This window comes from Carettochelys insculpta, chromosome 3 (assembly GCF_033958435.1).
Source record: "Carettochelys insculpta isolate YL-2023 chromosome 3, ASM3395843v1, whole genome shotgun sequence".
NCBI lineage: Eukaryota > Metazoa > Chordata > Testudines > Carettochelyidae > Carettochelys > Carettochelys insculpta.
Window position 1 is genome coordinate 53,335,925 of NC_134139.1, and position 144,179 is coordinate 53,480,103.

Genomic DNA, 144,179 nt, shown 5'->3' on the forward strand with positions numbered 1-144,179 from the left:
ATGCATTAATGTGTCCCAGAACAGGCCAATTAACCTTCACAATTGCACTTGAAAGGTAGGCCCAGGAAGTTACGAATACTAATTGCTGATGAAGCCCAGATGGACAAGGAATATGAGGAGAGGAGATTTGTAGTAACTGGAGGAGCTGCATGGGGAGAGTCCCCAGTCTCTCTCTGAAAGCAGAGAAATGGGGAATGATGTGCCTTAAGATGATTGCACAGAGGAAGGCACAGCTGCGCTGTCACTCTCAGTGGTGAAGGTGCCTTTGAAGAGCAGGCCTGAGAGCTAAGCAGTATCTCACACAGGAACACTAACAGAGGAAGCTTGTTCAGGCCTCGTAGGCCCCTTCCTCTGGTTCTGGGGGAGTTCTCATTTAGTGATCCACGAGAAAAAAAATTAAGCTTGGCCTCTCTTGCATTCTGAGTCCTCAGCGAGAAAGAGAGACAGATTGCGCATCTACTAGCGATAGGCTCTTCTCCCAGAGAATGAGGCCCTTCCTTTAACAAAATGGGTACCGTCCTTTCTCTCTTGGAGTACATTGCTGTATTTTTAGTTACTATATAAGTCAAAATAAATACTGGGCACTCAGACTAGACCATTACATTTTAAAGCATTAATCTGTTGTATGTTAAAAATTCCGAAGTCGGTCTGAATATAATCCAGTGCTGAAAATGAGATACCAGCAGTTTCAGGTACTACATTTGTCCTCGAGTCACTCAGCCAAGTTGTGTGGGATTTGTGTACCTGTTTTCCCCCATGTTTTTATCTTCGCCAATGCTCTGTGAAAGACCTACAAAACAAAACCAGAAGCAATTCTTTCAGATATCCAGGTTGAAATGGACTGCCAACAAAGTGCGGACAATTGCACAAGCTAAACAAAATGAATTAAAGAAAAGAAAATATCTGATCTTAGATTTACTTCTAACCTAGAGGGACTAGACCTTGTTTTATTTCCCCCTTAAACTAGTGATTATTTATTTATTTATTTATTTATCTATTTATTTATTTATTTATTGTGTGTGACTAAGAATGCAACTCTTCCACTGCATAGCGGGCGCACTCTCATTTTCATTTCCTTTGGTTGCCTTCATTCTTCTCTATCCCTTGGTTAGGAACATCACCTAGGTTTTCCTAGTACAAGTCAAGTTCTTGCTTGCTTTGGCAACAGAAAGTTTCATATTGATAGTTACTTGGCACATGCCTCATTCAAAGTGTGAAGGGAAATATGTAAAATCAGCAATAGCGTTAAGTTACAAAGTAAGCAACATAAAAGATCATGTAATAGAGGCTCATGGGGGCCATTATATTGTATCAACTGTGTCGTATAGATTTCCCCCTTTCTCCCTCAAGTGTAGCCAAAGAAACAGGTACTTGATTGGCAATTACAGAATTTAGTCTCTATCTCTATCTAGTCAGACTTCATAATTTTTCTCTTTTCCCAAATCAGGTGCTCTGTGTCAAACCACAAGGAGCTCTCCCACTACCCCACAGCCTTCTTACTGCCCATACTTTTGACAGTGTTTAGTTGACCCAATCCCGCCCCGTATCATTTCCATTGTTGCTTTATCCAGTTAAGACTGCAAATATTCCAATGCTATGAAAATGTGTGCTGTCCTCCAGACTTTCCTGGCTATCTAGTTCTACGTCCCACTTGAAATCTCGCCAGAAAGCTTCAGATTTCCAGCCCAATGTAAGTTCAGGAAACAGCCTGTGCAGGATTGGTTTTCAACATGTGTCAGACGGGTGGAATGGACAAGCTTCTCAATGAGAGAGTGGAGTCAAGATTTAGTAATGCATTAAAGAACAAAATAGCGTATGCATGACGAATTTACTAAACTAAACATTTTGTCCACTGTCACTTTCACTCCAGCTATGTTGTTTCCCCAGTTAGTACAAAAACAGTTAAGAATTGGTGGTAAACTTATATTAGGAAGTTTTTGAGATCATGTGAAATCAAGATAATAAAAACGTCATTGAGCCATTCTGGACAGAAGAGACCTACTACCTGCTTTGGATTCAACACAACAATACCCTTCCACAGACAATCCGAGCATGCAAACTTTTCAATGTTTGCTGTTTCTCAGATTCTCTCCTCCTCCCCAGGAGCCATCTCTTTGACTCATTACTTTCCTGGCTCTCTGAATGTAATTACAGGTTTAACCTCTCTAGTTCAGCACTCTCAGAACCTAACCAGTGTCGAATAAGAGAATTTGCCGGACCACAGGAGGTCAATATTGTTTCGCAGCATTACCAACACTTCCATTGCTTATTGGGCTCTTAGAAGACATTTAGGATAAATTAAACCTAAATAATAGTACAGAACACTGAGAGCCTGCTGGCTGTAAATAAAGTTTATGGGACCCTGGAAAACTTGGTCACACCCATGATAAGTGGACATCTGGCTAACTAAAATCAGGCCATCCTACGGATGTTGCCAATGAGAGTGACAGATTAGAGCCGTTCAACCTGCAATGCCTATTTTGTTCTTGAACGCATATTCCAAGAACACCCAACCTCATCTCCATTCTAACTCCTTCTTTTAAACTGGAGTGTAACTCATCAGTGCCATCTCTGATGGCTACCCTTCCCCGACTTCTGCACTCAATCAGCACTGTCCACAGGTTTATTCACATTGTCCACAGGTTTAGTCTTTCGTTCATATCTCAAAAAACCCTCAAAGAGCCCCTACAGATGCCTTTAAAAACACTTCTGTATTCCAAAATCATTTTAAAGTGATTCTTTCAGGGCCCTTTCAACAGCGATTATTTACAAATGGCATCTTGTAAGTCATTCAACAGATTTACCCCGGGGTGTAATCAATCCCATCTACTGACTTAGTGAACACATTTTTGCTTTTTGCTCCTAATAGCCCTGCACTGCCAGCACAAATGAGACAGACTGAGCTGGGTTCACTTTATTTTTCTGACTATCAGCAGAATTGCCTGCTGAGTACCACTGATTATGTCTGTGCAAACCCAGAGGTGCTAATGAAATTTCACAGGTGTCACTGACGGCTTAATATAGTCTACAGACTTTTTGCTGCCAGTGACGGCACGTGAGAAAGAAGGCCCAGGTTCACAAACAGATGTAGGCATTGCAACATTGTGTATCACAGCCCCTAACTTTTAAATGCCTAGAAAAATCACAGGAACAATAGTACACTCCAGAAAGGCAGGGCAGGTGCCTGGTCTCCCTCTGCAATAACTGGAGAGAGATGCCTGGGTAGAGTGTGGGCCACAAAAAGTCAGCACGCCAGGGGAAGAGCCCTCTACAATAACCATTGAAGCATACCAAATAGATGAGTGTGTCCTAAGTTTCTACCCGCTCTCGCACAGAGGCGCCTAAATCAAGGCTGGAGGGAGATGTTATCCCTGTTTAGTACTCCATGAATGGGATTTCTGGCACATTGTCTGTTCCCTTATGGATAATTACATAATCACTGGTGTGAACTAGAGAGAGACTGGCAGGCAGACTTTAAAACCACTTTTCATAAAATCATTGCAGCAACACAGTAAAAACAAGAACATCAATCACAAATCCCCCGCCCGCCAAAGAACAGCAAAGGCCTGTTTCTTCCAACAAACAGACTCATCCACAAATGCCAGGTGCTCCTGTAATGGAAAAGAAACAACTCTGATCAAAAGATCAATAAGACCATCATCTTCTTCCATGCCGGACAAATACAAGACACTCTAACTCTGCTAAGGATGCCACCTTGGAAGAAAAATCACAAGAACCTGATAACCTTTTTCTAACAGGAGTGGAGAGGGACCTAAAACAGTACATTGACTTCACAACACAGAGGCAATCTGATTCTAAATGACTAACACCTGCCTGTGGAAGGAGCCTAGGCAAACACTATTCCCAGCTTTGCACCTCCACCCCTCAGTGTTTCCATAATTCCCACCCAATTCTGACCTAAATATATAAACCCACTCCAGTATAATTCCCAGTCCTCTAATGTTCCCCACCTTCTGCAACAAAGTCTCGCTTGCTCTCATTAAAATGGCACTGGGATTACTCAGCTGAACAGGCTGGACTGGGGTCACCTAGCACAAGTGGAATGCTATTTGCCATCAGCATGATTTTGGGGCTTGCAAAGGGAAAACATCTGCCAGCTTCTCCAGGAGCACCAAATACTAAAGTCCTTGCACACAAATTGGTGCCTACAACTTCAGACACAGTCCTAGTCACCCTTTATAATCACAGCTTGGCCTCACTAGAATAGCACGGGTGCCTCTCCTACAATATCTCCAAGAAGCAGTACTCACCAGCCGCTAATCGCAAACATTAAGGTAGTGTGGTCTGCACCATCATAAAACATGGGCTTGGGTTCTATTCCCAGCTTTGCCTCTGGTTGTTTGTGTGGGCTTAAGAAATCATCATTGTCTGCACCTAAAATGATGATGATGGTGATACCTCTCCTCTTCACAGGTGTAGGGAGTAGTTTAATTAATTCATGCTCATGAAGCACTTGGAGAAAAGCTTCTCAGAGAGAAGGCAAAATACCTTAGGAGTGTTAATTTAGAGTACAATACGTCACGTAGTGCAGCACCGGATGCTCATGGAGAACAGTCCCAGGAACAAGAAGCTGTGGGAGAGCAAATGGTTTAATTTTAGCACAACCCTTACACGAGTGCTTGTGCTTGTGCCTTTCTCCTGTATTTTTAATTCAAACATCAAGTAAAAATAGAATTTCCTGTTGCGCCGATAAGAAAATCCTGTTTTTGCCAGGCTGGTTGGGGAGCCGGCAGTTGCAGGGTTATTGATGGACTCTCCAAAGGGAGACAGTATTAACGACGGGATGGAATAATATTCGTTTCTTGCATTGTTCATGGTCTCTTTAAATATAACAAGCAATACCACCCCCAAAGTAACTAAAATGGGAACACAAATTTCCAGAGCAATCTGTGCTTTGGAAAATCTCTCCCGTTAGCCAGAATAATTTTAGTAGCAGGGTGTGGTTTTGCGTTTTTCCCAGGTAAGTGGTTGTGTGGGAAAAGAGAGCACCATGGGCTCCGAGGGAGCCCATCCTGCTTTTCAATGGCAGTAATTAGTATTGGGTCTGGCAGCGGGACTATCAGTACAGAGGAATATTGTCTTTCTTTCCCACCCTTTCCACCCTCCACTGCTCCCAGAGCTCTGAGTGGATGTGTGAGTCCATGACAGCCCCATAAGCTGAGTGCTGCCCCTCAACGTAATTCCCACTGGAGAATAACCTGTGGCTCCTCTTTGACTCCCATCATCAGGGCTGAGTGTATCCTTTTGGTCAGTACTGCCTGGTTTGTCATTACGAGCAGAAGACTGAACGTGGAGGCCAAATAGATCCAGAATTCAGCTCTTAAATCTGGATTTCAAACTTAGATACCTAAATTTGGGCCCCAGCCTGTGGACATTGTGGCCCAGACCCACAGAGGTATTTGGGTTTTTAAGTTTAATTGAAAGGAGTCACAGAATTGTAGAAGACTAGAACTGAAAGGGACCTCAAGAGATCACCAAGTCCTGCCCCCTGCCCCCCCAAGTCAGTAAGGCAGTAAGGAGCTCAGAAACCCTTTTGGAGCTGGGCCTGTGTAACCTCCCGTACTTGAGTGCTCCCAGTGAATTCAATGGGAGTGTTCGAGGGCAAAAAGTGACTCCAGTGCATTAGCAGAACCAAGGTCCTGCTCAGCTTACCTTCAAACCTTGGCTCTCAGATTGAGCCCCAGAACTTGGATACCAAACTTGGACCCAAAATGTGGCTATGAAAACAGAATCCAAAATTTGGGTGAAGAACTTGGATCTTAAATCTGAATGCAGAAATCTGACACCAAATTAGGATCTTGAACCTGGACTCCCCTCCACGGGTATAAATTGCCCAAACTTTGGTCAGAGTTTCAAAACTGAGCTCCCATTAGGAAAAAAAAATATCTATTGCCTGTCACATTTCAGCATAGTGCCCAGATTATTCAGTCATCCTGTTTCATTTGGTGCCTGGCTATTTATACAGCTATTCTGACAGCTATTGCCTGCATTTATGATTTCATTATGAATCATAAGGGTCTCCTTCTGTCTCCTGCATTCTTTCCCTGCATACATTGCTCAGCCCCCAGACTCTCACAATTCATCAGTTCCTAGTGGCTGGAGACAGCATCCAACACAGTTCTTACATCTACTTATTCTAATCTGCTTTTAGCACTGCTGAAGTATAGCACCATATACAAACCTGAAGGGTGTATAAACTGGTGTGATTTATCATAAACGGGAAAGGAGCATGTGGTTTTCAGGCAGTTATGCAGCAGCCTTCACAGGACAGGGCTCAACAGGCTTGAGAAAACCATTTTCATTTTTAACACTGAGCCAGGCCATGATGAGGTGGCTGGATTAGACATTTTCACAAAGGATCAGAGACAGTGAACCTTTCTCCTCTAAATCAGCCACAGCTATTCAGTAAATAACAGGGAGAGAGAAGTTTCAGGTACGGGATACACCACTCGCCTCTCCATTCAAAAACCCCTGTAAAAATACCAGACTCTCCTCGGTATTCAGGTACCTGAGTCTGCCCTTTGACATGATCTCCAATGACTGCCATGTTCTAGAACATTCCTAGAAGTGTGATGTTCAGTTTCCTTGAAGGCACAGTCTCCGTTACCACATGGAATATGAAAGACATAGTCGCTATGGAGTTGTGATGTCTTTGTTTTTGAAGTACTCCACCTTTAAACTCTAAGCACTCTGCCTGTGCACGGAGAAGGCAGCCATTTTGTCTTCTGCCTTGTAGCAGCCATTTCCAGAGGAAACCCACACACTATGCTCTCTCACATTAAGATTGTTTTAGTGTTGTTGTTTCCCTGAATCCAAGAGACCCATTTGCAGGGAAAGCATATGGCTGCCTTTGCCTAAGGAGAAGTCTGGTGATGAGGATGGGACCTAAGAAAGTGGCTTTTGTCTTTGTGACCAGAATTTTTTTAAATGCAGCATGGGAAAAAATGATCTCACAATTTCAAAGAGCTAGGTACTACACAATCTAGCTGGTTAGCTATGGACAACTATTCTCTTCTTCAGCATCTTGGGTGAAATGAGTTAGCTGTTCTTTGTCCAGATCCTTGCTTAACATAGAAGAGCCACCACTGCTGCCAGCAGCATTAACTATGTGAGAGAGAACCATTTGCAAGTGAGTGTTACCAGCTGGATCTTTCAGTCGCCAGCCTCTGCTTCCAACTGGGCATTTCTTCTGCTTGAATTTCCCTGCAGTCCCTGTTACCAGACGCGTAAATGTCAGAGCCAATCTACGATCTAAGGAGAGGAAATAGAAGAGCACAGAAATAGGACATAGATTCCTTAGGCTTCTCACAAGGAAACTTCTCTCCAGCCCCAGTAACCTCCTCACCTGCTCCTTAAGATGAATGGGAAATAGAAAGTACACGGCTATTTTTAAGCGGAAAAAGTTCCTGAATCTTACGTGCTGCATGCTGAAGTGCATCATAGTCAGTGATGGCTCAAACCTGCTCCTGCTGAAGACGATGAGAGGGCCTTTTCCTGCTCTTATTGCTCACATTAGTGACCACCCGTACATATAAACACTGAATCGTCTCCCTCTGGCACTAGTTTAAATCAGGAGCATGTCCACTGGTGTCAATGGCACTACACTAACAAATGTGAGAAGAGGATCAGGTGCAGTACTCAGGTACAAACCTGTGTTGAAAGCAGTATGCTGTAACAGAGCCTTTTGTGGGTAGATATTCAGTAAAAATGTCTTCTTAGGACAACACCAGAAATAGCATGGATGCCTGCATGTGCACGTGCGAGGGATTTTCCTGATCCCTTTTAGATACAGTCATACCCCGAGATATACCCATTCGCGTTATGAGAATTCGACTTTACAAGGAGTTTCATTTAATACCCCTACTTCAGCTTATGAGGTGTTTCTTCGCATCTACAAGGACCGATTTGGAGGCTGGCGGCTCTGGGAGGCGAGCACCGAGGGGATGGAGTTGGCTGCGTTGGTCTTGATGAAGAGGTCGTGCAGGGGGACAGCAGCACCCTGCGAGAGGGCGGCAGTCTGGTGCGGGGGGGTAGACTCATCCGAGGCCCAGCAGTAGATCACGCCGCTCTGCAAGACGTGGATGCTGGGCGCGCAGCCCATCCCAGCCCCGCTGCCGCCACTCACCGCCCCCCCGGGGAAGCTAGTGGTCCACCGCCGCCTGCCCTGCTCAGCATGCCTCAGGCACCACTCGCCATCTGTGGCACTCTCTCCCATTTAGTGCCTGGCTCGCCCACCGCTGCTGCCTTGGCTGCCGCTGGCGGGGCCTCTCCACCGTGCAGCCCCGCACGAGAGAGGCATCGCCCCTTGCCAGCCGGGGGACCCTGTGCTGGCCTGGCTCCCCACACGGCCAGCCCCTGGCAGCACCCCCTCCCCGCTTAACCTAAGCTGAGCTCAGGCCGGGCTGCCTCCCCGTGCCCTGCCCACCCCCTTGCACCAGATTTAATGGGATTTGGTGTTGTTTTAGCATAAATGGGCGTACGTTTTGGGGCTCAGGAATGCGTAAAATTCTTTCCCATTGAAATTAATGGTAATTACATTTTCGACTTATGAGAATTCACCCTAAGAGGGGTTTTTCAGGAACGAATTAGCCTCGTAAGGTGGGGGAAGACTGTATATATCACTACCATCTGCTACCAAAATTGTAAGATTTGATTCTAGCAACCAGACCAAGTAAATAGAAGCACCGAAGCAGCCATAGTGACATGCTGCTGTCAGACCTGATATTAACGAAATAAGACTTTGATCCTCCAAACATGTCATCCCTGTCTTTTAACTCCTGTTATTATTATGGCAGTCAGAGAAACTAGTCTGGTTTCTATTATGAGTTTTCTAGGAAGATTCCCTGTGGTCCCATAATACAGTAACAGATCATGAACTTGTATTGATAGATCCAGCAAGGACTGGCTCATCTATGGAGCTCAATAAAGGTAGTCTGATAGGGACAAGGAAGAGTGGAGCACTTCCCAGTTTATTTGCATATCTAAATAATAGGATCGCTTCTAGGATTTGGGATAAAATTTTCAAAAGCACCTAAATAACAAAATAGTCTTTGGATTCCTAAGCGCCTAAGTCGCTTTTGAAAATGAAACTTAAGCTCCTAAATTATGTGTGTGCTTTTGAAAATGTTGCCCTTGGTTGGTACAGTGTGTTCACATCTAGAACTTGGATTCAGTCACATCTTCACTAGCAAGCTGGGATTTTCAAAGAACCTCAGGGGAGTAAGGCACCAATCTTCAACTAGAACTCATTGTGATCTGGGTACCTCAGTCCTTTAGATACCTGATGATCCCCATCACAAGTTCTGTTCATGCATATTGTATATGCGGGACTGCAGGAAGTAGCAATTGTGCCTCGAAATGCAACGTATAATTGTTTAGCATCATAAATACACACAGCACTTTCGAAGTACACCAAGAGACAAGCCCTCTGCCACGACCATTCATCTTGATTGAGGTACATACAATGCCAGGAGATTTCACTGACAGCACAGGAAAGTGTAGGGTCCTTATGAGTGAGAAGAGGGGCATAGACAAAGCCTTCACAGACCATGTGGGATTTGAGGGGGATAATAGGGGTAAGATTATAAATAGATTGGTGCGGAGCTAGTCTACAGAAACTAAGCCAGTCTGCACTGGACAGTGAAAGATGGAAGGGAACAGTGAGGGAGACATTGGATACCAGTGAGAGCTGAGTCCATGGCTGTTGATGATGATGATGATGATGACGATGAATAGTGGGAAGAGAAGGTGAACACAGGGCACAGGGAAGTGACAGGCTATTTTAAGTATAATGAGCAGCATGAAAAGAAGAGCAATATCATGAATGAGAGAGGACAAAGGGACCAGTTATATATTCCCCCTACAATTGTTCACTGTCTAAAGTGTTAGCAAAGCCCTTCTACACAGCAAGAACCTGGAGGCAGCTTTGTGATGCAAACAGCTGTGATAAGGTGATTGTCTGTCAACTAACAAAACTTCACAGAAAAATGATAACAAGAAGAAGTCCCAGGGCACCTGATGGACAAGCAGATATTTTGGAGCACGAGCTTTTGTAGGCAAAGACCTGCTTCATCAGATGCAACGATATGATAACAATCAGTTACGATCAGAGAAATTATAGTAACAGACATACATATAGTTCCTTACATCCAAAGTTCCCAAACCCGTCCTCACACTGACTACTCAGAGTTCACACACACACACAGAGCTCATGGCCATTCCTTCACTCACTTCTGCACTGAGCCATCTTTGAGACTGACTGCAGCAGCCACAGTTTTTAAAAAACATAGCCCAGCAGAGGCAAATAGGCTGGGTTGAGATTTTTCATTCACAACTTTTTTGGCAGAAAAGGCTATTTTGCATCAATTTCAACAGGAAACGTCTGATTTAAATGAAAGGAGGGAGCATTAACAAAATGAAGCCAGATGAGTTTTCAAGGAAAACTGTAGCAACCTCATGGCTAAGCTGGAGTGAGGCTTCTGGCCAAGAAGCATATGCAGGAATGCAGCAGAGAAACTCTCTTCCAACTCAGGGGTACCTGTGCCAAACATCCCGGAGAAAACACACAGAGAGAGAATGAATAGCAGAATGAACATATGGAAGGAAATATTTATTGACAGAGGCGTGAATGGAGAATACAGTGGGAGAGGATAAAATGAGGCCTAAAACAGGGTTACATCCAGAATGAGGACCTATGGGCCTAGCATAAAAGGATAATAGATACACCTGCTAATGTGCACCTATTAATGTGCAAAGAAAAAGATAATTAACTGAACAAAGGCACACAAAGAGTAAATAACAAGCTGACAGTTCAAACAGTGTTATTGGCAATTTACTGCAAATTGTGTTGACTAATCCCAAGCCAAATTCATTAATTAATTTAAGAAGTGGGTCTGCCCCACAAAAGCTCACCACTTGATAAATTATATTATTATGATAACAACTGTGAATTTTTGTTCAGTCTGGATTCCACTCTGAAGGTCACTGCTGGACCATGTCACTGTATAGGATCTGTCAAAGTTAGACTCGAGACTCACAATTTGTCAGACCACTCTGTTTGTTAGCAAAACTGCTCTGCTAATACATTCAGCAAAAGGTGAGCCCCCCACCTAGGGCTCAGGTCTCTCAATTTATACAGACAAAAGAACACAAGTTAATAAACAAAGAAAAACCAGACACCCACCCACCCCACATATCCCCTGAGACCAGGCACGTATTTTCATTTCCATATCACCTTCAGCAGTCTCCTGTTTATGACTTTCTGGTTACCTGAATTAATTACCGTCTAGCAGCTACTGCTCTGGTTCCTGCTTTCCCAGGCACACCTGGCTCCATCCAAACCCACCCTACAATCCTACACACAGCATCAACATAACTTCCCCTTCTTGAGCTCAGACGCAACATTGGCCGTGTCTATACTAGCCAAAAACTTCGAAATGGCCATGCAAATTTACTAATGTTTACTAATGAAGCGCTGAAATACATATTCAGCGCCTCATTAACATGCGCGCGGCTGCAGCACTTTGAAATTGACACAGCTCGCCGGCACGTGGCTCGTCCAGACCGGGCTCCTTTTCGAAAGGACCCCGCCTACTTCAAAGTCCCCTTATTCCCATCTGCTCATAGGAATAAGGAGACTTCGAAATGGCCATGCAAATGGCCATTTCGAAGTTTACTAACGAAGCACTGAAATACATATTCAGCGCCTCATTAGCAAGCGGGCGGCCGCGGCACTTTGAAATTGACGCGGCTCGCAGCCGCGTGGCCCGTCCCGACAGGGGTCCTTTTCGAAAGGACCCTGCCTACTTCGAAGTCCCCTTATTCCCATCTGCTCATAGGAAAAAGGAGACTTCGAAGTAGGTGGGGTCCTTTCGAAAAGGAGCCCCGTTGGGACGGGCCACGTGGCGGCGAGGCGCATCAATTTTGAAGTGCCGCGGCCTCCCGCATGCTAATGAGGCGCTGAATATGTATTTCAGCGCTTCATTAGCAAACTTCGAAATGGCCATTTGCATGGCCATTTCGAAGTTTTTGGCTAATGTAGACAGGGTCATTGTATCATAGTGTGATTTTTACAATGTAACTCTTATACTTCCACAGATCAGATGCAAACCCAAGATCAGAACACCTTGGAGCACTGGATTATCTGCAACTGAATTTTGCAGGGGGACGTCCGTGTCTCTTAATGATGTTTAGGTACTTCAGTGATTCAAGTGTTGTTGATCTTGCGCTCCTGAAAGAGCTGAGGACGTGGTATGGCATCTGCAGGGCATCTGAGGAATGCAATATCAACTTGAGTGAGTCACACTGCCCTGTCTTTCTGCCTGCCTGCTGCACTCTTGTTGCTGATGTGTCCTTGGAATAGCATGGGAAATGGGTATTGGTTTCTGGTTTACCGTGAGTGTGTTCTGAAACAATGTCTTCCCCTGGGAGGGAGGAAGGGGACTTCTTGGCTCCACTGAGATTGATGATGGCAGGTTGGGTTAGAATTGTTTTCCACCTAGACGTAGAGCCTCCAGGTTTCCTTGGATGCGCTCAGAGGACTTTCATCCCACAAAAACAGGCACTCAGATGCCGGGCAGGAGGGGAGGCGAGATGTGAAATTGAGAGATGTCAAAGTTCAGCTGGTCCCGTGCAGGCTTGTGGCAGAACGTTACCTGTCCTGCTTGTTTGCCCCAACAACCTAATTTTGCTAAAGCAGAAAAATGAGATTACACATCTCTCATTTCCTGTCATCTCAGGCTTGACACTTAATGCCGGGGGTCAGGCCTGAAATGTATAGGCAACAAATCCAGGGCTGCAGCATCCTCAGAAAAAAAAAATAGTGGGTACATAGCACACATCAGTAGCTAGCTCCCCCAGATTCCCAGTACCTCCCATCCACTGGCACCTCTGCCAATCAACCCCCTCACCAGTGCCTCAGCCTACCACAATCAGCTGTTTCTTAGTGTGCAGGAGGTACTGGGGAGGGGGACAGGGGAAGCGTGGGGAAAGAGGTGTGCTCTGAGGCGTGGACAGAGGGTTGAGCACCTTCAGGACCTAGAGGAAGCTTGCACTGGTGCTGAAATGAACATCCAATCAAATTCATTCCTGAAGTCATTTCACTGAAGAGCAACAGAGTTACATAGTGGCCATCTTTGGCCACCTCTGTTTTTCTTACACTTCTCGTCCAAACAGAGGGGAGATGTGTCATTTTCCTTTCACAGGACACCATACAGCCTTGTCCAAATATAAACAAGCTAGCCCTATCCACCAGGTTATTGTTTGGAAAAAAGAAAAACAAACAGCCATTAAATCCTCTTCCCCCTTCCACTTCTGGTCCAGTCAGTGCCAGGGATCAGAGTCTCTAGTTTTCCAGAAAACGTTATTTATCCAAATTACTCATAACCTGGCTGGAATTTAGGTGTAGAGCTGGTCACTGACTCAATCTAGTTTCTCTGTGATCTGTAAAATATGCAGCCATCAACCACCTCTGGGCATTTGGACAGTCACACAACAGGCTCACCAAAAAAGTGACCAATACTCACTAACAAAAAAAAAATAATTTAATTCACACCACTCCCTCAAGACTGCCTAGGACCTTGTGGTATGTCCTAAAGGGGTTGAAAGCGGCTTTCTGAGGCCAGGTCGACACTAGACCTTAAAGTCGATCAAAGATATACAATTCCAGCTATGGCAATTACGTAGCTGGAATCGACATATCTACAATCAACTTAACTACAATCAACTTATCTGTCCGTCCTCTCTGAGGGAGGTTAATGGGAGAAACTCTCCCATCAACCTCCCTTACTCCTCGCGACACTGAGGAGAACAGGGGTTGACTGTCAACCTCAGGTAGGTTGATTTCACTCATCCCCACTAGGTGCGCAAAATTGAACCTTGGAAGATTGACCCTGACTGGGTCAAACTACTGAGTAGTGCTGTGGTACCCTGAGAAACTCTTCCCTGTGTTAAGCACTGTACAGCCAGATAATAAGAGAGAGTCTCTGGCCTGGGGAGTTTACAGTCAAATCAGACAAGGCAAAGGCTCATTTTTCAAAGAGAAAAGTGAAGGAAGAGAGGTTCAGTGAATTACCCCAAGGTCACCCGGGAAGTCTAGGACATACCCGGCAATTAAAAGTAGGTATTCTATGCCCTAGTCCAGAACCTTCATCACAAGATCACTTCCTGCCTCAGGGTTTTCAGGGGCAACACAATGCCATTTTACAATGGCAGAGTAATTGGGCCATATTTATTGTTATCATATTGCACCTTTGTCTTCTTCTGAAACCTGTAGTAATAATTTAAACTGAAGCACTTAGGAAGACCTCAGGTCTTCTTCCCATTTACAGCTAGAGCTATCTGTGCAAAATAATTTGCACAGAAGAAATTATTGGAGCCAAATTTTTCAGCTGCAGCCTCTGTGCGTCCACAAAAATGTTCACTCACTGGGCAGCCAGGCACAAACATGTCTAATTTGCAACAAGGAAATCACAAAGGTGGGTACATGTGCTTAGTTTGCTTGTGCATGACAGCGGTCTTGAGAATAGCTGGCCACTGCAGCTGGCAGCGTGAAAATGAAAAAAAAAAAAAAAAACTGATCCCATGTAGAATGACTCATCCTCAGGAAAGCTGGAGGCAGGACGATTAGAGGCAGTTAATATCAACCCCATGCTTCTCTGATTTGTTTTTAATGCTGTCTGCCTTCAATCTCGTGGAGCTTAGCTGTGTCAGAGCCTGAGTCAAAGCTCACTGAAGGTAACGGACATCTTGCACTTGGTGATGGTCCATAGGAATTTCGGCAGTACTGTCCTAGCCTTTTGTCCTCTTGTGGTACATTTGGTTAGTAAGAGCCAGGGTGTTCTGATGACGTCAGTGTTTCTGAATCCCAGATTCCCCTTCCCCTGAGAAAAATGGAATAAATAAAACAAAACTGTGGCCAGGGTTCCCACTAACTTTTTCCATCCGTGGGCAGAATAAATTTTGTTATGTGCACCAAGGCATGTGCACATGTGTACCACCTATAGAAACACATGCTGCCAGCTGTGGACGCTGTGAGTGCTCTGCTAATCAGCTGGGCAGCACCTGAATCTCTCCTGGGCAGCTGCCCAAGTGCTCAGCTGACAGGGGACACCGACTGTCATACTCAAGCAAATCTTAGCTTTAGCTTGGTAAATCCGGAATAACCACATGAGACAACAGCTTTACTTGAGCTTTAACTCAGCATAACAGAGAGGGGTTGAGCCCTTTGCATACATGGAGCAGCGTTCCAGTGTGTGGGAAGGACGCTGACAATAAGGCCCACCTTTCATGCACTATAACAGTTCCATGCATCAGGCTTAGGGCTTCCAATAATTAATTCCCACTGTCAAGCTGAAGAGACACCAGGCCTGATTCAGCATTCATGCCAGTTTCATACCGGTGCAAGTGGGATCAGAACTGGACCCAGTACCTTGTGGAAAAGCAGCCTATCACTCCCTTGTTACTGGAAACAGTGGGACAAATTCTGCCCTCATCTCATCATGGTGTAAATGTAAAATACCTCCATAAAGTCAGGGAAGTTCCATCAGATTTGGGCCATTGTAACTGAGAGAAGAACTTGATTCCGTAGGCTTAATTACCGCCTAAGTATTTTGAGCCAAAGGGGCAGGAATGCTGCTACACAGGAAAGGGCAGTTACTCAGGGAAAGGCAGATACTGTTAATTAGAAGACAGAAGAAGATAAACTTATTCAGACAAGAGAGTTATCACCACTTACCACAGGAGGGACGGTGTTCCTCGCCAGAGGGTAGGTGTCACAAAAGAGCACCATGCTGGATGGGTTGAAGACAATCTGGTCAGCCCCCGTACCTCCATCCTCATATGAGCAAATGGTAGAGTTGGTATGTGTTGCCATAACTGTGTCTCTCTGCTCTGTGTTCTGATTTACAACTAACTAACATCATATATGCTATCATGTGCCAACAATGCGTAGATGCTTTGTATATTGGACAGACTTCAAACTCTCTCAGACAAAGAGTTAATGGGCACAAAACAAACATCAAAACACTCCTGATCCATAAACCAGTTAGTCTACATTTTAATGGAGTGGGCCATTCTGTTAATGACTTAAGAGTTTGTGTCTTATTGAAGAAGAATTTTCACTCTGCTGTGGAAAGAGAAACTGCTGAACTCTCTTTCATATTCAAATTTGACACATTAACACGTGGTTTGAACCGGGATGCAAATTTTCTGGGACACTATAGGGGCTCTTTTGTATACTTGGCTTCATCTAATTCTTGATTTCCGCCCCCCCACTCCCCTCGCACTCTCTGATTTGTTCACCTTGATAACTTTTTTCTGATTTGTCAACCTTGCTTACTGTTTTTGGTTCTCTGTGCCTTAAATATTGAGTCTGTTCTGGTATGGCTATGGTCTGAAGAAGTGGGTCTGTCCCATGAAAGTTCACCTAATAAATTATTTTGTTAGTCTTTAAAGTGCTACTTTACAGCTTTTTTGTTCTGATTTACAGCTGTGTGCGTCTCAGTGGACAGGAAAGCCTTCGGATAACTGCTGCTCTGTGCCACTTGGCTGCCTCTCTTTCTCCTTTCCCACTTCAGAACCAGTTAGGTTGTATCTCCGCCTTCGCTTGACTACAGCCGAAGGTCAGGGAACAACAATAACAAAGGCAGAACTTGTTCTGTCTTGACCCAGCTCTGCGGTCACGAACCCAGGTAACAGCGGCAGTCACAAAGCGCTGACTCAGGTCATTCAGCACTCACTCTCAGGAGGCAGCCAAACCCTATCAGAACAAGCCCGACTTTCGTTCAAACAGCTGCTCACTGCCCTGACAGAAAGGTCAGAGCCTGAGGAAAAGCAAATTGTGGTGCCATGTAGGGAAAGCATCAACCATGTGCAACAACTCTGCTACTCTGGTTAACAATACAGTTGGTGCTTGTTCTGAAATTCACTAGGCAGCCCAATGCACGTCTACAAATACGAACTATGTGATGGAAAGGGGTGCGTTGACTTTTTTACTGACGCAGTTTTGGGATGACTGTTTCACACAAGTGGTGCAAAAGTCACTGCTGTTATTTAATTGTAATATAGGTGACAGTAGAAAATTAAAAGCCCCTTCCAAGTAATTAAGCAAAGTCTGGCAATGCCGCATCACTAATGATATGAATCCCCATTAAATTACCAAGAGTCTGCAGCCTTAGAAAACGGCATTCTGAGCTGGCAAGAAGCCAGCTGGCCTGTGGTATCTAGAGTGTTTGTGGCCCTTTTTAAAAAAGCTTCAGGCTCCTCCCCCATCCCCACTAACTCTGTTCCTGGGAGTATTAAAAGCCGTACCTTGACTCAGTCTGCCATATAAACATCCTGCTGCCCTCATACAACCTGATGCTGTCTTCCTCCCAGGATGAGCCGCTGAATAAGAAGTGACAATCACAGCTCCTGGCCGGAGGAAAACAGGAAGTGTCTGAGCTGTACAACCCTTTTAAACATTGTCCTACCTGTTGTACTCCTTGAATGAAATGTGAAATGGCTTTCCTCTCCCCTCTTATGTAACTAACTGTTTCTTACCAGGGAGGAGGTGATTCATCTTCACGTACTATTGGGGGAATTCCTGAGGCTGCATAAGGCACTATGCTTTGGTGGAAGACATGTTTATGACTTAGACCTACCATGGAGCATAGCTCTTAAAATCATAACTGTATTGGCCCAAAGTCCTTGCCCTCAGGTACCTTTCTGATGGTCCCTGAAAAGTGTCCCTGGGAGCTTGATGCTTTGGTGGCTGCTCTGGAGAATTCAAGGGCTGCCCAGCTGATTAGCAGGGTGCTTATGACTAGGTTTTGTTTCTACTGGCGGTGCACATTTGACATGCCTTAAGGCACATAACAAAATTTATTCTGCACATGGATGGAAAGAATCTGCGCACTGATGGCAAAAGATTAGAAGGCACATTGTCCCTGAGTGAAATGTGCTTTGTGCCAACAGGTCATATGCGAGCAGATATGTGGTCACATCGCCACCAGCTACTTTTGGTGCTGGAAATAAGCACAGAGAAAATCCCTCAAAGAAAAAGCTGATTTCTCAGCACTGCAGCTTGTCTAACTTACTCAGAAACAAAGTAGATTCCCAAAACTTCCTCAGTGTTGCCTGTAGTTCTGCATCTTCTTAAATGGCTCTGCCTCCGTGTGGTGGAGCCAGGCAGAAGAGAACCCAGGAATTCTGGTACCCACTGTAACTATATCCTTTCTTGATATGGGAAAAAATATTTTTCTCATTTAGATGGCCACTGTTGGAAGAGAGCTATTTATACAGTGCCACGTCTTTGGAGTGATCAGTGAAACAAAGAACTTGGAGGCATTCTCTGCTTTAGAGCATTCAACAATTAGATCTCAAATCCAGGTTTTCAAGTGCCGGCCTCCCCAAAAGAAATAGGAGAAAAGCCTGCTCCTCCTTCAGACAGCAAGGTAAAAATATCCCTTGATGAATTGGATGGTATTTGCCATCCCATAACAAAGTTCACATTCCCATAAACACACACCAACACATTCTGCCCTGCTCTACCCACAGACAGTCAACAAAAGCCATTTGAAGGCGGATTGTGGTGCAGCTTTGTCTGTTATGCACAGTGTGGAACAATAGCGCAGGATTTGTACAGTGTTTGATTAAGGTCACAGTCCCAAACAACAAAGCTTTGTAAAAATTTTCTACATGTAGGAGGAAGTCTTGGGACCAAACCTGCGGCTGGTCAGTGACACACAAAAAACTCTTTGAATGGGGTTGGATGCCTAAGAGCAAAAGCAAATATAGCCCAAAGAGTTACTATGTTGTCATCTGTAGGGCCAGTTCCTGTAGTCCTCCCTCAGGCAAAGCTGTGGCTGCTTTTTCTTTGAGATGGGGAAGTATTATAATCCCGTGTTTCACAGAGGGCTTTGCCTAAGCTAGGAGCACATAATGCCTCCCTTAACAAAGTGGGTTGTCAGCTAAATCCCGGATGTGCTATCCACTACCAGCCATTGTATGTTTGCAGTGAACCACACTGTGTGTGTACATGTGTTGTTCTTGGCTGAGTTAAATGCTGGCAATAGGTGCTGCTCAAACATATTTTACTCCTGGAGTCCTCTAGTCATGGACACAGACCTCACAGTGCATACTTCCTGTGTCCTCAAAGGGTGCTGATGCTGTCTCCATGGCGACTCAGTCTACAGTGATTGTGCTCAGTCAGCAGACCAAGAGGCTGTTGTGTGGGAATAAAGTTGTTCACATGGGCTCCTGTTGACTTGCAGAAAGACAGAGTGTCCGACTCATTTTACATGACACACAGGTAAATAAAGCATCTGGCACCCTTCCAGGAGCTAACCCTGGCAAACCATGTTTGGCCCACAGACCACTTATTGCCTGCCTCTGTCCCAGGCCATGCAGCCTAGCTCTGCTAAGGCAGGATAGTTCCATAGGTGTGGGAAGTAGGGTTGTGGGGCTGGGAGGTGCAGCAGCACCTCCAGGTTTTGAGTCCAGGGTCCCAGCCATCATCCCCATGATTTTGCAGACTGGGGTCCCAGCCACCAGCGAGCTGCTCTGTTGCACTGGGGGCTATGTTGCTGGTCCCAGGCACCTGACTGCCAGTCCCAGCTCTAGAGGGCAGAGATAGGGAGCAGAGACAGATAAGGAGGGATGCTGCTTAGCACCCAGACACCAAAAACTGTTCAGTGCACTGGATTGCTCCTTCCAGGGTACTGACAGGCTCTTGGAGGGAACAAGACTGAATGAAGCACATCAGTGATCCAGTGATTTTTTCAATGATCCCCTAGCTCCTGGGAACAGGGACATTGCTAACTAGCACATGTAGAGCAGCCCTTCGACTGCTCTAACTCTTGGCAGGGGCTAGGCCAGCAACTGGCAAGACCCAAGAACAAGGCAGAAGAAAAGGATTCAAAATTCTCTCTTTGGTGGTTACCAGTTCGGTTCTGGCATAGCTGGGCCCTGAGCTCTATGTCTCCATGTTACCGGTTTGTGAAAGAGGACAGGGCTGTGTAAAGGTAAAGTCATATTGCTAAAGTCCGTCTGAGAGGCAGGTTGGCAGAGAGCTATTGCCAGCATTTAACTGTTACACAATAGCTGTCCCCAGAGGGGAAAGTAAGTGGGTGTGCCCTGGCAAGAGCTGGCTGAGTTTTAGCGCAAGCCAGCAGGGAGCTATTTAAAGAGCCTGCAGGGACCTGGGTTGCAATAGAACAGTACCTGTAAGAAATTCTAAGGGTCTGTCTACACTACTGGGAGACTGACCCATTTAGGGTCGATCTCCCAGAGTTCATTTTCATGTGTCTGGTAAAGACACATGAAATCGATCTCTCTGGAGTCCACGGTCAATCCCTGTACTCCTGTTCTCATGAGGAGTAAGGGAGGTAGACAGGAGAAATGCTCCTGTCAACCACCTTCAGTAAGGACAGACCTTACAGTCAACTGCAGATACCTTGATTTTAGCTATGCAGTGGCATATCTGCTAGAACACCATGGCTAGAATTGCATATCTGAAGTTTACTGTAAGGTTTAATGTAGACCAAGAATAAGTTACTTTCACCTCTGGCTGTGCCTCACTGCCCCATTGCCTGCCACACAGAAAACACACACAAAACCCTCTCATCAGCATTTCAGTTCAACCTATTGGCAACCTAACTCCGCCATGAAGCCTCTCGTGGTTCCATGCCAGTCCGAAGCCTGGATGAAGGAGGAGGGTTGGTCAGATGAGTGTCAATGGACTGATCATGAAACAATAATATGAATGAAATCTGATGCCAGTACGACTAACTGATGAAAGATGCCAGCTCGGACACTACCTGCATAAACAAGGTCCATGACACCAATTTGGGATTTGGTCAGTAAGTTGGCTACTGAAAGAAAATTACAACTAACACATATACTATCAATTGGAATGTGGAACTTCCCAACACTGTGGGCAACTGGAAAGTTAGAGCTGCTTCGGAAGGAGATGGAGAGATATCGACACAATACACTTGGACTGTCAGAGATGCCTTGGATGACATCAGGAGAGATGTGTGGTTGCAAAGTCATTTGGTCAGGGAATGAATCGAAGCATGAGGCAGGAGTCGGATTCCTTCTTAGCAAACAAGCTAGAGGAATATTGTTAGGCTACAAACCAGTGAGTGTATAGGATAAAATTCTGAAGTAGGCCACGATATTTGCTAAGAATCACTGTTCCAAAATGGAGTCTGGTAAGCTTCCCCCGACCCCAACCATCTGGGGAGGGCATCCCAGTTGATGTAAATAAGTCCCTAGACAGCCACATTCCAAGAAGGGACCCTGTGGGGAGGGGAATTGGACTACAGTTAAAGGGTGACTGACACGATTCTTTCACTATCTTCTGCTTTGATCCTGCATTGCCCACTTGCTTTGACTCTGTAGAGATAACAGGAATGATTATGTCTGTGTGAAGATTACATCAAGATGCCAGACAGACATCACTGCCCAACACATCGGTGTATCACAGACGAGATATCACTTTATACATCGGCGTTGCGGACTGTACTCTTCAAAGCACTTGTTGTTTATAGACAAAAATGTTCTGTAAACTGCACAGGGAAACTCTTTATCTCCCCCAGATTGTTCACGAATTCATCTGGATTGCTCATTGATTGTGCTTGTTTCCTTATTGTCTGCTTCTATTCTTTCCTCTGACGATCAGCTCCCTATATAACCAATCATTACTTGGTGCCTGTCAGTGCATTCTGAAACTCAGACAAGTTCAGAATCACTCTGCCAGCTGGTTGTAAGAAACCTTTGTTGCTTTACATACAGTATCCAGACTTTATTCCAACAAGTGCAAGAATGATGTGTGACAAAGTCCTGAGCTACTCCTTGTGGCCCTGCACTTTGTGGAAGTGAAAGAAATGGCTCACAGCCTCGCCGTACCCCATTTGCTCTACCTCCCTGTTTTCCCAGGGGCAGAGCACAGCCCATTGAGCCCTTCTTGTCATTGGCACAGTCATAAGCAGGGGACAGTCCCCCAGGGATGTCAGGTCTCCTCTTGCTCCTTCCCAGCTGCCCTGGAGGGTGTGGGGTGGTCTGGGGGAAACCTGGTACCCTCCCACTCAATCCACGTTCTGGCCAAGGGATGCTAGGAAGCTGCTGCTGGAGGGGCTGTCTCCCTTAGCCCAGCGTGCACCAGCTTTCTCCCTGGGCCACTTCCCCAGATGCTTTCCCCCGTACCTTCTACTGACTGCTGCACTTTCCACTTGCAGGCTCTCCTCTGCAATTCTTTCCTCCTTCCTGGGCCGTTCCCTTCCTTCCTCCCTCTCCTTACCGGAGGGAAACCTTTGCAAGGGTTCCACCAGCCTTGATGGGTTGTAGGTGGTTGATGAACCCCAGGTGCCAGATTAGCCTGCTGATGGAGGCTGATCCTGGATGAGCCTCAGTCCCTGGGAAACATAAAGGCACTGACCCAGCTGCCCACATACTTGCCCCCCATAAGGTTATTATAGTATGCTGTGGGCTGTGGTCCCCCACAGATGGGAGCCAGATTCGAAGCAAAACCGTTCAACATCTCAGTTGTTCAGGTGTATGCACCCACATCAGACAGTAGGGAGGAAGAGAGTGTGCTATTCTATAAAGACTTGACAAAGAGGCTGGAGGAGATACCGAAGAGAGATGTGTTGATTATCGGAGGAGATTGGAATGCAAAGGTTGGAACAGATAACAAAGGTTGGGAGAGAGTCATGGGAAGGTTTGGATATGGACTGTAGGGTAGAAATTCCTACACAGGCCATGATATTCTGCTAAGAACCACTAGTCTAAATCTGGGTCTGGAAACAAGGCCTACACCAGTAGCATGAGTTCTGTCCCTGTCCCCCCTTCCACCCCCTGCCGCTGAGTCCACCTGGAATGTCATCCTGGCCCAAACAAAGACAGTGACAGTCACCATGGCAACCACATACCAGGAAGAGAGCCCTAGGTGGGAAATTAGGATGTCCCGGGGGTGAGGGGGGGGGGGTCAGAAACAAATGCTTCTTTGTCACATACCTTCATTACCTTCTGCTTTGATTCTTTAGATATAACACAAATGGTGATATCCATGTGAGGATAACATCATGATGACAACATATACATCACCACTTAACACATTATTGAACAAGACATGAGAAGTCATTCTTCCGCTCTACTCTGCGCTGGTTACGCCTCAGCTGGAGTATTGTGTCCAGTTCTGGGCAAAGCGGTTCAAAAAAGATGTAGAGAAACTAGAGAGGGTCCAGAAAAGAGTGATAAGAATGATTAAAGGTCTAGAGAATGTGACCTATGAAAAAACTTGAAAGAATTGGGCTTGTTTAGTTTGGAAAAGAGAAGATTGAGAGGAGACATGATTGCGGTTTTCAGGCATCTAAAAGGGAGTCATAAGGAGGAAGGAGAAAACTTGTTCTTCTTGGCCTCTGAGGATAGAACAAGAGGCAACAGACTTAAACTGCAGCAAGGGAGGTTTAGGTTGGACATTAGGAAAAAGTTTCTAACTGCCAGGGCGGCCAAACAGTGGAATAAATTGCCAGGGAAGGTTGTGGAATCTCCATCGCTGGAGATATTTAAGAACAGGTTAGATGGATGTCTATCAGGGATGGTTTAGATAGTGCTTGGTCCTGCCATTGGGGCAGGGGCTGGACTCGATGGCCTCTTGAGGTCCCTTCCAGTCCTAGTGTTCTATGATTCTATGATTATTGTCAGCTGATGTTTGCTTTGTTCCAAAGAACTTTCTGTAAGCTATGGGTGGAAAGCACTATTGTACCCTTCCTAGACTGCAAGCTTATTGTGCTAATTGTACTAATTTCCCTTGCTGTTAGCTTCTATCCAGGGTTCCAGGGTGTCTCCTCCACCTCTCCCACCCCGCCCCTTGCTTCATTCTCTGCCCATCAGTATCCTATATAACCAATTGTAACCAGTTGTTTGGCAGTGTTCAATGAGTCTAATAAGCAAAGTGGCGCTCTGCCAGCACTCTGTCTGTGTGTGTGTGTGTGTGTGTGTGTGTGTGTGTGTGTGTGTGTGTGTGTGTGTGTGTGTGTGTGTGTGTGTGTGTGTGTGTAATAAGCTCTCCTTCTTGCATCATATAATGTGTCCAGACGTGTTGCAACAGGAGAAAGAAATGAACGGGGCGAGAAACCACTAGAGTTCGCTATGGAGCTCGAGATGGCAATTTGCAACATGAGATTCCAACAAAAGGAGTGCAGAAAGTGGAAATAGTGATCAAATGATGGGAAAGCCAAGAATATGATAGATATGGTCTTGATAAGAAGAAGATGGATAACATCAGTACAGCAGTGCTGAACTTTCCACGGAGCGGATATGGACTCAGACCATAGTCTACTGATCACGAACATCAAGATGAAACTCAAGAGAAAGTATAAGACACAGTTTAAGAAAAGAAGAGATGTGGCAAGGCTAGGTGAGGAAGAAATAGGGAATGCATACAGAGCAGCACTAGAAGAGAAGGTTAGGAATGTGAGCACAGTGAAAGACCTAGATAAGAAAATCAAAGGGATAGCCATGGCAATAGAAGAGGCAATTGAGCAGACTGTTCCAGAAGAAGAGAAAAATCAGTAAGAAGCAGACTACACAGGAGACACTGAAATTGGTACAAGAGAAGAGAGCTGAGAAGATCAGAAGAAATGTTTTCAAGAGGGCAGAATAGCAATATAGAGTGAAACGTAACGAGGTAAGGCAAGCAAACAGAAAGAATAAGGCAAAATGGTTAAAGGAGCAGTGTGAAGATATAGAGAGGTATTACGGCAAGTGCAAGACCAGGGAGGTGTATTAGATGATCAGGAATATTAATAGGAAGTGGCAGCCAAAGCAGATGGTAATTAAAGATGAGAACAACAAGGTGCTCATGAACAAGGAGAAGGGTGTGCAGCGAGGGACAAGATATTGCACGGATTTGCACAAAGCACAGTTGGACAGGAGTACCTCAGAGGGACTGACTGAATAACTAAAAGAGATATCTCTACCAAGAATCTAGAGTGAGACCAATATTTTGAAGGAGGAAGTAGAAAGAGCAGTGAAATGCCTAAAGAACAACAAAATCCCTGGAAATGACAAGATCACTGGAGAGATGATCAAATATGGCAGAGAAAGTAGGATTCATGAAACACACTGACTATGTAATGTAACATGGAAAGAAGGGAAGGCATGTAAGGAATGGACAAGATCTGTGCTAGTGACAATACACAAGAAAGGAAGTACATTGTAGTGCAAGAACTACAGAACGATCACCCTAATACATCATCTAGGCAAGGTGATGATGATGATGACGACGATGATACTGACAGACAAACTGAGAACACAGATAGAAGAACATCTAGTGGATCAGTAAGTGGGATCAGGAAAGATAAAAGTACTATACAGCAGATACTGGCACTAAGACTGATAGTGGAGAAAGCTCAACAAAAGAACAAGAACATCTACAATTGCTTTGTCAATTTTCAGAAGGCATTTGACAGTATAGATCAGAAATTGACTTGGGCAGTGTTGGAGTCATACAGTGTGGATAACAGACTGATACAGCCATTGAAGGATATCAGTGACAATGAGGAGGTAGCAGTCAGAATGTGCAGAGAGTTGGGAAGTTGGTTTAGAAAGAGTAGAGATACGAGACGAGATACGATATCACTGAGAATCTTCATCACACAGTTAGAGCGATGGACAATATCAAGGAAGAGGTAGGAGGGATATCGAAGCACAAGATGAGAATCAACAATTTCAGGTTTGCAGATGATATAGTTATCCTCAAGGAAGATGAAGAGAAACTAGCAAAAACAGTACAGGTGCTAAATGAGGAAGGGAAGCGATATGGACTGATTATGAACATTGATAAAACAAAAACAATAGTATTTGGATATAAGGAAATCAGAAGGAAGATCAGTATAGACAGGATCAAACTAGAGAACGTAGAGAAGTTCACGTATCCGGGAAAGAAAATAACATATGATCTAGACTGAAAGAAGGAAATAGCAACTAGAATAGTGAAAGCAAGAGAGAGTTTGAAGGCGATGGATAAGATATAGAAAAGCGAAGTGATTAGCTTAGGAACGAAGCTGTCTTGACAACGTGTGTATTCAGCCACATGTTGTACCGATGTGAGACACGGGTAATAACAAAAGATTCAAAGAGGAGGATACCGGCATTTGAGAGGAGTTGTTATAGAAAGATCCTGAAAATAGGATGGATGCAGAAGGTCACCAAAGAGGAATTATATAGGAAGGTACAGCCGAAAGAGAACCTACTGCCCAAGATTATACAAGGGAAGATACAGTTATTTGGGCATATCTGCAGAATGATCAATGAATGAAAAATCAAGACCTGGGTATTCAGCATAATGGACAGTTCGACTAGGAGAGGCAGACCCCACAGAGGAAGGGCAGATTGGCACCGAGTTAGTTTACAGAAACTAAGCCACCCCACGCTGGACAGGGAAAGATGGAAGGAAATAGTGAGGGAGGCATCAGATGCCAATGGGGGCTAAGCCCATGGTTGTTGTTGATGATGATGATGATGATGATATTGGCAACCTCTAGTGGCCATAGTGCAAAAATGTAGGCATAGTTTAGCTGAATCAGATGGAGCTTTTGAAGTACTGTGTCATTACACCAGAGTAATAAGCATGAAACTGAATTTGTGTTGTATCCTGTTGCTGAGAGCCTGAAGACATTTAGTCAGCAGAAACAAAGCCCCTCAATAAAGGCAGTCAGCTCTTTTGATTCACAGCACAATGCTGTTTATTATCTCATGGGGTGGGGGGCTTTCACTGTATCTTTAGCCTTGAATACACAGCAGATAAGCTTGTTTCTCATGTTTAGCTTTAGGCTGCCAAAGTTTATTAGACATCGCTTTCTTGAAATGAATGCACAAAAATGGAAAACACTTCCTAGTCAGACAGAAACTGTCCTTCACTTTTACCTTATGACTTCAACCTGATCAGTCCTGATCAAAAAGATATTACTCCGTTTCATGGCAGCGGCTCAGTTGCAACCCAGTTTGGAGCGGGAGCCTTGGGATCAGTCCTGTAAACTATGATAACATTTTTAAATAAAGCAGGAGGTGCCACTGGGTTCCAGTGACAAGCGCGTAACAGAGAATTCTCATCATGCTCTTCTGGCCCATCTAATTATTAAATATTTGCTACGGTTTAACAAGAATGGTCATGTAGCCCACTGGACAGCATGCTGGGCTGGGACGTCAGACCTTAGCTCTATTGCTGGCTCTGCCACTGACCAGCGGGGTGACGGGGCACATTGTGCCTCAGTGTCCCCATCTGTAAAACACGGACACAGATACTGACCTTTGCAAAGTGACTTGAGCTCTAGTGGAAATGTGCTTGATATTATTTCTCCTTCATTCAATTCCAGGCTCATCTCTTTCTGCAAGGCGAAGCTTCTGTTCTCTGCAGGACTGGAGCATTCTCTTGTGCCACCCTAGAGGCTGGGATGTGCACTGCAGGTTTGCTTCCTTCTCATGATTTTGCAGCTGGATGGAAAATTCCATGGCTGTCCTCCACTAGAAAGTGAGCAACGGCACCCACACTGCTGCCCCCTGTGTTATCTAGTCTCTTTGAGGTCCAAACGCAGGCACCGTTCAAACTGTGTGCCTATGGACAGTGGATATGGAACTAGCCCACTAACTCCCTGCAGGCCCTGCTGATATTCCATCTGTGACGCTAATCCCCACTAAAGCTGTGCTCTGTTGAATTTGTCTGTGCAAGTGTCATGGGCAGCACCACATGGGTAGGGATGCTCAGCTCCTGCCTTGGAAAGGGGGCCCTGACACTGAGCCCGCTCACTGCTTGGTTTCCTCTACAGCCCTAACTTGCTGTCATAATAGAATATTACCGGAGACATTTCTCAGCAATTGCCTGAGGTTCTCATCTGAGCCTCATGAGCTCAGGGATACCCCGCTGGCTGCTAAACCCACAGTCACTGCTCCAACAGCATCTAAGTTAAACATTTCTGTATATTGCAGCAGGGAAAGGGCTGTATTACCAATAACCAAACTGATTTTTCTGTTCTCCAGCTGGCACACAGGAAGACTTGCAATAATTTCTCATGTCTGGAGCCCCCTCTGGTGGCCATACAGTCCTGTAGAAATCACATGAAACAGAGGGAAGAGGAGGACGACCGGGTTCTGTGCAGCTGGTGTGAATAATCACGGCTCCCTCACAGGAGCTATGGTAAGCAAAATACCCTCTGGGTTTTCAGTCTTATATTTCTACTAGGCTCTTGTGTAACAAAACCCTTGTACACACAAACATCCCAGAGATTTGCCAACATGCTGCTCAATTCCATGATAATCACACCACCCAAAATGCACACTAAGTAATATGATGAAGGACATTTTGCTATCAGTCTAAAGGTCCTTCCCACCATTCCCTAGCTGTTAGAAAGTAGCTCCTTTTTCCTGCCCTTAAATAGTTTGGACTCATGGGGTACAGAGGCTAACTAAGCTCAGCTGCAACCAGTTACTTCCTATGGGAGAATGCCTCCCTGAGCTGAAAACTTACCAACATGACTCCCAGGAGACAATACAGCTGCAAGGCCATGTACCATGAACGGAAGCCCCCTGTGAAATTGCTGCATAAGGAGAAGGTTGAAAAAACTGATTTTGAAACCTGTGTTAATTTAAAGATTCATCAGGCACTATCAAATTGGATAAGCGATAATCATAGACTTGTTGAATCGTAGGACTGGAAGGGACTTTGTGAGTCATACTCTTGGCAAGACTTCTAGACCATCCCTGACAGGTGTTTCTAAACTGCTCTTAAAAATCTGCCTTGGCAGATTTTCTACAACCTCCCTAGGCAATTTATTCTTGTGATTAACTACCCTGACAGTTAGGAAGGTGTTTTCCTAATGTTCAGCCTAAACCTCCCTTGCTGCAATTTAAGACCATTACTTCTTGTCCTTTCCTCAGAGGTTAAGGAGAACCCTGGTGACCCCTGACTGTGAACTGCTGCTCTGGATGCTACAGTAGGACAACTAATAATATCACTAACAAAAAACCAAAACAAAAGCCATTGAGGATAGTGCCTCAGAATGATCCCTTATGGGAGACCAGGCAGGGCCACCCTCGGCCAGTCAGATCCTCAGCTTCCGTTAGGAATTACAAGGTCGCATCCTTGGTTTCATGGCAATATATCTGCTTGTATAGCTATAATTCATTATTTGTATTCCTTGAGTGCTTGGGAGCTGTACTTATACACCAGAGCCCCATTGTGTTAGGCGCTGCACAAACTGAGCATAAAGACAATTTCTAGGGCAGAGAGTTAACAATCTACGTAGAAGACAAGACAAAACAGATGGCTACACACAGATAGAGACTCTACTGTGTAACCTTCCTATGGGACTTGTTTTCCTCCAGGAGGCTTTCTGACCCTGGGGACAGCTATCCATTAGCCGCGCTGTTGTACAAACAGTACTTTAACCCTGCCCCTGAGTAAACATGCAGAGAAATAGTCTCTTGCCTTTACATCGAGCCTGTGTCCACTCTCTGCTGTGCTGCTTAGCTCCTGGCAGGGCAGCTCAGGGATGCACAAAACATGCGGTTCCTCCTATGCATCCTCACCTTGGCTCTCCTGTGTTCCCTTTCCCTCTTGTGGTGGAGGCACCTTCTCAGAAGTCACCCTCTCCAGCAAAGAGGTAACATTTTCCAGGTCATGGTGATGCAGGATAGGTCAGAAAAGCTTTGAACGTTTGTTACTAAGAAGCAGATTGTTTATGGCTTCCATGAAAAGAACTGGTGGTTTCCTATCCAGTTCTCTGTGGGCAAATGGCCATATCATGCAGGCCCACTGACAGGGAGGGGCAAAGAGGGCAGTTGTCCCAGGGCCCAGTGATTCAGTGGGCCTGGGGCTCCCACCCACCACTGCTATTACTACGGCAGCCAGAACCCCAGGCCAATTAAATCACCACTGGAGCTCTGTGCAGCTCAGAGAGTGTGGGGGGCGGGGAGGAAAGCCACAGTCCAGGCACTGTTAAGGGCTGGCTGCCCCCGCCCCCCAACTTCTGCCCAAGGTCCAACCCCTTCATGGGACACAGAGCAAGGCCCTCCCCCCACCTTGCCCATGGAGCCACGGAGGATGTCAGCTCCCCTTATATGATGAATGATACCCCCAGAATTGCGTATTGGCCTCCTGTCATCAGGAGAGAGGCCAAGGACTGACTAGATCACAGAGACTGAACGTAAGGAGCGTGATTCTTTGTGGCAATCCTCTTTGTACACTTATTTACACCAGTATGTGATGAGAGCAGTGCGGGCGTCAAACACCAGTATTCTTGATTGGTCAGACCAAAAACCCACTTTGCACCCATGTAGATGAATACACCGTGTGGACAAAGGGGTAGCCCTGTTCGTCTGTATCCACAAAAACAACAAGAAGTCCTGGGGCACTTTATAGACTAACAGATTTATTGGAGCCTAAATTTTTGTGGGCAAAGATCCACTTCATCAGGTGCCCCAAGACTTCTCACTGCGTTTACACACTTTGGAGGTACAGGCTCCATAGCTTCTGGTCAAATAGAGGAACATGGTAGGACAGTTGACAAAGTGGGGGGAAGGTTGCACTTTTTGTACCTGCTTCACCCCTGATTGGGGAAGAAAAGATTAAATGCTTTTTTTTTTTTCCAGAGCTGTCAGTCCAGCACTAAATTCAGCAGACACCATCAGTTTGGACTGTAGTCAGTAGAAAGATGTTCCAGACACCAGTCATGTCCCTGAATCCCTTGCTCCCTGTCTTTCCAGTGTGTCTGTCATGTTTTCTCTTCCCTGTTGTTGCATGAAAGATCCACCCAAAGAACAGTGGAAATGGGCAACATATCTGCCCACCCAGGAGAAACTAAGAGCTGACAGATGCATGTAGGAACAACTGATTAAACTGACATTAAGTCTTTTCCTCTTATATCTTTTAGCTGGAATAGACATAGGAGTAAGGCTACAGGTTTTGGGGGTCTTTTGTTTGGTTGGTTTTGGGTTTGTTTGTTTGTTTTTTTTTGGAGGAAAGGGTGGAAGGGTAGGCAAGCAGAAATGCTAAAGTCAAAGTCCAGGCTTTATTTTTAGCAATTTTTAAGTTTTATGTAGCTGTCCAAAAATCAAGGTTTGGGGTTTGGCTTGGTTTTTGAGCCTGTCTGTTTTTATACACTATAATGAGTGTATATTGTAGGCGGTAGTCATTACAGCATGTACTGCACATAATCTATTTGCAATGTTCCCCAGTGCACTTTTACTGTTTCAAACAGCACTATGTCAAATCACACTAGGAAGACTTCATTGCACAACAGCAGAGTCTACGTGCCGCAGATAAAACACAACACATTCATGTGCTGTACTAATTGCACCCCTGACATTCATATTATTGCTCAGTGTGAATAAGCTATTAGATAAAAGCAACCATCTCTGGGTGTTTTCTTCCAGTGTTTATTAGCTAAAATACCATTTCTTCTTAAATCAGCTGGTGTTTTATTAATGCTTATTGATTAAAACCAAAAATCAGAAGTGCTCCTTGCCTGTAACCTGTAACGATAGCGAGGAAAATGTACTTAAGCAGTCCAACATGAAGGGGAGTTTTAAGCTGGCAGAATCTCCTTCATTTTAGAAATCAGATTAGACCTACTAAGGAGTGAAACTAAAATCTGCCAAATCAAAGGCTATCATCACCAAAAAGAATTAGGCAATAGCTTTTTTAAAAAAATGACTGAGGTAACATTTTCAAAAGTGCCGACGTGACTTGTGAGCAGAAGTCATTTTTTTGAAAAAAATTATTTGGGAGCCTAAGTTCTTTTATTTTTTAAAGACAAGCTCCTAAGTCATGTTTGGAAATTTTACCTCTAGTCTTTAATTAGTATCTCATTATTTAACATAGCTTTGATAGCCTCCTTTTGACTCGATGACCCATGACATCGGAACATGTCATAGATTCAGGCGCTATCGGGGGGTTAGTATGTTCTTATTCACAAATCACTTTATTATTCCTGTTATTTTTCTAATATTTCTCACTATTTTTGCTAGTTGTTAAATCCGTCTCACCTACAATCTGGAATCCTTACTCAGGCAAAGCTTTTAGAGGCCAATTCTGGATTGTTTTAACACGTAAGATAGGCCAAGAAAGATTTGAAAGTTTCCTTAGGAGTGTGATTCTCCTAATGCTTTGTGGTTAGGGTAAAGATGTTTAATGAAGGATGCAGTTTTCTTCGTCCAGATTATATAAGCCTAACTGGTAAGTGTCCACACTAAAATACCACAGCCATTGATGTAAGATGCCTCCTCCTGCATCCTCCACAGTGGCATTAGCTTGACACAGTGTTCACAGTAAGCCATACTGCTTCCAATGCCTGTTGCCATGTCCTTCTGCCCCACTTACACCTCCCAGTGAGGGGAGGCTTTTGGAGGAGGAGGAAATGAGAGCTCAGGACTGCCAGGCTTCAGATGTCTGTGCCCCACACCCTCAGAGCTGTGCAAGCGCACTGGCTGTGGACACACACCAGGACTACAGTGTGAATGTTAAAAATCAGATTGGCTGCCGTGGTGGCTTCATGTCAACTTAAGTTAACAATTTTGTAGTGTAGCCATGCCCAAGTCTCACATCACAGTGCAGAACCCAGCAGTGCTGGGATGGGTGCAGAATGTTACCCCTGGATTCCTCAGGTACCTGAGTTGTGGGAGTAACTCCCGGTGTACAAATACTGTTTTGCAGAAGATCTGAAAGCAGAGAGAAAGGAGGATTTATCTTTGGTGTTTGACACCTTCCTCCACGTTCAGCAGCTCAGGAAAGAGACACTGAGATCCTTCTGCAACAAAACGGCTAAGGTCACCAAACTGCCAGCCAGCCAACAAGAAGCAGCCCAGATGCTCTCACGGATGGCAGTGAGCACCAAGCTGGATCTCCTGTACTGCCAAGTGCCGGCCGTTGGGCTGGAAAGCTGGGAGTGGCTTTTGGAGGTCCTGGAGGAGAGAGCAGATGTGACACTAGAGATGCCAGTTCACCAGTCCCGGCAGCACGGTGCCCAGAAGAGACTTAGTGAGTACAGCCTGACAGCCATGGAGGCTATGCTGAGATCCTACACCAAAGTGCTGTTCATCAGGGACCCTTTTCAGAGGCTTATCTCTGCCTACATGAAGGGACTGGCCAGTGATCTAACATTCAGGGAGTTCATCGAGAGCATTTTAACCAGGGGAGCCCAGCATGCCAGTGTGGAGTGGAAACCACTGGTCAGCTTGTGCCGGCCGTGCCTCCTTCAGTATGACTACGTGCTGATGTTTGGCTTCCTCCCCAGGGAGGTGCATCACCTAATGCAACGGACAGGGCTGCCCATGGATGTCCCCCTGCCTGAGTTCACAGACTCCCAGATCCAGAGCACCTACAGCTGGCTATCAGAGCAGCTGCTCAGCAAGCTGTCACTTGAAGAAAGGAGGCAGCTGGCCCACTTCTACCGCTGGGACTTTGCTGCCTTCCAGTTTTCTAACAGCTTGCTTTGGGACACCCCAGTACTCGGGGGAGCAGGTAGTCACCCTGGCTAGGAGAACAGTTACAGAGTCGCCACCCAATAACAGTTTTCAAATGTGTTAAGAGTGGTTATAAAGAGGGCACTGGTCAATGGTTTTCCATGTCCCCTCAAGGTAGGACAAGAAGGTTTAGTCTGCAGGGAACAAGACTTGCGTGAGATACTAGGGAAAACTTTCTAACTGTAAGGGTAATTAAGCTCTGGAATAGACTTGCAAGGGAGGCTCTGGAATCCCCATCCCTGGAGGTTTTTAAAAACAGATTGGCCAAATACCTGTCAAGGAGGGTCGAGGTTTTCTTGGTCCTGCATCAGTGCAGAAAACTGGACTTTACGATCTATCAAGTTCTCTTCCAGGCCTCCTTTTCTATGAATCTCTTATTCTAAATGCAAATACTTCTGAATACAACCTGCTGGCATCAGGAAAACCCCTCCCTGCCTGGCAGAGTGCTGTACAACTCTAAAGATGAGTCTGGTACAGACCAGTGTCAGAGACAGGATGCTGATTAATCAGTGCCCTGTGTTTAAATACTGTAGAGATGTAGGATTTGGAAATACATAAGACAGGGGTATTTTGATGTGACACTTGGGCTATGTCTACACTAGCCCCAAACTTCGAAATGGCCATGTAAATTGCCATTTCAAAGTTTACTAATGAAGCACTGAAATACATATTCAGCGCCTCATTAGCATGCGGGAGGCTGCAGCACTTCGAAATTGATGCGGCTCGCCGCCGCACGTCTCATCCTGACGGGGCCCCTTTTCAAAAGGATCCCGGCTACTTCGAAGTCCCCTTATTCCCATGAGCAGATAGGAGTAAGGGGCCTTCAAAGTAGGCAGGGTCCTTTTGACAAGGAGCCCCCATCAGGATGAGCCACGCGGTGGCAAGCCGCGTCAATTTCGAAGTGCCGCAGCCGCCCGCATGCTAATGAGGTGCTGCATGTGTATTTCAGCACTTCATTAGTAAACTTCGCAATGGCCATTTGCATGGCCATTTCGAAGTTTTTGGCTAGTGTAGACACGGCCTTGCTATGATTCTTGAAGAACTTCTTCCCTGAAAAAGCTCAGTAAGGCCTAGACGACGTTGAGAAAACACTGTATTTCACAGAGCAGGATTGCTTGGAGACCACTGAAAATCCCAAGCAGTAGCATCTCCAGCCACATCCTTCCTTCCGCAATCTCCTGTGCTCTGATGGAGCCCTGAATACTCCCCTGTTCAATTTTCCAGACTACTTGCCTTTACGCTGGAAGTGTCCCCTTCACAGCCTGTTATCAGGTCCCCACCATACACACATGCCCCAGAAAAAGGGAGCCTGCAAAGTAAGCAAACCCACTTGTTCTGCAAGATAAAGAGAGAGGCGAGGCTGGAACTGTGAGGCCCTCTGTGGGGAGAACGCTGGCTGTGATTCAATTCCAGGCACACCCTGAAGAAGGCACACCACTACCTATCACTTTGCTCTCTCTGTTCTGTCATTACCAGTGTCATGGGCTCATACCCTGCTGCTGCAGAGTGGGCTTGCCTAGAGAAATATGCTCCTTCAGGGAAGCACAGTGCATCCTTTCATGGGTCTGGATTTAATGGGCAACATTTCATGGAGCGGTCTGCAAGCTCTGATCATTTCATTTTGCTGGGTAACAGAGAGTTTGAGAACAAGAAGTCTTGTGGCACCTTATAGACAACCAGATATTTTGGAGCATGAGCTTTCATGGGCAAAGACCCGCTTCATCAGCTGCATGAGTGGGGGGTGGTTTCAGAGGGGTATTTAAAGAGTGGGGTCCCTGTAAGAGGGAGGGCCAGAGTTGACAAGATCTATTCAGCAAGGTGGAAATGGCCCAGTATCAACAGTACTTATCCAAAGAGGGAAAAACAAGTCAGATCAGACAGGGGGATGTGACCCTTTGTCAGAGTCTAATGAGGAGAGATATTAGCACCCAGAGCAGAGAAACCGCCTTTGTAAGCTGTGAGCCACTCCCAGTCTCTGTTTAATCCATGGTTGATGGAGTCAAATTTGCAAATAAATTGCAGCTCAGAGATTTCTCTCTCCATTTGATTTTTGAATTTTTTTTGTTTCAGAATTGTCACCCTTAAATCTGCCACTGAGTGTCCAGGGAGATTATGTCCAGAGAGAGGTTATGCTCATGACTTTCAGTTCCTGGTGTATATTACTGTATATTCTGTCTTGTCTGAGCCAGTGTGACATGACCTGTTAAGATGAATAAGGCACCAGCACTTACCTTAATAAATTTTCACAGCACCACAGCTAAATGGCTAGTGGAAACCTGTCTCTGCCAAATTGCATTGTTTGACAGAACATGAAAAGCGAAGGGCTTCAAGAAAGCCCCTAAAAGAGTGTGTCCTCGCTCCCAGAGCTCTGGAGTGCAGGTAGCTGTAAGGATGCTAGAGATACATGGCTATTTATGCTCATTATTGACCTTAAGAGGAAAGCTGTGCAATGAATGCATGGCTGCACATATGAAAACATGGCTGCTTGCTAGACCACTGACTGCACTGCAGCCTGGGGAAAGGTTTTTGCCTGTGAGGTGCTGAGTGCCCTCCACTGCTTTGAGTTGTATGGGATGGGGTACAGACTAATTAATAAATGTGTGTCAACCACGGCGCTTTTGAAATGGGCGGCACTATAGAAGCACAAAAGCACTGAGGCAGTGTAGTCTACTGGATAGGCCACAGGCCTGGTACTGAGGAGAACTGATTGCTAGTCCTCACTCAGCCTCTGATCTGCTGGATGATCATGCTTCAGTTTCATCTGTGAAATGGAGATAATCATACTGACCTCCTGTATGGTGTGCTTTGAGATCTATTCCTGAAAATAACCCCTGCCTCATATATAGCGCTTACGATGTCATTACAAATCTGTTAAGATGACCGTTATTAAGGCACTTACTTTTGGGATAATATATGCGCATAAGCTATGTCTACATGGGTACCGTCTGCCGGCAGAGAACAGCCGCACATTAAAGAAGCCCCCACTCTGTCGACAGAAAGCTTCTACGCGGCAGCCAGATCTGTCAGAGGGAGCCCGTTGACCCCAGAAGTGTGGCTCGCGCGGACAGCAAGCCCGTCCAGGTTCGCTGGCTCCACGTGTCCTTAAAAGGCCCCCCACCCGGCCACAGTCCCTGCGCAAGGCAAGAGTGGCCGAGCACTGCTGGATGCAGCGAAACAGCTACAGGGACCGCAGCCAGATCTCGCAGAGCCCGACAGTGACTCCCAGCAGCATGGCAGGGCAGCTTCCAACCACTGCCTGGGACAAAAGGCAGCTGCTGCTCCCACTGCCCATGGTCCTCCAGGGGGTCTTTCACCAGATCTGGGAGGGCAACCCCAAGGAGGACACCAGAGACAGCAGCCCCATGGCCCCGGTTCCCCAGCAGCCCTCCCCCGGTCAGGGGCCCCGATGAGCCTGGTGGTATCCCACCAGCAGTGACTGACGGGACCGTCTAGTGATGGGGCAATGGGACGACACCCACTGGGTTTGGAATTTCTGAATGTGGAAGGCCACCTTCCTTGAGCTGTGCCAGAGGCTCACCCCTGTCCTGCAAAGACAGGACACAAACATGGTGCCTACCCTCACCCTTGAGAAGAGAGTAGCCTTAGAAGTGTGGAAGCTGGCGACACCCGACAACTACTGCTCTGTGGGACATCAGTCCGGGGTTGGGAAGTCCGCCGTCAGAGCTGCTCTGATGCAAGTACAGCAGCCTTGGGTTGCATGGGGGGAGGGGAAACAGGCTTGGGAAGGGGGCAGGGGGTGCAGGGCAGGCATGACAGTGGAGTGCAAGACAGGGAAAGAGAGCCATGGAGTTCCCAGGGTCCCAGGCGTGCCATACCCCCCAGTGATTCACAGATGCATCCCGTGTCCTCTGCCCACAGGTGGTGTGTGCCATCAACGTGACACTGCTAGAGGCTTGTCTGAATCCATGATGTGGACAGCCTTGTTGCCAGCTTCCATCACCTGGGCTTCCCCAGTTGTTTTGGGGCCCTGGATGACAGATATCCCCATCCAGGCCCCAGAACACAGTGCAGGCAGCTTCACCAACTGCAAGGGATACCACTCGGTGGTCATGCAGGCCCTAGTGGGCCACCAAGGCCGGTTCCTGAACATGTATGTTGGGGGGTCAGGCCAGACGCATAATGCATGAACGTGCTGGGGCCAGTGGGCTGTCAGCTCTCAGCGGGGGGCGGCACGGTCCGCAGCTACCGCTACCATCTCAACGCTGTTATTATGCCTGCTCGGGGAGAGGTGTATCACTGCCAGCTGACGGGCAAGGTTTTGTTCACAAAATCTCAACAGAGCGCTTTAACTGTGTGGCTGCTCTGTGACTTTGGTCGACGAAAGGAGATCCAGCCATAATGCCCAGTTAATGCAGAATGGCATGCTCATTGATGTGCCAAAGAGCAGACACTGGTGCTAATTAAAAGAACACATGCAATGTGGTTGTGACTGTGTGAGTCCCAGGATATCAGCGAGGTGAGGCAGGTGAGGTCACACCTTTTACTGAACACAGAAGTGGGGATTAAGAGAATGTTAGCCAACAATATAATGAAAGCTGCCCTAAGCAGTTACTGAAAACATCTCTTGCCTTCCCCCCTCACCCAGGGAGCTGTTAATTAACCCAGTTAGGAGCTCGCACCACAGAATCCAATATAATTCCTATACAAGGTATAACGCTATAGCAGCGGTTCACAACCTCTTCCAGACGGGGACCCATTTTTGACCATTTGGGAAGACTTGGTGACCCAAGGCAATTCAAAAACAAGTAAGTGTGTGCGTGTGCGTGCGTGTGTGCGCGCGCGCACATGCAGTGCTAATTTTGCACCAGAGGCAAGAATATAAAATTGCGCCCACCTGCTCATGTTTATATATTCATAGTAATTTCATAGAAAAAGGGAAAATGCATTAATGATAATAATATAATAACACTGTTTATTACAGTTTATTGTTATAGTTGTGGTGGGGAAAATACCTTCAACCCCAAACTGCTCTCCCTGCTCCACCAGCTTAAACCCCCACACTGGAGGGGCTGGGGGGAGTCACACTCAAGGGCTGGGGGGTACTGTGAGGGTCACACGCAGAGGCTGGAGGGTGAGTTACACAGGGACTGGGGGGAGATACAAACAAAAACTGACAAATCAGCTACATAGAACAGAAGGGGGGGCAGAAAGGCGGGGGGGGGACAAAAATTACTTACTGCAGGAGTCTATCAAGTGGCTTGCCCGGGATGAGGACACAGCTCAAAGGTGGAGAAGCTGTCTTTGTAATGCATAATGGCTTCTCTATTGCTAGAGAGAGCTGCTGGATGTGGCAGTGTTAAGGAGCTGAAATGTTTTCTTTGTGAGTCACATGCACCTCCAGCTGCTGGCGACACTTAACAAAGCGAATCCTGAGCCATGTTTGGGGCCCGCCCTATAGGGTGGGCATCCCTCTGCTATAGGGATTCTTTTTGTTGATGTGCCACTGGGGTGCACGGTGCTTTACAATGTAGTATAGCAGAGTACCTTCTCCCTCTTGGCAGGTTCCCCACTTCCTCTTAGTGAGCAGCTGGGGGATTCCTCTCTCCCTGGGACTTTCCCCACAGCCCTGCATTTAATGCCCCCTCTCTTAGCTAAGCAGGGGTTTTCTCCAGGCCCCACGACAGGGGGTGGAAGGGAGCTACAATCTGGTAGCCTCCCCCATTGTCAGGGCAGCAGCCCAGACACCCAATTTAGTCTCTCCCCTCTGGCAGAGTCTCTTCCCCCAAACCTCCTGGGCCCTGAAGGGCTGTTGGTTTCCCCTGCACTTCACCTCTGTGCCTGTGAGGTCTCCCTCCCAGCGTTTATCAACACCTGCACCATCCAGCTCTCCAGTGGCCCACTTGCTTCCCACAACTCCTACTACAAGCCTATCTGAAGGGAGGCTGGTAACAAGCTATGGCAGGCCCTCAATTGGCCCAGCTGTCCTAATTAACTTGTAGTTAGCCTGGTTCAATTACTGAAGGAAAGAGACCTACTTATCCTGCTGTCTATCACCCTCCTATAGCCATCTGGCTTGATCCTGTCACATACGGAGCCTGTTCCGAGGATGCAGTTTTGGATGGGAAGAGAATCAAGCGGTAGTACTTGTTCCCAGACCTTCTTTCATAACATTAAATCATGCTTCAACACTGAGTCTTATTGGGAACAATTGGGAAAGGTAACATTTTGGGGTTTTATACACAGACATTTCTTTTGCTGTCGCAGTTAATAGGTCCTACAGAATAATACTCATGAAAATGTCTGGTGATCCAGCAGAGGCCAGTAGCACACAGGCACCACTAGATGAGTGAGTCTCAAACATTTGTGTACCACCGACCAATTTTTAAAGTTCATCCATCAAGTGGTAGAACCGTCTTCCCTTCCTGATCCAACATTTCCTTAGGTCATTATGTAATCTGGTTTTTAATCATTCCTCCTGGGTGTTTGCCACCACACTGCATTGTGTAACATCCGCATTTTGCTCATGACTAAATAGATATCATTAAAATCCCAAGGAGAAGCGGTTCTGCAAAGGGAAAGATTGCTCTGCGTGGTTTTGATTACTCTAGACAACTCAAAGAGCCCTGAATTGGACTACAACTAACAGCAAGTGTCAGCGTTGAAGTGCTAGTGACAGAAGCAGCTCTATAGGCCTGGCAACTACAAGTTAGAACTGTTCTAACTACGAAGTAGTGAATGCTGCAGATACTCATCTTAGCCAATCACATCCCATTAATCCACATAAACAAAGCACATGTCGCAAGAAAGGCACTTTTTTACGGATCTCTGTCAGGGACAGCACCAAATACAAAGCATGAAAGAAAATGCTGCAGTAGCCACCGGAGTCAGCTGATACTGTTCCACTATTCTTGGCATAACATGAGCACCCAAAGGCCAATACCAGGATTAAGGCCACATTCTGTCCAGCACTGAGGATGCAACCTAGAAAGACACTCTCCCTGCTTCAAAGAGCATACAGTGTAAAGGATATCACATGGTTTCCGTGTAACACACAGACGTCTGAGTAATGGAGATTATATCCATATGAGAAACTATTAGTCAGTATCCAGTGGCTACTATTAGATAGCCACATTATTTTTCTGTTCTGTTTCATTCAAACAGACCTGTGCCTACCTCATGTAGCTCCAGAAACAAGCGCAACCAGGAATCGCATGAAAATGTAGCGGCTCTTCTGCATTAACTTACCTGAAGTTGTTACAGATGCTGTATTTTATATTCGTGCCTGACCAGAAAGAGATTCCATTGGTTGTCACCCCTGCTGTGAACTGGGCAAAACATTCTCTCTCAAGGAGAGGTTTTTAGATGGTGCCATTTTTAAGAAGAAGAAAAGTTTTCCCTAGATCCTCTGGAGTTTAAAACAGAAAAAAATTAAAACCTCGCATTTTAATTAAGAAAATAGCCAAAGTAGCAAGAACCACAGACAAAAGATCCGAACGTTTGAATGTTTAAAATCCATATGACGGCTTGTGACATACCAGACTACAGTTCAGACTACTGAGTGGCTGTGTCACTCCCATCCTGCAGTTTATGGTGCATTACAATGCCTTGCTAATATAGCTCCCATCTGGGCCACTCGTAAACAGCCTTCCAGCATGAAAGCCACCACCCTAGTGTCTCTGTGCAATTGCAACCTGGCAGCCTGTTTAGATTACACTCTGGCTCTCACCAGCCTTGGTTTTACTGCAGGGTGACCTCAAGACACATGGCATCTTAGACTTATGCCCTAGAAATGTATGCCTTATGCTGCCCAGCTCTCTTCTGCAAGTTATATTAAGCCTTTTATTTCTTTAAAAGAAATTGTATCAACTTTCTATTCCAAACAGTTATTTAGACACTCCATTTTGAACACACTGGAACAGATAAAAATCATAAAAAGTTTATTAACTATAAAGAGATATTTTAAGGCAATAAAAATTTTAACTGAGGCATAAAAAGACAGAAATGGTTGCATAAAAAATAAAAGATAAAATGCAACTGGTGCCTATCTTAACAAACTGCATTTAATTCAAAGCAAAGTTTTGCTACCACATGCCTTCAGTGGCCTTACTTGCCAAACTTCCTAGGTAAGGACACCTCTTCCCAGAATCCAGTGAATATTTCCTTTGTTGGTTCGGGTGCAGTGACTGCAATGGGCATGGAGAGAGATCAGTGTTTGGAATGTTAGTGCCTTCTTTTCACAGTCTGCCATCTTCTGGCAAATCTCTTTCCAGCTACATACCACACAGAAGTGTGTTTCTGCTGTTTTTTTCTCACCAGTGTCTTCTTTTGTTTCCCTTCCTGCTTACTGTTTATTGCTTAAATGAAAATTAAAGAGTACATATTCCTTTGTTCAAATTGGGCCTGCTTGCCAGGCTCAGTTTGAAACATATTCAAAACACCATATAGCAGAATCTTACAGCTTCACACACAACATTGCATATGTATTTTATCAAAATCATACTGATCAGCAAATTTTGAGTTTTTGAACAATACTTAGTAAACTGGATGGAAGCAAACAATATGCATGTTGATATAATTAAGTGTAAATCTATATATCTAGGAACAAAGAATAAAGAATATGGTTATGGAATGGTGTAGCCAACCAGGCTTGGGTTCCCCAGAGACGAGGCTGCACCCAGAAGGCGAGTGCTATATTTGGTTTATTGAAAGCACGTGACACCTGAGACGGGAGCCCCGGAGACGCCGCAGTCACCCGTGGGGGACGACCTGACACGCCAGAGCTTCACTCGGGGAGAGGCTCTGTAACAGGCCTCCTAACACTAACTGATAAAGCTGAACTCATTAACATAAGATTGCCTAAAATTGCCTGTGCATTCCTTATCACTATCTCTTGTGGCCTACTGCCAGCGTAACCTTGAAGTCTTGGCAAGTGCGGCTTGTTCTGCAGTAGTTCCCATGGCAGTTATTTTGCAGCTTTTCACCTTGCACAGACTGGTCTGTTTAGATTCTCCAGAGGATTCACAGAGGGGTCGGACTGCACTCCCGACCATTACAGTGTCTTCTCGCACCCTACAAATTGGTGATGCTTGACCTTGAAAACAATGGAGGTCATAGCAGATAATCAGCAAAAAATGAGCTCCCAATATGGCACTGTAGCCAAAAAAAGCTAATGACGCCTTGAAATTCATAAAGAGGGAAATCTCATGTAGGAGTTGAGATTATTTTACTGCTCTATTTGCAACTGGTGCAGCCACTACTAAATGGTTCCTCCATTTCTGATGCCCACAATTCAAGGATGTTGCTGATAAATTGGAAAGGATTCAGAGAAGAGCCTCAAGAATGATAAGCAATCATGCCTTATAGTGATAGACTCAATGAATGCCATCTATTTATCTTCACAAAAAGAAGTTAAGAGGCAAGTTGATTATAGTCCATAAGTAATTACATGGGGAACAAATATTTAATAATGGGCTCATCAATTTAGCAGAGAAAAGTAAAACACAAATTTAGCCTGGAAATAAGGCAGGCATTCTTGACAGAAAGGGTAATTAAGCTTTTCAACAATTTGCCAAAGGACTTGGTGGATTCTCCATCACTGGCAATTTTTAAATCAAGATGGGGTGATTTTCTAAAAGGTCCGCTCATCTTGGGAATGTTTTAGGACCTGGTGTTGTACAAGAGATCAGACCAGCTGAGTACCATGGTCATTTTTGGCCTGGGAATCCAGGAATCAATCAGTGCAGCCATTTAAATGTCATAAAAACAGAGGCCATATTCAAACTAAATGTAAGTGGGCACCATGCCATTTGAGGTCATTGAAATTACAGCTGCTTACCCCGGCCTGGACAGCAACTTTGGGCTGCGTCTACACGTGCACGCTACTTCGAAGTAGCGGCACCAACTTCGAAATAGCGCCCGTCACGTCTACACGCGTCGGGCGCTATTTTGAAGTTAACTTCGACGTTAGGCGGCGAGACGTCGAAGTCACTAACCTCATGAGGAAATAGGAATAGCTCCCTACTTCGACGTTCAACGTCGAAGTAGGGACCGTGTAGACCATCCGCGTCCCGCAACGTCGAAATTGCTAGGTCCTCCATGGCGGCCATCAGCTGGGGGGTTGAGAGATGCTCTCTCTCCAGCCCTTGCGGGGCTCTATGGTCACCGTGGGCAGCAGCCCTTAGCCCAGGGCTTCTGGCTGCTTCTGCGGCAGCTGGGGATCTATGCTGCAGGCACAGGGTCTGCAACCAGTTGTCAGCTCTGTGGATCTTGTGTTGTTTAGTGCAACTGTGTCTGGGAGGGGCCCTTTAAGGGAGCGGCTTGCTGTTGAGTCCGCCCTGTGACCCTGTCTGCAGCTGTGCCTGGCATCCCTATTTCGATGTGTGCTACTTTGACGTGTAGACGTTCCCTCGCTGCGCCTATTTCGATGTTGGGCTGAGCAACATCGAAGTTGAACATCGACGTTGCCAGCCCTGGAGGACGTGTAGACGTTATTCATCGAAATAGCCTATTTCGATGTCGTAACATCGAAATAAGCTATTTCGATGTTGGCCGCACGTGTAGACGTAGCCTTGGAGTGTAAAAAAGTGGGTAAAGGCCATTTGGACAGGGTTTAGCATATCCAAGTCCTCCCCAATTTCTCACATCTTGGAGTTTCATAATCATTATTCAACAAATGCTTTTGCAAACAAGCTTGTTGTAAACATTTCTCTGATCCTTGCAGCAAACCTTAATGAACCTCAGAAGATTTACAACTTACACAAGCAGTAAAACCATCAATTTACTCTTCAGTTACATTTTCAGCCTAGTAATCATCTGCCAGCAAGAGCTTTTCCTCATGAAAACCATGATTCAACAATTGGATTAGCGAGCTTTGTGAATCAATGAATGAGACACATGAATGCAGATTTGTTTCCTGTTACACAGTTTTTCTCTGGGTCATGCAGACTAATACCAGCATCATGAGCAAAACTTGCTCCTTAAACTTCCTTTCTATACCCTCACGGACCATGGCTTAAAAGCCCCTGGTTTGGCAGATGGACACTGTAAAAAATAAACACAAAAAGTTAAATGAACTGATGGCAGCAACCAAATGGAGGCAAACACTGAATTCTTAATGCAGGCAGACTGACCAGATCATTACATGTGTGGCAGGTGGGCTTCATACTCTGAAACATCTAAGTCTATAATCCCCCCAGATAGACTAAAGGATCTGTACCATACGTAACTAGCTATGGGAGAATGGCAACGGTTCTGGTTCAGAGGCTGGGAGACAAACAAGCTGTGCATAATCCCAGCATTTTTACACCAAACTAGATGCTGTCCATCTCATTCACAAGACAGGTGGTCAGACACGGGCACAGCAAGAAGACTTTGGCCCATAATCTTTGCCCTTAACTACAGTGGGGTTTATATTTGCATAATGCCCAATGCCCCAGTCTTGCAACTGACTGTACATGGACAGATGCCAACACAGAGCTCCTTTAAAGACAATGGGGCTCCCCTGGGATGCTGCTGGGATTCACCTGCACGCACTCCTGACTCTAATGGCCCATTGCAATGAAGCAGGGCCAATATGGGTGGAGAGAGATGCAGGCTCAGGGCCTTTATGAAGACTTCAGGAGTGGCTCATAGATAAACTGAAAACTGGAGAAATCATAATGTTCCGTGACGGTCATCACAGCAGAAAGCATAATGGCAGATTGTAGCAGCACTCCTCCATTATACTGTGGCAGCTAACAGTGTAGATGGTAGACTTACTAGATGCATTCATGTTTGCACCACCTTCAGAAGTAAGGTGAGAAGCACCATGGAGACACCAGTAAATCATTTCCTCTATGCCTTTGCATTACAGTAAGAGGGAGTCCCTGGACATTGCCGTGTTTGTATTGGTTAATAAAGCTTAGACCCTTCTTGTAATAGAAGCTCTTCACGGGCAGCTGATGTTTTGGATGCATATCTCTCTTTCAATACCATCAAACCATTAGACAAAACAGAAATCGGCTATCTATATTAAGTGTCCTGTACACCACTATCTATACGAGTCTGATCTCTTGATCTGCACCACGATGGCTCATCTGCACCGTGGGGAGAGATAGTATTGTTGAATTGGGGCACGGGACATTAAAAAGCTGAGACAGCTTAAATACTGTACCAATTTGGTGAAGTTGTCAACACAGGCATTGCGGATCCTCTCCGGGGTGGCAGGGCTGTCTAGTCTGAACGGCACCATCAGATGAGATTCTGCTCTTGCAGCAAAGATGGCGTCTTTGATGGCATAAAACACAGAGGCAGACAAGAACAGGGGAGGCTCACCCACAGCCTGAATAGACAGAATACGCAAAAGAATCAGACTGACCCCAAACAGACTCATCGTAGTCTGAATTGTGGGGCCACTGGAGGGAGAGGAGGAGCAGAATCTAAAAGACATCATTTGCTGTTCAGCTTATTCTTGATTTCCTTCTTTTGCAAGGGGTTGACTTCCTGTCCTGCTACCTGCATGAGTACATGATTATGATTAGCATTATAGACAAAAATAGCTTTATAGATTTGCAAGCATATTTCCCTGGGGCCAGAGGGAAGGAGATAAATGGGCAGGCAGACAAGGTATAAACAAGTACAGGTTGAACCCCTGTAATCCATTAGTCTCTCATCTGGCAACATCTGTGGTCTGGCGTGACTTTCATTAGCCAGAAAACCACTCATCATGGGTGTGGCCAAGTTTCCCATGGGCCCATAGAGTTTGTTTACAGCCACCAGTCCTGGCTCTCAGCGTTCTGTGCTGTTATTTAGCTGTGATTCACACCTAAATGCCTTCTAAGAGCCCAACAACAAGTAGAAGTGTTGGCACTGCCGCTAAGCAATATTGACCTGCCATGGTCCAAATTCTCTCATCCAGAACCAGTCAGGTCCCAAGGGTGCTGGAAAGAGAGGTTCAACCTGCATTTAGCTAATGTTCTGGGGATCCCTTTGTGTGCCCCCTTGAACTGACAGTAAACCGGACATGCTTTGAACCTGTACTAGGGTCATATATCAAGCTGCATACTGCTCCTTCCTAGCAATATGACCAGTTAAAGAGAAGAGGGACAATCTGCAATGGCAGCAGCTGAAGAACATTTACAATACGCTGTTAACTCCTTAGGGCAAGGGATCCTGGAACCATGAAGGGAAAACAGCACCCTGCAACCAATGAGAAAAAAAGACGACTTGGGGATTACAATAAATCTGTGGAAATAACACTTTTGCAATTCTGTAGCTTCACAGTGGTTTCTGTGCTGCACACCACAATTGCTCAGAGCATTCAGAACAACAGGAGGAAGAGAAGTCAGAACACCTGCTCTACTTGAGCTGAAGAAGAATCTTTGTTAGTGTTAGTGCTACAGGTGATCTGTTCAAAGCCAGATATATCATTAACCTTCTCATTACTGTACATGTGGTTTCTTTGCACAGCACTGATGTGCAACTTCCATGGAAATAAGGATTAGTAGAAGGGATGTGATACCTTGGATGCATAAATCGCCTTTTTGTTTGGACAGTCCCGGAGAAGAGAGACATGGAACTCTGTTGGAATGTCTCCAAAGGCAGGGATCTTGTATGCTCCAGGCCCCCGGCTATACAACTCTCCTTCTGGGGAATAGCGCAGCTCCTCCAGGGTAAAGAGCCCAAGGCCTTGGACAAATGCTCCCTCTATCTACAAAAGAGAGAAAGACTAGGTCACATTCTTTTTTTTGCTCCTTCCTGCACACAAGAAGCAATGATTATTCCATCCTGGCCAAAGTCCCACATGGAAAATTACATTCTGTGTCCTTATATTCCACTTTCATTTTTAATTGTATATGGTGGCCTCCATCTGTCCCTGTCATATGCTCGTAATGTACTATGGCAGTGTCCCAAATAAGAAGTGACTGTGTTTCAGTGTGGGGTAGCAATTCCTCTACATTACAAATTTTATTTGTAAAATGATTTGGAATCCTTTGGAATAAAACATATTATATGCAGTAAATGTAAGATGCAACTTTTCTTACGAAGTAAATAAAAAAGAACTCCCATAAATGGCAAGCTAATAATTTCTTTGCAGAAGCTGCTATTGTAAGCCTACATCCAAATTTAACCTTTTAGTGAATACAGTGGTAATTCAAAGATCTAGTGCAAGCCAAGATGCTCCAGAAGCTGAAGGTGACAAAAGAAATCCTTTGAAAACAAATAATTTTTACTTATTTTATGAATCTCAAAGTAAAACTTCCCACTACTGTACTCTGAGAGACACTCCATATTCCTGCATCCCCAGCACAGGTAGAGATACTTGTACCTATCTGCTCATTTCTCTGGATGTATCTGCGATGGTTTGCATAATTAAGAAGGGTTAAGCACTGCTTAGACACCATAATAATGGGAGCTACAATAAAAGACACAGGTAGATTGGCTCCACAGCAGGCACATTTTTCACAGATATCTAAGTCTCACTGAAAGTCAATGGGATTTAAGTTTGTAAACCACTCAGGTGTTTTGAAAAATTTGTCCAGAAAGACTAGAGAGACGATATAGAAGATTCGACAATAGGCTCTGAATGCAAAAGGATAATTATGAATTCACAACTCATTTCAAAATAAAGGTTGGAATGGATTAAAAAACTGCTTGAAGACCGATGAGGGGAGGCTGAAAGAACTGGGTTGGTTTAATTTGGAAAAGAGAAGACTGAGAAGGGACATGATCGCAACTTTCAAGTACCTAGAAGGGTGTTACAAGCAGGAGGGAGAAAAATAATTCTCCTTGACCTCTGAGGCTAGAACAAGAAGCGATGGGTTTAAACTGCAGCAAGGGAAGTTTAGGTCAGACAACAGGGCAGTTATGCACTGGAATAAACTGCCTAGCGAGCTTGTGGAATCTCCATCATTGGCGATATTTAAGAGCAAGTTAGATAAATATAAACAATAGAACTGGCTTTTAGGGTTGAATCTCACTCGGTGTGCTAACCATGAATAACAGTACATGGAGGAGATCTGATGTGGGGGTCCTGCCTGAGGGCTGTAATAATCCCTACATGTTGTATGCTCCCTTCTTCCCACAGGCTCCACATCTCTGTGTCTCAACCTGCCAGGTAGCACCTGTCTCCTGCCTGTATTACCCCCACAGCCTCCTGCTATGGCAATGCAGAAAGAGGCACCTTAGAGCAGGCGTCAGTTATCCTGCCTGCTCCTCACGCATTCAGGGCTCAGGGTGGCTGTGGAGACAACACACAGGATTTTTACCATTGGGATTATTGTTGAACAGACAGACATAACCCTAAGCAGAGGTTCATGCTAACGGGGACAGCAGCTTGCATCTTGTGATGCCCAGGGATCACTTGAGACTTTCAGATGACTTCGCTGTAAATGGAATTTCATTCTATCCATGCCCACTAGTAGTGGGAGAATGCCAATGTGTTCAGCAGTCAGCAAATTTCCAGTCATTTAGCCTCCCAAATAATGAAAAATCCTGAGCTTGTTACTCCTAGGCTGTGTCTACACTACAAAAATAACTTCAAAGTTGTTTACTTCAAGTACATCTTCAAAGCACAGCATCTACACACACCCTACTTCGAAGTTAAACTTTGAAGTAGGGCACGATCCATTCATTCCTGGGAATGGAGTAAGGACTTCAAAGTTGGGCTCCCTACTTAGAAGTTAACTTCAAAGTAAGGAAAAATGTGTGTAGACTCTCTGCGAGCTACTTCGACGTAGTGCCTAACTTCGAAGTTAGTTCCTAGTGTAGACATACCCCTAGTTACTGAAAAGTGACGCTGTGTGCTTGTTACTATACAAAAGATGGAGGAAAATACAGTTCCTACCCAGGGAGCTCACTAGATAAACTATTAGTCTACGTTTTAATACAGATCCTGGCACCACCCATGCATCTGAACACCTGAAGCACAGAGCCTGCAGATACTATTACCTCACACTAAATGCTCCCATTGGCTTTAACTGGACTACCTCCAGGGGGAAGGTATGGGTCTTAAATTAGCCATACTACATTGCAGATACAGAGCATTCCAAATGAGAAGCCAATCTTAAAGCAGAGCAAATCTTCTCTCTCCCAAAACCCAGTAGGTGAGCATTCTCTGAGTTCACTCCTTGGGCTGAAGTACAGAAAAAAAAAATCCCCACAAATGTGGTGATAACTGAAGGTCACATCAGAATCTTAATACCACACAAGAGAATATTCCCTCCTACCCGTGTTACCCAGCCCAATATGCTTCTCTGTTTAAACCTGTAATATTGCATTTGCAAAGACATACCTTGTAAACAGAACAGGAAAGGTTGTCTAGAAATGGCCCATAGAAGTATAATTTGCTGACCAAACAAAATCAGTTTGTATCACAGTTACTAACACTTACCTGTCCTATATCTATGGCTGGGTTCAGGCTGGTACCAACATCCATTACTATGTGTGTGCGAAGGTTCTGAAAGATTACCACAAGTAAAGAATAAATAAGCACAAATAATAACTGAAATAGGGCCAATGCACATTTATACTTCTTACTTAACATATTGAATACCATCCACATTTGGTCCACACATACATGTATATGGTATATGAGGACCTCTCACTCTCCATTGGTCAAATAGTAAATAAAGCTCATTGTTGTTTTTAAACAGAATGTTGAGTTTGAAACCAAACTCAGCCCTAGATGAAACTCAGCCTCAGATGAAGGCAATCAAGTTTTCTCAGAGATCTCTTTGACCCAGCATGTAGTAGTTCCAGGTTCCTAGTGATCAGAGACCATAAGAAATGAAATCAATGGCAGGGTCAGGCAAGCATTTTTTAATAAAATTATCCCATCCCTAGTTTTAATGAGCAAGTCAATTCTCTAATCTTTTACTGCCAAGCTGTGCTTATGTAGCGCTGGCACGTTTTAATTAAAAATCTCAAAAGGTTTTGCAAGCCTCACGATACCCTTGTGAGGTAGATAATTATCAATATATTACACCAGCTTTGCATATGGCTACACGGAGGAACAGTAAAGTTGAGAAATTTGCTCTGCCTCACAAAACAAGAGGAAGTCCTCTGGCACCTTATAGACTTACAGATATTTTGGAGCATGAGCTTTCGTGGGCAAAGACCCAATTCATCAGATGCATGAGTGGCCCACTCACACATCTGATGAAGCGGGTCTTTGCCCACGAAAGCTCATGCTCCAAAATATCTGTTAGTCTAGAAGGTGCCACAGGACTTCTTGTTGTTCTCGAAGGTACAGACGAACACAGCTACCTCTCTAAGGCTCTGCCTCACAGTGAGTCAATGGTATAGCTGGAAACAAACTAACTCCCAGTCTTCAATCTAACCGCTAGACCAGTGCTTCCCAATCTCGGGTCCGCAGACCCTTGGGAGTCCATGAACATATTGCAGGGTGTCCGTGAAAAAAATAAAAGATAAATAAAAATGATGAGAGAAAATATTTTTAAATAAATTACAAACTTACTATTACTATTTTTAAATTAAGTATCTCCCAATAACTTATTAATTACTGTCCAAAAATCCCTTTTGGTTTTCTTTTTTATTTAATGCAGTGTACATAGCGACTAGAATTGGCCTGGATGGGGGTCCGCAAACAGTTTGGAAGGGGTGATTGGGAGTCTGCCCCCTTGAAAATGTTGGGAACCACTGTGCTAGACAATGCTTTCTTCCAGGTCTGGGTCGGGGAGAAGGGCAAATGAGCAATTGCTCCAGGGCCTGGAAATTCAAAGAGGCCTGGGGCTCCCAGCTGCTGCTACTGAGGCAGCAACAGCAGCAGCTGGAGCTCTGGCCTAGCTCAATCACCACCAGAGTGCTACTTTGTGTGCCCTGTGTGGCTCTGAGGGGCTGGGTGGGGGTCCCTCAGGCCCTGCCTCTTCCCGGAGGGCTGAGCCGGCCTTTCTCCTCACACACCCTGCCCAGGGGCCCACAGAGGCTATCAGCACCTTTGCCTTCTTCACCTCAACCACAGATGATTTTTAATCATGTACCCCACTCACCTTGTGGTCCCCTGTCAGGCAGTCAATCTCAACCTCAGAACAAGCAACGCCATAGGAGAAGTAGTCAAAAGGGTTTCCTTCATTTTTCCCATAGTCATACCCCAGGCCAGAAATTCTTAGCAGAAAGAAAAGAAAACATTTTCACTGAACGATTTGGGTTTTCATAAGATTTTGTTTTCTTATATTTCACCCTCTGTGTAAGTCAAGATGCACAGAAAATAAAGAAACACAAGGCTATTTCGTAGTCTGTAACTTAGTAAGATGAGCAGGGTTTTTATCAGTCTTAGCTAATTGACCTGTTGTTTCTCTGGCACATCAACAACTATAATCCCACCAATACTGCCCCAAGGCCCAGAGAGGTAGCCATGTTAGTCTATACTTTCACCAGAAGTCTCATATGTTATGCAAAGAATAGAATTGTGCATGTCCCAAAACTCATACAATGTTGTGCTGATGTGAAATGGAGCCAGAAAATAAGACTGAGTTGTGTTATGCAGCTCTGAATGCTGATGTTTTGTTAAACACCAACAAACCCACTTGGCTAGGAGACAAATGCTTTTCAAAGATGCAGAGGAAACTGGCTCCCATCAAACATTTCAGTCCCATGGTGTCTATTCTCAATATTAAATGTAATGTTTTGTGATGAGCCCTATGCCTTTGATAATGATGGGGGTGCGTTTGCCTGTGACGACAATGCTGATTGGTGGGAGAAGGGTTTAATTTTAGAGCTATGCAACAACCAGCCTATAAGTAGAAAATGCATTTTTTAAACTGGAAGGATGAAACTGAAAACAATGGGATCCACTCCTGCAAGTGAGACCAGAATGTGGCACTATGTAATTGACTGCCTCTACCACCATTCTGAAAACAACAATCAGCCCTCCTGAGGTTTTCCTGGGGGTAAGCTAGCCCCCTTAACCACCGGGCATGCAAAACCTAAAATGGGAGAAAACTGGCTAGGTTCTGATCTTAAGGGAAAGTAGACAGCTGGAAGCCAGATATAGGGACAGACTCACCCTGTCACCGACATCTCTTTTAATATGAAGTCAGCTGAGGTAATGTAGGGTTATACTGGTGAAAATGAGATCTGAATGTGGCCCCACACTTGTTTGAGAGCTGTACTCCATCAATGGCTCACCTTCACTGGTTTAGAAGTGTATCTGGGCGAGGGCAGCAGCTTTGTAGAAATTTTGGTGGTGCCCAGAACCGGTCCAGATCTCTTCCCTACCCACACACCAGCCTCAGGGAGGGAGTCTGGGTGGGCGAGGGGTGCACTCTCTGGGAAGGAGTCTGGATGTGGGAGGGGATCTGGGGTACAGGCCCTGGGATGGAGTTTGGGTGCTGGGCACAGGCCCTGGGCTGGGGGCGTTTAGAGTAGGAAGGGTGAGAAATTGGTCTCTGGGAGGGAATTTGGGTGCAGCTAGGGGCATCAGGGTGACTGGCTCTGCTACAGAGTTTGGGGGCAGGGAGAGGTGTGGGCCAGGGGAGTGCATCATTACCTGTGCATCCCCTCTGAAGTTGCTCCTAGATGGGGGTTGGCCCTAAATTGTTTGCATGACCTTCTGTCAGCAGGCACTGTCACCGCAGCTCCTATTGGCCACAGGAGTGCACGGGGGGGAGGGAGGGGGGGGAGCAGCACATGGGAACAAACACCCCTGCCCAGGGGTTGCAGAGACATGCCAGGAGCCAGACAGGAAGCCATGTTAGCCCCACTATACAGCTAGTGGTGGTGGCAGGGGCCCCTGGGACCTTACAAATCACAAGGGTGTGGCAGGTGTGATTGGGGGATGCACCAGGCAAGGTGCACAGAGGGAGCAGGCAGGGCTGGGGGACATACCTAAACCTGAGCTTTGCTGGAGTAAGGCCCTGGGCCAGGAACATTCCTGGAGCTCAAGCACCACAGTCCTGTGTCTCTCGCTGTGCCTGTGTTTGGGAGTAGCAGGATATCTGATGGATGGGCTGATACGACCATCTCTCAGCTTACCTCACCACACAGGTCAGAACATGAAGCTGCTGTGATGGCAACTACTAACTTCACCTGCCATAACAACTGCAAACCAGCTTCATGCCTTGAAAGGCGATTAATTATCCACCGAGTAATCCCCACAGAGTGCACCTGCAGATAGACTGTGTAACTAGGTAAAAATACCACTGCACTATCCCAACTTGAACAAGCACTCACCTGTAAAATCCCGTGGCTGACAAGCTAACACAGTCAACATAGGCTTTTCCCACCTGAGAAAGTAAGCAGGTTTTAAAAAGTTATTCTTATTATACTAATTCTTGTACAATAACCTTTGGGAAATGCATCTTGAGAAAGGATATGCCCCACAAGAGGAAATGGCATTCACCGTGGAGCAGAGAGTATTTGATTTTACCAAAACAAACATCTAGCAATTGTTTGATTTGTTGATCTTCCTTCAAAGGTCTGCACCATAGTAAAAATCTCCACAAGCACAGGAGATTTAAAGCTTGAAACTTGGAACAGGGCTGGTATATTCATACATGGCTGTATTTCAACTGGGATATCCCTTGACAATACAATGCAAGGTGTTCCAGTCTGTAGATGCTAAAATAAGGGAACTATTGTTCCCATTGAGGCAGGCTGCAAAGTGTCATGGAGGTTTCTTATAGAGAAATCATCTTTTATTTTTTCACACGAGACTGCTTTGCTGTAAATGGAGATTTCATTCACATCAGGATTGCAGTCTGCGCATTGAGACACACTGGAACCATTTGGTAATTTTGTGTTGCTTTCATTCAAGATCAGACTTCAGTGGGTCCAAGTTAGTTATAAGCAGGTTCCTGTCTGGGAAATCTTCATTATAAAACTGTAAGTGGAAGCAAGAGGTCATCCCTTTGTAGTTTACTCTTCTCAAGCATCCACTTCCTCTCAAGCTAAGTCGCTACTATACTGTCTATCCTAGAGCTTTCTGGAGCATTTCCTACAGGATGAGCAGGGATGAAGGATTTGTCTACAAGCTTGATTTATCAACAAAAGAGCTCTTTTGACAGCCCAGTGATAGGTCAGTGGTTTGAGCACTTGCCTGCTAAATCCAAGATTGTGAGCTCAGGCGCTGAGGGTGCCATTCAGGGATCTGGAGCAAATAGATTTTATTTAAAAAAAAAAAGCCTGTCAGGGATGGTGATAGGTCCTGCCCAGAGGGCAGGCTCTGGACTCAATGACCTCTCAAGGTCCCTTCCAGCTGTGTGAGAAAGGTGTATATCTCCATATTAAAAACCCATGCCAAGTACAATCAACTTACCCAGTCCTTCCAGGATCCTTTGGGGTTAGAACTTTTATACGGCTCAAGCCTTTTTAAAATCGTCCGACAGGCATTCTAAAACACACAGCAAGATAGAAAACAACACTTTTTAAAACTCTCCTTAGAAATGTGAGTATATAACCTAATCATTCAGTTACCCTCTGCCTAAACCAACATTGTCCTTAGGACACTGACATAGCATTAAATGGGCAAAGTTCAGCAATAGGGAGAGCTGACCACAAAGATACAGTTTGAATGTGGAAAAACAGGATTCTAAAGCTGATTAGTTGTGCTTAAAGTAAAGGGAGAGCCTCGTGATGGCACAAGAGTAGGTTGATTGCCCAGGGCACCATACTACAGGGGGCATTGAACTGCAGTAGCCTGCCACTTTGGTTTGCTCTCATTGGCTGTCTGTGGTGGTTTTGTTTCAGTTTTTTGGGCAGCCACTGATGGCAGAGGCACAAAAAATGTCTGCCATCCTGGCAGGCCAAACAGCTAAAGCCATGCCTGGTATAGGGCCTTCTGAGTCATGACACAAACTCTTGGCAGGACTCTATAAAGAAAGGATTGCCTGTTTTAATTCCTTCGAGACTGCTGGAGTATATCTAGCAAAGTGACCTTGTAGCAACATGGAAATAATTCACCAGGCCCTCGTGCAATTCACTGAACCATGCAGCATGCCTGTAGGTTTGATGAAAATTCCAGCTGTAGGCTCCAACCCCTCAGTGCACCATGCCTGCAGTTATTGCCACAAACATTACTAGGAAGCTATTCATTGAACTGGCTGCCTTTCTTCCATTTACTGATTTGCAATGGACTAAGCTTGAGAGCCTCATGAGAACCTTGAAATCAATATCAAAACAAAAAAGCAGTCAAGTAGCACTTTAAAGACTAACAAAATAATTTATTAGGTGAGCTTTCATGGGACAGACCCACAAAAGCTCACCTAATAAATTATTTTGTTAGTCTTTAAAGTGTTACTTGACTGCTTTTTTGTTTTGATAGTATATAGACTAGCACGGCTCCCTCTCTGTCACTATTGAAATCAATATGGTCATTCATTATCTGCCGCCTCCTAACAATTGTGGCCATCACACAGAATTATCAGGTATTGTGGGCTGAGAATTTCCTTTCCAAAGACATTGGGCAGCCTGTATTTTGAAGCAACAGGTACACAGCATGTTTCTTCTGTTCTGTTAAGTTACTCAATTGCCTTACAAAGACAGCCATCCCATTGATGTCCGCACTGACAGAAGCCGCTGTTGGGGAGGTATTGGGAACGGTGTTAGTGCTGGTTTCACTGATGTAAATGTCAGCGATGGGGATTCCCAGAGTTTTGCTGGCAACCTGTGGAGGGACAAAAAATAATTGTCTGGCGTATGCATTTGTGAGGCATGCCAGTGTGTGTCCACACTATCCATGCTGCAATCTTCTCTCCTCTCCCAGACCAAATTTCACCTCTCTCGGTTATTTGGAGGGCTGAGTTAGCTTTAGGTTTGTTACGGTCAAGCACGAGAACTTGTGTGTGTATATTTGTCAAAAATCTTTACACCCACTTCATTATGCAAACATTTCCTTCTCTGGTCCAAGATTTAACAATTTTAAAAGACGAAGAAGGAAAAGTTTCTGTAAATCACCCAATCCATCTTCTTGCCAATGCAGGATTGCTTCCTTCACTATAACAGTTAACAGTGTTTTGCCACACCTAGCTCAAAATGCCCCCAAATAAGGGGGGTATGAGCTATTTGTACATACAATATATGCAGCGAATGGCCTCTAATTGATGCAATCTTTATTGCCATTTCTGTTTTTGTAGCCTTCCAGAATTTAAGTCGATCTTTGGTACGGACACTCATGAGCTCTTACTGTAATAGGCCCATGCATTTGCCACTGGCACTGCGATTTTCAAACTCAGAAGCACTGTGGTCCATTTTGTACCCTACCTATATAAGAAGAGCCATTATGTGAAAGCATCTGTTTATTAGCAGATGATGCTGGCTGCTCTACTGTCCTGCATGAGTTCATCATAATGACTTGTGTATAACAGGATTTGGATGTAGCATTACAGACCAGATTATGGGAAAACCAGGTGAGAGGAAGGAAGGAAGAGCCCAAAAGTTTTGTGTAAAATTTTTCTAAACATCTCTCTTATCAAAGTTAAATAAAAAACTTTAATGTGTTCTATGGGGCTCAGGGTGAAATCTTGGCTCCACTGAAGTCAGTCATTTTTGCCATTGATTACAATGAAGTCAGGATTCCATCCACTGATTTCTAGAACCTATGAAGTTCTAAAATGTTCTAAATTACAGGTTTACAGTTCCCCAATCAGATGCAAGGCCTTTTAAAATAATTAAGACAAACTTCCTTAGGGTAGGCCTACACAGTAAATAAAATTATTTCGAAATAATGACTGTCCTATCCCAGCATCTACACAACCACTGTTTCTAAATAATTTTAAAATTGCAGTTGGCTTATTTTGAAATTGATAAAACTCAGTGTCTTTGGCTATATATGCCCCCTCCTTTCAGATTTAGGTTTTAGGAAGAAGGAGCTTTTGAAGTCAGAGTGTTCTTTCAAAAGGCCCCTGTCTACATGGGCGGCATGAGTTCTGAAAGCAGCACTTTCGAATCACATGCAGCCGCCATTATGCTAATGAGGTGCTGCATATTCATGTCAGTGCTTCATAAGCAACTTCTGAACTGCCTCATTAACATGCCCCCTCTGAAAGGAGAAAGCTAATGTAGACACAGTCATTCTATGAGGAGTAGCCATTTCGAAATAGGTGCTGTTAAGAGAGCAAGTAGAGCCTATTTTTCAATAAACCATAGTGCATCCAGTGGCTCTATTTCAAAATATGCATGCAGATGCTGTATTTCAAAATAGCCAAGAGCTATTTTTTTTGTTATCTGCTGATCAGTGTTATTTTTTCATTATCGGTGTTATTTCAAAAAAAATCTATTCTGGAATAGCTCATCTGGAAGAGATTATTTTGAGATAAGGCTGCTGTGTAGATATAACTTTAGTCTGTAACCTCACAAATAACAAACAGTCCTGTGGCACCTTAGAAAAAAATGTATTAGGTCATGGGCTTTTGAGGGTAAAACCCCATCAACATCAGTGGAATTCCTCCATATTCACATTGCCAGGAAATCGGCACCCAACTTTAACAAGATTTGTCAAATCGAAAAGACAAAGAGAAATATGTTCAATATGATGTAGAAATTGCAGTTCTATAGGACAGGAAAGAAAAGACATAGCTTCCACCCTCTGATAATGAGTATAGCATTATTCATACTGCGTAGTCTACTCCACACTGATGCATGAAACTAAACATATTGCTTTCAACAAATGTGTACAGTTGACACAAATTATAATCTTCACTTCCCATTACAATGCCATATTAGAAATCTAGCATAGGTGCTGATGCAGTGAGGGTGGTTATTAAGGGTTAGGACCCTACATAAACCTAAGAACCACTAGAAAGATACGACAGCAGCTCCTCTACAGCCTATTGGAAAAACAGGAGGGAAGTGAGACTGGAATGTGTGTGAAAAGAGGTCTCATGCTATTGTGTCTGAACTCTTTACCTGGATCATCTTGGTGTGAAGTCCTTGACCCATCTCAGTCCCACCATGTGTAAGCAGCACTGAACCATCTGTATACACTTGTACCAGAGCCCCACCCTGTAACAGGGATGATTAAAATGATAAAGGTCACCATAAATGAACTCGTCAATAACCAAGCCGATTTCATTCTAGGACATTCAAATAAAACCAGACTTTGGGACTAGCCTAAAGTGGCACATGTGGTATAGAAACTATCAGAGATAAACTCAGGGAATCATGCTCCTATTCGGTATAACTCTCTGAGGTCAACTACAGTGCATCTAGGTTCAAATTACAGAATCAAAACATCACTACAGTCAGGGAAACCATACCTCCCTGTCCCACATACAAGACAAGGAGATATGGCGGGGGAGGGGTAGCTGCTCCCGGCTCCACCAAGACCCAGGGAGCCAGGGAGGAGGTGACAGCCACTGGCGCTCTCTGGGAGCCCCAGGGAATTTGGGAGCCCCAGGGAAGCAGCAGCCCCTAGCCCACCCTGGGAGCCCTGGGGAAGCAGCAGGGACGAGGCTCAGGAATGCTCTCTGGCCAGCAGCTGCACCTGTGCAGCTGTTGGTGGAAGAGGTCAGTGGGGGAGGGCCCAAGTTCAGGACAATTAGTCCCTTTTAAAAATAAGTCAGAACACCTTTTTGGCATCCCAAATACAGGACCTTCCCGTCAAATATGGGACGGATGGTCACCTTACCCCCAGTTATCAATTATGACAACTAGATCAGCCATTCTCAACCTAACATTAGTTACTTGCAAAACAGGGGAACAACCTCACATTCAAACCTGATTGTGTAACTTAACCCCAATTAGCCTCAGATGTATATAGACCAGGAGTGGGCAATCATTTTCAGCTGGGCCACTACGCAAATTTTGCTACTGGTTACGAGCTGGCTCTGGGCCCCCCAGATGGGGTGGGGCCTTGCGCAGGAGGGGTGGAGCTGGGGCTTCACAGAAAAACACGGAGGCCATTTCTACACAGGCATGCTAATATACGGAGAGAAAGATGCTAAAGAGACACAGATGCAAATTTCCCATACCTCATTAGCATAATGTCACGTGATTTGGAGTCCAGAAGACCTTTCTTCTGTACTCCAAAATGCCATGTAGAAGCACGGCCCCGGGTTTTGGGAAGAAGGAGCCTCCGGAAGGACTGCGCTTCTACACGGCATTTTGGAGTCCAGAAGAACGGTCTTCCGGACTCCTAATCACATGACGTTATGCTAATGAGGCATGGGGAATTTGCATCCAAGCCTTATTAGCATCTTTCGCTCCCTGTATTAGCATGCCACTTCCGAAGGAAGTGGCCTGTGTAGAAACGGCCAGAGAGAATGTGTATGAAAGAGAAAGACTTTGTGTGTGAGAGACAGACTTCATGACACAGATTGAGTGTGTGAGGCAGTGTGTATTTGAGAGTGATTATGTGTGTGTGGCACACAGGGTTTGTGTGACAGTGACACAGAGTGAGAGTGCTGGCTGTTGCTGGGTAACTTTCTGAGAGAAGCCACCTCCTGTTCCTTTAAGGGAAATCTGTCCTGCTCTATTGTTTCCCCGTCCCCTGCGCTGAACTCCTGAGTCACTTACCATCCATGATTCAGACTGGAGCAGCTCTGCCACGTGTCTCTCCCCGATCCCTGCTCTGCAGAGATGGGGTACAGGGGCATGGGAACACCCTGATTTCAGCACTATTCTCTCCACTCCATCAGCTAGCAGGGGACTCCCAGGAGCGGCTTGGTGGCAGACAAACAAGGTGAGGGAGGGGCCAAGGAACATATGCCCCTTGCTGTAAGTATGCACGCTCTGCTAATCAGCTGGGCCAGCCTGAGAGAAGTACTTGGCAGGCTAGATCCAGCCCACAGGCCTTATTTTGCCCACCCCTGGTATAGGAAGTGAGGAGTGAATTTGAACATGCCAGAATACTGCACATGGCTATTATCTTTAAGGAAAAGGCAGGAGCATGAAACTGGGTGTGTTCTGGGGTCTTCTGGACAAATGCAAACCAGAAACTGTGGTGTACAATAGCTGCACTGCTTTTGAAAGATTCATGTCATTTCTCTACCAGGGGACTTTCACAGCAGGATCAAACCATTTTGGTAGAGAAGAAGAACCTGAACTGGTGAGCGTAAAATCTAGTTAATCTCCAGCAAAGATGAATGATACTTGCGGACCTGATTCAAAAAGGAAAGAGTGAAGCTGATCCCAAACTTTGTAGGAATAATGGCTATCCCCCTCTTCTTCCAGCGATTCTGTCTGGGAGAACAAAGCACAGTTAGTAGTCCGCCAGCTGTCTTCTGCCAGCATTCATCCTAAATAGGACACTGTGCTTTCCTCTAAGTCAGTAAAGGCAAATGAAAACTAGTACACTGAGGAAGGAATAAATCAAATGTGCTGCTATAAAATGTGAAATAACTAGTGAGGCAGATGTAGTACTGAAAAGGATCTGAGGGTTATAGTGGATCACAAATTTAGCAGGAGTCTACATTGTGCTGAAATTGTGAAAAAGATTAATCATTCTAGGATGTATAAACAGTTGCATGGTTAAGTCACAGGAGCTAACTGTCGCATTCTGTGCGGCACTGGTAAGGCCTCATGTGGAATAATACGTTGAGTTTGGGGCACTGCACTCAAAGAAAGATGTGGACAAACTGGAGAGAGTCCAAAGGACAGCTATAAAAATAATAAGAAATTTCAAAAATGTGACCTATGAGGAAAGGCTGAAAGAACTAGGCATGCCGAAAGAAAAGGTGAGGAGGGGCCTCATAATGGTCTTCAAATATGTAAAACGCTGTTTCAAAGAGAGCAGTGATCAATTGTTTTCTATGGCTGCCCAGAGTTGGACAAAAAGCTCCTGGTCTGACCCATCTTTCCTAACTTCTTTTTTACCCCAAAGGAAAATTGTTGTCTTTGATACCACTAAAGATACTGTCAGCCAAAGTTTTTTGTTTGTTTGTTTCTAAAATCTCACTTCAGCTAAAGGGAAAGGAAAGAAGGGATGCTGTTAAACTGAAAGTCTCATTTAAATATTTTTACATTTCAAATGTTTAACTGTTTCTCCTTCTTTCCTGTATCTTTAATAAAAGGTTAATAAAAAATTTTTAGTGGTGTACCTGCCATGGGATTAAGCAAGCTCATGTCTCTATATCCCAAACCCCTGACATTGTTTAACATTGCTTAATATTGGACAATGGCAGGATGAGGTTAGGTTAACACCTCTGGCCCATTTATTCCATATAACTGTATAGAACAGGTCTGTTGCAGCCCTTCCTTTCTATGATTCTAACAGATAACTATATCCAAGCTGGAACAAGGTACTTGACAGGAATACAGTTAAAAACCAATCCATTGTTAATGACTAATAGGGATCTGCATTGTATTTGGGTCCCAATAAGAGGAAGTCTGATTTGAATATTTTTTCCCTCCAATGTTCAAGGAAATGATTGTCTGCACTGATTGGCATTTGACAATGAATATAAGCTGAATAAAGAAGGCAATATGTAATCTAAAACCTAGCAAAAACCTGCTTTTATATACTGCTGAAGTACTATGCCAAGTCTAAATCTGATAAACCCTGCCCTCTACCTGCATATCCCTTCAAAAATGTAAACTGTTACACCAAATTAATCCCTGGTGCAAGTCTGTGGGATGAGCCTTACCCAATATAGTATTAAGGTTCCTTCCCACATTGGAACTGAAGAGATTTCAGAAAAAATAAAAGAAAAAAGCCACATCTTTATCACAGCTTTGACTCTAAATCACCCAGTTTACTACTTGAACTTTAGTACCCGCATCCTGAAGAGCGTAAAACACCTACCTGTTGAATACATCAATTATTTGTCTCCTGGAATGATATTGTGAGTTCTCAAGACACTGTTCCCAACATCTCTTCAAAGTGAACCCTTCAAGCTTTTGGTTAAAATGGGTCAGGTCTCCTTCATTGTAAAGATTCAGCTTTCTCACCTTCCCAAAGAAAGAGACATTCATAGCACTCATTAAGTGTAATTAAATCAGTGCTTTAGTCCAATCTTTATACTGAACAATATTCAGAACAAATCAGACTTTAGCTGTTTCTCTTCCTTTGTTCATTTAGCTCTAATTAACAATATGTTGAAAGTCCATGATTTGTTCATGAGTAACCCTGGTGACAAGAATTTAGAATGAGATTTTCAAGAAAGCCTTTTAGCTGGATTTGGGTATCCAATTGCTTTAGGTTCCTTTGATAATCCCAGCCTTAAAGCTGATATTACGGAATGAGCAATAACTGAAATGGCAAGAGAAATTCAGTCAGGCAGAAGATAATGATCCAAGTCACAATTTGGCCTGTTAAATTCAGTGGGCACCAAACTGGGACCCTGATTAGGACCAGCAGTGACACAGGGAGAATTCCTCTGCTTAATAGCAAGTTGTATTCCATGTGTAAAATTCCCAAGGCTTCAATAATATGCTGCACTGTATAGTTTCAATTGATTTGTACCTGCTCCGCTGGCAGACCACATGTCAGGATAACATCATTCATCCAGGACTCAGCGATCATCATTCCCTGGGGCCCACCAAAGCCTCGGAATGCTGTGTTAGAGGGCAGGTTAGTCTTGCAAACTCTACCCTCACCTTTGATGTTGGGGATGTTGTAAGAGTTATCCATGTGGAACAAAGCTCTGTCCATAACCTGATGAACAACAGATACAAACGGGAGGGGAATCGCTCATTAACGTAAATCTCATGTCAGATTTTACACTTCTTGCCAAAGCAGTGATGAGATTCAACAAGGCAGCAAGGGCTCATTTACAAAAGGAGGACTGATTTCTGTGTGAGCCCCTGGGATGCAGACCAACCAAGGGAAGACAATGGAAGGAGCACGACCTAATCCTTATGGCACTGGCACATGGTCCCAGAAGGAGGAGCTTGCGGCAAAGGATAGTACTGGAGGTATACACGCTCTGTGTTCCATGGAGCTCTGGGAGGGCATTGTGACTCTTAAAGCAAAGTCATTCTGAAAGATCCTCCGAGGATGTTGCTGCCACACATTGGTCCCTGCTCTAGAGTGTGGCTAAATTCCACAATCCGGCCCTATTTGTGAGACTGACTTTGCCACTCTTATGCATGCTGAATGCTGTAAACCCATGATATACGCGATTTCGACTTGAACTTAACATGCGTTAACACGAGTTAAGCACAAGTCAGAATTCTGATGTTCCCAGGAGCTGGGAGATGGCAGGAGTACAGCTCCTCCGCCAGCTCCCTGCGCCAGCCCCTGGCTCCCCCAGCTGGGGGAAGGCAGGGAGAAACTGTGCCTGGCTCAGAGAGTAGTGCGGAGCCAGGAACGTGATGCAATGGTCAGTTTCCAGAGACAGGCTGCCACCTGGTTCCCAGCTCCCCACAACTTGTGCAAAATTTGAGTTACACAAGGGTGCACAGGAGTGCAACTTTCACATAACTCGGGAATCTACTGTAGTGTGTTACTGAGCAAATAGCCCTACTGGCTACTGCATGAGTAAGAGAAGCACAATCTGGCACCGTGAGAATGAGGATGACTACAAAAGGAAGGGTGGTCTTCAGGATCATACACAGTCATATTTGCAGAATCAGGTTCCAAAGTATCGGAGGGGTAGCCATGTTAGGCTGGATCTGTAACAGCAACGAAGGGTCCTGTGGCACCTTATAGACTAACAGAAAAGTTTTGAGCATGAGCTTTCGTGAGCACAGACTCACTTGGATGAAGTGAGTCTGTGCTCACGAAAGCTCATGCTCAAAACTTTTCTGTTAGTCTATAAGGTGCCACAGGACCCTTCGTTGCTGTTGAAAATACAAAGCGCTGTAGAAGCACTAACTATAACTACCAATATCAAACAAAGACATTCAGTGGTCACTTATTTCATTTGTATAGGAGTTCATCAGTATAGCAATGTAGTTTCTAAAGTCAGATATAGCACCCATATTGTACTATGCAACAAATCTGCTGCCATTTGCATTCATCTGTTTTATAAACTTTCCTGAAACCTCTTGCACAGTCTGAATTCTTACAGCTACAGCAAGGATTGTGTCCCATATGCTGCAGCAGTCTCTGGGGACATTCTGCAGTTGCTGGTTCTGCTGAATGGGCACATTCTATGTTCAGTGACAACAGAGAACAAAATGAGTGAGTGTTGCTGAAAGTGGAATGCAACTCTGATACGAAACATGGCAGGCTTTGGTCTCAAACATGTAGAAACACCAAGACAAGCTTCTTCCCAGTATTTCTTACAGTCAAAACAAAGAGAAGTTCCATGGCACCTTACAGACTAACAGATATTTTGGAGCATAAGCTTTCATGGACAAAGACCTGCTTCATCAGATTCTCTAATTAGCAGGCAGGACATTTTTTTTCCTACTTACGGCTAGAGAAAGATCTTCAGAGTTGCCTCCGTTGCTGTAGTACAACACCTCTAAACTCTTGACTTTTCCATTCTTCATGAAGCCAACCTGTGGAAACGCCGTTCTTTTACCATTACCATCACCAACTGTTTAAGACTGTACACCCTTTCCCACTGACAGCTTGACAAGAAGATCTCACTCATCATGTAGAGAAGACAAAATGTCATAGCAACAACTTTGTTCATGAAAGGTGGCAGCTTGCATCCCTGGTGGGTGATGTCTTCTGCTTATTCGCAGAACTACAGCATGGGCAGTACCAGTGGAGGTTTCCCTCACCAGGGTCCCCATCACTGTGCCTCAGTTTCCCACCAGACTGAACACCTTTTGTCATTCACTAGTGGTGGCCAAACTCTCTTTTTCCCCAAAGAAAAGTCAAACAGAAAGTGAAGCTACATGAACATGAGATCACAGAATTCTACATAGCGAATGCCAACAAATTCATGGTCATCCAGGCTACGTCTACACGTGAAGCCTACATCGAAGTAGCTTATTTCGATGTAGCGACATCGAAATAGGCTATTTCGATGAATAACGTCTACACGTCCTCCAGGGCTGGCAACGTCGACATTCATCATCGACGTTGCGCAGCACCACATCGAAATAGGCGCTGCGAGGGAACGTCTACACGCCAAAGTAGCACACATCGAAATAAGGGTGCCAGGCACAGCTGCAGACAGGGTCACAGGGCGGACTCAACAGCAAGCCGCTCCCTTAAAGGGCCCTTCCCAGACACAGTTGCACTAAACAACACAAGATCCACAGAGCCGACAACTGGTTGCAGACCCTGTGCATGCAGCATGGATCCCCAGCTGCAGCAGCAGCAGCCAGAAGCCCTGGGCTAATGGCTGCTGCACACGGTGATCATAGAGCCCCGCAGGGGCTGGAGAGAGAGCGTCTCTCAACCCCTCAGCTGATGGCCGCCATGGCAGACCCCGCTATTTCGATGTTGCGGGACGCGGATCGGCTACACGTGCCCTGCTTCGATGTTCAACTTCGAAGTAGGGCACTATTCCCATCCCCTCATGGGGTTAGCGGCTTCGACGTCTCGCCGCCTAACATCGATGTTAACATCGAAATAGCGCCCAACACGTGTAGCCGTGACGGGCGCTATTTCGAAGTTAGTGCCGCTACTTCGAAGTAGCGTGCACGTGTAGACACGGCTCTAGTGTTACATTTGTCAATGTGCCACATGCTGTGATAGCAGTGGAGAAAGAACTTAGACACTTCTCCAAAAGCTCAGGCTCTTCCTTTGTGAGCTGTGGGAGAATCTCTATTAGATGTCAGCAGCATAGGGAATACAGCCCAGGCGAGCTGCTCTGATTCAGTCCAGTACAGGTCAGTGACACAGACACTAGCTAATTCATTGCAATAACTTACTACTTAGTTAACACTTGTTAATGCGACATTACCAAAACAACATGCATATTTTTCACATCTTTGTACCTTGTACTGTCCCAGAAAGGGGTGTCTCCCACCAGTAATCAGCATATCCTCATCTCGATCCAACATGCATCGTATGGGGCGACCAGTCCTGTTAAAAGAGATATTGATTATACTGAGATCATGTCGAGCCTGAAACTTGATACCTTCTTGGCACAAGGAAAGACTTCTCATTTTTTGTAAGATATATCAAGATAACTGAGTTGCAGACAGGCAGTGGCTGCACACACTAGGAAGTAAATCACCTGAATTATTCCCTTTTCCTCTTAAGCAATTGGCATTTCTGGTAGGCAAGAGAAGCTAAGACCACTCTTCTTATAGTGGGATTTGGGGTTTTACACTCTTGTGACAGTGCTTAGGGCTTTCTAGAAACATGGGTTATAACACTTAAATAATTAAATAAATAATAATTCATTGTTAATTAACATCCCCTAGCCGGCTTAATTATGTAATTGAGCTAAATAAAAGAGTAACTAGCTTTCCGTTTGATAGCCTGGCCTTAATTGTTCAGTTATTTAAGCAAGTTTACATTTCATCCCTTAGGAGGCAAAGTTGTTCTTCCTTGTCTAATGAGCCCTCTGCCTTTCCTCTGCTCTTCATGAGGCTTCAGAGCAGAAATGCCCAGGGACATGAAATACTTTATAGGGCTTGCTGAGGGCAAAGAAAGAGCAAATAAATGGTTTGACTGATTCCTTAGAAAAGGCAACAGACATTTCTCCACCACAGCAACCAACCCCAGCGGATTCCATCAAAGCGCCTGCTGCAGCGCAGCATCCAGGCCGTATCAGCAGCTTTATGACAGGTTGAACGCACAATTCTCGATTCACAGTACTCATTCAGTTCCAAAATGCAAACTGTAATTAGAAATGGGGCCCTATGAAAGCGCCAGCAGCAAAACCCTTGAATTTGAGGTTTGTTTGGAATCCTGATACAAATTTCACACATGGCCATGCGTTTTGTGATGGACTAAACCAAAACCCCAGACCCGAGCAGCCTGGAATTTTGGGGCACTTGACGTTATGGCTTCCATTTTCTGTACACTGGACCCCTCTCTAGGAACAATCACAAGGCTAGAGGGCACACAGAGGCTGTTTCTACACGTCAGTTTCAGAGAAAGTGGTGTGCCAATAAACAACCCAAAATATGCTAATGAGGCACAGATGTAAATTCCTGGTGCCTCATTAGTATGTCACGTGATTTGGATTCCAGAAGATGTTCTTCCAGACCCCAAAATGGCGTGTAGAAGCACGGCCCCTTGGGGGGGTCTTCCGTAAGGAAGTCCTCCTTCCGGAGGCCCCTTCTTCCCAAAAATTTTCAGGAAGAAGGTGCCTCTGGAAGAAGGACTTCCTCATGGAAGCCCCTCCCCCCCCCCCGCCCATGTGTGCATCTACACGCCGTTTTGGAATCCGGAAGAGCGGCTTCCGGACTCCAAATCACATGACCTTATGCTAATGAGGCACCGGGAATTTACATCCGTGCCTCATTAGCATATTTCGGGCTGTTTTTGGCATGTGTAGAAACAGCCAGGAAGAATAGCCAGAGACCCCGGTGGTAGTCCAGGTTAGTAAAAACAGCAAGAGCTGGGATGGGGATCTGGTTGTCACATCCATGACAGCACACTGTGGCCGAGGTCAAGTTTGTACTGCATTTTGAAAAGGACAGGGAATCAGTGAAGTGATGGAAGGGAACAGACAATTTCATATACAGCAACGAGAAGGAAACACAGAATGATCGACAATGTGGTTTTATTTCATGCAGGTTCCCTAAGCTGATATTAGAGATGGATGGAAAGATTCCAGACCAGGAAGCAAGTGCGCCAGCACCAGCCCTGATTCAAAAGCACACCAACCTCCCTCATCTTGTTAAATAAAAGAAAATGGTACAAGACACATGGGTCTATGCCGTAGGTGAGAAAGGCACCCACCTCACAGCAGCAAAACTTACTTGAATGCGGCCACCGCGACAGCTGTTGACACAAGAGTGCTTCTGGACTCCTTGCCTCCAAACCCGCCTCCCATTCTCTTCACTCGAACTAAAATTCGATTCGCTGGGACCCCTAATGCATTGGCAATAAAATCCTAAAGGAAAAAGCAAACAGGCTAATCATGCAGACAGCAGCGAGGGCACTAGAAACCGAAACAGCTTCGGTTTTCACTTTCTCTTTCTTACGTCTATAGCCTCAGCACAGGTGCTCAGACACTGTGGCTGGGTAGGAAGTTTTGGGAGTAAGGGAACTTTAAATTTGGGCGCATACGTCGAAACACCCGAGGCTACACTGACTGTCAGTGCTTCGAAGTTAGCAACTTCCAAGTTCCTGCAGTGGCTATTATGCTAATGAGGTGCTGCATATGCATTGCGACACCTCTTTAGCCTCCTCCAACCTGCCTGCTTAGCATGCCCCCTTTGAAGAAGGGGGCTCGTGTAGATGCACCCATAGAGACTAGGATGAAACCTAATAGAGATTGCTCCAAGATGTGCAGCAAGTGGTTTAATATCCCTTCCAAAAGTTTTGCTAGAGTTAATGAAAACTATGACCATTCCCAATAGCTGTATTAATGTCCCATCTCTGTTCAGAGTGAACGTGGACAGCTCATTAGAAGTTCACTATTGCCCTTCAGTCTTCAAGGTTTTACTGTCTCTACAGGAATACGAAAGCACAGGCAGAGCCAGTGCAAGTTCACACCACATTGACCAGTTTAGTCTAACAGACCCCCCCTACATCAGAAAGGGTCACTCCAGTGAATCGGGTTTCATACCATGCCCATCTCTGTGCTCATTCTACCCTCGGCCCCTCTGCTGAGAAAGCCAACAGCTAGCGATAGCTGAAGTGAAAGGCCTCTTTGCAACACCTGACACCAGGAACTGGACTGCCCCAGGGAGCTAAATGTGAAAGGCTCCCTAGCCTAGTCCCAGCCTTCTCAGCCAGGCCTCTCCTTTCACACAGGAAAAAGATAGAGTCTACCACGGATGAACATTTTATCCCCATCTAATATGAGCACTCTCCACATCATCAAATTCACCATGGCCTGCAGGGCCAATAATAGAAGTTACCTGTGTGGGCCAATAACAGAAGTTACCTGCGTCTTTGTTGGATTCTGGGTGGACACAAACAGTTCCATCTCTCCATCTTCACCTTTAGGCACAGCAATGGTGCAGTGAGTCTCCAGATAAAAGTGCTCTTGCCCACCAATGTACATTTCCCCTAGAGAACCAATGAAAAGGTCTTCAGAAACATGAAAGCCTGGCACAGCAACAAATTTGTCTGCAGCTCTGTCCCCTTTCTGGGCTCTCTGAGCGCGCCACAACAAAGAGCCTTCTTGTGCCTTTATCTGTTTTGGAGTGAAATGTCACAAGTCTCACACTATTAGACCAGCATCTGAGTACAACACCCCATCTCTGGCAGCTTATTACACTGCAAATCTTCTTTCCTTCAGGAGCCAGAGGTCAGTGATATATAGTAACCAAGCAGCTGCCTTAAAACCAAGGTTTTTATTTAGCACTAGGAACATTAGAGAAAGAGAATTTCAATACAACAAACAAGTCTACAAACACGGTTACCTTATCTAAGGTCTTGCATGTTGAATAGTAACAGAGCGGTAAGTGTGTTAGTCTGTAATCTAACAAAACCAACCAGCAGTCCTGTAGCACTTTAAAGCCTAACATGATAATTTATCAGGTGATGAGCTTTCGTGATACAGACCCACTTCTTCAGATCTGAAAAAGTGGGTCTGTCCCATGAAAGCTCATCACCAAATAAATTATTTTGTTAGTCTTTGAAGTTCTACATGACTGCTGGTTTGTTTTATCTTAGGTCGTACAATCCTAAGACGACTACCATAGACAGTCACCAGACAGCATGTTCCTGCATCTGATTCTTCCTTCATCTTTGGGAGACTGTCCCTTCTACATCATGCCAGAGTCCTTTGTTTTCCTGTGTTTGGCAGGCCACGACTATTCTGCATCAGAACAGGCCCATTGGCTGGCTGGAGTCTGATGTGGGCATTCTAGCTAACACTTCTGGCACTGTCCCTGAACAGCTCTTACATGTTTGCAGATAGGTGGTTTTCATCTCCTCCCTACCCATCTTCCAGGGAGGCCCTTTTTGAGTTACATCAACACATTCGTACAGATCCCAGTACTCAGGTGGGATGAGGTGTCCACCCCACACAGGACTTGAAATGTGTATGGTGGTCAGGTGGGCCACTGAACTACTCAGGTGGCAGGGATTAATTAAAAAGAGGCTGAGCTGAACTGGAACAGGAGGGTACTGTATAAAGCTCAGAAGCTGAGAGAGGAATTAGTGTTAACAACATTTGCAATCCCATAGACCAGACACAATTGCTGTCAATGGTGTGTGGTCCACCAATTTGGAAAAGCTGGTGAGCCTAAGCAGAACAGGGCTACACAGAAATAGTTTGTGGTCACTTCTTGGAAGTGTGTTTGGGACCAGAGATAGGTTGTCTACAGTTACTCCTTGGGAGCAGGGAGTTTGAGCTGCCAATTTCAGAGAAGTGGAAAAGCCAGAGCAGTAGGAGGGGCTGAGAGGAAAGGGAGTAAGGTATACGTTATTAGCAGCCAAGCTCTGCACAGACCAGATAGTGGAGAGCTAACTGCCTGGGGAAGCTTTCACTGAAATCTTTTGATACCCAGAAAGGGAGGACCATAAGGATCTGATCACAGGGCAAGTCACAAGCAGGAAACTTTAGCTCCCTGATTGGGAGTGGCCACAGAATGAGAGAAGAATATGAAAGGAAGATGCAGCACCTGGATGGAGCTAATCCCTCCAGCAGCCAGGAGGAGGTGCCCTAGCAGTCAGAGTACCCCATGACACCACGACAATATGTAATATTAATAAATTACTCTGGGTTATTTCCCCCTTTGTCACAAGAAATAAGGCCAAAAGCCACACAGGGAAAACTTTCAAAAGAGACTATGTCCCACTTTCAAAAGGGAGTTAGGCACCTAGAAGCCCAAGCACTTTTGATTTTCAAGGAGATACAGACTCCTGAAGCCTTGGTGACATAGAAAAACAAACAGGCATAGACTTTGGGAATAGCTTCTTCTATGGACACTCTACTTTTGAAAAAAGTCACTAGTGAAGTAATTTATTGATCCACAATGAAGTGCCTTTTATTCCAGAACTACAAGACTTACCCAGCATTGCCCAGGTCTTTCAGAGGCAGGGGCTGGCTATGTGGTGGGGTGCAGGAGCCAAGGCAGGGCCTTGAGAACGTGGGGGCTCAGGGCAGGCGGTTGGGGGTCTGTGAGCGTGAGAGTTGACAGGGTGAAGAGAGACTCAGTCTGAGGGGTCCCATGCAGCAGGGCTTTCTCACTCTGCAGGGGCGTTCTCTCCCCAACACCCTCCAGCTTGTAGGGACCTTCTCTCTCCACACTCCCTCCACCCCACCAGGGACCAGAGAAAAGGGTTTGGGGCAGAGGGGCTACTTACCCAGCCTGGTAGCAGGCAAGGTAATGGAGCCACAGCCCTGCTGGCCACTGTCTTGGTGGGGTGGATGCCTCCAGTTGATCCCATCCCTCCTCTCTGTGTCCTTCCCTTTCATGTCCCTTCTCTCCGGCCCCTCCCTTTCCATGTGATGGAAAATAGTCCCATTCCCAGCATTTTCTGTTCTCCTGGCACAACCAAACCCTGACCTTGTTTTAAGAAAGCTCCTTGTTTTAAGGAGCTGCAGATCAAATTTGCTGTCTTCATTCTTATGGTGTAGGGGGAGTTCTTGAACAGAGAGACTCAGACAGATAAGCTGCGTCTACACGTGCACGCTACTTCGAAGTAGCGGCACCAACTTCGACGTTAGGCGGCGAGACGTCGAAGTCGCTAACCTCACGTCGAAGTAGGGACCGAGTAGACGATCCGCGTCCCGCAACGTCGAAATTGACATTGACATAGACATTTTCCACATGTGAACAAAACCAACGTGTCTATGTCACTTTAGAAAATTGGGCACAGGCATTTTTGAAAGTTTTATCCAGTATCTATTTACACAAAACTATATTCAATGTAATGAAACCTTGTGCCCAGTCCAGCAAACCTTATTCACATAAGTGAATCTTACACACACAGTTGCTTCTCTTGATTTCAATAGGGTTTCTCATTTGAGGGTAGCAGGAGAAGGAATTGTAGATGTTAAAAAAACTACAGGTGATATTTTTGTGCTCACCTTCCACAATGTGATCAGATTCTTCAAATCCTTTCTGGACATTTCCTTTCTCAATCTTCCGTGAAGGCTTATAAAAGGATTTTTTCTTGATAGCTTCCTAGGAGAACATAGTGGCACATTAAGATTTCCTGGGAAGATCATGGATGAAAATATTTCAGCTAAAGTGGCATTAGTACTTTTTTTATTGATTCAAAAGGAAATATGTTGGACAGAGTCAAGAAAACCAGCTTGAGATCAATGAAGTTTTTAATTATAATGGCCTGTTGATAGTTGAATTAGGGCTGCTTGAAAGTTTTCCATCTAATTGTCTTTGGTCAAAAAAAATTAGGGTTTCAACAAAAATTGGGAAAGGTCTGTTTTCTGTGGAAAATAATTATTTTTGTTGACGTGTTTTGGCCAAAACTAAGAGTTGTCATTTTTCCATCATGTCCCATTATTCTCTGTGAGCTGGGATCTCCAGCTGAACTACATCTCCTATAATGCACCATGAATAGTGTCGCTTGGATGCGTAGTTTTTCCTCAGCAAGAGGGAAAAACAGTGATGCATTTTGGAAAATATAATCTCATGGGAGATCCAAGCCCATGAAGAGAATACAGCCACAAGAAGCAAATTACAAGTCCAATTTTCAGCCAAAATATTTCATTTTTAATATTTTTTCCAGCGGAAAACTTTCACAATAATGCAAAAAAAAAAGCCAGAAAAATTAATAACTTTCAAATACAGTCTGTGACTTCACAAGATACACAAGTACACACTTCCTTATAAAATACTTAAAAACACTAAGAGCTCCATTTAAACTCTGTTAACAAAAAACACCTATCATTTCTTCATCTTAGCATGACTTGCCCTGACTTGTTTGCAGGTGCTGGACTTGAAGCTGTCATGAGGTCCCGTCTAGTCCTAGGATTCTATTCCCAAGTATTATAACATCAGAGATTTATTTTGTTTTATTTATGCACTTCTGCCACACCCATCATGGTAAAGCCACATCACTAATGCCAGAACATGAGAGAGTAAATACGCAACAACAACGCAATTAGCTGTATTCAGGAAAACAGCACTAACGCAGGCACAATGAGGTCTTAGGCTGACTCTGTGCATGATCGGATCTAAGCCATCATACCTGAATAGTGATAATAGGTGTGAGGTCTTCGTATTGAATCTTTACAGCTTGAGCAGCTCTTCGGGAATGTTCATGTGTGTCTGCAATGACTCCACCAATGATATGACCAACACAGGTGACCTGTGCATAAAAAAAGATTCCAATGCTCACCTTATTAAGTCATTCAAAGGCTCATGCTGATTTTTGTGCAACATATTTTGAGCAAATCTATGAAAACCATGTTCAAGTACAATGAGAAAAGAAATCTGGTGATACCTACACTGATACCAATCCAAAGTCATGATTTGCTGTCACTAACCTGGGTCTTATGATTCACCAAACAGGTGGAAGTCAGTAACTATTCATATTGTATGGTGTGAAAACATGGCACCTTCTACCCATAGTAACTGGATTGGGTGAATTTGTTGCACCATTTAGGAAACAACATTTAGAGCAGAAAGTCTGGCCCCCACTGAAGTTAATGTCAAAACTGACATCAATGAAGTCAGCATTTCTTGCTGTATATTGTGGAGAACTTTACCAAAAATAAATAACACCACAGTCTGCTGGCCTTTTATACTCCACAGACTCAACCTTTTAAAAAAAGGATACAAAACTACATACTATGTTATCAGCAAAAACAGTTTCATCATTGGCAATTCCAGTGACATTACTTCCAGGAATATCCGTAGCAGAGACAAAACACACAAAACCAGGGACATTCTCCGCTTCCTCTGTATCTATAGACCTAAAGAAGTGGGTAACACAAACAGCAGAGAATTATTATTATTCATGTACACGGCACTATAAAGCTGTGTCTACACGTGCACGCTACTTCGAAGTAGCGGCACTAACTTCGAAATAGCGCCCGTTGCGGCTACACGCGTCGGGCGCTATTTCGAAGTTAACTTCGATGTTAGGCGGCGAGACGTCGAAGTCGCTAACCTCATGAGGGGATCGGAATAGCGCCCTACTTCGACGTTCAACGTCGAAGTAGGGACCATGTAGACGATCCGCGTCCTGCAACGTTGAAATTGCCGGGTCCTCCATGGCGGCCATCAGCTGGGGGGTTGAGAGATGCTCTCTCTCCAGCCCCTGCGGGGCTCTATGGTCACCGTGGGCAGCAGCCCTTAGCCCAGGGCTTCTGGCTGCTGCTGCTGCAGCTGGGGATCCATGCTGCAGGCACAGGGTCTGCAACCAGTAGTCAGCTCTGTGGATCTTGTGTTGTTTAGTGCAACTGTGTCTGGGAGGGGCCCTTTAAGGGAGCGGCTTGCTGTGGAGTCCGCCCTGTGACCCTGTCTGCAGCTGTGCCTGGCACCCTTATTTCGATGTGTGCTACTTTGGCGTGTAGACGTACCCTCGCAGCGCCTATTTCGATGTGGTGCCGCGCAACGTCGAAGTTGAACATCGACGTTGCCGGCCCTGGAGGACGTGTAGACGTTATTCATCGAAATAAGCTATTTCGATGTGGGCTTCACGTGTAGACGTAGCCTAAATGTGCATGGCAGTCTAAAGATTCTACGGGGCCTGATTTCTTTCCCTGTTTCTCTTGCCCTCTGTGCAGTCACTCACACATGCAGAGAGTAGGATTGGAATGATACCTGATCAGAATGGTAACACTTTGTACTCCTTTTACCCAGTTGTAAATGGCCAACCAAGCAGCAGAGGCAGAGTGTAGAATCATGCCAACAGAATCCGGGTGTCAGAATGGTTAAACACTCTGGGACTGTCTGGCAGTTGCCAACATTAAGAATTCAGTAGTCCCTAAAGGGATAGGTTAGACTCTTTTATTATGTGATACTCTGAGACAAATCGCTCACTCACTCCTACATGAATTGTTAACCAGAAAATGCATACACAAGCTTTTTAGATAAATAGATACACACACAGACAGCTCCTTGTAATGGGTTGGGTCAGGATATTTTTCAGCTAGCCTGTACCCTCTTACACACTTGCTTGAACATGTCATTACAAAATCCTGCAGTTTGACGAAATGACTGCTTCAGTGACCACTGACAAAACTTTTTTCTGTACAATTTTTATTTTTAGTCACAGTCAGTCCATGGCACTTCAGTCATCAATGAAACCTTCCTACACCCATATTTGTCAGACTGCCAGGGAAATCCAAGCTAAGGAGGATGGGAATATCTATTATTATAGTTAACACAGTAAATAACCATTAAATACTCATGGCTTACCATACTGATTTCAAAGCGCTCTCTAGAAGCAGGGACGTACTATTATCTTAGTTTACACTCAGAGAAGAACTGAAACACAGACATGAGAAGTGATTTGCCCGTGTTCACAAAAAAAAGGGAATGTAGATTTCTTGACTTCCAGTCTGAAACCCAATCACTGTTTGGAACTATAGGATGAACCCTCGTATCTGGCATTCTTATCCAGCAACGTCTGTAATTTGGCACGATTTTAGTTAGCTAGACAACCACTTATCACGGGTGTGGCCAAGTTCCCCATGGTTCTATAAAGTTTCTTTACAGCCATCCTTCCTGACTCTCAGCGTTCTGTGCTCTTATTTAGCTCGATTTATCTCTAAACATCTTTTAAGGGCCCAGTGAGCAGTGGAAGCATTGGTAATGTGCTAGACAATATTGACCTCCTGTGGTCCAAATTCTCTCATTCAGCACCGGTCAGGTCCTGAGGGTGCCATACTAGAGAAGTTCAACCTGTACTCTCCCAGGCTATACTGTAATACATAGCTTTCAGATAAGACATAATACTGAATTCCAGCCTTCCGACCGTTGTGGCTGTTAAAGATGGCATAGCAACCTTTGCAAGAGAAGGATACGACAGCTTACTAGTCACTCATATTCTGGCAGCCTAATTTTCCCTCTAAGCTGTCACATCACACCCCAAACACGACTATAATACAACAGTGCCAGGACTCTTCTCTGTGTACAGTTTGTGAAACCCGGGACAAAAGATGCTACACAGACATAATAAATAGACGTATTTATCAAACACTGAGGTGAAACCACCTCTGAGAAGAAGCAGGACTGGTGGTCTAGACAACACTTGCGCCCTCGGAATTTATTTGTGATTGATGCACCTTCAACTTGATCCAAAAGCAGAAGAAAATCCAGAGCAAAAAGATTTCATTAAATGTCTTCTGCGGTCACCAAAAGAGATAGTTAGCCAAACATTTGCCTAAAGAAGTTTTATACAGACTTACAGTCAAATGCTTGTAAGTGACAGAACAATAACTAAAACCCCTTAGATCAGTTGATATTTATTCAAAGCTTTTCATTTAAAACACATTACAAGAGACACTAGAGCTCAGTCTGAAGCATTTTATGACATCTAAGTGTAAGTGGCTGTGGTTTGTTTGTCCCAACTGAATGACTTCATGTCTTTGGCAAAATAGCTCCAGTATTATCACCGTCTGCTCATTTAGGTTCCTAAAACTCCCACACAAGTTGTGCCCTAGAGAAGTACTTTGTGAAAGAGCTCCCATGTGATTGTTCAGTGATTAGATTCCCCAGTTTACAGTGTAAGATGTTCTTTTTAAACATCCTAATGAGAAGCTAAAGGCCTTGCCATATTTCACCAGTTCCTTTTCCTCTACTCAGATATGAATGACCCATAAATGATCTCCAAACCCTTAATAGAGAGGCACACGTGCACACACGCACTCTTGCAGTTTTGCTAAATGATTATTGCTCAAGATCCAGTGGGTGAAATACTATACCTACTGAAGGAAATCCTATCCCTACTGAAGTAAGGGATAGTAAATGTCTTCAGTCAGTGAATCCATAGGCTGACATGCTTCCCTGCATGCCTGAGTAACTATTCCGATGATTCATCTACAACTTGGAAGAAATATACTGTTGCAATGCATGCACAAGGAAGATGGGGCAGGCAGACACCAGCAAATACTATATAACGTTAGGAATGATCAAAAATCATTCAAGCAGGATAAATAAGACCATCTTCCCCATCTCTAATGGCAACATCTCTGCTACAAGCACAAACATGTTTTGTAACCAGTTCATGACATTCTTTGACCAAGTTACAACATTAGCAATTGCGTTATCACCACATTGGCACTTCTTTCACAACGAGTGGGTCAAACGAGTTTGTGCAACTGAGATTACCACCCTGCCTGATTTCAATTCGTCCATTCTGTGGGAAATCTGGGGAGCTCTCCCACATACTGCCTCCAGAAATGGCAGAATCCCAAAAGGAAATCCCCACGAACTGGCAGAAAAAAGAACTAACTGACTGCAGTAGAAGAGTCCAGTCAACACTGCAGAATAAATGTTCTGCTATAGAAAATATCAAGTGCCAGGCTAGAACAAGGGCAAAACTGACACACAGTCAGCTGCCATGGTTACAACCCATGCATTAGCCATGCTGTGTCTGAAAAAAACATGTCTAGAGCCAACTGTCTTTTTAATTAGTAAGAGATGGATATAGTTTTACAGTGTCTAAAGAGCTTTATTCCTATCATTAGAAACTCATTCATCCATTCATTCAGTTATGCATTGAGGGCTTGAGCCTGTCCAGATCAGATGTGCAGTGTTGTGAGCACCAGGTAAAAGAATGAGGAAGAGGAGAGGAGAGGAGCACAAAGACTGCAGTCCTGAATTCCACAGCTGCAATTGCCCAAAGGCAGATTTGAACCTGGGACCTCTGGAGCTTAGTTCAGAGCCTCTGTTGTGTGAGCTAAAAGCCCCCTGGCTCCGAGTTAAAGAGACCCTTCTTTCTCCATGTGAATGGTCTAGGTGCCACACGCTCCTGCATCAAAGGTCAGCACGTAGCCAAACAGGTTCCACTTGCACATGGGGGATGGCAGGTAAGCCCATGTATCCTCAGACACCTCCCATAGAATCACAGAATCATACGGCTGGAAGGGACCTCAGGAGGTCATCTAGTCCAGCCCCCTGCTTCAAGCAGGATCAACCCCCACTAAGTCATCACAGCCAGGACCTTGTGCAGCCGGGACTTAAAAACCTCAAGGGATGCAGAATCCACCACCGCTCTAGGCAACGCATTCCAATGCTTCACCACCTGCCTGGTGAACAAGTTTTTCCTAATATCTAACCTACACCTCTCCCTCTTCAACTTCTGACCATTACTCCTTGTTCTGCCATCTGACACCACTGAGAACAGTTTCTCACCCTCCTCTTTAGAACTCCCCTTCAGGAAGTTGAAGGCTGCTATTAAATCACCTCTAAGTCTTCTCTTCTGTAAACTAAACAAGCCCAAATCCCTCAGCCTATCCTCATAGGTCTTGTGCTCCAGACCCTTAATCATTTTTGCTGCCCTTCGCTGAACCTGCTCTAGTAAATCCACATCCTTTTTATACTGGGGGGCCCAAAACTGGACACAATATTCAAGATGTGGCCTCACCAGTGCCGAATAAAGAGGAATAACTACATCCCTAGATCTGCTCAAAATGCTCCTCCTAATGCACCCCAGTATGCCGTTAGCTTTCTTGGCTACAAGGGCACGCTTTTTACTCATATCCAGCCTTTCATCCACCATAACCCCTAGGTCCCTTTCCATCGTACTGCTGCTGAGCCAGTCGGTCCCCAGCCTGTAACAATGTTTGGGATTCTTCCACCCCAGGTGCAGGACTCTACACTTCTCCTTATTGAACAGCATCAGATTTCTTTTGGCCCAGTCCTCCAATTTATCCAGGTCCCTCTGGATTCTCTGTCTACCCTTCAACGTATCTACCTCTTCCCCTAGTTTTGTGTCATCTGCAAACTTGCTGAGGGTGCAACCCAGTCCCTCATCCAGGTCATTAATAAAGATGTTGAATAACACCTGCCCCAGAACCGAGCCTTGCGGCACTCCGCTTAAAACAGACGGCCATCCAGATATTGAGCCAACCACTACCCCTTGGGCCCGACCATCAAGCCAGCTTTCTATCCATCTTATAGTCCAAGGATCCAATCCATATTTCCTTAACTTATGGACAAGAATGTTGTGGGAGACCGGATCAAAAGCCTTGCTGAAGTCAAGGTATATCACATCCACTGACTTCCTCATGTCCACAGAGCTTGTTACGTTGTCATAGAAGCTGATCAGATTGGTAAGGAAGGACTTGCCCCTAGTGAATCAATGTTGGCTACTTTTGATCACTTTCCCCTCTTCCAAGCGCTTCAAAATGGATTCCCTGAGGATTCCCTCCATTATTTTCCCAGGGACTGAGGTAAGGCTGACGGGTCTATAGTTCCCTGGATTGTCCTTCTTTCCTTTTTTAAAGATGGGCACTACGTTTGCCTTCTTCCAGTCATCCGGTATCTCCCCCAATTTCCAAGAGTCTTCAAGGATAATGGCCAAAGGTTCAGCAATGACCTCTGCCAATTCCCTCAGTACCCTGGGGTGCATTAAATCCAGACCCATGGACTTGTGCACATCTAGTTTTTCTAGATAGCTCAGAACTTGTTCCTTCCCCACAGATGGCTCCCATCCTCCCATCCTGTGCTCAACCTCTTCTCCCATTTTACCCTGCACTCTTGCAAGTAAAAAAGTGAAAATTCCAAGGACATGGGGTTGTTGCCTCTGCTCAATTCAGAGGACTTTGCCTAGCACTAAACTCACATCCAGGCTGAAGCACAGCAATAACCTTGCATTCACTGCAGTTTGCCATGCATACATGAGCAGGAAAGTTTTGTTTTGTTTTTTAAGGCTGTCTTCTATATGGCACAAACAGCAGAAAACTTTCAAACCTCAACAGTTTATCAGCAACTAAGGGCGATCAAATAACTAGTGCTTCATCAGAGAGCATCCTCCAGCCCAACAGGAACACTGGGTACACAATACAAATGCCAGGGCACAGAGAGGATACTTACAGAACTTTGGCATGGGCTTTGGTACTGGTGACCAGCGTTAAGTAGAGTTCATTTTCATAGCACGGTATGTCATCACAATAGACAGCCTCTCCACATGCCTGTTTGGCAGCTGAAAGGTGAACCAAGGGCCGTCCCACCATATCTTCCACAAGCTGTCCTGCAGGCACTTCCTGTAACAAAACACACAGTAGGTGTCATTGCTCCAACCACAGGATGTCCAGCTGTTGAGGCTGGAATGTGTCTCCTGTGACAGTGATGAGGGAAATCGGAAGTAGCTGGAGCAGGGCAAGAGAAAGTAAATATGGAGGTAATATATATGACTACAGAACAGGACAATGCTGTAGTAGAGAAAGAAATGGAGCAGGGGAATTCTCCTTAAAGACACCTCTAAGCTGAGGAGAAGAGATGGGTTTGAAGTGTTCTTTGATACGACTCAACAGCTGGAAGGGAGAGCTTGTATGGGAAAGTGCAAATTTAAAAGCATCTTCACTGCTCTTTGCTGAGCAGAACTGGCCCTGGGCAAAGAGTTAATGTGAGCAGGGTGGGGGTGTCTGTGGATATGAAGCCAGAGGTGGAAGGGAGCCAGCCCAAGAGCTTTGGAGAGCAGAAGAGCAGTTTTGAATTGAATTTGGAAGTGGATGGGTAGCCAGTGAATTTGAGAAGGAGAGGGATGAGGCAGGGAGGAAATGAGACAGCTGAATGGAAAAATATCTCAAGCTGCAGCCTGCTGGAAGTCATACCCTGGTACAATCAGGTTTCTGAGAAACACAGGGAGAAAACATCATAGTACGGTAAGTGCTATGCAAGGAAGGAAGTGCTTAACCCTCAACAAAGACCTCATGCCTGGCAGAATCCAGGCAAGGACAAATACTGGCTGTGCTGAGAAGGTGAAACAGAATACAGTGAGCCTGGAGTTACAGAACAAGCAAGTCTGAACCACCCACCCATCACCACTTACTTGGAAGAGTTGGACATTTTCCACAGGATCTTCATGAAACACTTCAATGGCACTTGCGTCTCTGGTGGCAACCAGCTCACCGGGGTTATTCTGCCAAAGACACATCAAAATGACTCTTTTATCTGCTTTGTTTCCCTTTCTTCATGTCTCCCAGACAGTCTCTGGCCTTTTCCTCTGTGTCACCTAACTTTCACCACAGGCTACAATTTCATCTAACGTGGCTCAATCTGCCTAGGTAACCCATCAGTTCAGTGGTATGATGTGTCTCTTTTACAGGCTGGTCCACATGCAGGAGTTATAGTGCAGCCAGTTTAGCTCTGGTAGAAGAGGTTCATGCCCTCAGCACAGGAAGACAAGGTTCAATCCCTAGTAAGCTCATCTATGCGCAGTGAAAGAGGCAGTGTTGTCACAGGCTGCTGTGAGCAGCAACAGCAGTGACAACAGTGCATGGAGAGGGCAAAAACCTCAGTGCCTGACGCAGAGCAGAGCCCACTGTAGAAGTGAGGGTGGATGGCCAGGGCTGAGCTATTGAACCTGCTATGAAAATGCTCTGATCTCTCTACCCCATGTGCAAGGAGCATCACAGTCTGGGGAAGTTAGTACAACACAGAGTAGGTTGGCAGAATGGATTCCTTCTGCACCCTTTCCCCAACACAGGAGCTATGCAAGGGAAATATTTTTCACTGTGTGTTGAGACTCTTCCCACTTTGTGTTCAGTGTTGCTGTGTCATCTTGGCTACGTCTACACGTGAAGCCTACATCGAAATAGCTTATTTCGATGTAGCGGCTATTTCGATGAATAACGTCTACACATCCTCCAGGGCTGGCAATGTCGATGTTCAACTTCGACGTTGCGCGGCACCACATTGAAATAGGCGCTGCGAGGGAACGTCTACACGCCAAAGTAGCACACATCGAAATAAGGGTGCCAGGCACAGCTGCAGACAGGGTCACAGGGCGGACTTAACAGCCAGCTGCTCCCTTAAAGGGCCCCTCCCAGACACAGTTGCACTAAACAACACAAGATACACAGGGCCTACAACTGGTTGCAGACCCTGTGCCTGCAGCATGGATCCCCAGCTGCCGCAGCAGCAGCCAGAAGCCCTGGGCTAAGGGCTGCTGCCCACGGTGACCATAGAGCCCCGCAGGGGCTGAAGAGAGAGCATCTCTCAACCCCCCAGCTGATGGCCGCCATGGAGGACCCGGCAATTTCGACGTTGCGGGACGCGGATCGTCTACACGGTCCCTACTTCGACATTCAACGTCGAAGTAGGGCGCTATTCCGATCCCCTCATGAGGTTAGTGACTTCGACGTCTCGCCGCCTAACGTCGAACTTAACTTCGAAATAGTGCCCGACGCGTGTAGCCGCGACGGGCGCTATTTCGAAGTTAGTGCCGCTACTTCGAAGTAGCGTGCACGTGTAGACACAGCTCTTGTATGTCACCCTCTCAATTCCAACCCCAGCAAGGGAAGGGCATCACTCACATTCCCAGTGAGATGTGCGTTTAATTTCCGAAGCACTGTCAGATAAAATTTAAAGAAGAAACTGAGTGTCAGAGTGCGACGGAAATCCACCATGCCACCCGGAGCTGATGGAGACAGATTCATCTCATCTGCCAACAGGTGACAGGCTTCCTGCAGCAGATTTTCATTCCATTCTCTGCACATGAACAAAGAAAGAAATAACAATAAATGGATGGAGCACTTCCATTGCACTCTACATTGCCGTTGTCAAAACGTTTGCCAGCCATTAACTACCATGTCCTTCCAACAGCTCAGCATGGCATCCTCACAAACAATGAGAAATCTCTGTCTTGTTTCTCATGCCTTACCCCAAGCAGAACTCCCACTGACTTCAGGGTTAGTTCTGCTTTCGTAAGGTGAAAGTAAGAGATGAGGTAACTAAGCAGTGCTCTAAAACCGCATAACTGAGACCATTTCTTCACAGTACCTACTCAGCTTCTTCTCTTTAAAACACTCCTCTGATAGCCACAGGAACAATCGTATATTCAACTCCAAGAATGTTTTTGCATCAGAAGAGGCTGATTGGATGAAATGGGCAAGTTCTGTGTGAATGTACTGATCTTTTATTGGGAATTACCAAAATGTAATTTCAACTTTATTTTAATTACATATTATACAAAATTCCAAATGATACACTAAATGGGAATATTTTGGAATACTGTATGTCTCTAAAAATCGTGAAATTTCCGCTTTTCAGCAATCATGATTCAGGGCTAAATACAGTGGGATAATCTCAGAATTTCTCACAGAACACTTTTTTTTTTTACCAATTCAATCAGTGTATTCAAACAAGCAGTGGTAGCTCTAAAACAGGGCTATGGCTTAATGAAATAGCATCAGGCTATGTCTACACTACACGATGAAGTTGATTTTAAAGCAGTTATCTTGATTTTACAATATCACTGTCTTCACTGTAAATACCATTAGGTCAGTTTTAGGGAGCGCTAAGGTCTCTACTATTATACCCATAAAACAAGTTGATGTAACATCAAGTTCAAATTTAAAAGTCTGAATTAAAGCTAGTGGGGAAATGCCATGTCATTAAATCGACATGTGTAGAGCCAACCATCTTTTTAATTAGTAAGAGATTGATACAGTTTTATAGTGTCTAAAGTGCTTTATTCCTGACATTAGAAACTCATTCATCCATTCATTCAGTTATCAGCGCATTGAGGGCTTGAGCCTGTCCAAATCAGATGTGCAGTGTTGTGAGCACCAGGTAAAAGAAGGAGGAGGAGGAGAGGAGCAAGAAGTCTACATTCCTGAATTCCAAGTGATTCAGCTGGCAGGAATAAGGGGACTTTGATGTTGGCGGGATCCTTTCGAAAAGGACCCCCACATAGACAAGCTGCGGGCGAGCAAACTGCGGCACTTTTGAAGAGCCATGGCAGGCAGCATGCTAATGAGGCGCTGAATATTCATTTCAGTGCCTCATTAGTATTCTTTGATTTGGCCATTAATATGGCCATTTCTAAGTTTTTTGTAAGTGTAGAGGTAGCCCAGAGTTTAGACGTAGCCTTAGTGACAGACTCCACATTCCTCTGATGGTGCCTTAATTCTGGCAAGGAGTACTGGAAATCGCATTACGAGGTCAGCGTAAGGTCAGACACACTCCAAAATCTGTGCAGGGTTTCATCTAAACTTCTCACTCTTCTGTCCCTTGCTTTTATTTCCTCTTACATATTGCAAGTGAGCATGTGCAAATTTGGTCTGCTACTATAAAATAACTCTTCAAAATGAACACTGATGCACTAAAAGGCCATCCTATGCTAGATATGAGATTTATGATTCTCCTACCTGCCGATGAGCTTCTGGCAAGTATTTCCAGCCATTACTGTTGTGGGAGCCATTCCTCCATAGCTTAGCTTAATCTCCTGGACTTGGTTAGTACCTTCTTGAAAGAGGACTCTCATTCCACAGGTCACTATGGCAATGTCATCCTCGCGGCGTGTCGCCTGCTGGAAAGCTGAGAAATATTCACCCTAGAGGAGGAGAAAGAATTTTGTTCTCAACTTGGTTCACAAGCAAGATCATCATAATGTGGTCAGCCTGGAAACCTACCCCTATGATCAGGACGCCCAAGAGAATTCCACATAGAGAGCTGACTGCATCCTGAAGGAGGAATCATTTTTCAGACAAGACCATTTCAAAGCTGGGATTTAGACCAGCTAAGAAATGGTCAGTACATCCGGTATTGTTTTAAAGTTACTTTGTCTTCCTGGTAAGGTATGAAAACAGCCAGTAACTATTCTGTTGATACCTGTCCTCTCTCTTCTATTGCTTTGGAAAAGAAATGAATGACTACATATTTTCATAGAACTATACGAATAATCTTTTTTTGGTTCACTGGCCAAACAGAAACAAAAAATGTGTAAATTTTGGCAAAATCAGTAAGTTGACAAAAATGCTTTGTGTCAAACTAAATGTTTCACTCAAAACTAAACATTTCATTTTTGAGGATTTTTAGCTAAAAAAAAAAAGAAAAGAAAAACGAAGCAGATTTCTAAATGAAAAGTCACTTCTATTCAAATCAACAAAATGATTTCAATAGAAAATGTAAAAAAGCAATGCGTTGATTTTTTGTGAATATTTTAAAATTATTTTTTACCAAAACAACTGGGCAAATTTGACATGAACTCACTAAACTTTTGTGTCACCAGCTCTGAAATGTTTAGGAAAAGGAACTTTCAGATGAAAAATTTCACCCCGCTCTATTTCCCCCTCTCAACAATCTCATCCTTTTTCCTCACATTAATTAGTTACATAATAAAATTATTTTATTTTTAAAATAAAAAGATATCCAAATAACCCTAAATCTATGGAGCCTTTGAAATTTCAGAACAAATACAGAACTAAATTTCACACCTGATTGCAAGTTCTAAAATCAATCAGACTAAAAATATGGATCAAAACACCTTATAATGTGGTGCTTCAATTTGTTCTACAGGGCTTTATCTGATCTGGTTTATGGATCCAGCAACGGGGCTTCCACCACCCATTTAACTTAAAGAAATATCTCAGACAGTTCCCAGAATCTGGAATGGACTTCCTGTGTCTTTCCAAGTCACTCGTTCTTTAACTCATTCCTCTTTTCTCTATCTTCCCTTTTTAATTTCTGTCTACTTCTCATAACTAGCTGCTCAAAGCTTTTACCATACAAGCCAAATTTTCAGCAGGACTTGATTAGTGAATTCACAAAAATTACAGAGGGATCAAAGTGTGCCCTCAGAGGCCTCCATGAATGCATGTATAACAGGCGATAATGTGTGCGATTCCTGAATTGCTGAGCTAAATGCAGATGACAGGAAATCAGCTAAACATCTGGGGCCAGAACCAAAAGCTACGTCTACACCACCACATATGCTGGCAAAACTTATATCACTCAGGAGTGTGGCTATTCCAAGCCTATTCCTCCTGTGTTATAAATTACAACAGGACACGCACTCATGTGCACAGCAGTACATCAACAGAGCTGTGTCTACACGTGCACGCTACTTCGAAGTAGCGGCACTAACTTCGAAATAGCGCCCGTCGCGGCTACACGCGTCGGGCGCTATTTCGAAGTTAACTTCGACGTTAGGCGGCGAGACGTCGAAGTCGCTAACCTCATGAGGGGATCGGAATAGCGCCCTACTTCGACGTTCAACGTCGAAGTAGGGACCGTGTAGACGATCCGCGTCCCGCAACGTCGAAATTGCCGGGTCCTCCATGGCGGCCATCAGCTGGGGGGTTGAGAGATGCTCTCTCTCCAGCCCCTGCGGGGCTCTATGGTCACCGTGGGCAGCAGCCCTTAGCCCAGGGCTTCTGGCTGCTTCTGCGGCAGCTGGGGATCCATGCTGCAGGCACAGGGTCTGCAACCAATTGTCAGCTCTGTGTATCTTGTGTTGTTTAGTGCAACTGTGTCTGGGAGGGGCCCTTTAAGGGAGCGGCTGGCTGTTGAGTCTGCCCTGTGACCCTGTCTGCAGCTGTGCCTGGCACCCTTATTTCGATGTGTGCTACTTTGGCGTGTAGACGTACCCTCGCAGCGCCTATTTCGATGTGGTGCCGCGCAACGTCGAAGTTGAACATCGATGTTGCCAGCCCTGGAGGACGTGTAGACGTTATTCATCGAAATAGCCTATTTCGATGTTGGCTTCACGTGTAGATGTAGCCCAGGAGAGCTTAAAGTGCTTTGTTGACAGGAGAGCTCTATCCCATCAACATAGAGCACCTACATGGCAGATTTTACAGCGACACACTGTAAGCTCTCTGGTGTAGTCATACCTTAATGTAAAACAGTACTGTATAGTTCCAGGGGCACAAAAGAACCCAGTCCTTCCTTACCAACACTGCTGAGGTGTGGCTACAAGTTACTCCTGTGTAAAGAGGACAGCCTGCTGCTAAACTTGTCCCAAATGCAGACAGAGAAGGGTATATGACAGAATAAGGAAGTGAGCACAAAAGGGGGTTGTGACTTTCTCCTGCCCAGTGCAGAGGACTCTCTGGAGCTGTTAACTCAATCCATGCTGAAGTGTAACAGTTGCCTCACATTTTCTGCTCTGCACCAGGAGTGCACTATCAGGAAAAATTTCCTTCTCAGACTCTTTGCTGTGAGGTACAAATAGCTGCAATGCACAAAGCACACTTGTTCACGTAATGATGATCAGTGTTGTGATTTACAAATCATACCAGCTTCACCTCACTGATGTGTTCCTGAGTTCATACTGGGCCTAGTCACGCAGGGCATGAGAAACTCCCTCTGAAATTACAGGTGTCCTGAGGTAAGCGAAGAATGAGTCCCACAGGTCACTCTTTTCAGCAGTGAATCTCTACTCATTGCTTTTTCACTCATTCTTTGCCATAATGAGTGTTCAGTGATGGCATGTAGGCAAAATACTGAGTAACAGAAAGATCTATCCAGTTATTCTCCCCCATCAGCAGGAGCCAGGAGCCATTCCTCTATTGTGTGCAATGAGTGCAGTCTCTGAAGGGCCTGGTTTTGTGCCTGGAGAACTCGTTAGTGGAGGTGTCCAGCTGAAGTAATCATGCCACCTCCTGCAGGCATTTTTCCACACAAGACCCTAATTAATGGGCAGCAAGCAGATAACGTAAGAGCAGCATGTATTGGTGCCTTCCCTGACAGCACATCTCATTCTGCTACTTTGCTGGTTGCCCTAATTAACAGGCTCTCACTTTGCATTGCAAGGGACCTTTCCAGTAATGAAGCTGATGCTCAGCAAATGTCCTGCAGACTCTGTGTCAGAGGCTAGGTCTTCACTGTGCGAAAGGTACAATTTTTACAATGAGACACAAGCTAAACAAGGCACCTGCAGTTTATTCCACCGTATAGCTACCTAAAGTCAACCTATATTCCTACTCAACCCACAGCTGACTTTGCCTCGCTACACTATGGTAGGGTAAAACTACTGGGCCTCATCTGCATGAGGTTTTTACAGAATGATAGCTAACTTGCATTAGTCATCTGGCAGTAAAAACACAAAGGAAGAAGGGTTTTTTCTGGTAGCAGCAGGAGTTACAGATGTAAATCAAATTACCCCTTTTTCTCCTCTCACCCACGTCAGCTGGCAGGATCCTGAGCTTATGTCACATTAATAATGCCAACCCAATGGATGACATGTGACAGCCAATGTTCACATTTTCATGGATAACATGGCCATGCAAGCTTCTTCCCCTGTCAATCATCAGAAAAGAGGGACGCCTATCAAGATGTCCAATAATAAACATACAATTAGGGGACACTCTTAGAATTATCTCCTACAAGGTAAACCTCTTTACTTCAGGAAGCTGTGATACCATGTGAGGATACGGAGCCAAAAGCAAGATGAAAAGATCCTGAGGTTGAGAGCTCAGATCAGTCGAGAGCTCATGATCTGCAGAGTTCAAAAGTTGTTCTGCTTTTTCATGGTCTAGCTGGTGACCTACAGGTCATGTCAACTGCTTAGTGGAGACTTTTGGACAACTTGCTTGAGCAGGAGATTCCTTTGAAAAGCCATATGCGTGTTCGGATGTTGAGATTTTGACTAATGCCCTCATTTTGAGTCCTTATTTTTGCAGGAACTGATCTTATTCACAACTACCATGAGCTCAAAATGATTGATAAGGAGATGAAAAGACACAACAAAAATAAACAATTACCCTTAATAGTCTGGGATGAAGAAATATGACTTAGAGTGCAGAATAACTATAAAGTGGAGAATAAGGTTTTGGTTTCATCCCATCATATGAGAGGTATTATTAATATCACTCTCTGAAGACCTGTCATTGTATAGAGCAGGCATGTCCAACCCGCGGCCCACAGGCCACATGTGGCGCTGGACAGCTAGTAATGCGGCCCCACAAGATCGTAAACTTTTAACATTATCATGTGATTTATATAGATTAACTATATTATATATTCTATATGCGGCCCAAGACAATTCCTCTTCACTCATTGCGGCCCAGGCAAGCCAAAAGGTTGGACACCCATGGTATAGAGAGTCCTGTCTTCTTCTAATAGGCTCAAGTCCTATATCTGAAAAGATCTTAATGGATATGAAAAATTTAGGTTTTGAGGAGGAGTGTATGACTCATGATTGGTAATGCTAGACCCCCCTGGATGGCTCTGCTGGCCTACAGCCATGGGGCTGCAGGTCTCCCTGTCCATTCCCGCCCATGGCACTGACCCTCCCAGACACCCCTCATGTAAGTGCAAGATATGTGCATTTCAAATGTGCGTACCACAAGGGATGACTGTAGGCCAACGACTGAATGGGCATGGAGGCTGCACTACCTTCTTATTCCTAGGCTGGGATCCTAGGCTGGATCAAATGCTTAGCGTTCCATCTTCTGGTGTGCCATTTCATGCATGGATGAAACGGAATGCGGGGTGGGTCAATGTCGAGCCTGCAACTCCTTGCAAGCCACAAGGATTAAGTAATGCCAATAGAAGGAACACTTCTGTCAGCATTCTGCAGTGGGGACAGGGATGAATATTGACAGCTGTAAAATTGACTTTTGGTACACAACTGGCATATTTAAAATTGCATAGGATCTGTCAACATTCAAGGTAAATGTAGACCCAGCCCTAGACACTAACTCTGTAGTTCACTGTCGAGAAGCAGTCAGATTCCAAGGCCAGAATGGGCCATTGTGATTATCCAGTCACCTCCTATACATAGCAGGCCATAGCATGTCCCCAAAACAGTTCCTAGAGTAGCGCTTTTAGCAAAACATCCCATCTTGACTTAAAAATTGATAGCGATGGAGAATCCACCCCACTCCTTGGTAAATTGTTTCAATGGTTAACCCCACAAGAACTGTATATAGAAGCTTGCAGGTCCACCAGTTCAGCTGTGATCTGCCAAATCTGCAGGGATGTTAAACTAGCACCTCTTGACAGATCTAAACTCAGTCAGAGGGAAAAATAACACCAAAACACACTCAGATGAAATGTCCTGCTGATCTAACTACTTTCTATACTAGTTAAATGCCTTCATTTGATGAGTTCCTCTCTCAAACTTACGTATCGCTGTGCATTGCTCCGTAAAGCCACCTTCTGGCTTTAGAGGAACAGCTCAAACTTCACTGGTCAACTTATTGAAGCTTTAGTACTTTACCTCTTGCATTGTCATCCTGCTCCTCCTTTAGGGATGGAACTGAAACACAGTAGCCTACCACAGCACAAGCAGGATTATTTTTGACAACTAGCACCAGTGATGAGTCCAAAAAAACAGCTCTCATGGGGAACTGGCTGAGGATAACAAGTCCAGTATGGGATGTTCTTGGGGGGAATATCTTTTGTCAGACTAGACAAAACATGGGATAGAAAAGCCTTTCAGCTTCTCCCACCCATGGTTTTACCCACCTCCTAGAAGATCACCCAGAAGGAACAGAGAGAATCTCTATACTGAAAGTTCAGCTTTTAAAAATTGTAGTGTCAGATTGTTTCCAAGGAAATTATTCTGAACTGTTGAGTGTAAAAACATTCATTGATTTCAACTAGTTTTTTCACCTTCTGGATCCACCCAAATTTCTTGAGAGCCTAAAAGGTTAAGTATGTGGAAAAAGTTTGTATATGTCTGGTGGACAGACATGAGCAAAGGCATAAATAACGTTGGAGTCCCCCATCTAAGGGTCATATTACCACAGCCAAACTTGAATAAAAAGCTCTTGTGATCCAGAAAGGGACAGCCATTCTAAAATGACCTTCCTTTCAGCTGACCCAGTAGGGGACTATTTAAGCACACTTCTTCTGGAAGTTAGTCTTCATGAACAAGTTGGTTTACATCCATCAAGCAAGTTTGGTTCCTCCAATGAGTAATACCAGCTCAGCTTTACACAGCCATTAGACTATTGTTAATTCCAGCCTGTCTCTCACCTTCTTAGTGTAAGGTATCTCAATGGAGAGCAATATCTCATTAGGCTTTAATGCTGTCTTTCTGTAACCAGTAAAGAACTTTTCATCCATTCTTACAATTCTTCTGCCTTCTGTAGAACATGAAAAGGAAAGAGAAACAAATGGTTGGGTGAGCGTGTCAGGCAACAGTCTCCAGTTGCATCCAGGTAAAGAATTATGGTCAGGCATGTAGAAGGGACTTTACAGTAGCATAAACTACATTTGATTCAATCTCATTTATTTTACCTTCTTAATTTCTTAATCTTTCTCGACAAGTCCTGAACAACTTCCTCAAGTTCAACTCAACCCATATGAAGGCACACCTCCACTGACTCCTGTAGGAATTTTGTCTGCATAAGGATTGAGTTAAATAGGAAATAAAGATTTTGAGAGGTCTCCCTTTGATCATAATTCATTCCAAATACCAAATGAATCAGTTTCCAGCCTCCAAATTAGGGCCATGTGCATAAATGATTTTTCAGTTTGGTGGCAATTCCAAAATACCGAAAAAAAATTGTCTTCAAAAAACATATTTTTTTCAAAATGTTCAGCAAGTCAAAAATGTTATTATTAATAATAAGAATTTATTTTGCTTTAATTTCAAGAATTTTTGACAATTTAACATTTTGACTTTTTTGGACTTATTTTTTAAAAAGGAAGATTTTGGCTAAAACACTTTGACAAAACTGCCCAATGTTGTTGTAGCTGTGTTGGTCCCAGCATAACAGACCTGAAGAAGAGCCCTGTGTATCTTGAAAGCTTGTCTCTTTCACAAACAGTTGAATTTAAGATATTACCTCATAAATTCCCAATACATTTCAGTGTTACTGAATCTTTGCTCTTTTCCCAAAAGCAGTTTTGGTTGAAAAATTTCATCCAGCTCTTATCCCAATGTACAGTTTTCACCATTCACAAGAGAACATTACACACCAGCACTATTAATTCCGAGAAGGATCCTACTTTTATCAACCCCTTCAATATCTTCTGAATAACCACTACCATATATGATCTTTATCACATTTAGCATGATAGTACGAGTCAACTGCATAGCACTGTTGCAAATAAATAAGTAAAAAGCCAGCATCATTCCTGGGATGCATTGGCAGGAGTGTTATAAGCAAGACATGACAAGTAATTCTTCCACTCTAGTCTGCTTTGAGTAAGCCTCCACTGGAGTATTGTGTCCCTTCATGGGAACCACATCTCAGGAACAATGTGGACAAACTGGAGAAAATCCACAGACAAGCCAAAAGAAAAATTATCTTCAAGGGAAGACTGAAAAAAACAGATTTGTTTCAGTTTTTCCCATATTAAAGGAGACATAATTACAGTTTTTAATCTTCCTAAAAATATATTACAAGGAGGAGGAAAGTTGTTCTCATTAACCACTGAGATTAGCTCAAGAAGCAATGGGCTTAAATTGCAGCAAGGGAGGTTAGGTTGGACATTGGGAAAAAAATTCCTGTCAGGGTGGCACTGAAATAATTTGCCCAGGGAGATTGTGGACTCTCCCCTCACTGGAGACATTTAAGAGAAAGTTAGATTAACACCTGTCAGAGATGGTCTAGATCAGCGTTTTCCAAAGTATGGTCCATGGCCCAGTATCAGCCCTTGGGAAAAAATTCTGGTCCTTAGAAAATATACAAATTACTGCACACGAGCCTATTAATTTGGTACATTTCATATTTTTCCATGTAATTAAGGTAATAACAATAAGTTAGGCACTTAAGTATTTTATATCAAGATTTATATTATTATGTACTATTATTATGGTGAATAAATAATAAACAGTGAAAATCATTCATTTTTCATTCACTGTTTTTTCAATAAACATTTATATTTTTGGGCCGCAAAAAAAGGTACTGAAAAAGAATAGTTTCCAACCATATAAAGTTTCGGAAGCCCTGGTCTAGATAATACTTTGTCCTGCCATGAGCACAGAGGACTGTCTATATGACCTATCAAGATCCCTTCCAGTCATATGAGTCTATCATTTTTTAAAAAGTCAGGTAGCAGCCCTAATCTCAAAGATTCACAGGGATCAGAGTCATAGACTCATAGGACTGAAAGAGAACTCAAGAGGACACCTAGTCCAGCTCCCTGTCCAGTCCCAGGGAATTATGGTGATGGAAACATGGATTTAACTCCCACCATCACCATAATCCCTTTACTACTTCCTCAGAAATGGACGTTTTCAGTTAATTTTCTGTTTGTGGAGGGGGAGGAGGAAAGGGCATTAGCAGGATTATTTCATAACAAAGGCAAAAGGGATTCTTTACTGGGTTTATTAAACTTACCTAAACCTTTTGTTTCTCCCCAGCTGTTAAGCACCCAGAGTCCCTAACATTACATGTGGGTTTTTTGTCCCCTACATTCTGGTCTGGTCTAAGCCACCCCAGGAAATGGACTACGGATTACAGTACTTCCCTCACTGTCATTTAGAACTTTGAATAAACTTACCATTTGATACCACAGTCAATTTGCTGCCACATGCCATGAAGACAGGGTTGAGATCAGAAATTGGACTAGCAGTCATTATATTTCCCCCAAGGGACTGAAATAAAGCAAACCAAACAGGCAGATTAGAAGACAGCTGGGAACGTATGGCTAGTGCTACTTTGCTAACCATCACTGATTCGCATGTAACCATACAGCTTGACTAGACTTCTAGATTTTTAGAGTTTTACTTCAGGTCCAGTGATGAGCACACAAGACCTACACAGCCCCTTTCAATCCTAATCAATAGAGGCATATGACAGGTTTCAAGGATGAAAATGTCTCATGCTTTAATCATTCATGATAATAGTTCCAAAATTCAAATAAAGGAGACATAATCAATGACTCAACAAGACCCACACAGCCAGTTACAATTCAAATCAATAGAGGCATGTAATGGTTTTCAAGGATGAAAATGTCTCATACTTTAATCAATCATGATAATAGCTCCAAAGTTCAAATCAATGGCCCAATCCTGCAGCATGCAGAGCATCTCCTGAGAAATGCCCCGATAGCTCAGTTTCCTTTGGTTGGGAATTGAGGGCACTTAGAACTTTGCACTCTAAGGCCTCATGTCAGGTTCTTCAACCTGCTTTAAAAGTTATTTTCTTATTCAACAGACCTCTGGACCTCCAAAAACATAGCTCTTGATATTTTGCCAAGCACAGAGGAAAGCTCTAGTAAGATCAATGGATGCTCACATTCTTGGTTCGACCCCCAAGAGTACATACACCCTTTCCTGAGAAACATTGTCATATAGTCATGTAAGACAACAAAAGACAAAATAGCCTTACAACATACATGGGCCTGCAGCAGAATTGTATTGGGAAAGAATCCACAAGAAAGGACCACAATGACTGTGGCACACTTGGCCAAAACTTCAAAATGGCCATGCTAATGGCCAAATCGGAGAATACTAATAAGGCGCTGAAATGAATATTCAGTGCCTCATTAGCATGCTGCTGGTCATGCCACTTCGAAAGTGCCGCCATTTGCTTGCCTGTGGCTCGTCTACACATGGGTCCTTTTTGGAAGGACCCTGCAGACTTCGAAATCCCCTTATTCCTATCAGCTGGCACAGTGAGTTATTCAATCATCATTTTCTTTGTTTAAGCTTCTTGCCCCTTCTTCCAGCGTTAGCTCACTGGCTTTCCTGAGTCACTTACTGCAACATTTTTGATCTGCAGGCCTGCAAACCACCTCAGCTGATCTAGCATAGCCTGGAACACTTCTGTTTTGTAGGAAGGAAGCTCAGCCACAGCTTTTTTCAGCACCACTTCCACCACAGTCAGTGTGCAGGCTGCCCCAAAGATAATACCTGCAAATGAGAACAACAGAATTTTCACCAACAGCCACAGTGCACGTTTCCCAGAAATAACAAGCAGTCCTGTAGCACCTTGAAGACTAAAAAAATTATTAGGTAATGAGCTTTCGTGGGTAAGACCTACTTCCTAATAAATTTGTTAATCTTTAAGGTGCTACATTATTATTTGTGAAGCTACAGACTAATATGGCTACCCCGCTGTGACTATTTCCCAGGAAATTATACTGGGAAAGTTACAGAGGAAGGGGCATGAGGCACTGCATTTCTTTTCAATAAAATATTTCTTCATTAATTTGCTAATATCATTTTCCAGTTGAAAATTTTGGACCTCTCTCCCGACTGAACATGCGCTGAACCACCCAGACAGCTATCAACAGATTCTTGCATAAAATGCACCTACCAGTTACAAGCTACCCATCAACATACCTATCACCACTTTTATGCATGCACTCATTTGGGGACCCAATGCCTCTGGAAATTGCTAATAAACTACAGAATCTTTCAGTCATAGGCTATCAGTCTGACTCACATGTTGTTCCCATCAGACGGAAGCCTCTATCTGAGATGAGTTTGGTGGACACAAATTCCAACTCTCCCATAATAAACTAAAACACAATTCTTTATAAGAATTGCTAGGCTCAACAAAGAGGTGAAGAACCATACTGGACCATGGACACTGAATTACTCCTAGGCATGTCTACACTGCAATGTAAAATTATGTCTGAGCCTGGTTCAAACCATAATCCCCTTGTAACTTCATTGCAACTGTACTAACCCAGGGCTCAGACCCAGGTTCCCAGGACACTGCAGGTCTGAAAGATCCATGTCACTTCTTGCCAGAGGTATCCCAAAATTCCATGGGACAACTTCCTTACGCCTCTTTATCCCAACAATCTGCAACCCACTTTGCAGATGGCAGTTACTCAAGCTAGCATTAACTCTGTTCTGTTCTGTTTTGATCACCAACCTACAATCCGATCATGCCTGTTGTAAAGTGAGCTGCTACCTGGTAAAGTACAAGGCAGGCAGTTAGCCTGAGGGCTAGACTGGCCATATGGTGGGGCAGCGCAGGAAGGACAAGAAGCACTAGGGACTCTGGATTATGGTCATTTGGGTCTGCACCCTAGAGGCCTAGGTTCAGGCATGGGTTAGAAAAGTCTTAACATAAGGTTAACATTCAGCGCAGCTGCTCAAGCCCAGGGTTCCTCAACGCTGATCAGCTAACTCATGTCATTAACCCTGCACTTGTATTGCAGTGTAGACAAATCCCTAGAGGTTGAGGCATACTGGCAGGGCAGAGAATATGAGAATTTTGCCCTGCTTCATCTTTCTAGATAAATTCAGGCCTTCACTCATGTGGGCTGTCAATACGATGCTTTATAAGCACAGTTTTTAAAATGGAAGACCGTAGCCCCTCACATATCAGTTAATCTCAGAACAATGATGATTGGCTAATGTGTGGTTCCCCTATTCGCACAACTTCTCCTCTCGATTTCACCATGATTAAGCTGATCAGATGGAGCCTCAGAAAAGATGATGGAAATAAAAGAAGTTTGGGGCTCTTCATCCAAAGAAAAGCAAATCTAATTTCTCTGGTTTTTGTGGCTGTACAAAGCCCCTCTCTTGTGCCTTTCTCCATTGACTGTGTAGCATTATGAATGCTCTTTACCTACCTTCCTCTGTGTGCTGAATGAAGGTCATTTCAGTGATCCACCTGGGGGATATTATCACTGGATACAGCATGTTCTTTAACGTCATCTCAATACCTACAGTTAAAATAAGACTCACTGAGTTAGATGTTTCTCAGGAAAAAGGCAACGCTATTGTTTAACTCAGCTCAGTGAGCTTCAGCAATTGCAGCTGATAGCTGTGTCTACACGTGCACGCTACTTCGAAGTAGCGGCACTAACTTCGACATAGCGCCCGTCACGGCTACACGCGTCGGGCGCTATTTCGAAGTCAACTTCGACGTTAGGCGGCGAGACGTCGAAGTCGCTAACCTCATGAGGGGATCGGAATAGCGCCCTACTTCGACGTTCAACGTCGAAGTAGGGACCGTGTAGACGATCCGCATCCCGCAACGTCGAAACTGCCGGGTCCTCCATGGTGGCCATCAGCTGGGGGGTTGAGAGATGCTCTCTCTCCAGCCCCTGCGGGGCTCTATGGTCACCGTGGGCAGCAGCCCTTAGCCCAGGGTTTCTGGCTGCTGCTGCGGCAGCTGGGGATCCATGCTGCAGGCACAGGGTCTGCAACCAGTTGTCGGCTCTGTGTCTCTTGTGTTGTTTGGTGCAACTGTGTCTGGGAGGGGCCCTTTAAGGGAGCGGCTTGCTGTTGAGTCCGCCCTGTGACCCTGTCTGCAGCTGTGCCTGGCACCCTTATTTCGATGTGTGCTACTTTGGCATGTAGACGTACCCTCGCAGCGCCTATTTCGATGTGGTGCCGCGCAACGTCAAAGTTGAACATCGACGTTGCCAGCCCTGGAGGATGTGTAGACGTTATTCATCGAAATAGCCTATTTCGATGTTGGCTTCACGTGTAGACGTAGCCTATAAATACAGCAGGGTCACAACATTCACATTAACATTCAGTTAATCTCAGAACAATGATGATTGGCTAATGTGTGCTTCCCCTATTCACACAACTTGTCCTCTCGATTTCACCACGATTGAGCTGATCAGATGGAGCCTCAGAAAAGATGATGGAACTAAAACCCTCACTAATATTGATTGGTGTTCAGAACCCTCATGAATACTGATTTTCGCAAATGTGGGGAGGAGGCTTGGAGCCCCAGGGAAACAGCAGCTGCCGGCACCCCCCACCCTGGAGCCCACAAAGCAGCTGCTTGCGTATAATTGAATTTGCGAACCTTAAGTTCACGAATGTGGGGACCTTGCTCTATTCGGCGACAGCTTAAAGAGTTTCAGAAGAAGGGTCACATTTATTACTGGCCAGTGGCAGCATTTGTGTAACGAAATTTTAGGGGTAGAACCCATGAGATGCGTCTCCAATCTGCAATACCCACCAACCTTTTCCCCTGTAAAGAAGCTCCCAGACCAAATGTGGACATTACTCATTTCTGCTATCAGAATGCTAGGCTAACTAGATCTTCAGTGTGAAAATAGAATTAACTGTCAGGAGAGGAATTCTTCATGGAATCAGATTGGTTTTGCAAATTTCCTCTTCCTTCTCTGTCCTCTGCATTAAAAAAATATTGGCAGTGCAAACTCTCACATCCTGCAAAGCTTATGCAGCGCCTGGACAACTTTAAGCAAATCACTGAAAGTTTCAGGACCGTATTCACCAGTGAAAATACATTTTTAGTGTCTCTCTTCCCTTTCTATGAGAAACAGAGTAGTCTGTTTTGTGTCTGTGGGCCTCTTTTTGTCAATATCTCATCAATAATTCGCACCAACTTAGAACAAAAGGCTCACTGATCCGAATTAGTATTTTGCTAGCTTGCTACAACAAGTAGGACAAAAGGATGCTTGTGAGACCGGTCCAGGTGGGAAAAAGTAAAAGCCTCCATGACTTGCCCTCCAGAAACCACTCCCATGGTTGTTTGACTTGGGCTGTTTTAAGGAAGTCCAAACTGGTCTTGCATTGTGCTTGGAAAACTCTTCTACGGAAAACTTGAGCACCTGCTTCAACTGAGCCTCAGGCTCTTAGTTCTTACCAACTTCTGTGTTTCCTACTACAAGCTTAGCATTGGGGTACTGGGCCTTCAGCGCCAGCAGCTTCTCAAGGGTTGTAGGCTGTATCCACGTCACACGCTCGCCTTTGAAGCACAGCTGTTCCTGGGGTTTGTCTTTCTGCATCTGAGAAAATAAAATGGGTCAGACTCTGATGGTAAAAGGCTCCCACCCAGAATCCCTGCCTTGGCTTTGGTTTCGCCAAGGTTCCATGTTGGCTGCTCTTTAGGAGGAGGAAATCAGAGAGGAATTAGCCCAACCTAACTGTGTTCCAATAACATGGAAATGCCTTACAAGTGAAACGGAAGGAGCTGGTGTTGGCATAAGGAAATGCACTGTGAGGGACAACCACTGCACTGGCTAATGTTGGGTTGTGTCGAGGGTACTACCTGCAGCCAAGGAACTAACAGCACATTTTAAGGGGGATTTCTTAAAAGTATACAGAGGAGGGGAACACATGCACATGGCAGACCGAAACCTGGGCTCTGGTGTGTGCAGGGCATGAGAGAGGGTCTGCAGGCACACAGGCCCCCATAACTGTCCCTTCAGGGGTAGTGGGAGCAGACTGGAGAGAAAGCCGGAACAGCTCTGAGAGTGAGTAGTGCTGAGCGGAAAGAGGTATGACCGGGGCAGCTGGGGGATGCTCTGATTCAGCTTATTCTACGTATCCCAGGAAAACCTCTTCTGGCAGGGCTCGTGTGGGACAGGCTAGAATGCTGATGCCTGCTCTGGATTAGCCAGGTGGTGTCGGTCACTCACACAGTCAGCTCCTCGGGGGAAGAGCCACAAGGGTCCTCAAAGAGAGAATCAGGCCCATGAGCTGCATTGCGCTGCTGCATGAAGGCACCTACCAGCAACTCTGGTGGGAAGATGGGCTCCTGCGTGGGATCCAAAGGCTGGAAATCAGCTGGGTTGAACAAGACGGAAGACACCATTGCCTAAGGCACAAAGCAAATTCCTGTCTGGGTGCATGTTTCTCTCCTCCGAACAAGAGGACTTCACTCTGTCTATATTTAACTCTGGCCAACAAAGCGGAATGACACAGACAGATGAAACAACAGCCCAGATCTTGAGCTCCCAACTTCTATTTATCTTCCCTCAGCAGGAATTTGTCTGGAGAGTCACAAAGGACTTTATCCCAATCTCCCTGATACCAATGTTAGACTGGAGTAACTGAACAATATTAGCGATGTTTGCCTGAGCACTGATCAAATAACAGCAAAATGAGGCCTGGTCTACACTACACAATCCGGTTGGTTTAACTACATCAGTCAGGGAGTGAAGAATCCATAGTTTCATAAATGCTGCTAAGCTAAGTTAAGCCTCTAAAGAGATAGTGCTAGGTCAACAGAAACATTCTTCCATCAGTCTGGGTACAACCTCTCAGGAAGGTGGGTTACATATGCTGAAGGCGGAACCATCCCATTGGCATAGGTGGTGCCTACATTGACATGCAACAACTTGACAGCTGTAGCCTTTTAAGCATAGACAAGCCCTCAGTCTGACATGCTTTGCTTGAATAACATCAGAGCCAGGTTTTGGCACCTACAAAATAAAATATGCACTACAAAACACTAACTAAAGATAGTGAAAGAAGAGGAGAAAAAATAAAGGTGTGGCAAAGCCTTACTGCATTGTCTTCTTTCTCATTCATGCAGCAACCGGGGCCCTTGTCTTTTCCACCACAGCAGCCTCCACTGTTTGCAGTGCTACAGCAGCCTGGGCCATTGATTCCTTTCCCACAGTAGCTCCAGTCCTACATGGGCAAAAAACTGCTGAGAAAAGTCTGTAGATTTCCAGCAAGTTAAAAAGGTTTCATACACTTGCAAAAGAAATTGCTCCTCCCATTTATAATTTCTACCATAGAAACAGAGAAAGTGAAGATGGAAGATGCCAAATAAATAGGTCTCTCCTTTCGTCAGTGGGTCTGATGGCCCTTACAGCATATTCTATGTCCAGTTTAGTTTTAAATAACTCAAGTAGAAGAGCTTTCACCATCTCCTTAAGGAGACTGCTCCAGTGTCTAATGGATTTCACAACTACCTATATGTTCCTCAAAACAGTATTCATACACACCATTCTGTGCACACCATAGGACTAAATAGCTAATAATATAGATGGTACTTGACCCTGCCATGGGGGACTTGATGACCTCTTGAGGTCCCTTATAGTTCTAGTATTCTGTGACTGTATGATTCTAATTCATTGGCTTTATGTCTCGGTGTTCTCTTCCTATCTAAGATACATCCCTTATACTAATCACTTCTTTACCTCTCAATACCACCAAAAGCATAAGTAAAAGATGTCTGGCTGTGTGTAATGCCCACCAAACCTAGGCAGCAGGTGCCAGGGGGAGGGTATAGTCAGTGCTGACAGATCAACTTTACTTCCAGTGTCATTTTAGTTTTGCAGTTCATCTTTCATCAAAGTCATCGCCCAATTGGGCTTTACAGAGTTATGTCCTTAGTAATGCATCCATCCTTACTTGTACACCACAGTCAGACACCTTTCAATGCCTGCGCATACCAGGGAGGATCTGGGAACTGCTTTCTTTTGTGGGCTGCTGTATTTTTAAGAGCCTAAGTAAAAGCACTATAAAGATGAGAGGCTTGCTTACTAATGAGCTGACATGGGGCCACCACATTGAGCACTCTGATTACTAAAGGGCGATAACCTGAGCAATTGCCATTAACGAGGAGGGCTTGTCATGTTTTCAATATGTAACATACACATTGACAGGGTCCAGGGCTGTCTTCAGGAGTTAGCTGGGGAATGCGGGAGCGTTGGCTGGCAAATGCATTTCCTTTTCTTCCAGTCCAACAGTGTATCGTATCAACAGTTGAGCAAGTCAGCCAGCTGAATGCCCTCCAGAAACCTGTACTGTTATCTGAAGCCACTTACTTTAGCAAATGTTCTATAGCCCTGAAGAATGGGTCTGTATCCCGTACAGCGACACAAGTTTCCTGCATGGTCAGTACAAAGGGATAAAGGTTAACAATCTTCCCATCAACAATGTCTGTGCACACATGGGAGGCTGATTTTTTTTTGGGAGGGCGCTTCCCCACATTAACCAGACCAGCATGAGACAGAGTTGATCCCAAACTGTGGGAAACTGAAATGTGGGGAATATTTCTGCACAAAATCCAGCACTCTCTTCTTGCAGAAAATCAAAATGGCAGTGAAAATTTTCACTGACTTTTCAACCATTTCTGTTTTGCATCCAGCAGCCTTGAATGCAGGGGTTTAACTTCAGCATGTCAATTATCTAACACCTGGAGCAAAACAGAGCTCACTTCTCTCCTGCAACAGATCTCTCTTTAGCAGGGATGGCCACAGGTGTCGTCCCTGCCGCAGCATGGGCCCAGGCCCAGCATTAGTTAAAGCAGCCAAGAAACTGCTCTAACCTATGCAAATGGAGAACTGGCATAAGGCAACTTTTGCTCTCCAGGTCACCAGGAGCTGGTGGTTGATGCAGAAGCCAGCTCTGCTATCTCCACAGGCTCTGTACCAGCAAGGAGTAACTAGTACAACCCAGACCCTATAAGGTGATTTATTTAATTTGTAAGCTCTTTCCTACCAGGAGCACCATTTTGTTCTGTATTTGCACAGCGCCTAGCACAATGGTGATTTGCAGCAGGGCCAACAGCCTCGCCAGGCCCCTGGGCAAGGAAAGGGGGCCCTGCCTGTATCCCAAAAAGGGGTGGGGTCTTGGGCAAAGAGGACAGGGCTGGGGCTAGGCAGCCCTTAGCGCTGCCCAGAGAGTGCCACCAATCTCCACCCCCTGCCCTCAGGGCTGCCCAGACTGCACCTCTCTCTCACTCTGTCTCCTCTCTCTCACACACACACATATACACAAACACAAACACAAACATGAGCAATGTAAAGGAAACAGCTCATTCTGGAGAATCTGGGTCACATTCTGATAGTAATAGGCCAGTTTTAAAACAATCAGGTCAGCTGTACTCTGTCCCACATGGGGAAGGAAATGTATCCCTCTCCCCTCCCCGCCCCCACAAAAAAATAGCGCATAAAATGCACACCTGCAGGCCTGTTTTGGAATAGGCATTACCTTGAAAATTCTCTGCAATCTCCACCATGTTGGGGTCAGGTCTGTTGCGAAGTAATGCATACATGGACATGACAATGCCAGGAGTGCAAAAGCCACACTGGGACCCATGGCTTTTTGCTATTCTCTCCTGAGATGAAAAAGTGACAAAAACAAACAGTTCTTGTTAACAATACTCCATGTCACTAGTCAGTGTCCCTCATGTCTCTGGGCTGGCCCTCCCAGAGCAGTTAGTCCATTTGGATGGGTTTCAAACAGATTCGCATGATGAACTCATATGGCAGAATCAGGATCTGGATTTCAAACACTCCCCTAAATCCTGACCTACTAAAACTGGTTGGAGTTTTGCCATAGAATCCTTGAGGCCAGGATTTCACCCAAAGTGTATTTGAATCCCAGGTTTTTCAGTTGTCCATCATAAAGATAGAGGCTACTGATCAGACTTAATGTGCCTGTGGATTTCAAACCCTTTTCTTTCAAGGCTTATGTGTTTGGCCCCAGGAGGGTGGAGGGGCAGCATGGAAAATAGGGCACCAGCTCAACCCAACTGGACCCACCCAAACTCCATCCACCTCACTTTAGATGCAAGTGTTCCCTCTTTGCTGTTTACCATCATGGAAAGAATCTACACCAAGCGCTAGATATGTGCAGGGGAAAGAAATTTCCATCTCAAGGGCAGCATCTCTGGCAAAGGTGAAACAATTACAGGCTGAACATCTCTCGTCCGTCACCCTCAGCACCTGATTGGTGCTGGACGAGAGATTTTGCTGGAAGACGAGAGGTCAATATTATCCAGCACACTAGCAACAGTTTCACTGCTTACTGGGCTCTTAAAAGACATTTAAGGGTGAATTAGAGCTAAATAACAGCACAGAACTCTGAAAGCCAGGACTGGTGGCTGTGAACAAACTTTATGGGACCATGGGAAACTTGGACACACCCATGATAAGCGGTTGTCCGGCTAACTAAAATCATGCTGGATTATTGAGTCTGCCAGATGAGAGAGTTCCGAATGAGAGAGGTTCAACCTTTAGTGCCTCCAAACACTGCACTGTAGTATCAGCAACTACCAGTGTCAGTACCTACACTTTCCATCTCCCTCACAACTTTCAGAGTCCTTTGGAAACATTACTGAATTAATCCTCAGCGACACCCCTGTAAAGCAAGCAAACAATATTATCCCAATGTTATAGATAGGGAAACTGAGGCACACTGAGTTCCTAGCCAAGGTCACACAGGAAGGCCAAGGCAGAGCCAAAAATAGCACTTAGATTTCTCCAGGGCCGCAGAAAAGTTTTGAGGGGCCCAGGACAAAATCTGACACTGAGGCCTCCAGTCTTTCCAAATAATTTACTATGGAGATGAAAGTTTTAAGAAGAAGGGTGGGGAATTGGCAAGTAAAAGAAGGCCCAGGCCTGTGGAGTTGCTACCTTCCCCCTGAGGAGGGGGAGCTGTGCCTGTGTTTAGCCAAGGGGGTACCACCACTCCTGCCTCTCCCTGAGCTCCAGCCCCACGGCCCCTCCTAACCCACCCTCCTGCTCCTCCCTCTGGGCTCTCAGCATGGTGATTTGCCTCAGTTCTGGCTCAGTGATGCCAGTGGCAGCAACCGTGGATTGTGGGCCCAGCTGGGGCAGCGAGTCACTTCTCTCATTACTGCCAGCTGGCGCCAGACAGGAGTAGCACTGCGAGCCCATGTGCCAGCTCACAACGCCTCTCAGCCAGACTTGCTCCGGCCACCCTCTGCCATTCTGGGGACCTTCTCGACCACGGGGCCAAGGGTAAACTGCCCTTCCTGCTCTCCACAGCCCTGCTCCCAGTCCGATGCTTGTGCCACAAGATCACCCTTCTCCACCCCGGTACAAAATTTGGATCGATACTGCACAACACTGCAGGCCCAAAAGAACAGCACTAGGAATGTACTGGAATGACACCTGCTATGTTCGGTTACAGCAGAGAGTTGCAACATGCCTGTGCGCATAGGGGCTGCTCCCCACAGGCAGCACAGTTTGCGCATACTTTCTAAGGTGAAACTCGCCCCCTCAGGGCTTTGGCTTTGTTAACATGGGAAGTATGAACAATACAAGCTCAACCTCAGTCCAAATATTCCTCTCAGCATAAGCTGATCCATCCATTCCTCCTATAGAAGCTGTCTGTCCCCGCCCTGGGATCCCACTGCCTTGGGAGCTGTTCCCACCTCCCTTATACCCAGGGTAGAGCGAACAAGCCATGCATGCCCCCATGGGGTCAGCAGAACACCTCTCATGTCAGGAGGTGTTAGAACGGTGAGTTATCAGGGTGAGTCCGCTAAAGAGGCCTACCACAGGTAACCTTGTCCTAAGATTTAATAGCAGAGACAGCTCACCTGGACAGGATGCAGCCTTGTCTTTGTGCTTCCTATGCCTTCAACAGTAGTTACCGCTACATGATGCAGGGCGCAGACTGGGAAAAGACAAGCATTTACAGAGTAGTGGCTAGAACTGTAAGTTAAGGTCACTTCATTTGTAAAGTCATGGGCCAGCGGTGCTCACCGCAGGAAATGGATTCATGAGGCTTGGCATGCTTTGCCATCATTAATAAACAGTAGTGCCTCAGTTGACGTGAGGGTGCCGGTCCCACACACCCTCATGAGACTTGAATTTTGCAAAAGTCCGGGGCAGATTCCACGCCCCCCTCCACCGGTGGAATGTACATTCTGCAGCTGGAGCACCTGGAGTTCCTTTTGAAAGGTAAGTCCTGGGGTTGGGGGGGCAGATGGGGAGGGTTAAGCCTGGCATGGGTTAGGGCTGCTGGGGTGCAGTTAAGCCAGAGACGCGGGAGTGTGGGGTGGGCAGTTGAACTGAGGCAGTGGAGGTTTGAACTGGGGCTGCCTGTGTGGGGGGAGGGGGATTAGCCAGAGCTGTGCGCTGGTGGTGAGCCTTGCAGGGGGTTGAGCCGGAGCCACACATGGAGGAGGGTTGAGACAGAGCCATGCATGGGTGGTGAACCAGCGGGGGGTTTCAACCGGGCCTGGGGAGGTTGAACCAGAGCCACACCTCTGATGGGTGGTGAGCTGGACCCAGAAGCGAGGGCATAGGGTCTGCCGGAACCATGTGTGGGGGGTGACCAAGGCTGGGGAGAGGCGGTTGAAGTGGTGCCATGCAGGCCCGGAGGGGGCGGGGGTTGAGCCAGGGCCAGGGGAGTGGGATTTTGAGTTGCACTTAACTCGTGTTAATGCGAGTTAAGCACGACTCGAAACCATGTATTTCGAGGCTTTACTATACACTGTTGCAGCTGTAGGCAGTCTGGTTATGACAAACAAATGGGTGGAGAAAAGCAATGCTGTGCATGACAGGACACTGGGAGTAATGACAGCACTTATAAAAATTAAGCTAATTAGCCCTAACAACATCTCTGTTGGCAGTTTCAATGAGTATATTGCAAATGGGGACACAGGCAGAGATGGCAAATGATTTGCCTGAGGGCACATGTGAGAGCTAAGAATAATAACCCAACCCTGTGCTCAGACACACCTGTTTTAGGTGGGAAACACAGTGAAAAATGCATCTGATTAAAGATGAAATCAAACAAAGTAGCCACAACTTTCCTCAGAATTAGCATTCACGATCCCTGCAGCCAGGATAGCCCTAAAAAATAAATATTTTTGGCTCCTTGGGAATAGATTAATTGAAGTAAGTTGTCAATGAGACACCATACATTTTCTTCTCTTGGCCACCCTTTGAGAGTGACCAAGAAGTCATCTCCTCATTAGGAACGTTCAGCTATCCATGTTACAGTACCTATGACATTTGGGTTATTTGACAGTTCTGCCATTCTCCACAGAAAGAATAACCAGTGTTTTACTTCTTCTCAGTGTGCTTTCATTGCTTAGCTCCACAGACCATCAAGAACTGAGAACAACAAAACGGCATGTGCTAAATAGTTGTTTTGCCAATTAAATGGATATCTGCAAATACAGTGGTGATATCAACATAGGCACAGAAGCCAGATGATATTTAAGAACAGGTTAGATAGATGTCTATCAGGGATGGTTTAGACAGTACTTGGTCCTGCCATTGGGGCAGGGGGCTGGACTTGATGGCCTCTTGAGGTCCCTTCCAGTCCTAGTGTTCTATGATTCTATGATTCCAAAGATGTAATAAAGATCCCATCAAAGTACTTGTCATTTTATTCTTGCCAGGGCAAAAACTGGGCTGCATGACAACAGGAGAATGCTACTTGAGGGTCATAAAAGCTACCGTATCAGGCACAACTACCTGAGCTCACATCTGGTCTGTCACAGGAGTAGGTCTGCTGACAAGGAAGGGCAAAGGAGGCAGTTTCCCCTGGGCCTGGAGTTTCAAAGATACCCAGTGCTCCAGCCATTCCCATTGTTATTTTGGCCGCAGCCAGAGCCAAAGCTCCAGGCCCCTTGGAAGTGCCAAGACACCACTGCTCCAGCTGCACGCAGTTTGCCCCTTCTGCTCGTGTCCCTGCGCCTTCCAGGGCATGGAGCCGTCCCCCCCGCCACCTTGCCCCAGGGTCTGCAGCGGCTGTTGGAGCCTCTGCACAGGAGCTTTTCCACATGTAAAGTGTAAAATCTCCATAAGCAATTACAATATTGTTGAAGGAAATAACTTCTTGTATCTTCTAAGCTAAAGCCTAAAATGGGGATTGAGGTGTCAGCAGACATATAACACTGTGTAACAACACTCCTTTAATAATAATAATAATAATAATAATAATAATAATAATAAAGATGCATCACAAAAGCAAAAACCTAGATTCATTGTTATTTTCATTTGCATCTCAGTTTACTTGTTCAGCTTGCAAAGGATACACAATTTTCTTCTGGAAGTTGTCATACTTGGATATCATAACAGTGCAAGCACCACATCCACCTTCTCCACAGCCTAGCTTGGTTCCATGAAGCCCCACTGAGACAACAAAGGTTAAGGAAAATACAGGAGCACAGAGCAATAACACTAGTAAATATAAAGCCCCCAACCCTTTTACATCCAAAGTTTTCAAAAGGGACCAGTCCAACCTCCAAAGGCTCTGGTTGAAAACTGAGTTTTGGGGGCTTGTTTTTGGGGGGGTTACATTTTCCTTTATCAACCACTTAGTTTTTACAGAAGCAAACCCTCAAATGTGAAGATTGCAAGACTGGCACATGAAGATCCGATAGTAAAGCAGTGAACTAAATAATATACGTTTAAGAGACGATTACAAGTTTTTAATCTTGACATTTTCTAGGAAATTTTTTAAATTTTACCACAAAAGAGGGAGGGAATACTACTGAAACTTTTTTTTTTTCCAGTGTGGTCGTATCTCTGTTGGTACCAGAATACAAGAGAGACAAGGTAGGTGATGTAGTCTAGTTCACTGGCCTGACCTCTGGGTGGAAGACACAAGTTTTACACTACACAGAGTTCTTCTTCACGTCTGGGGATGGAAATCAGCTAGATAGAAGTTGGAACAGACCGCTAAGCGTAAGGAGTAAAACAGCTTATAGACAGCCACTTGTAAAGGACTGGGTAATAAAGACTGAACTGTTATTCAGAAGAGGTTTGAAGAGGGTTGAGGTAAGCCATTGAGAATTATCAGGCAGATGTGTTACTGATACTTGTAATGAGCCAAAAAACAATTGTCTCTGCCAAGTGTATGATCTTCAATGTCTTGTTATGAATTTTAAATTCACAGACTCACCTTTGGGTGGTGTTGGGCGGGTTTCCTTTGAAGACAAGTGTTGAAAGATCAGATATGGAGCAATTACATTGTAAGAAACGTGTGCCCATGGAGTATATGGTATTTTTGCCTTCTCTCACTCTTCTGTATGAGTTCATTCAAGAGTGCAATGACCATGCGTTTCACCCACAGGGTGCATCTACACTAGGGACTAACTTGGAAGTTAACTTGGAAGTTAGGCACTACATCAAAGTAGCCAGTAGAGAGTCTACACACATTTTCCCTTACTTCGAAGTTAACGTATGGGACAAGCGAGCAAAAAGTGCTAAGCACACCCAAAAACACCCAAGCTGACAAGTCTAAGTCAGCCAAACCTAGGCAGGGAATTTTAGTCGCATGGATTTTGAGCTCAACGTATAGCATTTATTTCTGATGGTCAAATTCAAGAATCCTTAGAAACAGCATAAATAAAAAAAGTTGATGAAAACTGAAGTTCTCTCCAAACATGCCATGGAGATTCCTGGATAACAACAGGAATTAAAGTGAGGCCCCAATTCAGCAAGGTACCTGAGTACATGCCTGTTTTCTGAGGTCATCTACTCCAGGAATCAATCACCAGAGGTCAATTAATTGCACATCCAGAAAGATGAATATTCACTAAACCTCGATTTAACAGACAAATAAGGGGAAGGGGCGTCAGTTAATGCCAAAAGTCCATTATAGCCAAATGGTTAGACTGTATGATGACGCACTGACCTTCCCAACACATTGCTCACTCCTGTCCTCTGCCCCCGCATCTTTCCTTCCCCCTCCTGCCCCATTCTTCCCCTCACACCTTCATCCCCCTCTCCCAATTACCAGCAGAGGAGATGAATGCCGGCCTGGCTCCTTCTGCCTCCTGCAGCTCTCAGCCCTGGAGCTTCTCCAGCCACTGGCTCTGAGCTACTCTCGCGAAGGTAGATCATGGCTGCCCCCAGCCTGCCAGTCGGCAGCAGCTCCCGATACCATGGCAGCGGCCGGGCACCAACATGCTCCATGAACATGGGGCTGGTGGGGGAGAGCTCCTGTGCCCCACCACAGTTCCCCACCTGTCTCCTCTGGGCCCGGTGGCCTCAGCCACAGTGGTGGCCCCTCCAGCTCCAGCAGCAGCTCTGGGGAGTCTCTGGCATTGATTTGGGGGAAGGGCAGCGGGGGAAGGCTGGCAGACAGCATCTGTTATTTCTGAAGTCCATTACATCGGGGTCTGTTAAATCGAGGGTTTGCTGTACATGAGTGAATACGTCACACATGCAAAAAACGTACATTGGTGCATGTGCAAAAATGAATGCTATATCCTGAGGCTGTATTACCTTTTACATGAGGACCTCTACTGCAAGGGGCCCTGCAGCAGCCGTGCCCAAGGGAAGTCCCTGTTAGGATGGTTCTAATGCAGCTGGAAAAAAGAGGTAATGGGAGCCAGAAACAGTGAAGCGAGGCACAGGGGGATCTACCAGGTGCGTGGGGCTGGCCTGATGACCTCATCCACAGAGGAGAGCATTTCCTATATCTCAAAACAAGACAACCTGGGAGAAATTTATAAGGCTCTTCTAGTAGAGATTTTCTCCAGCCAATCAGTTCTCGCTCAGGTTGAATTTCACCCTGAGAGCATATAGCAGTGCCATGAGCCCCTCGTACACTAAAATTCCATTCGCTACAGGACTTTCTTGCACAGAGAGAATTTGTAGCATCAAACTCTTAGTTTTTATCCAGGACAAATGCCCACTGCAGCGCAGAAACACAGCACCTCAAGTCATCTCTGTTTACTAGAAGAATGTAAAAAGACAAGCTTTTGGAAATGCCACTCTCATATATTATTACTTTACCTTTGTTTACTGAACAGGACTGGCCACTGCAGAGAGAAACAGAACGGATTTTCACAGAGAAGCCATGTTTGGCAAGAGCGAACACATGGCCATGGAGAGAGAATCAGTTCAGGCCTGCTCTTCCACTACTGAAGCCTGTGGCAAATTGACTTCAACGAAAGCAGGACTGGGCCCTTCATACCAATGTCATTAGCATTCCCACTGGAATGAATGTGAAACTGATTATCTTTGCACAACCATGCGTATGCTACAGCAAAACATAGCTTGTTGATGAAAATCAGTCAAAGCACTGCTTTGTATAGGGACACAGAACCCAAGTTAGGAATCTCTCTTTGCACAAAAGGCTTTGATGTACTGAAACAGACATGAAAAAAGCTTTCATCTGTAAAAATGCAGACATTGCTGCGCAGTTTATATCTGACCAGAAATGAACAGTTCTCTAAATTTTGGGGGCCTCTTTTTAGTATGATTCTCTGACCTACCCTGGATCATCAGCAACTATCAGAAGCCTCCCTTCCAAGTATTATCTAGATGTGATGCTGCTTAACTTAGATGAGCTGATGAACTCACAATCCAACTGATACTAATCTACAGACTACTCTCACCCCCAGGCACACTGCCTGATTAGGGTTCGATAGATGGATAGCAGCAGTAAATCATGGTGGAATCCCATACCTATTTGAAACCGTACACAGTTATTCCTGATATTGGATACATTTCCTCCGTAAGTAGACCAGTAAAGTTGTTTCTGGGTCCACATTGTCTTCCACCACCTGAAAGAAGAGAAAAGTATCATAAAGCACATTATCAAGATTTTTTTATCTAATGGGACAGACATATAGGCTCTGTAGATGAACTTCGGTCTTTGTGCAACTCTGTTTAAATAAGTGGCATCACACCAGTAAACCCTGTCCCTTCTCCCACTACCTGACACATTTAAGATCTGCTTCCATAGCACAAGAGGAGTCAGATGATAAAGCATGCTAGAAACAGGCTGAGCAGCAAATGATGTCTTTGTCTACCCTATCCAGTTTTTTGACAAAGGGCAGCTATTGTCAACAAAACCAGGGAGGTTCACACACTGATTTAACTCTCCTGCAAAGAAAACACCTCGAAGAGTGGCACGGACCTTTTCCCAACACAGAGTGACATGGGGATCCTCACTGTGGCCTAAGTCTGCTCCCAGAGCTATCCCACAATGCCCACTGTGACAGCTCTGCTTGCCGTTTTCAAGTCCACAGCCCTGCAGCCAGCTACCTGAGCGTGCACCTCCCACAGCTTTTAATACCCAAGTAGTTTTAACATAGCTACCTCCTAGCTGAGCATGCTAGCTGGTAACAGGAAACACACAACTGCCTACCCAGTGGCTATGGTTACACTACAGAGTTTTGTCTCTTCTATAAAGTAGAAGTCCTAAGCACACTTGCTACAGCTTAATTAATGCCACAGTTTATTTCAAACAGAGACATTAATTGAAGCAAAGGGCACTATTATAACTTTCTCCATCTTCAAGATAAGATAGCTTGCTCCGCCCTCTGTACTTTCAGCTTTTTTCCTGTCAGGCCCACCTTTTTATAATTGGCTGATCAAAATGCTTCTGCAAAATGTTACTGAGCACCTGTTACACATACAGCTCCTACACGTGTGGCCATAAAACAGAAATTTTTCTGGAGAAGTGGACAATGACATTCACCACTATTCAACATTTTACAAATATCTTTTCAAGTAACCGGCCTCACTGAGATATTTGCAGCACTCCCTTGAAAGTATATGAAGTGCGGGAATTACCATATGTCTTTGAGTCACATTGCAACTTGTGTGCACATGACCTGGGAAAAAGGAAGAATGTAACTCATAAAGTCAGATTTTCATTAAAATGCTGCTGAACTTTTCAGGTTATGCTGGGACCAAATTTAAACCTTAAGATGCACAGGGATGGTTCAGGTTGTAGCATTCTAATTCCAGATTTTTAAAAGCCTGTGTTTGTGCAAAATTAAGTTCTGATCACACAAAAGTCCAGAATTCAGAGTTCTGATTCCCCCAGCAAATCAGGCCCCTCAAGTCTATTTTTTCATACAACTCTAATCAGTGCTTTTTATCAAAAAGTAAAATGGTACTGGTACTCACCCCCAGCTGGGGGCGGGGGAACCCTGTAGCCCCAAGGCCAGGAGCCAGCTGGAGCATCGAGCCCTGCAGACAGCCCCAGCAGCAGAATCTCCAGCCAGGGGGAACACTGATGCAGAGGTGCTGGTATTCAGGATGCATGGTTTCAGTGGACTCTCTGCATGGCTGCCATACTTGCCTCCAGAGGCTAGGGGCCTCCATTCCATTTCCAGGAAATGGTAACTCAGTGTGTGCTTAATTCAGTAATGAGAGTTAGCTCCTCATTTCAGATCATTGTGAGAATTACTATTTCCAGATCATGTTCTTGTCAAGCACAGCAAAATCCACATCCCTCTCTGTGGTCCATGCACATACCTGGCCTGGCCCTTTCTAGCCAAGATCCTTCTGAGTTATTCCAGTATAAAAATAAGCCACTGGACAATTTTTTTAATGCTTCAACAAACTCAAAATGGCCAACAAGATTTTCTTGTGGCTTTCTTAGAAGCATCCAGTTGTGGACCAAGAATAAAGTCTCATTGCCAAAGGCCCATTGTTTGGGAAGTTGTAAATGGCTGAAAATATGGGCTTAGGCCCTCACTCAGCAGAACCTTTAGACACCTGCTAAGTCCACAACTATTCAACAAAGCACTTAAGCATGTGCAAGAAGTTCCACACAAGCTAAATCTTACTCTAGTTGGGGCCTTGGAATGGAAGTGGCTCCTCATCATTGGACGAAACATGTAACATGCTGGGAAGCCTCACTGCACCTCCTTCTCAAATTTACAGGCTGAATTTACTTCTTCCTACTCTAGTTAGACTGCAGTGTGAACTTCACTGTGACAAGTGGCATTGCCTAAATGGATAACTGGATAAGCAAGAGGAGTATCAGGCCAAATGAGAGTTACAGGTGCTCAGTAGCACTCTGGCTCAAACCCAGGGCTTGAATTAGATCACACACCTGTGTAAGAGTCCCTCGGGGTGAAACTACAGTGAGATAAGTACAAGGCTCCTTGTGTTGGTCCTGCCTTATAACACGGCTGTGAACACTGTTCATCTGTGCAGCTACTTCAACTTATTTCTGTTATTTTTGTTACCCCTCAGCTCTTCCTTCCAATTGTTTTGTCCCTAATTGAATTTTATAGTCTCTGGGTAAAAGTGATGTCTACTTATTGGTTGCACAGTGTGTAGCATTAAAGGACTCTGATATTTATTCTGTCTGGCTGCTTAGGTACTTGACCCTTCAAATGTATCTGAGGCCCTGACACACATACTCCTGTTCAGTGCAAAATGAAGTAATCAACCCTGATTTCAAAGGAAGCATATTGACACCTTACAAGTATAGTTTCAACTTGCGATGGACAAGGAGTGCAACAAACCAAGATCTATTCTGACTCAGTCCTTCTGATGGGTTAGGTCTTGACACACTTGCATAAGCAACTTTACCATCAGCCCCTATTTCCAGCCAGAGGACTAAATAATGGCTGTGCCAGAACACATCACACAAAACCTCTGCTTTCCGTGGACATTGGGTAGGCTCTGATCTAAACATCATGGCTCAGCCCACTCTTTATAAGAGATAAACCAAAGCATTTGACTTCAGACATGTCTGGAATCTTGGGAAAGTTTGGATCCAAATCCAGATTGGGAATTAAAGACGCAATTTAGCCGTATCTCTACACAGCATGTCCAAGCCAAGTAACTCTGCAGCACACAGCATTATGCTAGGAATCCTGCCTCTCAGAACACACAGCTTCTGAACCCAGAAATGTTACGACATGTTCTCTCCACGGTGAAGAAATGCCACTGAATCAGTGTTCTGCTTCGCCGGCCCAATCCCAACTCCTACCCTACTCCTGAGTAACTCACAAGAAATCTCCACTGATGTGTGCTCCACAATGCACAGAGAGTGCAAGCCTCTCCATGGCTCCCCAACGTGCTGGTCTCTGGGAATTAGCACTGCACTGGCCTCCTTGTATCAACGGCCATAAAAAGGGTATCAAGCTTTGCTCCACATTCTACGTGGCTGTGGGTCAAGTCGATTGAGATTGCAGTGGAGAGGTGTTCCTGACTTGTTTCAATGCCTTCCAGGATGCAGACAGTAATTCTGGGCAGACTGTGCATTGTTTTGGTTTTAAATCTACTGCATACAGTAAACTCTGGCATATCAAGCAGCCCCAGGACCGAGAGGTTGTCGGATACTCAAATTTTCTAGATAATAGAGAGGTACACCTAGCACTGCATAACACTAAAGGAAAACAAGATTATATATTAAGAAACAAACAATAAGTTATGCAGGGCACTTTATTTACCAAAAACAGTTGTATTGTACACTGTAAATTTATACTGTATTTGCTGTATTTATTTGTATTTACTTTCACTATACTGGACTTACGGAAAACGTAACTAACATTTACCTATGGTTAAAATGCCACTTATTTGAGAGTTCTACATGATAGAATGTCGGGTATGAATGAATTTAGTGTATCAGCTTCATCAGGTGATCCTAGTTTCTTGCATTCTGTGAAGGGGTAAATAACACTTCCCAACTCACTTCTTCCACACCATTGTAGGCTGATATACCTCTATAGTAACCCCCTTCAATCATCTCTTCTCTAAGATGGCCAGTCCCAGTGTTCCTAACCTGTGCCGATATGGAAGCTGTTTCATGCTCCTAATCATTTTTGTTCCCCTTCTCGATATCCCTTGTGATCCTAATACGTCTTTGCTGAGATAAGTATCAGAGAGGTAGCCATGTTATTCAGTAGCTTCAAGAACAACAAGAAGTTTTGTGGCACCGTATAGACTAACAGATATTTTGGAGAATAAGCTTTCGTGGGCAAACACCCACTTCATCAGATGGTGGGGGGGAATTTCAGAGGGGTATTTAAAGAATGGGGTCCCAGTAATAGGGAGGGCCGGAGCTGACAAGGTCTATTCAGCAAAGTGGAAATGGCCCATTATCAATAGTAGGTATCAAAAGGGAAAAAAACAAGTCAGATCAGACAGGGGGATATGAGCCATTGTCAGAGTCTAGCAGGGAGCTATTAACTCCCACGGCAGAGAAGCTGTTTTTGTAAGCTGCGAACCACTCCCATTCTCTGTTTAATCGTTGGTTAATGGAGTCAAATTTGCAAATAAATTGCAGCTCGGAGATTTCTCTCTCCATTTGATTTTTGAAATGTTTTGTTTCAGGACTGCCACCCTTAAATCTGCCACTGAGTGTCCAGGGAGATTGAAGTGTTCCCCCACAGGCTTCTGTGCATTACTGCTCCTGATGTCTGATTTATGTCCATTTATTCTTTTACGTACAGACAGTCCAGTTTGGCCAATGTAAATTGCAGTAGGGCATTGCTGTCACATGATGGCATTTATTATATTAGTAGATGTGCAGGTAAAGGAGCCCCTGATGGTATGGTTGATGTTAGGTCCTGTGATGATGATGATGATGATACTGGGCCATTTCCACCTTGCCAAATAGACCTTGTCAGCCCTGGCCTTCCCTTTTACTGGGACCTCATTCTTTAAATACCCCTCTGAAACCACACACCCCCTGCATCTGATGAAGTGGGTCTTTGCCCATGAAAGCTTATGCTCCAAAATATCTGTTTTGCTGAGATAGTTCGACCAGAACTGCATTCAGCATTCAAGACATGGCTGTACATGGTGGATCTGTATAGTGGTATTATGATATTTGTCTATCTTATCTATCCCTCTCCTAACACTGTATTCATGTTTTTGATTACTGGTGCCCACTGAGTGGATATTTTCAGAGACCTAGCCACAATGACTCTAAAATCTCTTTATTGCATGACAGGAGAAAATTTAGACACCCCCTTACCCCCACATTATTTTGTATGCACTACACTATATCTATCAGATCACCCTTGTCCACATGCATGTTGACCCCTGCAAGAATTCTAATAGACCATGGCAGGGCAGGGACTCCACAGCAGGGGTCGCACACTCCAACCCTACGCTCCAGGCCTGGGCTCAACTCCAGCTTCAGCCCATGCCACGGCAAGGGCTCCACAGCAAGGCTCCGGCCCTGGCTCAGCACCAGCCCCATGCCACGGTGGAGGCTCTGGCCCCAGCCTTGTGTTTCCACTCTCTCCCATGCTGCGTGGGGGGGAGGGATGGGGCCAGAGCTTCCCCCTACCCGTGCCACTCTAAATCAGCTCACACGCCAAGAGTGGCCCATTTGCCATTGATTGCTGACGCCTGTGCTATACTTTTATTATCCAAGCACGGAATTTCTATCTACAGAGGTATTACAATACACCCCTCACTTTAAATGTTGTTGCTGCTGCTGCTCTCTTAGAAAACTTGAGTGGAAGACAGGGTTACTGATGGAGGGGACAAAGGGGACAGCTGCCCCTGGGTCAGGTGTTTCAAAGGGACCTGGAGCTCCAACCACCACTGCTGCTACTTTGACTGCCCTTGGCCCCACCCCTTCTGGGTGCAGAACTGCCCCCCCCCCCCGCCTTCACTTGGGGTTCACAGCCCCTGTTGGTGCCACTGGTGGAAGAGAATATAGTAAAATGACTGATTAACACAGCCAGGGTCCAAGAACACAGAACAAAAAAAGTCAGAAAGTCCCTTACCTTCTTGCCATTCACAAAGAAAACCAGTTGATCTGTTTTCATTTCTGGAGCCATCCTGTGCCCTTGCTCCAGTTCGCTCTGAAGATCACAGAGCAGGCCTGCACACCATGAGCAAGTAAGCACTCCTACCAACAAGACAGCCGATGTGTGTCAGACTTAGGAATGTTAGATTAGGTCCTCCCCCAAGTTATATAAGAACTGAACGGGAGGCATGCCAGCTGCAAGTGCCTGACGCAGCAATGACAGAAATTGGTGGAAAAAAACAAAGTGACCTGCCTGCCTCATACAGCAATAGATTAATTTGAATAACTATTTAATTGCATTTCCATGCAGAAAGACACAGCTATGCTTGATGTATCCAAAACTCCGGTTCTCACAGATTTGGCAGGTAGGAACAGCATTTTGCTTTTGAGTTTCAGGTAGTTTTTCCAACCATTTGTCACTGCACTGAGCCAAGACTACATCTGATATTTTTACACCTGCCCTTGCCAACAACAGCCAGCCTCACTGTCAATAATTTTCTAAAATACTTTCCCATCAAAGCAGTGAGGACTTCTCCTTTTAATATCACTCGATACACAGAGACCAGTTAGCAAAGTCATTGTGAGATTTCAACATTTTCTGTTTACAGATTGTAACATTCAAAATTCAAATTCTTTCCACATGAAAGGAAATAAACATTAAAAATAGCACACTCTCTGCAGGTTTCTAAAGGATCACAGATAACTAGGCCTCATACCCCCGATCCAGCAGCACTTTGTTTGACTGCAGGCCCGTAAGCTGCCGCACAGAAGGCAGTGGGGCTGCTCACATGCGTAAACTCACGCTTAAATAATTTGAGGGATCATGGGTAAGGCCATAATGTTCTTATTTTGGCTGCGAGTCCTTGGGCATATTCGTTTGTGGTATCCTTACCTTATGTGGATCTGTTATGTGGCATGACAGCAATAGACGAAGAAGCAGAGGATGAATTTGTGTTCACTTTCCTTCTTCCTGATTTTCCCCAGCTTCTTGGTTATGCGACTTTAAATTCTGCTTGGTTTCAGACCTGGTTTCTCAGAGGCTGTTTCAGAGCAAGTTTGTCCTGCTGTGCATTTCTTTACCTGATGTGTCATCATCGTAATACCTACGTCCACTTGAATTACACCATAGGCTCCGATACAGGTCCAAAAATCAGTCGCTTTCTTTATTGGTTGTCACTTCCAGACACTGCTTTTCCTAGAATTAACTGCCTTTGTCGTCCTTAAAATGCTTGGGACAGAGCCACTCTTAGCTCTGTTTTCCACAAATGCTCTGACTAGTTCGAGCAATTTTAATAGTGAAACCAACAAACTGAAACCAAATACCACGCCCAGAAGCAGCCTCTCTCTCTGAGTGCTCTGGCAGGATGTCGGGGCAGCCACCAACACTGCAGGACTTATTTTATTAGTGCTTGTTTATTAGTTTTATGCATGCTGCCTCCTGGGCTGCTCAGTAGAAAACTTGAGGATGTGTGGGTTCAGCACTGACCCAGCAGCCCACTGCTTAAGTGCAAGTGTAGCCCAAGGCAAACCATGTTCAGCTCCATTAGGAAATGGGGCTGCGCGCTGCTGAGCCTGATCAACATTTGCAGCATGGCAGCATGTATGAGAGGCAGGGGAAGGCAATGCCTTCCAAACCTGCCAGTTGTAGCCCCATCTCCCTCTTCAGCTTGGCTCCCTCCGGTCCCTTGGGGCTGCCCAGACGTCAGTCACACTGAGGCTTGGGCCACTTGCCCTCCCCATGCTCCAGAGCCAGGGAGGTTCAGGCTATGTGCCTCCCGCTCAGGGAGGGGTTTGAGCACCAAGGAGGCTTGGCTCCCTGGGGGGCCTCCATGGCAGGGGCAGGGCTGGGGACCAGCCTTCCCCCAGCCCTAAGTTCAGCTACCACTCATGATTTGCAGTTAAAGCATGTGCCTCTGAAGGGGTGCTGACAGTGCTCTTGGGCCCATTTTCCTTGCATCCTTTACTCTGCTTTATGGAAACATTAGATGGGCCACAATCTTTTCCCCCCCTCAAGGCAATTCTTCCCAGGAATTGTTACCCCATCAAGATATCTCTGTGGACACCTACATATAGAACATTCTAATGTAACAAAGGATCTAACTCACATTCAGTGTATGCAAGTTTAGTTCTTTAAAAGTGGTTTGTAATATTTCTAGAAACAATATTAGTCATAACCACTGGCAAGCTATCAAAGCAGTCTCAGAATTACTATAAACGTGTACCATTCTAATTGAATAATCAAGCCTGTTTCAGGTTCCTAATCTTTTTTTCCCTAATGAAAGCTATTTTTTCTATGAGCAAAGAAGAATAACAATGTAATGTGTAAACCATGTCACATGTTTCTTAAATAATGCCAGGCTCTGTATTGTATATTTCAGAGTCGTGCCCATTGGTAAGGATGGAACCAGGTTTTCATTATGAGGCTTGTTTTTGCCCAATCTACTTTATCCAACTGTAAAGCTATGGACCTCATCACTGTAGTGTCTGTGCACTATACAGACATGAATGTACTTATCTTCCAGTCATCCCACCAATATAGAGCAAAGCTGTTATCCCCATGTTACAGGTAGGGAACTCATGCATAAAGAAGGTATTTCCAAAAGCCCCTATGTGATTTAGGAGTACATGGAAATTCTTCCCCAAAGTCTCTCAGATGTTTTTGAAAACCTCACCACAGGATTCTGACTGTTAGATAGAATTAGATGGAACAAACGTGCCCAAACAGTCAGTTCTGTTATCACAACCCAGGCATTGTCTAGCATTAAGCCGTTTTAAACAAGATTTGGCAAACAGAGACATCAGCCTGTTCAGCACCATGGCAAATATCATTAACCTTTTTGAAGGATATAAAGAAAGGAAAACAGTTGAAGCAAGTGAAATGGAAATTATAAAATACGGCTTTCATTTAAAAATCCCTTCCTCCCTTTCCCTTTCCCTTCTGCGGGTGGGAGGGCAGGGGAGAGAGTTTGTTTGCATAAGCCTGCCTGTCAGTCTATTACAGGGCAATAACTTGTTTTTGGAGGAAAGAAGAAAATTAGTAGACATGGTCTGGAACTGTCATTGGTGCTGTTGTATTTTCTAAGAGACAGACATACACAGAAGGAGAAGAGAAAGAACAGCAAAGGCAGCATCTCTCTCTGGTGTTGATTCACTTGCAACCTCACTGCCAGAAAAGCAAAGACATAGTATACAATCTTATCAACTAATCAGAGATCTGCTGGATTTGTACCAGCATCATATTATTTAAGGCATTGCTCTTAATTACCTCTTTTGGGCCACAGGCTTTTAGCAGTGTTCAATACGCAGTCTTAGCCAGCTAAACCAGGCTCTCATTAAATGGAAAGAAAAATGGCAGAGCTCTGGAAAAGACAAGATAAAGTACAGAGTGGGTAGGATACATTTAGAATCAGTGGAAGAGAGAAAATCTCTGAGGTGGTGTTTGCCCACAGATGGAATGGAAAGAAGAGCTCTGGAAAAGACAAGATAAGGTACAGCCAGAGCTGATGGAACTGATGATGTTCCCCATCTGGTTTGATCTGGTCTGGTCTGGACAGCTCTCACGGTCAAGATGATGAAGGCTTGGAATCCCAGGAGACTGTGGTCCTGCTGACGAAACTTGCTCCATTAGCCAGTTTTTCTCCTAAGTTTCTTTCTTTGAGGATCCCCAAAGGGAGTGAAAGGTGGAAGAGCCCATCTCTTCATTATCTTGCCCACCAGCTATTCTTAATTTCTCACACCTCAACTTTGCTTCATTGTTTTCTGGTCCTCTACCCATTGTCTACATATCACAGTTTTAACACAGTGCTTGTGTAATATCAATAGGCCTTTTTACCTGTGCTATTCAGACTGTCTCGCTTTGTAATTATTTCAATCTACATGTGTTGTGTTTTGTGACATCCATGCGCATCCACTCACTTCTTACAGTTCATCTCACAGGGAGGATAAATTTGTAGGCCCAATGAACACAACAGGCCGAGGCCCTCAAAGGGAATTAGGCACCTCTCTACCACTGACTAAAAGCTGCTTTCTCTGGGAATTAGGCACTGAAATATCTTTGAGAATCTGAGCCCAAGTGACTTGCCAAAGGCCACTCACAGATTCTGTGGCAAGGAGAGTAACTAAACAGAGACTTCCTAAGTCCTGTACCAGTGATTTAACATCACAACTGTCTCCTGCAGAACAAAAGGCAATGCTTTAGTGTAAAACCCTCATATGTTTAACCCTAGACTAAAAGAGAAGTTGAAGTGTGTCAGAAGTAGCCATACTGTGTTTGTAGGGCACTGAAAGTGTAACAAGCTTCTGACTAGTAAAAAAATCCTTTTGTCCATTCATAACTCAGAAGTGGGTTGCTTTTATTGGTTCACTTTCTCAAACACTTGTAACTCCTTATGTCGCTAGTACAGAGGGAAGTTTGAAATAAACTAAGTCTAAAGCCCAAAAAATTATGGAAGTTGTTTGCAGTCTGATTAGTTAACCCTGTAGATATAGCAGTGAATGAAGCAGACAATTCTTTATGTGTATTCCTAATTATATGTATAATGTGGTTAGAGCGTGCCCTCACCAGCAGAAGGCTCTCCTCATGACAGGGTGAAGAGCTTCAGGGATTCCCTGGGGTCCTGGTTCTCCAATGGTCTGCTGCCTCTGTGGCTTAGCCCTCCAGCCAGGTCAGCTCTCAATTCAGAAACCTTCTGAGGTTAGCAGAAAACAAAGTAAATCTCAATAAAAGTAGCCACCAGCCTTTGAAGACCATAACATAAACACTTACCCTTCATACAGACCCCAAACCAGGGTAGGGTTTACTTAGCTTAGGGCAGGAAGAGCCTGCCTTTCCAGCCCTGACTCCATCCAGATCTGACCCTTACCAAAGCAGCCAGAACATTTTATCTAGCCTGCCGGACTCTGATTATCCTCTGCCAGCGCTGGCCTTTCTAGGTGCTAGAGAATCAGCTCTCACTGGTTCTGTCTGCAGATGATCACGGGATGCCTCTCTCGGCATTGCCTGGAGGTTTGACCTTGCTGTTCTTCCTTTTGTAGACTTTTATTTTTATTTCCAGTGAACTGAATGATTTTGTATGACAACATCCATGGTGTCAGCTCTGGTGGCTACAATCTCAAATTCAACAGAGTTACCACTGCTTGTTTTAGACTTAAAGCGCATAGGAACACATAAAACCACGGGCAAGTCACAGAGACAATCACAAGCACAAGCTCCTCTATCTTTTGTCAATTATATTAAAGTTTCCAGTAAAGTTATGGCTGTCCTTGCAAATACAGCTACTACATATACCCATGAACAAATCACAGCCACAGACTCGCCCACATCCTCCTAGATATTGTTAGGACCTGATGAGTTGGTCAGTGGAGGAATAGCTCCTGTTGGAATTTTCTTACAGAAAGCTCAATTTTCCCCACCATGGGTGCCCCATTTTTATAGTGTGCAGTGGGACCGATGTCCTGGTCAGGCCCTGGGTAAGGTGGGGGCAGTTCTATGTCCTCTGAGGGCGTCCTCTGGCAGAAGAGATGGGGCTGGGGCTAGCTTCACCCAGCAGCCCTCAGGGCTGCCCAGACCACAGCATCTGGGGCTCCAGCAGTGATTTAGAGGTGACAGCTGGGACCCCCAGGTCCTGCTGAATCACCAGGCCCCAAGGTAATCGCCCCCTTTTTCATCCCATCAGTGGGCTTGATATTGTGATTCTGCCTATCTCTCCATTCTGTGCATATACATAAAAGTGTTATCGCTGTCCTATCTTACTGAGCTATATCCCCTAGAAACCTGAGATACCTCAATTACTATAGGTTGCATATAGCACCTAGTTATTCTCACTAGCATTGATGCACAACATGTAGCCTGTGGTTAGGACACATTTTAGAGACAGATGTCCCCCTAAAGATATTTTTGTGATTTAAAATAATCTGCTGGAATTTTCTCACTTCTACCCCCGGCACCTCTTTTCCCATCCTCTTACAGTATCAGGTAATTCTTTGGTCACTTACTTACATCAGCGTTTCTTATCTCAAGGACTAAGAAAGTTAAGCTAAAATCTTGCAGGCTTCAACCATCCTTACTTAGATATATAGTGCAAAATTATTCCTTCTAAATATGGATCACTCTTACATTTCTATAATCCTACAACATAACTCTTTTTTAGCAAACAGTGGATATATATGGCATGACGGGTTAATTAATAACATCACACAATAAATGAATATGACACTAAAATCATTGTCTATACCTTCCAGCACAATGCCTTCCTAGGGGTGGGCATGCCAAAGTGATGGGATCTCTGGGGCAAGTGGTAACAAATGCCTGGCTGACCTCTCACAATGTCCACAAAAGTACAGCAATATAAGAAGATACAGCACTACCTTAAGCATTTATGATTCCAGTTGGGCAAACACAGGGAAGGATAACAACTAGGAAACAGATGGAGGAGGAAATTGGTTACAACAAATAAAAGTGATGGGATTTTTATAGTGCCTTTGCAGCTTGTTCTAATCTTGCTGTTGTTGGAAATAATGTTACACAATTGGGGCTGTTGCACAGTTGAATAGGCTGGCAGCAGGTCCCTGATAAGAACTCAGAGAAAGATTAATTTCCACAGCAAAAATTATTTTATGGCATGCAGCTACGGGCACAGGTAAAACCATGTTTCAACTGAATAGTTAACAATTAGAAAGCAAATTAAAAGTAATGTGCAGCTTGAATGGTTAACGGTCTAATTTTTATCCCAGTTTAACAGCCTAATTTTCAACCCAATTAAGTACATAGACACTCAAATCTGTACACTCTCACTCACCCTCTGAAGTTGACCAGACCCGGGTAATGTTGATTAGTTGATTGAGGCGAGAGTCTGATGTGCATTATAATGAATTGATGGGCTCCCGCTTGTGCGGCAAATAGGTGTAATATTTATCTTCTTAGCAGGAAGCAGTTTAGTGGGAGTGATGTTCAGTTCATTGGTTGTACCCCTGAGTCCGGGTGTGGTGCTGCTCAGTTCATTGGTCACACCCCTCAATCCATGTGGGATGGTTGCGCCTGACAAATTTTGGAACATCCTGCTTACATCACCCCAGTCATGCTTGCCTCCACTATGAGCGATGAGCAACAGAGTGTCCTTGGTGTTTGTTTCTTCCTTGTTAAATTTTTATCTGGGAACAGGCCTTCTTTTGTACAGATGTTCCTTTTCTCAGCACACACAATTTTGTTGTCAAAGTGGTAAATGAGTCCATACTCCACCAGGGCACTGGCTCAGGATGGCGTCTCTTCAGCTCACTTACTCTCAATTCACTCATGCCAACCATTCACACTTCTCACTCACGCTTACTACTCATGATTCATGGCATATTCCCCTTCTTGATATCTGAGCCATGCTTATGGTATCACTATTTAAGTGAGATAAGCATTAATATTCATGTATACGTAACAGCATTTTGTTGCCTATAGCAGTAGCAGCACATAATAATTAAGCACAGCAATACAAAGGTAACAATAGACACTACATACAATAACCAATATGAACTTTTTGGTTCTTGGGTAAGGATACTAAGTTTGTTATGAGGTGACACAAGTGGCCATTCCTATGGGCTGTAACCAAAGCATTTTTCTGTTGGTCATACTGCAATTGAATGACATATTCCGCTTTGGCTAAATCATTAGAATGTTTAATATCATCAAGTAGATGTCTGAGACCTGTGAATCTGAAAGGTTGTATGGCAGCCCATTGTATTGAGATATTTAGAGGCACTTTTTTTTAGGCCAGAATACCAATATTGATTGGTACTGTGTGATTATCTTTAGAGTAGCATCCTGATACTGGGGAATTTTATAAATGCATTCTGAAGTGCTGTTGTTCCATAGCAGACTGGGTAATGTTACTATGGTTGTAGGGCCTTGCCAGCACACTATTTTTTTCTGTGGAGATTATTTCTTCAAGTTGCAGGGTTTTACATATCGCAGTTATAGAGGCTCCTTTGGCCGAAGTTTCCAAGAGGTACCTTTAGCAATCCACAACCTAAAGGAACCCAAGGGATGAATGACCAAGTAGCTAGATATGTTATTAGGGACATGAACCTCCCAAACTGCTCTATGTATGACCCAGTCCCACTTACACCCCGCAGCTATGCCTGTGTCCAGCTTAATAACAGGGACCCACTGTCCCACTATTGGACCTTGTGCTGTGAATGAGCAATGGGTGTCCCAGCATTCCCAAAACATGAAAGACCAGGTATGTTTTCATAGCCATAATCAATTGGGAAGTCCGGAGTTGCTACCAAGGTTGGAGATTCATGCTCCCCCATTTAATGGGTCCCAAGGCTCCTGTAGTTGATGATTTAAAACCATTTGTACCTGTGTACATAAATAACTATAACAGAGGTACAGACCTCAGGGGGTCATCTAGTCCAGTCACCTACCCTCTGTGCAGGACCAAGACTATCCCTGACATCTACTTGTGCTAAGCCCTAAGTAGCGACCTCTGCAATGGTTGAACTTGCAACCCTGGGTCTAGCAGGCCAATGCTCAAACCACTGAGCTACCCACCTCCCTACTCTGATGATTAATTTCTTTAACTAATTTGGTCAGTGAGGCAGCCAAGTGAGTTGCTAGCGTGGCAAACAGCTGGGCTGTCCCTGGCTCTTTTGCCCCTACTCTGGCCATCTGGGTTTGCAGTGGCCTTTACGCTTATCTTTTTGAAAAACGTTTTTTCCCTCTCTCACTTACACAAACAATTAATTTACATAATTGCTTCATGAAACAGAAGGTACAAAGTCAGCGTGTAGAGTCTTTAAGCATCGTATAAGCAGGTTTCTTTCTGATACTAATATTACTGTTTTACAATTTTACATCAGGATATACTAACAAACAGCACCAAAGCTAAGTTAATAAAGCTGCCCGTTGCTTGTCTGAGGCCTACATCTTATGCTTGATTAGCATTATAACATGCATTTTTTATACCTTACTAACTTATGGCCTACACAACTATTTGGCTACATTATTGTCCCTTTTTACCCCTTAAGAGCTATCTCTGAGTGGCTACATTTTTAAATCTTATGTAACTGATGTATGGTAATATACTAAGACTTTACATGGGCTTATGATTTAGTTTCACTCACCTTCTTTTGATCCAACAACGCGTACAACACATGGATAATAAACCTAATTACCATTAATGCCAATATAGCCATGATGGATGTAAGGCTATGTTTATGGCAGTGGTCCAGGTAAGCAACCATTCTTTTGAATATATTATACCAATGATGAACACTTAATTTCTGAGCCTGGTCAGCTGTACTAAGTATTTCTTTTCCTTGGTGAAGGATGGCCATATTTTGAGATTGAATTTTCTGTTCAGTCTTAGCTCACTGATCTGTTGATAGATCCATCCATATAACCGAGTCCAGTTTATTCCTAAGGAGAAATCAAAATCTAAAAATAGTATTTATTTAAATTTCTTTTTTCTCTCTCATGGGAAAATAATATATCAGCTCAGGGGTGCTAAAAGTAGAAATATTGCATATACATGATTGTACTGGAGGTTCTGTGTGGACCATATTTTGCCAAATTACTGTGGCCAAGCCTGCAGCACAAACAAAATTGTTTCCATCATAGCATACTTTGGTAGTAGTACTGTTTAATTTATTTCAGAAGCAGGTTGTTCATTTCTTAGTCTGTAATGACCAGGGTTCCTTTATGGTTGGAAGTGTGGAGCATACCCACTGTTGTGGGGACCATTACTTACACCCTTTATGGTCCACTATATTTCCTAGATGGCTTACATATGTGCCATCCAGATAAGGCACCCAAATATGCTGTCCCTGTACTACAGCGAGTGCAGAGAAGGGCCAAATACAGGTTACCTTTTGTGTGAGCTGTTTTGTTAAAACTTGTACTGTAATGCTCCCAGTTAAGTTTCTGGCATTGACATTTGAATGCAGTGGTTTATACCAACCAGCTACATAAGGTGCAAAAAGATTGCTTCTCTGTAGAGCTAGTAGTGAAGCTAATACAGTTATATCCTTAAATCTTATCCAGTCCATCTTTTTTTCTATTATTATTACAATGGAGAGAATCTGCAGTTCGAAGCACCACAAGGCTGAAGCATTTTTCTTGTACTAGCTTTTCCTGATTTTCTGAAAGGCAAAAGAACATTTTTCTACCCCTTTTGAGGTGGCAGATTACATCTTAAAATACTCCCTTTACAAAAATATTTGCTGATTTTGGGCAAAACAGAGGCATTGCATTGATTTCAGACTTATTTGAGTTTTTGTTCTGTGGTCAGGCAAGGTTTCAATGGCTTCTACCCTGTAAGCTAGTTTAGGGTGAAGTAATTATTCCAGTGGTTAGTTATCAAAAATTTATGAGGTGAAGTTCCTGTTTCCTTTTTATACAGTAGACCAGGTTTGTTATAGTTTTTTGGATGTGCTAATCTAAAGCTCTCTTTATTCACAGATAGCTGAGAAGCTTTATTACTATAGTGACCCATATTTATCATAAGATGTGTTTTCAGTTAACATTTTTAACAGTGCTTAAAGGCTTTTCTTTTACCAAATAAAGATCATATACATCACACCTTGTTACAGGGTCACTCATGTTAAGTGCATACATTTTTTTCTTAACACCTTTTACACTAACTAATTTCACACTGCTGTACATAGGTTACATTCTCTTTTATACATAGAGTTAAATTTCAATAGAAGCCCCTTATCTTCTTTTAGCAAATTTCACTAAACTATCCAGATTTAAATGAGATTCTCTCCACCTGGTGTATTTACAGACGCTCCTTTGGGAAAAGGGCCCATTTTTCCTCTAGAATGGCTGCAAAGAAACCAAGAAAAATATTTATAACATGCCCACAATGTTAAACTGCTCAGTTTCCTCCTAACTCTGCAAAGTTAATTTACTCTTTCTTTAAATTACTTGCTTATAGATATTACCATTTTAAGTATTACTCCAGGGATTTGAATCTTTTATGCCCGAACTTACTGTTTCTTTTTTTCCTGTCACTATACTCCTGCCCTGGACTTTTAGTGAACAGTTCACTTTCTTTGTTTCTTGTGTCTGGAATAGGACATTAGCCATAAGGAGAGTACACAATCCATAGCAGGGGTTGCTGCATTTATTTTTTTTAATATATACATATAGTCCAGAGTAAGTCACCAGAACTTTTCATTCACTTTTAGAACTGGCCAAGTTTGGGCTATTAGAGGGGCGCTGGGTATTAGGATTCCTTCCTTTAGTGAATCTTGGATTACCCCCTCTATTCCTATCTCCACTTTGGCAGGGTAGGGATAGCCTGGGTTAACTTTGAGGCTGCAAGTTGTTGGCCCATGGGTATTAAAGCCTTCCTCTAACTTACATATTTGACTCACCAGACCTTACAGATCCCTGTGGTCGCGCTGGGCATTACACTTAGCAGGTGATATCAAATACATTTTACCCATTGTTTCTGTATATTGATGTTGCCTCTATAAATTGCTTAATTTTACAACAGAAGAGAAAACTTAACCCTGTTTGCCTATTTAGGCTTTATACAATCTCTGGACTCTGAGGTCATAAGGGCTACGTCTACACGTGCACCCAACTTCGAAATAGCTTATTTCGATGTTGCGACATCGAAATAGGCTATTTCGATGAATAACGTCTACACGTCCTCCAGGGCTGGCAACGTCGATGTCCAACTTCGACGTTGCTCAGCCCAACATCGAAATAGGCACAACGAGGGAACGTCTACACGGCAAAGTAGCACACATCGAAATAAGGGAGCCAGGCACAGCTGCAGACAGGGTCACGGGGCGGACTCAACAGCAAGCCGCTCCCTTAAAGGGCCCCTCCCAGACACACTTTCATTAAACAGTGAAAGATACACAGAGCCAACAACTAGTTGCAGACCCTGTATATGCAGCACGGACCCCCAGCTGCAGCAGCAGCAGCCAGAAGCCCTGGGCTAAGGGCTGCTGCCCACGGTGACCACAGAGCCCCACAAGGGCTGGAGAGAGAGTATCTCTCAACCCCCCAGCTGATGGCCGCCATGGAGGACCCCGCTATTTCGATGTTGCGGGACGCGGATCGTCTACACGTCCCTACTTCGATGTTGAACGTCGAAGTAGAGCGCTATTCCCATCCGCTCATGGGGTTAGCGACTTCGACGTCTCGCCGCCTAACGTCGATTTCAACTTCGAAATAGCGCCCAACACGTGTAGACGTGACGGGCGCTATTTCGAAGTTACTGCCGCTACTTCGAAGTAGCGTGCACGTGTAGACGCAGCCAAGGTGTCCCGATCGGAAGGAGTCCCCTCCTTATGGATGCACCAGCAAAACAAATAAAATAAAATAAAAATTACCCCAGACCAGTCACAAAAGCAAAGAAGGATGAGGAGTACAGATCCTGGTTGCCAGACACTTGGCAGCATAAAAAGGAAAAATTGCTCCTTGTCACCACAAAGGTGAGTTGTTGGATTCTAACACAACCACTTGTTGGCAAGACAATTAATTTAAATAAAACCCCATGACATTCACATACTCCACAACTTGAGTGCTTGCATGACTATACTCTGTAAATGGCCACAAAAGAGTTAATGCATTGAGAAAAAAATTTAAGACAAGCAGCATTCAGAGACAGGTAGCTTCTTCAACATCTCGTAGTCTGGGCATCTGTTCAGAAGGCTGTTTTTTACAGCCTAGATGCAGTTGCCAAGTTAGTCTTCTATTTGCTGCACTTATTTTACCTATCTCCAATATTTATGGCATGAAATTACAACTCCTTTCTCTCCTTATGTGTGTTCAGACCACTACAGTAAACTGAACCTTAGTGAAACCCACCGCAGGGATCTTCTATGCAAAGCCTTAGCTTGAATTTTACTCTTGAATATTATTCTTCACGTACTCTCTCCCTTTGCATGCACATGCTTTTCCCCCCTTGGTTTGTTTGCTTAACTTTTGCACCAGGGACTGTAGTCCTGGTAGCAATTTCAGTACTTTCCATAAGTCCTCAACTTCTGATCCCATCATTTTCTTCATTGCTTTTTCCTTTTTTAACCTCTGTCTCTCACATCCTCCAACTGTCTTGCAGCTATACCTAGATGCCTCTTTTCTGTCTCAAGTTTTTTTGTTACCTGCTTCCAAATCAGCCTGCAGCTGTTTGACTCATGCCCCAACACACTGCCAAATTTAAATCCTTCCTTTGCTGCTGCCAAACTATCCCTTTGCCCTGCTTTACACAAGTTCATATTTGCTGAAGGTATCCTCCAAATCTTCAATTTTATATATGCCCCTCATCAGATCAGGAAGAGCGTCCCAAGGCAACAGTCCAGCCTTTAGGAGCCACTTTTCCGAACCCAATGGGGCTGAAATTAATTTACTTGCTGTCACAAAGTCTACCTCCTTCTTTTGTTCCTTTTCCTCTCCTCTACAAAACATGTTGGCTCCCTTTTTGTCTCTTACAGTCTCATTCCCCTATGGTTTTAAAAAAGGGGACGTCCTTTCCTGAGGTATTTCTTACTTTTTTCTCAAGACTTGGGGCATTTACTCCCAGGTAGACACCCCCACCCCCATCAACAAATACCTCTTTTACAGGGAATTAGACTTGGGGTATTTATTCCGAGGCAGATGGGCCCCCGTAGCCCATCCCTTTTTTACAACAACCTAGGCTTGGGGTGTTTATTCCCAGGCAGATAGCCCCCTGGTTGCCAAAATGTTTGCTAGCAAGTTAGACTCCAGATATTTATTCCCAGGAAGACAGCCCCACAAACATCAACAAATATTATTTCTGCAGCAGATTGGACTCAGGGTATTTATCCCTAGGCAGACAGCCCCCCATGGTCAACAAGACAGTACTTTTTTCCACTCCCCCTATGCCAGTGTTATTTTTATTTTTACTGTGGAATTAACATCTCTGCCTGTGTTTCTCCACCAACATTACAAAAGGGGCACTGTTGCACAGTTGATCAGGCTGGCAGCAGTCCCAGATAAGAACTCAAAGAACGATTAATTTCCACAGCAAAAATTATTTTATTGCATGCACCTATGGGCACAGTTAAAAACCATGTTTCAATTGAATAGTTAACACTTAGAAAGCAAATTAAAAGTAATGTGTAGCTTGAATGGTTAATGGTCTAATTTTTAACCCAAGTAAGTATATACATACTCATAAATCCGTACACCCACACTCACCTGCTGGGGCTGGCCAGACCCCGGGTAATGTTGGTTAGTTGATTGAGGCAAGAGTCCGACGTGCATATCACCCCATAATGCCAAATTGATGGACTCCCACTGGTGTGGCAAATTGGTGTAATACTTATCTTCTTGGCAGGAAGCAGTTTAGAGAGAGTGATGTTCAGGTCATTGGTTGTACCCCTGAATCTGAGTGTGGTGCTGCTCAGTTCATTGGTCACACCCCTCAATCCATGTGGGGTGGTTGCGCCTGACAAATTTTGGAACATCCTGCTTACATCACCCCAGTTATGCTTGCCTCCACCATGAACGATGAGCAACAGAGTGTCCTTGGTGTTTGTTTCTTCCTTGTTCATTTTTTGTCTGGGAACAGGCCTTCTTTTGTACAGATGTTCCTTTTCTCAGCACACACAATTTTGTTGTCAAAGTGGTAAATGAGTCCATACTCCACCAGGGCACTGGCTCAGGATGGCCTCTCTTTAGCTCACTTACTCTCAATTCACTCATGCCAACCGTTCACACGACTCAGTCATGCGAACTAGCCATGGTTTGTGACAATAGGGGAAGTGAATGTGTGTGGATCGTTCTGGAGGACACACTAGTGATGCAAGACTCAGTTAAAGAAGTGCCTTCTGATTGAAGTTTTCAAGGAAAGTAATGTAGCTCAATCTTCAAAGTGCTCAAAGTGGTTCCCAACCTTTTCACTGGTACAGACCCCCAATCATCCCCACTCAAACCATTTGTGAACCCCCAGGCAGCCCTCAAACTGCTCATGGACCCCCATCAAGGCCAATTTTAGCTGCTATGTAAACTTAATTAAATGACAAAGGAAACTGCCACATAGATTTTCAGACAGCAGTTACTAACATTATTGGACGATAGTTAATTTAAAAACAATAATTGATTGTAAGTTTGAAATTTATTTAAAACTTATTTTCTATTACTTTTCTTTTTTTCCCCACAGACACATCCCTGCAATACCATCATGGACTCCAGGGAGGGAACCACCAGGCTAGAAGAAGGAAGAATGGGGGGGAAAAAAAGGTATGAAGGCACTAATAAGAGGGAGAGAAGAGAAAAAAAAAAGCATTTTCTAGAATACTTTGAAATAGTCAAGTCTCTTTGCAAAATTGGCTCCACAGTTGGACATCTTTGATGAATAGTAACAGAGAGAAAGCCGTGCTAGGCTATATATTATCAAAACATAACGAATGCCTTCTTGCCACATCTCGCTGCTTCCATGTTCACCTAAGCTCCTAGAATGTTGACTGAGCCTGGGTCCGAGCACATGGCTCTAGCAGAACGTCCCTAATGCCCACATCTAGGCCTCATAACCGTGAACTTCAAGGTGTGTATGGTACAAGTGCGTTAGCATGTCTGAGGGGTGAATACACCTCAGGCTGTTTTACTGTACTGTACCCATGCCAGAGTGTTGTGTGGAAGGGGTAAGGTACATGTAACACGTCCCGAGTTCAGTAGTCCTCGAGTCCCATTCTTACACTGCCCTGGATCTTCTTCCTGACCATTGTGTGATCCATAAAGGTCCCTGTAATCCCATTTTCATGGTAGTAGCAATCTACACTGAACACATCAGAACAATTTTACAAGGCACTTCCTTCACCAATACATGTGAACATATGACATGCTACAGCCGAGCCAGCTGACCACACATGGGTGTTCATCAGTGTGTGGTCAAAGAAAACCACCCTCCATGTCTTCTCCTGTAGCACTAGGAACTTTTTGGCCTGCCAGAGAAACACAGAGGAGCATTCACTGTACTCAGGCCCAGTGCCAGGAAGGGATGAAGTTCCTCAAGCACCGGTGCTGGAGGCAAAAGACTTCCAGCTGTCATTCCTGGAGGGGTCCTGCAACAAGCCCTGTCTTCCAGGAGCTCACCAGCACTCCCAGTACTGACACACTAACCCCTCTTCAGCCTCACCAGCCATCACGATGCTCATGAAAGCCTTCTTTATGGAGACAGTGGGGACCACAGAAAAGGCAGACCCAGGGTTAGAAGGGCAGATTGTCCCACACCTCTAGTTGGAGGAGTTTGTTTAGCAAACCCCTGGTGAGAAGCCAGAGGAGGACTCCAAGACTCAGCAAGAACCAGACCCAGAAGGTGATAAGTTAAAATCCCACATTCCTCTTCAACATCCCCTCCTCCTCTGTCTGGACCACATGCAGGACTGGAAGGCCACACACACACACACAGGCACGCACGCACACCGCCAGTGGTCCCAAACCAAGACAAAACTATAGATGCATCAATTTATTGTGTTACCACTGCCCACGATAAAGCCTTTTTCCAGAAGCTACAAAACTTTTCAGCAAACTATCATATTGCCCTTGGGTCTATGCCTTTGTTGTCCAACAGGCTGACAAGGAAGGAGGGGAAAGAAAGGTCGGGTTTCAGACAGGACGTTTGTACAACATAAATGATTCTCCAAAGTTAAAGCTGTTTTCTGATCCTTCCAAGATCACACACTTTCACAACAATAAGCCTCCCCTCACCCCAAACACATGCACACACAAGCCATGCAGAAAGGTAGGTTGAATTTGATATCAGGACTGGTTACATACTGGAAGAAGAAGAACCTTTGCTTCTCCAAGGAATGTGATGCAGTCACAGTACGAGTTCTTTCTAGCATTCCCATGCCCTGGTGTCCAGAGTCTCCCTGCTCAGAGTCATACTGCACAATCTGGGAGAAAGGGGGATGGGTGATGGATCTGCTCGAGCAGCTGCACAAACACAATGATGTGTCCCTTTGCAGGCGGGAGGTGAGTAGTTTGTGGCCTTGATCAGAAAGCTCATGATACAGATATCACATGACTTTTTTTCCTGCTCCTTTCTCTGCTTTTGGCTGGATGAAAGGGCCAGATATCCTGACACTCCAGGAGCTGGTTTAGGAACAGGTGGTCAGTTGAAATGGTTAGTTTAGCCCATTCCGTGCAGACTCTCTCTGCTGATTTACGGTATCGTCTGTTATTCAAATTGCCTGACAGTCCCTTAAGCAGGTTGAAAAGTAACAGAGAGATAGCCGTGTTAATCTATATGCTATCAAAACAAAGAAGCAGTCCAGCAGCACTTTAAAGTCCAGACCGCTTTTGTTTGTCTTTAAAGTACTAGTGGACTGCTGTTTTGTTTCCTTAATTATGTGTTAGCAATTATTCAGTGCAGGAGAAACTCCAGCTGGTTCTTAACGTTCAACAGCAGCACAAATGTGATTGCCCACCTTCAAAGGCCACCAAATCCATCTGTTCATAGATATATCGAGGGGTGGTAAGTACAGTTAACTCTCGAAAAGCATGACTTCAATTTTGCGCTTAACGCCCATTAATGCAAGTTAAGCACAAATCAAAACTACCACCTCACCTCCAGCCTCTGGCTCCTGCTCCCCGCAAGTAGGACAGCCTGGCGGGCACCAGCAATCAGTTGTAAAAGTCTCTCCTGACCCCTTCATCCACTCTTCTCAAGGTCCTTCAATCCTTGCCAAACTGTGGGCTGCCTAACAATTATGCAGTCTAACGCTAAACAAAAGAACAATAGGTGCATCTTAACTTGGCAGACACCCTGTGCAAAATAATCACAAACCAGAGAGGGACATACTTGCAAAGGTGATGAGTCATTATTTAAATGACCAGCTAATGACAATCACCAGGTGGGGGACAAAGCTGTTTTGACACAAGTGCCTAGGGAAGTTTCCTCTTGTGTTTTTACAGCATCTGTAGCATCTGTTCAGGACTAGGCTGAATCAGGCTGTATGTAAAAGGCATCACAAGCCAGCCCTATCCTCTGCCCACTCTCTCCTGAAATACTTGCCTTCAATCTCACAACTGTTATGAAGGACACAGAATAGCAGCTTAAATGACATTGGCCACACTGGCATCCAACTGAGTATGTAGGCATCACCGATAAGCTTTCATCCATTTAAAGGTGCACTCCACTAACATCATCCAGCTGCTTAGTTTGAAGTTGATTTTCCATTTTTTTGAGTCCTTAATGTCAGGATAGCATTTTATTAGCTTCACTATGCTGCATCACCACACCCTCAAAAGTGGACTTCCCCCTCCAAAGTGGTTTGCAACAGACTGGCACCTGTAAAGTGTTGCCGGCTTCCAGAAGCCAATAGCCACCCTCTTCTGCACAATTATGGTCTACAGAACTGAGTGTTTTTTTGATTGAGGGCTGTGGTCAGCTTCTCACAGAACTCCGGAAACATCTACTTCCCCGTTCTGAAGTTCTGCTGTTACTGGTTATCCTTCAAGATTTCCAAGTTGTTGTGATCACACCACATTGTGCTTGTTCTCGTGATTCGGAAGTGGCAGGCCACTGCAATATTAGCAGTCTCCTGCATCTCTGTATAATGGGGCAATAGAGGATCAGTCACCATGCTAGTCACTGGTCTTTGGCTTGTGAGAAAGATCCTTGTCCATTCACCAAAGATTTTCATTGGTTGCATACTTCAGTGCACATACATTTTGTCTGCAAGAAAGATCAGAAGCATAAATACACCATTGGTTACTTGTTCCGTTATGTCCACCAAGTTGGGCTGAAGAGACAGGTGAGCAGGAACTGACAACTCCAAATGCATCAAGGTGTCTGCACTTCCACCAACATATTGCAAGGAGGATCCTAGAGTGTCTCCTGCGATTCACAAAACTCACAGATTCTACCCTGGAAAAGATAACACTAATCACATGCACCAAATAAAAAGACAGCAAGGATGGAGCAAATTCCTGTGTCCAGCACAATGTATGTGGACACTCAGAGCAGATACAGGGTACATGGGCAAGCTTACACACAGCCCAGTATTCATGTCCAGTCACCAGCATAGACAGATCCACACTAGAGCTACTTCCCCACTTTAGTGAAGGAACCAAGTATATAAAAGACCTTTGGTTCAATTTGTGCAGATAACCCATTTAGGGCTACAATTACATTAGAAGTTATTTTAAAAATGTAAGTCTCATGCCTTTCCCTTGTCGATATTCCCCTTTGGAAGTTGGGTGATGGGCCTGAAAATTTATCATAGGGATTCTTCCTGGAGAAAAAAAAATGTATTAACAGTCTTTGAAAAATAGACATTAATTTCAGGGGCCTTGTCCTGTAACCCAGCATTTCCTAAAGTGTGACCTGCGGTCCAGCACCAGTCCTTGCAAAAAAAATAGTGGTCCTTAGAAAATATACAAATTATCGGTGTGTACAATTATTATTGTGAATAGATAATAAACAGTGAAAAATGTATTCATTTTTCATTCTTTTTTTATAGGCATTTATATTTTTGGGCCGCAAGAAAAGGTGCAGAAAAAACCTGGGTCTCAAGTATATAAAGTTTGGGAAACCCTGCTGTAACCCAATGGAGCTTTTATCTGGTACTAGTTATCAGTGTGTGCCTATTCATTATCCCCTTATTTTATTTCCATGAAATATACAAGCAGCCCCAGGATCGGCGTTCCCCACTTTTCCCCCCACCCCCATTTAATCCCTCCCCCTATAATTTTGTACCAATATTTTCTGGGATAAAATTCACTAAATTTTGGACTAGAAATCTCTGAAAATTATCCTCGGCTTATTTCTGACCCCTCAGGTAACCCATAGGTAGCAAACATTTAGTGAAGCATTTCAGTTGCTTTCACAGAAAAGTTGATGCCATATCCACCACTTCTGGTCACCAAGATTAAAGTAAAAATCACTGCAAAGTACTCTTGCTTTTTTTTTCTGCAAGGTCTAACTGCAGACTTTGTCCTCTTTGTAGCTCATTTGCATGGGTGATATGATGCTGTTTCAGCATGGTGTGATGGTTATTATAGGAGTCATTTCAGCTACTTTCCATTTCTATATCTTGATCTAAAGCTAGCCATGAAAAATTCCTTTTGGTTTCCATTTTCATTTTTACTACCTCTTAGTGCTACTCTTATCATGCCATTAGTAACCTTTGCTGTAAACTTTTTGGTATTATCACTCGAAGACCCCATTTCAGGCAAACATTGCCCACAGATAACTCCAATTTCCTGAAATACTAAGGGCTAAGTTACTCTTTGGTTGTGACTTGGCTATCTTTAAAGTCTATAGTGAATTATCTCAATCAAAATGAGGTATTTCCTTGTTTCTTAACTTCCTTAGGTGTAATAAAGGAGGTCATTAAAGAAAAAGAGACTCTATACACACATTTTTTGCCCTCTATGGCTACATCTACACTAGGGGAAAACTTCGAAATGGCCATGCTAATGGCCAAATCAGAGAATACTAATGATGCACTGAAATGAATATTCAGTGCCCCATTAGCGTGCTGCCAGCCCCAGCACTTCAAAAGTGCTGTGTTTCACTTGTGTGTGGCTCGTCTACATGGGGGTCCTTTTCAAAAGGACCCTGAAAACATCAACATCCCCTTATCCCTATGGATGTTCTGTGGAATAAGGGGATTCTGACATTTGTAGGTTCCTTTCACAAAGGACCCCCGTGTGGACCAGCTGCACGCAAGCAAAAAGCTGCGCTTTCAAGGTGCTGTGGCCAGCAGCATGCTAATGAGGTGCTGAAGATTCATTTTAGCACCTCATTAGTATTCTCCTATTTGGCCATTAGCCTGGCCATTTCGAAGTTTTCCCCTAGTGTAGATGTAGCCTGAATGTTTTCTGTGTAAAGGGACAAATGGGACAGAACATCTCTATTACTATGTCTTTCTGATGCTCTGTAATGTGTTATTGGTAGGCAGCTGCCATCAAAGTCCGTCTTTGAAGACTGACTGCTACTAACAGCGGGACACCTACTTCTAGGCCCAATATTTTTACCAGTGGTTTATGATCAAGTGGTGAAAGTATTTTTTTTTCCCAAACAGGTATTTCTGGAAATTAAAAACTCCCAAATTTATGGCTAAAGCCTCCTTTGGAAAAGTAACATGTAATAGTTTTTAATCAAACTTGCAAAAAATTCAGTAATACTTTTTCCGTTTGGTTTCTTAGATGAAAATTTAAAAATTCTGGGGTAGCTGAATAACACCCTATACTCCACTTCACTGGACTGTGTAGAGAATGCAACATTATGCCCGGTACACAGCCTTTTGACTACCAGAGTCGTCTCTATCAGTTGCACTAAAATACTGCTCAAGTCGCTGCACACAATTGAGTACAAGTTGCAAAATTCTCTTTTTTCATTCAGTTAGAAATGGACCATACAGCCAAGTGCAGAGAAATCATATCAAAATGCAAAGGGAAGAGACAGAACAGTTCCTCCTTAAGCCTTTCACAGAGCTATTTTCGGCTTCCAAGCCACAGTCTTTCCCTTTGTATAGGCAATGAGATTTGTCCATGGTTCACTGCTTAGACCTATTTCTACCACCATCCCTGATTTTGTCTCATTTCTAAAGTGAACATTTAAGATGCTTCATTGTTGGGGTGATGTTATTACTATCACAGAAAGCCCATTGCACTAGATTCTCCTTTGATTCTTGCCTTTTTTTTTTTTTTTGGATACATGCTTTCACTCTCGAAAAGAATGGCGGCCAAAAGAAGGTACCTTAGTAAATAACCAGTTGCTTCCAGTTTCCTCTCTCAAAAAAGAGTGCTTGTCACAGAAAGAGTTTTGCTGTCATCCTTTCCAAGGTTTCCTCAGCCTCCTCTCTACCTTCCCTATCACTAGTCACTCTGTCACTCATGCCTATAAACTGCCTCTTCTCCATCCATATTTCCAAGAACCAGCTTTTTCTGCCCATTCCCACTAAAACCCTTAACCAGATACTTAGCCCCGCCATCTCGACTACTGTAATCTCTGCCTGTGTGAAACCCACATGGATCCCACAGAACTGTCCATTCACTGACACCTCTGTCTGTCTCAAACAAAGACCTCCTTAGGTCTGTGTGAGAAACCCATGTGGAATACAGTTCTTCAGATTGTGGGGTAGGGTCCACTGTGCAGACTTGCCTGTCTGCATTGCAGCACCATGCTGGCCCTGATACTGGCCTCCTGCCTCTGTGGTGGTTTGGGTAGATTTTAACCATTAAAGAATAATTGGAGATACACATCTCCTAGAACTGTAAAGGACCTTGGGAGGTCATCTAGTCCAGTCCCCTGCCCCAGCATCTATTTACTCCAGATCAGTAGATGCCCCCCTCAAGGATTGAACTCAGAGGCCTAATTTTAGCAGGCTAATGCTCAAACCACTGAGCTAGCTCTCTCCTCAACTAGAAGGGACCTCAGGAAGTCATCAAGTCCAGTCTCCTGCCCTGTTGGCAGGACCAAGCACCACACCTGACAGATTCCCCGCCCCCACCCTTTTCCTAACCTATTTGCCTCAGACCCCTAAATAGCCTCCTCAAGGACTGAGCTCACAAGCCTGGGATTAGCAGGCCAATGCTCAAGCCACTGAGCTAGCGCCAGCCCAAATTAGAAATATGATGTGCAGCCTGCAAGCCCACAGGCCACATGCGGCCATAGCAATTCTATGTGCAGCCTGTGAGACATTTTGTTTACCATTGCCCATGGGCAGGGCTGCCAGAGGCTGCTAGTTTCTGTCTGCCTGGTACTTTTTCTCTTACATGTGTTACTAAAGTGAAATGCATGTGACGTGAGGTGCATGCTAATTGCACACAACATTGACTGTGAGAGCCACGTGCTACCTCTGTTTCCAGTCAAAGCACTGCTACGGTTTAATAGGCACATCCTGCAAATTCTAGGTTTGCAGGTGCAACAGCAAAACTACCCTACCCAGGCAGACTGTCTTGGTTACAATATTGCAGCCCACTAAGATGAAAGAGGATCATCCCTGTGGCCCACTCACTAGCCTATGTTGCCCATTGCTGCATTAGTGGATGAAATCCAGAAAGGTTTAGCTTTCTTAGGGCATGTCTGTGCTTGAACACTACAGTGGTACAGATGTGGTGCTTCAGAGTAGACTCTACCTGTGCCAACTGGAGGGGTTCTCCCCTTGGTAAAAGTAATCCATGGCCCCACGAGGCAGTAGCTCAGTTGAAAAAAAAATTCTTCCATCAGCCAATCCCTGTCTCTGCCAGGTGTTACAGTGGTTTAACTATTTTGCTCAGCAACGTGGATTTTTTGCACTGCTGAGTGATGTAGCTGGTTGAACTAACTTTTTAGCGTAAAGACACTTTACAGTCATGTGACAAGGAGATCATATCCTTTTTGGCATTCCAATAGAGCCTGGCTCCCCTCCCCGGCTACCCATGCAGCGGTAGTTAATAATTAACTAACTGGTTTTAAATGTGCCAGTCTACCTTGACAAATTATTCCCAGTCCTGTGTGTCTAACTCTGGTTTAACATAAATGGGAATCAATCAGACCTGGAGTATTTTGGCATCTACAGTACTTGAGTCTGTACATGCAGCCTCTCATGCTATTCACCAGGGGGAGAGAAACAGGATACTTGAGTCTTTCTGGGTTAGAGCTATTGCAAGTAATACCAAGGGAGCATATGGTTGGTGCCTGTGATGATGAATTTGCCCTTGGAACTTGTTTTTCTTTTTGGCGGGGAGGGTCAGGCAAGCCAACAACGGACGTAGCAGCACACACCTCTCTTCAGCCTGACTGCAGCTACCTGACAAGACTCAGGAGCAAGGGCTCCCTGTAAGCCAAGCACTTGGGCAGCCACCCAGAATTGATTCAAATCCCACCTCGCTGATTAGCAGAGCACCCAGAGTGGGCAGCATAGGTTTCTATTGCCAGTGCATGTGCACGCATGCCCCAGTGCACATAAGGTATTCCACCCATGGATGTTAAAAGTCACAGGGAACGCTGCTCAGGAATAATGGCTGGATAGCAGTGCAGTAGTGTTCTCATTAGGGTAGCACTGGTGTCCCGCAGGGCTCGTCGTCTGCTAACTTGCATTTATTCATATAGCACTCCTCACCTGAACTTTGCAGGATCAAATTCCCAGTCATATAATCACCGACTAAACATGCATAAACGTGGAGAGTGGGGGGCGGTTCTCAAAAGGACCTTGGGGAAATCAGCACTCTTCGTGCTTAGGTTCTGTAAACTTTTACAGTGACTGTTCATATATTGCCTGTCAAGCACATATATCAGGCTGCTCTTTACACCCTAGGCTGCATAGTAGTAAATCTAGTTGCTGCATATCTCACAGCGTGTTGTGTTTGCTTGAGTCAGATTGGAACAGGTTATAAAACTGTGAGAGCTATTTGTACATACAGTGTACCTGCCAATACGTGGAAGCTAAAAGTAAAGACAGGTCAGCAGAAAAAATAGGGTCACATCTTTTAGCAGGATAAAAATTATATCATGTGGGAAATGGTACATAGGGACAGAGTGGGAAAAACTGATAAGCACGTTTCGGTAAAAACAGGGGAGATTTGCCATGTGTTTGTGCATTTAATCTGTCTGTTTAGATTTACCTCCATCTAACCACCTTAGTTAATGTCCATGCTACTGTCAGATAACAGTCTGCCAATTTCTACCACTCTTGTTCTACTGGTGTGATTTCACTAGCTGTCCTGACAAGCCATAAACAAAACTAACTATGAAATCTATATTGTGCAATAACCAGAATACTAATATTGTGCAAGCTGTTTGTACAGCCAAGAAAGGTTACATTGGGAAACACTGAAAACATTTGTAACAGAGTGAGAGAGAGAGTGTGTGTGTACACTTATAGTCATTTTTATATCTATTGCCTACCACAGAAATACAGTTTAGTTCATGCTAAATTTTTATTTAAATGTTTCCCTTTTTCAACTCTGTATTTTCAAAATGCACACACATGGAGATCCCCTCATTCAATGAAGTTAATGTCATTTTAGATAACACTAACCTCAGTAAAAAAACAGAAGTCTTTGCCCAAAGGACCCTATTCATTCTATCATAAAAAAGCAGTTCGGTTCTGAGTTTCAGACGACTTTTACCATAAGTGACATCTACAGATTGCACACACATCAGCCGCTGGCAGCTGGAGCTGAGAGTAATAATTTGTAGAAAATAATTCACTCAAAAATCAGCTTTTTTTCCCTGTCATTAATCTCTCACACAGATTGCAATTTTTCTGTTCAAAATTACTCCTTAGATGGTTTCAGTCTCTGACTCTTGGTCTGCAGATAACTCCTAAGAAGATTGTTCCTAATGTTTGCTATTCATAATTCAAACAGGTGTTGGTAGTTGTGACCGGTCTCAAAACTTACATGGCTTTGTGTTCTTTGACTGGGGGTGTTTACCAAGTGGCAGATTAGCCACTGGGCCAATGGCGCTGTGCAGAAGAGTCCAGAAAAAAAAGCAGGTGCTCCCACACTCCCACCCTCACTACCCACCCAGCTAGGGTGACCATATCCCCCATCCCTAATATGGGGCAAAGAGGAGTGGGGGCAGCTCCCTGGCTGCAGCTGCCAAAGGCTGCCACCCTGGGGGACCTCCCCAGTTGTCCCATGCCTCAGGCCACTAGGAACAGAGTGGCAGCCAGCCCAGTGAGCTTCCCCGCACCTTGGGGAGCCAGGAACCGGGCAGCAGCCATGCAGGTGGGATCCCAGCTCCCTGCACCTCAGGGAGCCGGGAGCCAGGCAGCAGGCATGCTGGTCCAGCTCCTGGCTGCCCCACGGTTCAGGGAGTCAGAAGCCAGGTGGCAGCCATGTGGGTCCAGCTCCCATGAGCAGCAAGGAACCAGGAGCTGGGGCAGCCACATCAGTCTGGCTCCTGGCTCCCGCAAGCCATGGGGAGCCAGGTGCAGCCACACTGGTCCAGCTCCCGGCTCCCAGAAGCCATGGGGAGCCAGACACAAACACACTGGTTTGGCTCCTGGCTCCCACGAGCCTTGGGGAGCCGGGAACCAGGCCGCAGCTGCACCGGTGCACAGAGGTGCACAAATACAGGGCAATTAGCCCGTTTTTAAAAATAAATTGGGATGCCTTCCTGGCACGCGAAATATGGGGCTCTCCCACCAAAAATGGGATGAATGGTCACCCTACACGCAGCACTCTTCCTGGGAATGGGGTCTGGATACAAAGACTTGCCCCATCTGTCCGCCCAGCACTCTTGCCAGGAAGCAGGGGAAGCCTTGGCAGAAGCACCAGGGAATGGGGAGAGGACCTGAAGGTGGAAGGGGTGGGAATGGGCCCCACTTGCTCTGGCCCAAGGGCCCACAGAAGTTTAATCCACCTCTGTTACTAACCTTTATGGTCAGTTCCCCGTGTGACTTTTCCCCTCTCTTCCCTGGCTCCCAACTGAATGCCTGTTCCAATGCAAAATTCTCACTGTCTTCTACCCAGGCAATATCAGGGACTGTCTCCCTTTCCACAACCTCCAGGAACTCCTGCCTTATGCATGGCACCGGAACAGTGAAACTACCTATCTAAGCATCTTTTGGCTGTGAGAGTGTTTCAGGGAGAACAGGAGACAGAGCTTTCTAAGTTGCTAGGCTTTGCAACTCCCTTCCACAAGAGATTAAAAGGGCTCCACCTTTCCTAGACAGAGAGAGCTGCAAAGAACCATCAATTAACATGGATGAGATAAGATGACATGATGAGCTCATGTCATTCTCTAAGGGTACTGTTGACGGGAGGTAAGGAAAAGTAGCCAGGTAACATAAGTAGCCAGGTAACATAGGGCTAATAACAGCTTAAAGTTTTGTCTGTTAGCAAAGCCTCCCAGATGCACGGAAATAGCTCTGGTTGGTAAGGGCTTTCAGAGACTGTTTGGGAGAGAAATGAGGATGTGAAAAGAGACTGTTTGGGAAGGGGAGGAAACTAAGGGAAGAAAAAAAGGTATAAATATGCTTGTCTTGTCTGCTGTTAAGTGTGCAGGCTTTGTGGAATATATCCCCTGCACCCTATTTTGGTGCACCAAATAAAGCACTTAGGTTAATCTCTTCCACTCTCGGAGTGTTATTGGGCCAGCGTTGCGCACCGGGCACGAACTGCCACTGTGCCACCTCGGGAGGAGGCAACAGTTTTGGCGTCCCTGGGTGGGCAACCTAAATTAAAGCCTTGCCCAGCTCGCCTTTTGGTGGGGGTAGTGGGAGACGGTGTCAGATTTCCAGCGCGCACCGGTAACTTTTCCGGGGGAACTCGGCGTACGGATTC

At 44.8% G+C, this 144,179-nt stretch overlaps 2 protein-coding genes across 3 annotated transcripts; one reads left to right on the forward strand and one right to left on the reverse strand.

The window, feature by feature from the left end:
* Positions 1 to 25,291: 25,291 nt before the first annotated feature.
* LOC142010146 (carbohydrate sulfotransferase 9-like) lies at positions 25,292 to 33,537 on the forward strand. The gene is made up of 3 exons (XM_074988408.1): positions 25,292 to 25,344; positions 32,178 to 32,236; positions 32,714 to 33,537. Exons 1-3 carry the CDS (start codon positions 25,292 to 25,294, stop codon positions 33,535 to 33,537), a joined length of 936 nt encoding a protein of 311 aa, XP_074844509.1.
* Positions 33,538 to 41,377: 7,840 nt separating this feature from the next.
* XDH (xanthine dehydrogenase) lies at positions 41,378 to 118,255 on the reverse strand. Of its 2 annotated transcripts, XM_074989859.1 has the most exons (37): positions 117,873 to 118,255; positions 116,958 to 117,082; positions 110,969 to 111,026; positions 107,544 to 107,640; positions 105,090 to 105,198; positions 102,731 to 102,857; positions 101,563 to 101,624; positions 100,292 to 100,417; positions 99,513 to 99,599; positions 98,646 to 98,787; positions 96,646 to 96,738; positions 94,815 to 94,966; positions 93,613 to 93,706; positions 91,135 to 91,244; positions 84,576 to 84,760; positions 82,740 to 82,914; positions 81,254 to 81,343; positions 80,296 to 80,465; positions 74,099 to 74,222; positions 73,496 to 73,615; positions 72,372 to 72,468; positions 69,273 to 69,397; positions 68,140 to 68,273; positions 66,199 to 66,286; positions 64,717 to 64,803; positions 62,819 to 63,010; positions 62,159 to 62,304; positions 60,516 to 60,597; positions 58,324 to 58,419; positions 55,955 to 56,083; positions 54,737 to 54,811; positions 53,653 to 53,705; positions 51,471 to 51,585; positions 49,853 to 49,918; positions 46,982 to 47,170; positions 45,635 to 45,802; positions 41,378 to 44,523 (listed from the first exon to the last, which is right to left on the reverse strand). In XM_074989859.1, exons 2-37 carry the CDS (start codon positions 117,009 to 117,011, stop codon positions 44,473 to 44,475), a joined length of 4,068 nt encoding a protein of 1,355 aa, XP_074845960.1. In that variant the 5' UTR covers positions 117,012 to 117,082; positions 117,873 to 118,255; the 3' UTR covers positions 41,378 to 44,472. The 2 variants fall into 2 exon arrangements, with proteins under 2 accessions (XP_074845960.1, XP_074845961.1); XM_074989860.1 differs by lacking the exon at positions 116,958 to 117,082.
* Positions 118,256 to 144,179: the final 25,924 nt, after the last annotated feature.

What these genes read in the sequence shown, in the direction of transcription:
- LOC142010146 (XM_074988408.1), top strand. Translation starts at nt 25,292, where the DNA reads ATGATACTGACAGACAAACTGAGAACACAGATAGAAGAACATCTAGTG. An exon ending in GAAGAACATCTAGTGGATCA is followed by an intron (nt 25,345 to 32,177) that starts GTAAGTGGGATC and finishes CTTTGTGGTTAG; the next exon opens with GGTAAAGATGTTTAATGAAG. An exon ending in AGATTATATAAGCCTAACTG is followed by an intron (nt 32,237 to 32,713) that starts GTAAGTGTCCAC and finishes ACTGTTTTGCAG; the next exon opens with AAGATCTGAAAGCAGAGAGA.
- XDH (XM_074989859.1), bottom strand. Translation starts at nt 117,011, where the DNA reads ATGGCTCCAGAAATGAAAACAGATCAACTGGTTTTCTTTGTGAATGGC. An exon ending in GATTGCAGAGAATTTTCAAG is followed by an intron (nt 101,625 to 102,730) that starts GTAATGCCTATT and finishes CTGACCATGCAG; the next exon opens with GAAACTTGTGTCGCTGTACG. An exon ending in AGGCGATTTATGCATCCAAG is followed by an intron (nt 45,803 to 46,981) that starts GTATCACATCCC and finishes CTGTCTATTCAG; the next exon opens with GCTGTGGGTGAGCCTCCCCT.